The sequence below is a fragment of the Carettochelys insculpta genome, chromosome 1, assembly GCF_033958435.1.
Source record: "Carettochelys insculpta isolate YL-2023 chromosome 1, ASM3395843v1, whole genome shotgun sequence".
Lineage (NCBI taxonomy): Eukaryota > Metazoa > Chordata > Testudines > Carettochelyidae > Carettochelys > Carettochelys insculpta.
In genome coordinates, this window is record NC_134137.1 from 14,634,966 (window position 1) to 14,762,057 (window position 127,092).

The following is a 127,092-nucleotide window of genomic DNA, read 5'->3' on the forward strand; positions in this document are numbered from 1 at the left end:
TGAGCTGTCAGAAAACAGTGGCATTCCATCATCTGACCCTTCAGCCCATCAGCTTGTCCAGAGTCAGTGGTAGAGCTGCCGGGAGTCAGTGGTAGAGTTGGGAATGGAACCCTGGGTGCTACCTACTGGAGAATGTGCTCTCATACCCATGCTTGGAAATCCCATGAAGCCCTTTCAGAGTGAGTATTCCCACAAGCTTTCACTGTTGTGCTTAGTGCCACCATGTGGCCCATGTTCTAAGCAGCCCATCCAGCATTTGAGCTGATCAAATCTGCATGCCCAAGTCAGGAAGTGGGTGTTAGTTTTTCTCTCTTGGATCAATTGCAAGGATCAGTGCATAGATCAGTTAAATGCTCATCTGTCTGCTTCCTTCCCAGGGGTCCTCTGTTTTTCTCCCTCCCATCTCAAACGTGTCTTCCCAATTGTTTCCCTGGGTGAAAAAATTTCCGTGATTACCACCAGTAAGAGGCTCAGAAATGTCAAGCTCCATGTTGAATCCTGACTTTCCACACGATGGATCTTCTTTTCTTTCAGTGGAATGTTGTTTCCCCTCAGAAACATGAGTCTGTCAATTAATACCTCGCTGCTCATTGTACCAGGTGACATTGGTATTTTAAAGAGCTGTCTGAAACACACTGCACCAATCAACTGGCTAACCTTGCCTCTCACCTGCGGAGGATAGGGAAGTTCTGCTAATGCAGCACACAAATGAGGTTAATGTCAAAGGATTTGAATTGTTCACCTATTAACCTTTTGTACCATGTCTTTCACTCTCTCCTTCCGTCTTTAAATGATGATGAATAGCTGGCTTTCCTGGCAACAGATAGGTTTGGTCTCCCTCTTGCCACTTATTCGTATAATTACAAGGACCCTGAAGTTTTTTTTTACTGCTTTAAACTGGATTTTTTTTAAACAAAGAAATCTTATATTTTAATGGATAAAATTTATATATTTTAAATACTATATTTCAACAGATCAACCTTCATTTTGAGAAATCTTGTAGTAATGATGACTTAATATATATCTCTTATTAACACACACAAAAACTACTGGCTATTAAACTAATATACGAAGCCAGGAAGTTGATGCTGGCTTTCTGCACTCTCTTAGATCTGGACTGCTGTGCCTAACTGTTGTAGCTCGTGGGTTGTGTATTGTGTCCTCTTTGGAGAGGCAATTCTACCCTCATTTACACTCTGGCAGCCTCTTTGGGCCAAATGCACAACTGATTTAAGTAGGTACAGCTCCAGTGACTTGAACTGCATTGCACTCTCATAAGCCAGCAGTGAATTTGAAGGAAACTGGTGAGTCTTTGACTTGAAGTAAGTGTGTTTGCATGGGTGAGAGTAACTGAGGGTGGAATTTGGTCTCATCAGTACTTACAAGCATTAGAGTGTATTTAGGGTGAAACAGCAGTCTTTTACCCTGAATTTCCTATATTTTGTTCCAAGCGAAAAATTTTTACACTATCTACCTGTATTGATTTCCCCCCCAGTCTTGTGATGCATCCCCTCCTCCCCATCCACGTGAATGCCTTGAAACAGGCGTCCTTACTCAGTTACTTAACATTGTGCCCGTGTTGGCTTGTTCTGAGGCTGGGCTGCTGGCTTTTTTCAAACAAAAGAACTTTTAAGAAACTCGTGTGGGTTTCAGAAACTGAATGTATCTTTTCTTAGAACGAGATTTTGAGTTCTACCCACCTCGGCCAGTGTCCTTTTTATTCTTGTTTTTAAGATCACTTAAACACTTTGGGGGTTTGTGTGTTAATTTCATGTATTAATTTCCTTTATTATTTTTTTTTTATTTTAGTGTCTCAGTGGAAGTGCGGGAGCCATTGCTTCAGTAGGGTGGTTCCTCAAGTCAGCATAGCCTGGTAGAAAAGAATCATGCTCGAATGTCTGTTACATATTTTATTATTTATGGGTCATGCATGCAAAGGGCCCTGCTCTGCCCACTGTTAGATGATTAATCCCAGGCTCTGCACTCTCACTGATTCAGTGGGTGCAGGTCTTTACCCTAATAGAAAAGCCCTTATAGTGTATGATCCATTGCATTGGTATTTATTTAAGGAGGCCTTTGATTTTGGGATCTTCATGTAGAATAACTGTGGATCCTAAAAATCTTTGTCACTTTTTTACGGAACATTACTGCTCATGTGCAGTAGCATCTTTATATAGTGTGGCAGGGTTGGTTTTAATATTGCAAAGGGTACTTCTCAACAAAAAATTGTGTAGGATTCTAGTCTGTTAATTTTAGCCTTTCTCAAAGGAAAACTACAGTTTCTATCTCTATTTTATTCTCCGTCTAGTTGCACTTGCAGTTTCCAATTTGCTAGACTAGGCGCAATCCTACTCCCTTTGAAATCAGTGAGAGCAGGATCAGGCCCATACAGGCTGGTCCAAAGTCTGTTGAGGTCAGTGGGAGTCTTTTTATGAACTATCAACCGTTGGAGCAGACACCTAATTTGTGCATCTCCATGTGCATTTGGCTTGGGCGGCTGGAGACTCGAGAGTTGAGTGGTAGGTGAGATGTGTTGGAACGTTATGCTACTTTAACATGAGCAATGCTTTTATTATTTACTAGAAATGCCTGGGTAAATAATAGCGTGCTGTATACAACCAGCAGAAGTTCCCAGCTTCTCATGCAGAGGTCAAATTTACACTTCCTCTGTCGTAACTCATGCCACAGGAGACGTTAAGCTGCAGCCTTGGTGGAGACACCAGTGTCATGGATGGAGTCCAAGATCTCCATACTTACGGAGACACTGAAACAAAAAAGATTTTATTTAGAAAAAAAAAATCTCTATTTTGGCAATAGTTTTGCACCCTACTTCTTTCTGATCTAAAGGAATTGACCCAAATCCCTGCAGTTTGCATGAAGGTGAAGGCAGGTACAAATTCTTCCAAAATGTGAAAGTCTCACTGTACTATCTTCCTGTAAGATACAATGGGGCTCAACTTGTGGGGGCTGTTGCTGGTTAAACAATTTCACTGCTTGTTGCACTTCCTTGTGACCAGGAGGGGTGGGGTTAGGTATTGCATTTTGTAGGTGAATGACTGAATCTGCCAAAGATGCCACAAGACTCAAAACCTATTCTGACTGTATGTAGATTTTTTTTACATGGAAAAGGTGTATTAGGGTTCTTTGCAGGGGGAAGGGGAAGGGACCACAGACATCAGTAAACAAATGAAGGAAAAGTGCCAAAAGATGATTGTGTAACACTGTCCTATATTATCAGTATTTTTTCTTCAAATGGTATTGTACACACAGCATGGATTAGTCTAGAAGTACCGCTGAAACAAGTGCTTCTTTGTGCTTTGTCAATGAAAACAAGGGAGAAATTGAAGCCTTAAAGACTAGAACTGATTTTAAAACCTGGCCTTTAGCCGTGTGTCAAGGAGCTAGCCCCTCTGTTGGACTTCCAGGACCCCATTGCCATCTCATAGTTTTCAAGTGCAAGGTTGATAAGGACTTGTCCTATGCAGTGGGGAGATATTTCATCCAATCCTATCCTTTCCAATTTTTAAAGGGGAGGAGAGCTGACAACTGAAGACCATTCCTTGTTCAACTATTGCAAGTGAACACAAAGGTCCAGAAAGTCACTGCTCTAGCTCCATGGGATCTTTGGTAAATCTGCACATTGAGCTCAAAACTGCGTCATGTCTGTTGATTGAGCTGTAGCTCAGAAGCCAGAGTGATCTCTGTCTATGTTTGATGCAAACTTTTTTCGTCCCCCATCTTTAAAATACTGCAGTGCATCAAACAGATATCGAATTAGCTCTTCACTATGCAAAGAAAAAACCTTTACCTGATGGGATCATGTGTATGCCTGGTTTTCTGGTGTTTCCTGTCAAACTGTAAAACAAATATAGATGTTGCTACATTTTTTCCAATACGCTTTAAATTATTGTGCTATGGTGTATCCTCAACTTGCTGTTCAAAAACCAGTGCAGTAAAAGACAAAGGTCATTTAGGGTCTCAGCTGAACCACTGTGGCTTCATCAGAACATTATAAATCACATCAGAGTTTACTGAAAGCTTATTTACTTGCATGTGCATAATGTGTGGGTAAAATAACGTGGAGGTATGGTACTATCATACTGTGGCTTCTGTTATTTGAAGTAGAGTGAAAAATTCCCAGACTACAACTGTGTCAGTTGTACATCTTGTACATTTTAACAGCAGAGAAAAGGGCATGAATCCCAGGTGGAAGGCAGACAGACGTTAAATAGAATAAAACAAAGTTCTTGCAGTGAATTACCTGTTTTTTTTTTCTGAAGTTGCAAAACATGAAAATTAGCAAGCCCATCCCAGTGTCTGTTCTAACCTGTCCCAGCCCCCTTAAAGATGTGTGTTGGGGAATGGTATGCAGGAAAACAGCTGTTGAAACTTCATTTGCTATAACAGCTTCATGTCCCAAAGTAACCATCTGGCCCGTGCCAGAAAGAAATGCTGGGCATGCACTTGGTAAGTGACAGATGGGAGCCCTGAGGGTGGAACTAGCATTGGACTGGTTCAATGACACTGTTAAGAAGAGCAAGAAGTTGCGGGTGGATGTAAGTCCCCCTCTCCTTCCTAACAGGAGAAGAGCTGAACTGCTGTGAGACACTGTCCCTTGGAGTGGAGATGGGTCGTGTGGCTGTTACCTATCGCAAGGCTAGCATTTTCCAAAGTCTTACTCTGCTCTTATTACAGTCAGTGGGAGCAGAGGCAGGGCTAGGGTACAATCACAAATAAAAATACATGTGAGAACAAGGACAGTCAAGGAGAAAGCTGCGGAGCACAGGGTAAAGTAGGAGACACCCGTCTATGATGTGTTTTTGATGCTGATGAATTTGGTAGGGCCCAAATGATCAGCGTTTTAGATTTTGTTCAGACAAAATCAGCCCAAGTTGTTCGAATGATGTCTCAGATCGATTCCAAGTAGGTGTTTGTGCACCACATGCACAGCTGTTGGAAGGCTTTTCCCCTAGCAGTACCTGGTTGGCTGCGAAGCCCCTTGGAGTGGTGCTGTGATGATGCTGTATATCGTCCACTGCTCACCCTCCCCTCCGTTCAATTCCTTCTTGCTGGATAACTCTGACAGAGGGAAGGCGGGTGGGTCTCGGAATGGACATAAACTGCACCTCTGAGGAACAGGAATTGCGAGAAGTGAGTAACCATTTTTTCTTCGAGTGATTGCTCGTGTCAATTCCAAAGTAGGTGACTCCCAAGCAGTTACTTGGGACGGGTCGGAGATCACTGAGTTGCTGACGGAAGCACTGCTCTTCTGAAGGCAGCAGCATCTCTGGCGTGCTAATAAAAGGTGTAGTGAGATATCAATATACGGACCAAAGACCAAGTCACCGCTGTGCACATATCCTGGGTAGATACATGGGCAAGAAATGGAGTAGATGAAGCCTGCACTGGTTGGAGTGTAGCGTCAGCAGATGAACCGGTATTTTGGCGAGGCTGTAGCAAGTCCCAATACAAACTGTGATCCAAGAGGAAATCCTCTGGGAGGTGAGCAGGAGGCCCTTTATCCTGTCCACAACGGAAACATACAGTGCAGTAGATTTCCTGAAGGGTTTAGTGTGCTCCAGATAGAAAGCAAGGGCATGCCTGACATCCGGAGAGCGAAGTGAGCACTCTGTCAGACCCATGCGGCTTTGGATAAAAAAACAGGCAGAAAAAGGCCCAGATTGCATGAAAATGTGAAGCCATATTAGGCAAAAAAGCTGGGTACGGTCAGAGCTGAACCTTGTCTTTATAAAATGTCTTACATGGGGGTTCTGATGTGAAAGCTTAGAGTTCAGATACCCTTCTGGCTGATGTGACAGCCATTAGAAACACCAACTTCCAAGCCAGAGAGGGAAGCCGGTTACTAGAGGCCCAAGGGAAGGGAGGCTCCCATTAATTTAGACAGCACAGCGTTGAGGTCCCATTGGGGAACTGATTGTCAATTGGGCGTAAAGTGTGTCCAGGCTACCACTGGATCCATAAACAAAGAGCGGCCCCTCTCCTCCCCCACACCTGGGTGAAAGACTGAAATGGCCTCCAAATGCACTCTTAGCAAAACAACTGCCCGACCTTGTTTTACATGAAAAAGGTAGCCCAGAAAAACATGGAGTGAAGGTTTCCAGTGGCTGAATGCCCCTTTGACAAGACCAGATGGAAAAACCTCTTCCACTGGGCAAGATACGCAGCCTGAGTGGGAGGGTTTCTGCTGCCTGAGAGGAAGAGCATGAAGTTGCTGAATGCAACTGTGGTCCTGCATGAGCAGGTCCAGAATCAGAGGCAGAAGTAGTGGAGTGTCCATTGACAGATTAGTAATGTGGTGAACCAGTGTGGCCTGGACCACGCTGGAGCTACAAGTCACTGATGCCTTGTATTGCTGTATTTTGAGCAGGACCTTGTGACCGAGGGGAAAGGATGGAAACGCAGGTAGCAGGTTGCCTTTCCCTGGGATGAGGACGGCATCTGCTAGAGAACCCAGGCTGTGGGTTTGACCAGAAGGGACAAAAGCTCTGGCACTTCTATTGTGGTGCATTGCAAAGAGGTCTATTTGGGGGAGACCCCCACGTCTGAAAAATGCAGCTGGTGACATTGAGGTGACATGACCACTCGTGGCAGCGAAAAGACCATCTGAGCTGGTGGACCAACTCATACTGAGCATCAGCGACTGTGCATGCCAGAGATGGTGCCATGTTTAGAACAGTGCTTCAGAAACACCTTCCTATGACTGCGTGGCTCACCAGCATCTACTTGGAATAAACACGAGCCATACATCTCAAAGAACAAGTTAGGAGAGGTGAGTAACTGGTTTTCCCCTAGAATTCCTTCAGGGATGGATTTAGCCAACACTGGTTCTTTTCCTCAAAAGTCACTCCCCACAAGTCCTGCAATAGTTTTGGTCATACATCTGCCCCTTATGGTAAAACAAGCCTGAGACTTGTTGAGTGCTTCACAGAGTACTTCAAAGCCAGTATGAACACAGCTCATCCAGGCAATCAGACTGCTGAAAATGGAAACTGCAGACTAGAGCAACAGGTTCTGTAACAACTCTGGCTACTGTAGCAAGGGGTGAAACTCTTAAGGATGCTGCTGGTGTTCCTTGGCCCTTCCATAGCATCTCTGGAATCGAGGGGTGAAGTGTTCATTTGAAATATGATGAGTGGCCTTTGAAACAGCCCATTCCCTGTTTTCTTAACTCTCGGTTCTGAGTCACACAGAACTTTTTCAGATCGCTTTCCTGGGACTATTGCTCTGCTCCAAGCCAGGTGACCTCAGCAGCAGCTGTACTTGCACATGAGCAGCAAAGGGTGGTAACTATTGTTCTAAAAGACCGATTACAACTGAGCTTCCAGCAGTCATGTGAGACATTGCACTGGCCTTAGAAACTTCGCACCTACAGGTCCCCTGCTGCTCTGGGAAACCCACCTCTGTGACACACAAGCACTGAGCAGGTACCTGATCGATGGGTTTCACTACAGGTGTGACACAGAAAACAGGCCAAAAATGCACCCGCTGCTGTATAACATTTTACTCAGCAAAATGTGTTTCGATATTTTGTCTCAAGTGCGTCCCTACTGGTGGTTCTGAATGATCTGGGTACGTGGCATGGTGGGGAGCACGGGAAGAGAAATCCTCATCCAGGAATGGTTGAGTAATGCTCCGTTAAGATGAGCTGAAGGTAGTATCGCAACCAGGGCTGTCCCTTGGGGGGCATGGGGCCCAGAGCAACGCACCTGCCACTGGCTCAGCTCCCACCTCTGCTCCACCCCCTTCCCTTAAGCCCCAGCCCTGCTCCGCCCCCTAGTCCCCTCCCCTGAGCAACACGAGCCAGTGGTTATGCGGGGGCCTGGCACAGGGCAGCAGCAGAGGTTGGCCCCCTCTCCCACACACACCGTGGTGGTGGGAAGTGGAGCACTCTGGGGCCAGGGCAATGGGCTGCCTGCTGTTTCCGTGAAGCACAGCACAGCACAGCAGCTGGGAGAAGGAAGCCGGGCAGAAGACAACAGGCTCCTGGGTCACTCCTGCTCAGCTCCTGGTGCCACAGTAGGGAGGGGGGACCCCTGCTGCCACCCTGAACCAGGCTCCCCAGGTAATCCCCCAGGCGGCCCTGAGCTCAACCCATAGGATGACTGAGGCAGGGCCCCCCCAAAGCACAGATCCTGGGTTGGCCACCCTGAACCATCCTATGGACAAGACAGCTCTGACACAATCCCTGTGAAATCAGCTCCATTTGTTGCCCATCCCTCTGGTTTCACCACTATGTAGGATGCACGCCCCTAGGCTGGCCATACTGTGCCATCACTGACCTATGGGGCCCATGAGGTTGAAGAGCCAGTCTTGTAGCCACCCTTGCTGTTACCCATCCGCAGCCACTGCCCTGTGATTTCTGCTACGCTTGCCCCTGCCAATCACTGCAGCATGACTGGTACCTGCACCGTGTTAGCCAGCTGGGTTCCTTGTTTCAGAATAACCTGGTTACAGCAGCAAACGCAGCACAGCTGGCAGCAGCAGAGCAGCAACTAACCACCTGTTTCGTGAGCTCTTTGTTTATTTCACCAATTGCAGCTGTAACTATAGGGACTTGTGTGAGCACTGTTTTACTAGCCCCCAAAGGGGACACGTTAAACACAAGCCTTCTCACAGTGCTGCATCTTCAACCCTTGCTACTAAATATGCACTAACCTAGTTATGAAACTAGCTCCAGAAATCGATCTAGAAAGCACATCCACGGATGAGCTTACAAAGCAAAGGTCACTACGTTCCTACGCGATGAGCTTGTCTCCACGGGTAGGTACGGTTGAAGGCTCTGGCTGTGCTCCATCTCCTGAGGCAGAGAATTTTGTTTACCTTCCTCCATCGCAACAAATCTTTCCTGAGCGGGGCTTTGTCCCGGCTCCGGGATATTCACGTTCTCCTTGCAGATCCCCTGACTGGAAGTTGCCAGAGCAGCCTTGCACTTCTTGTGGAATTCCTTCATCAGCTGGAGTGCCTCCTGGTACTCCTTCGGGCTTGATTTCTTGTTGCGCAAAACGGACACTGGGGAAGTTCAGAATCACAATCTCACTATGTTTCCTGTGGAACGGGACTTTTAAAACCTGGTACTTCGATCTTCACAGCTTCCCTCCCACCTCTGAGGTGCAAGCCTTGCGGGGTCAGGTCCTGTGGGCTGAACTCGGCTGCAACTCCTGCTGTAGGCAGCAAGGGTTGGGCCCAGTCAGTAAAGCTGGATTAGCTCATAGACAGCTGGACCTCAGATACCTAGTGCTGAGAACTTCAAGCACCAAACTACCTCCAAAGGGGACTGCTTCTTCCTTCGTTAGGTTCTGATGTGGGGACAGCACAAAGAGTGGAGTTTGGGAGGGAAGGTTCTGCTCTGGAGTTAGAGAGATTTAAATGGCCTGGCTATTGGATTGGGCCCCTGGCATTTGCCTTGGACAAGTCACTTACCTTTGCCTATTTCCCTTGTCTGTCACCTGGGGGTGACTGCAGTACAGGAGTGGTGGGAAGGAGAATTACAGCCCTTGACACTATTGCTCCTGGTCTAAGTACAGCTTGGCCGTCTCTAGTCTAGCACCTTCAGGACCTGACTGCTACCAGACCAGAGAATTTGCCAAACCACAGAAGGTAACTATTGTCTAGCAGCATTACATAGACGGATAGAATCATAGGGCTGGAAGGGACCTCAAGAGGTCATCTAGTCCAGCCCCCTGCTTCCAGCAGGATCAACCCTAACTAAGCCATCCCAGCCAGGACCTTGTCAAGCCAGGACTTAAAAACCTCTAGGGAGGGAGAATCCACCACCTCTCTAGGCTACACATTCCAGTGCTTCACCACCCTCCTGGTGAAGCCATTTTTCCTAATATCCAACCTACTCCTCTCCTTCTGTAACTTCAGACCATTACTCCTTGTTCTGCCATAGGTCACCACTCAGAACAGCCTCTCTCCATCATCTTCAGAGCTCCCAACACGTCCACTGCTTACTGGGCTCTTAGAAGACATTTGGGGTAAATTACAGCTAAATAACAGCACAGAACACTGAGAGCCAGGACTGGTGGCTGGAAACAAACTTTATGGGAGTGTGAGAAACTTGGCTACACCCATGATAAGTGGTCATCCACCTAATTAAAATCATGGCAGAGCACAGATGTTGCTGGACAAGAGTGTATCAGACTAGAGAGGTTCAACCTGTGGTACTATTCTATTATGAAACACTGGACTTTAAGGTGGAAATTTTACCACCAATACCTCGACCACATGTTCTGTTCCACTTCCAGCATGAGGTGCTCAGCTAGCCCAGCAGTTACTCTTGGCTCACCACCAGATTTTATACTGTTCCATTTTAGGAAGCCAGCCGTCCATTTAGTTTGAGGAAACATGCCAGTGTAACTGCTGATGGGGTGGACTCAAACATGGGACCTCTGGAGCTTAGTGCAGGAGCTGCTACAGTTTGAGTTAAAAAGCCAGTTGGCTCTCAGCTAAGGCTGCAGAGGAGACTCTTTCTTTCCGTAAGTGATCTAGGCACCACTTTACATGAGACAGTGAACAACACCCCTAAGTGTGTGGGTTACACTGGCAGAGCCCAGTGCATGATTAGCTCCTGGCTCACCAGCCTCCAAGACAGCAAGGAGAACAGGGCATACCCTGGCTATAGCAGGTCTAAGTCTGTAACATGCCAACTGCTGGCGGCTTCTATAGGATAGGCAACATGTCCCTGGGGGGTGGGGAAACTGAGACACGGAGACAAGACGGTTACTCACCTATGATGTTCTTCAAGATGGGTGTCCCTGTGGGTGCTCCACATAAGGTGTCTTGGTGCCTTGTGCTTATAATGGGAGATTTTTCAGCAGTGGTACCCCCAGCAACAGCACAAGAGCAGTACGCACCCCGTGCTTGTAGTGGCCATTAACACGCCATCCTTCAGTGCCTTCTCTACCATGGGGAAAAAGTTATAAATCCAAAGCAGAGGGGAGGAGGGAAGGGTTATGGAGCACCCACAAGAACACCCCTCTCAAAGACTTCCATTACCGCCAGGTGAGCAACCTTCTCTTCTCCTTTGAGGAGCATCCCTGTGGATGCTCCACATAAGGTGACTACAGAGCAGTAGCCTGTTGTGGCTGGTGGGACTCCAGCACGCGCTCTTGAGCAATGTTCAGGATGAAAAGCCTGAAACGGATGTCAGCTGATGAGTGTTGCCTGATCACATACAAATGTGCACAGATGTCCACACTGTTGCCTTACAGAGATCATCGACAGATGCTGTGAAGGAGGTGGCAGCAGCCCTGGTGGAGTGCGTGCGTACTACTTGTGGTGTAGGTATGTTATTTAGTTCACAACAGAGTCTTACACGCTGAGATATCCGCTTTGAGGGTCTTGGTTTGGAAACTGGGAGCCCTTGAGGATGTTCTGTAGTTGATACAAACAGTTCTGGAGATTTACGAAAAATGTTTGTTCTTTGCAGATTAAAGGTGAGTGCACATCGATGTCAAGTGTGTGGAGTCTGGCATATTCTGCATCCGTGTGTGGTTTTGGAAAAACACAGGTCAGTGTATCGGTTGATCGTTATGAAATGGGTATGTGGTTTTTGGTAGAAGTTGCGCATGTGGTCTTTCTTGACTTTTTTGCTATAAGGTATAGGGTGGATCGGCCATAAGTGTTACCAGTTCCTCCTCTCTTCTGGCTGTAGTGATGGCCATTAAAAATGACACTTTCATCGAAGGATGTAGCAATGAGCATGTGGCCATAGGTTCAAACAGTTTCCCTGCAAGTGGACTTAGCCCCAAATTTAAGTCCCATACTGGAGTGGGTGGTTTTATGGGTGGGAATGCGTTAAGTCCCATACTGGAGTGGGTGGTTTTATGGGTGGGAATGCGTTAAGGCCCATACTGGAGTGGGTGGTTTTATGGGTGGGAATGCGTTAAGTCCCATACTGGAGTGGGTGGTTTTATGGGTGGGAATGCGTTAAGGCCCATACTGGAGTGGGTGGTTTTATGGGTGGGAATGCGTTAAGTCCCATACTGGAGTGGGTGGTTTTATGGGTGGGAATGCGTTAAGGCCTTTATGAACCTTTTCATGATCGGATACACAGTTTTTACAGATTCGTCAATCTTAGTTTGTTGCAAGGAAATAGTAGCCAAGTGTAGTATTATAGAGCTATTAGAGTGTACCATCATAGAGCTGTTACCGAGACCCTTGTGTTTAAAGTGTCAGATATAATCTAGAAATTTCAGTATCCTAGTGGTGTGAGGGGAGTGTAATTGTTGTCAACACCGTATCTGGAAACGTCTCCATTTCTGGCTATAAGTTCTGCTTGTACTTCGCTTCCTGCTGTTAATTAGTTTAGATTGGACTTTATTTCTGGTAGCTCTGTGGAAGCCAGGCCTAGTTGCTAATTATGGGCACCAAGCAGCACTGAGAAAAAAAATAAAAATGTGTTTTTTTTTAATTTTGGGGGTTTCTAAAAGAAAAAGTCAATGAAAGTGAGTGAGGGTAAACTAAAAAGGGTTTAGGCTAGGAAAAGTGAGGTTGAAGGAAGGCAGATTTGGAGCTGCTGAGGTTCTGACCTAAACTGAGGGCGGTAAAGAGGGAACTGAAAGATGGTGGGTGGCGTGTGACAATTAACAACTGCTACAAACACAAGCCATGCACTGCACATGTGCCACTGCTGGGGACACTACTGCTGAAAAGTCTCCTACTATAAGCTCAGGGCACCAAGACACCTTATGTGGAGTGCCTAGAGGGACACTCCTTGAAGGAGAAGTTGCACTTCCTGGGTGACCAAATGTCAGAACATCGGGGTGGAAGGTAGGTAACTTGACTTCCAAATCGCTGGAACACACAAAGGTAATCTCCAATAATGCACAAGGGTTCCACCCTCTGCCCAGGTCTGTCCTAGCCCAGTCCTTGCATGAGAGTGAACAGGAGCAGTCAGAACTGCAGGGGGAAAATACCTAGTGGAACTTCTGTGACGTTCATGTTGCCTCTCATGGCTCGGAGGATGTCTTCCAGCACGTCCGCTTTAGTCTTTTGAGGTGGGAGCCCAGGTGGCTTCCCCAGCTACAAGGAAAGGAAACAAGATGAGCAGGTACGAGTGGCCATGTCCCTGTTCACTTTCTACTATTCTTCCACTTTCCCCTGCAATGTCAGGCAAGCTGTGCTTTCACTGGAAACACAGCCCATCCATGCACCAAGCAAAGCATGCCCCAGCTGTGCCAATCTTGATGGGACCAGCATCTAGGTCATGTCCATGTTTCTCAGCTGCCCTTTGTTGTTAAAACCCTGTGGGACGTGCAGTTCGGAGCAGCATGGCCCTTAGATCATTCTATGGCAATGTAAATATTTACTCCACAGCACCTACCCACCCTGGTGGGTTACTGTCGACCTTTTGGAGATGAACAGTTTCTCATTAAACGACAGCCTGACCATTGTCAACCTTTTTGGTTGATGATGCCGGGGTACCTGATTAAATGGGAGTGAATTGTACTAGCCCATGCCCAGCAGTTCTCATTCAAACTGCAAGTGACGCACCACAACTAAGCTTGGAAAGACCTTGTTTGGTGAGGTGGGGGCTGGAGCATGCTACGGCCATGGGGGAGGGAGTGCATGCCCAGCTGAATGAAAGGTGAGGATGAGCAATACGTTGGGGCCCAGAACAGAAACTCATCATTAAGGCAGCAGGGAAATGTACTATACCACCTTTCAAAGCCTGTCAGACCACCCAACACTCAGACTAGACAGTACCTATCTGATAGCATCAGGCCAAAACTTTTGGAGCCTGCCATGAAAACATGAAGGTTTTAATAAGAAATGGAATAAAATTCTGTTCCAGATCTAACTGGGGGACATTCAGATCCACGGGTTTACTATGAGTCCATCATCAAGTTCTGAGACCAACTTCTCCTAGGTTTGGCAGGGGTGGGAGCCAAAGTTTTGGCATGGACTCACTTCCAGATACAAACCGAGAACGAAAAAACCAACCAACCAGCCCTCAAAGCCTCAAAGATTTACCTTCTTTTTTCTGGGCACGTATGGCTTCTGCATACTGTCCAGTCTTGCCTTCGCATCCCGATATACCAGGGGCTGTTTCAGAGCTCGCCTCAGAGCCTGGACATTTTGCTGCATGCCTAGGAACAAAGGTAATCGGGATGTCTGATGAAACCTCCTGCCTGGCTTAGCACTGATGGGACCACCTCCAAGAGCATTATTGTATCATTCAGATAAGCAGTCATCGTTGCTGGCTTTCATCCCAAAGCATCCCATTGCGATTAAGCCCTGGATCTACCAACTAAGTATGCGAGACATTGCAGGAGTGTACACCTCGCTCACTACTAAGAGACAGGACCTTCCTGAGTAGGGCTTGGCCCCTGTTTAATCTGCACACTACACATCAATTTAGGACAGCAGTTGTGTAATGAGTTTCGCAAGGGGAACACTCCCCAGGGCAAGCAGGAGCTCCGCTTTGGCTACCCAATGAGAAAACAGCACTGCTCCAAATGCTCCGTAACTACTCAGAATTAGCCTGAAGTATGGCATAGGGTCAAGGCAGCCACAGGAAGCCTAGCTAGGCTGGGATACAATGTCTTCTGCTCATAACAAGGAAACTGAGGTGGGGCTTCAGCTCAGACACATCAGACACCCAGCTCAGTGTGCTGATGGCAATGAAGGAAAAAATACTCGTATGGATCAGAACCGCGGTCGTCCCAGCCTGTGGGAGAACAGGATTTTTCCTGGGAAATGGAGACTATCAGAGCCAGCCAAAAGTGCAGGGGATCCTGGGGTGTGGGAATTCAGCCGGGATTTCAAGACTAATGCCCCTTTGCTTGCAAAAAAGTTCATGTGTTCTTCAGTGGCTCCACATGGCTGGGGTCTCAGCCCCTCCCACAGCACTGGGTCTTCTAGCTCCTGCTGGCTCTAACAGTGCTACCAGCTGGTTTTTCATACTTGGGTGGCTCAGAAGCTGGCAGATTGAATTGTATCCAACTTGCCAAAGGCTTGCTGAAGTCTCCCTTTCAGAGCAAACACACACAAGAGATTCCTGTCAAAAGATGATCCGGTTCAATGCACTTACACAGGATGCAGCCCGGCATCCAGGCTTAACAGGGCCTTCAGTGACACAAGTACTGACTCCCTGCCTGGAGTGAACGTTACCTTTATTGCCAAAAACTCCAAAGGTGCCAGTTTCAGACCAGTAGTGCTCAGGGGCAAGGGAAGGCAATGTAGGGTCGTGGTTCTTTCTACCGTGATTCACATTCCTAGTTACACACGCTAGATCAGGGGTTCCCACACTGGGGGGGCATGAAGAAATTCCAGGTGGAGTGTGAGGCAATGCAGCCCCTCCATCATTCTCCCCACCCAAAGTAAGAGCCGGCCTTTGCTTCTGGCTCTCAGACCCTGCCATTTTATGTGGATGACCAGGCACAGCCGCTGTAAGAACCAGGCAGCCAGCAAAGAACCACGTGGAGCTAGAACACCCATGTGGAGTTAGCTGCCTCCTGCAAAGGTGATTGAATGTGGGTTGGAGTGGGATGGGGAGGAGGAGGAGGATGGGGTTAGATGGGGGGCTGGGGCTGGGGTAAGAGGGAGGCTAGTGGTGCCTGGCTTTGTCGGGGGGAGGGGTTCAGGCAGGTGGCTTGCAGGACTTGTGGGGCTCAGGTGGCTTGGGCTGGCAGGTGGGCGGCTGGCCCTGGCAGAACGAGGCAACTTTGGCTAGCAGGCAGGCAGCTGGCCCCAGCAGCATGGGGTTCCAGCAGCTGGCACATGGCTGGGGTGGGTGGCTGATGGGCAGGCAGCTGGTCTGGGCAGTGCTTGGCTCGGGCAAGGGGGCAAGCAGGTGGCTCTGGCAGTGCAGATCTCAGGTGGGCGGGTGGGTGGCTTGCGCACACAGTTCTGGTGGCTGGCACGGGGCTCAGGCAATGGCCAGCTGGGGCTGCACCAGGCACCCACAAGGGACCTAGAAAAACTATTTGTGCTTATTTTTAATTTTAAATAACATTTTTATATCAAGCTTTTGTGTTTATTTTAAATTACAAATTGAATTGTTTGTTAAAAGGGGCGTTGGATGATGGTAAAGAAGAGGTGGGGGGCGTGAGGGTTTCTCAGAAATCAAAAGGGAGGGTGATGCTGAAAAGTTTGGGAACCACCACGCTTGACTGAAGCTCAAAGGCAGGGCAAGAGGCCTGGGGTTTACGATCAGAAGACACAATTAAGATCAAGCGCATCTGAGCAAGAGAAACCAGCTTTCCTGACTTACCCACTGGCTCGATGGAATCTGGGTCCATTTTTACGTGGAGCAATTCTTCATAACCTTTATATTTTGTGGGAATATACGTGTAGCTGCCCGATGTCCTGGGCTTGTTCTTCCTTCTCCCTCGTCTGTCCTCCATTCTGTCTCTCCAAACAGAGCTGGGTATGTCATCTGCATCATCTAGCTTTAGACAGCCAGGGGAAAGGCTTTACAACGGGGATTTTCATTGCAAAGCAAGTCACCAAAAAGAGCCTTTGCCCCATCCAAAGTCTAGCTCAGATGCAGACCTCCCAGAGTCTAATTCTACCTTCAACTACATCAGCTGCAACGCCACAGTGCGTCTGGAGTTATTCAGGCTTATGTGAGGTAGAAGTTACCTCTAAACATCTGCATTGGATGCATCTAGGTTTCCTAATTGGTTGCACTGTAAAAATGATATTTAGTAATTTATCTCAGATCCTAGGACTCCTAAGCTTTTAGTTTACCTGCAACATTCCTGGTAAAGCCTATATTATCTTAGCTAACCTGGGATTTGTCAGACAAGATGGGTTTTAGATGTTCTTGCCCTCATCCAATCCTAAGGTTATGCAACAGGTCAGGAAGACACCTGAGTTCGTTTCAGCTCTGTCTATATGACCGTTTCCATCACCAGGCATTCCAGGTGAGAAAAATCCTGGAGCAGACAAGATCGAAGTTTGCTCACTGTCATGCAGTGAGTCCCTCGAAATGCTGGGACCCGAAGTTAGCTGGGTTAGTGGTTGGCACGCTGCCCTCACCACTAGACCACATTCCCTAGTGGAACACTGAAGTCAGGCCTACAATGGACTGAAAAGTTGATCTAAGATACGCAGTTCTAGCCACAACAGTTGCGTAGCTGGAACTGACGTATCCTAGGTTTGTTTTTTTCTAGCCATCCATGCTGAGGGAGGTCGATGGGAGAAACTCTCCTGTTGACCTCCCTGACTCCTCACGAGAATGAGGAGCATGAAGGCCAATTGTAGAGCCTGATGGTTCAATTTAGCATGTCCCCGTTAGGCATCCTAAATCAAACCCCAAAAAATCAATCCCGAAGGACTCAATCCTCCAGTAAATGTAGACATTTTAACCACATTTACACATGTTCGCCATTTGAAGGCTATGGCTCAGGGAGAGGACATCTGGAAAGATGCCCTTGGAAATATTAAAAGGGGATTTGGTACATAAACGGTAGCAGCCTGACTGCTTGGCTGGCTGAAGTTTATCCCTAGTTCAGATTAGGGAGACTGGAAGCTCTTTGGGTGGGGATGGTTTTGTATGTGTGCAATGTGCATATGGTGCCTACCACAATTAGGGCCTGTCTGTGTTAATGCAATCCAAATGATGAACAACTATTTGAGTACGGAAACTGAATTCCCACCTCTGGAGGTGTTGGTCCAAATCTGTACTGAGGCACAGTGGGTGGGCAGAACAGTGAAGTTATAACCAATCAGTGCCAGCTGTTTTTATGATGTGGTCACTTTCTCAGTGGGAAGAGAAAAGCAACAACCAATTTATCTCACACATATCAGCATGAGCTATTAGATGTAAGGGTTTTTGATGCCATGGGCTGGATTTGAACCAATAACTCCAAGTGCAAAGTTCTCTGTTCAGTTACCAAACAGTCTGCCTGCAGCCACATTACGTTTATAAAAACAATTGTGACCAGGAAAGTAGAAAACCAACACCACAGCCATGCATGTGGTTGTACGTGTTCCTGCTGGTCTATTTCCAGCTGGCTTGTAAATGGAGAGCTATACCATAACAACCTTTAGTTACATGCATGCTGTGCTCTCTTCTTTGAGGGTATGTCTTGACTACTCAGAGTATTGACCCAGTTACGGTCAATCTTCTGGGGTTTGATTTTGTGCACCTAGTGGGGATGCATGAACTCGAACTATCGGAAGTCGACAGTCAACCCCTGTAATCCTCAATATCGCAAGGAGTAAGGGAGGTTGAGGGGAGAGTTTCTCCTATCAATTGCCCTCTGTGAGGATGGCCAGGTAAGTCAATTGTAGATAAGCTGACTCTAGCTACGCAATTGCCGTAGCTAGAATTGCATATGTACGATCAACTTTAATGCTTAGTGTGGACCTGGCCTGAGAAAACAAAAGTCATTTCCACCATGTGAGCATGTCTGGACTAGCTTTGGATCTGGAATGCTAGATGCTTTGCTCATGAATTCATGAGTGAGGCTACTTAATACTAGTCAGATGCACAGTACATGCACACACACCTGAGTCAGGAAGAACAATCCAGTGTCCTCTCCAAAGCTGTCAGGCACAAGCTTGGGATCACACTTCTCTTCCTCCAGTGCCTGGCTCTGGCTACCAAGCACGTTGGTATCATCATCAGGCTCCTGGTGTTGCTGTGCTGAGGAAGGTCCGATTGGTGGAAGAGGATCAGAGGTACTCAACCTGCATGGGCTGTCTTCAGACTCCTCTGGTTTACCTCCCTCTGCATCCAACCAGAGCTTCCAAAAGAAAGACTCAAGAGGTGCTTCTAGCATCAGAGGCTGCTTTGGAACCTTTGGGACATGTGATGTTACCTGGGAAAGAAGTAAAGGCTGAACCTCCCCAGCTCTCTGAGCCCTGAAGGATACTGCGTGTGCCATAAGACTTCTGACCACAGCCAAGGTGTCAGCCTCAGGTTGTGACTTGAAGCCCAGAAGGGACCACCATGATCAGTTAGTCTGACCTCCTGCACCCTACAGGACAGAGAACCCCACCCATTCCTCTAATAGACCTCACAACCTCCAGCTGAGTTGCCAAAATCCTCAGATCATTGTTTAAAGATTCAAGTTACAGAGACTTCACCACTCACACGATCATGTACCTGCAAGTGGCCTATGCCCGGGACTGTAGAGGAAGGGTAAAACACCCCCCAGGGTCTCTGGCACTGACCTGGGAAATAGTCCTTCCTGACTCCAAATGCGGTGATCAGTTATACTCTGAGCACATGGGCAAGACTCACATATGGGAAAGAATTCTCTGTAGCAACTCAGAGCCCTCCCCATCCAGTGTCCTGCCTCCAGCCCTTAGGGGCCTTTTCTACAGTCAGTCACCGACTGGCCACATGCCATATAGGCAGCCGCATCGTACCATTGCCTCCTTAAACTTATCAAGCTCAGTCTTGAAGGCAGCTGGGCTAGTTTCTAGCCATTTGTTCTGGTGTTCACAGTGGTGCTTACCTTAAATAACTCCCCTCCCTCCCTGGCATGTATCCGTCTGACATATTCCTAGAGTGCGATCCTGTCTCCCTTCTGCCTTCATTTGGTTAGACTGAACAATCCAGGCTCTTTGAGTCTCTTCTCCTAAGGTAGGTCTTCCAGTCCTTGGATCATCCTAGTCATCCTTCTCTTGATCTTAAGCGGGTTATAATAAGGTATAGCCCCATCCACACAGACCAGCACAAACCATATTGTACTATCACTCAGCCACAAGAGAATGTACCTGCCATTATTGGGGGGATGTTTTTATTCTACGGCTTCTAGTCGAGGTTGTGAGAGCTCAGGGACAGGAACACGCTAGGGTCTGCCAGGGTCTGAGAAGCAAACTGTCTTCTCAGGAACTCCCTTGTGATGCACTTGCTGGACAGCCCAAATGTCAGGGTAAAGCAGCATTTGCTGGACAGCCAGGGGATATTTATGCGTTATTGCAAGGAAGGCAGACAAGAGTAAAATATGCTGTTGAGAGCCCCTCACCCATGACTGCCACCGAGTAAGAAGACTCTGCCAATGGCAGGTTGGACACTGCCAGAGCCAAGGAGCAGGAAACCCTGGGACAAAAGCTTTGTCTATCCTAAACACGGAAGTCAACCGCAGACACCAATTATGTAGCTAAAATCAACGTATCTACACTCAGCTAACTTGTCTGTCTTAACAGGAAAAGGTTGACAGGAGAGTTTCTCCCATCGACCTTTCTTGCTCCTCACCTCTGGTGAGGAGCACAGGGGTCAACTTTGACCCTGAGAGCTTGATTGCACATGAGCGGATGGATCTTCCACGGTCGTGTAGATTAGCCCAAAGTCTATGGCCTGCATCACAAAGGTGGAACTACAGGTTGACATGGGTCCCTTCTGTTCTTAAAATCTATCGTGCCCGAAGGTGAGGAGGACCAGCTGAGGGGCATTCATTCTTGCAGAACAGCTCCTGCCTCCACAGATCAGGGGGGTGCCCATCTCTACAGCTCCCCTCAATCCATCTCACTTTGCACTCCTCTGAAGCCCTCACTTGAGGGTCAAGTCCCCAACGCTCTGTCAGGTTCACCACACGGAGGGGCCCCATGGACTCATACTGACAGCCACATTACCCACTTGCAGTACTTAATATTCACCCGCTTAATTTTAAGCTCATGCTTCTGTGCTCTGTTAAATTGGGGTCATGGTACAGGCTGCATGGGTGTTTAGACAATAAACACTCTGGATTATAAAGTCACCAGAGCTAGGAGCCTGTCATGTTTCCCTGTGCCTAGTGACATTAGTGTCTTGATTATCTTTACGTCACACGAACAGCTGGAACTGAACCTGGGACCTCCAGGGCTTAGTGCAGGAGCCTCTACCACTTGAGCTAAAAGCCGGCTGGTGCTCAGCTGCAGAGGAGATTCATATTCTCTCTCTGTAAGTGGTCGAGGTGCTAGGCCGTGAGCCAGAGAACAACAGCCAGTAGGTGTGCAAGTTACACTTGGAATGAACAAACAGCTGATGTGTAGCTACAAATCATCTCCTTTGTACAGGGTGGCCAACGTGCAGCTCTTTGCGCCATTAAATGCAGCTCCTGCTCGGAGCCATGCACTGGGAGAGCCTTCTGCCACTCTGCGCACACACCCCAGTGCTTGGTGGGAGAAGCACATGGCAGCAGCAGTGGCAGCTCCGGTGAGTCGCTGGCATTGAGTTAGAGTGTGGGGCTGGGAGTGCCTGGCTCTGGGGGAGGGGAAGGGGATTGGGTAAGAGCAGGGGGCTGGGGCTGGGGCTGGGAGTGCCTGGCTCTGGGGGAGGGGAGGGCATTGACCCACATATTATATATTTATTTTTATGTCTAATCTCTATATATAGCTATGTAAAATCTACACATAGAGACACACAAAAATAAATATATAACCTATGGCTCCTTGCACGCTATCCACGTGGCTCCTCGCACGCTATCCACATGGCTCTTCGTCCCTAGCTGGTTGGCCACCCCGCGTTAGTGGCTGAGGGTTGTCCCTCCTTCCAAACATGCAGGCCCAGCTTTCTGTCCGAGAGCAGTACAATTCCATTGGAACTGCGACTTTTTGCTGCAGTTATTGGGTTTGGGCTGCAGTGGATTCCTCCGGTGCTGTTAGAGTGGGCTGTGGGTCACATGTGCCACGCGGGAGGGGTATAATCCAGCACAAGCTTTGACTCTGACTGTTTTGGGGCTCCAAGGACTCATGGAAACAAAATCAGAGGGTGCTCAGCACCCACCAGCCATTGTGGTTCCATGTGAGGCCAGCCCCTGACCAGCTGGTCAGTGAGGCCCTGGGGCTGGCCCCCAAGGAGCTGTTCAGCAGGTGCAAGGCACTCTGGGAAGGAGAGGGCAGAGAGGAGGGAGCGGTGGGCAGGCCTTGGAGCAGTGGGTGGAGCAGAGGAGGGGTTTCAGGGTAGAGCAAGGATGCGCAGCATCTAGGGCGAAAAATACAGGTCAGGCCTTGTCCTAAAGCTGAGGAGATCTCAGACCTCCAGGCCACAGTATTGGAGAGTGCGTGTTCTTTGGACAGGTAACAGGACTAACCGTAATGGTTTGCGCCGTGCACATTGCAGTGATTAGAAATGCCGGAGCAACTGGGTGCTGGTGAGCAAGGAGCGCTCAGCATCTCGCCCGTCAGTGAGTTTGGCCCCAACCTCATCAGGAGCCAGCCTGTTTGCCAGACTGATCGGTTCGTACCTTCCTACTAGCCTTGGCTGGAATGCAGAGGTGGGGTTTCTCCAGTTTTGAAATCTTTCTTCTAATTAGCTTAATCCCCAGTCTGTGCTGAAGGAAACTGGTTAGCAAAGGTGGATCACCTGCCAAACAAGGGTACTGTGTTAAACCCGGCTGTATCTGCCCTGGCACTCTGCCAGCAGCCAGCAACCTCTCTTCTAGAGTGAGGGTTTTGCTCAGCTCCACAACAAGGCCCTTGGGGTCAGCAGGAGCCGGACTGACCCATGCAGTGAGACAGTGAACCAGCACTGCCTCTGGCTTCCAGCAGCTGCGACAGGATTTCAGCTTTCATCTGTAAAGCATCGGTGCAGATTCTCAGCCCGTGTAAATCAGAATAGCTCCACCCAAGACGCCACAGCCGGGGCTTTGCCCCAGCCTCGCTGTGCTTTAAGCAAGAGGCAGTGAGGCCCAGCTGACTGGTCACTGCAATGGGATTCTGGAGCACGAAGCGTAAAAGCCTACCCCGAAACACAGTGGAGCTGTGTTTTTATTCCCTTAGGCTCCAGCACTGCATGTCCGAGAGTGGCAGGGCATGACCCCCTCAGGCCGGTGCATGGGCCTAGGCAAGGCCTTGCCTCCTCCGCGTAGCCTGTGGGGTGGCTTAAAGTTGCAGAAGCAGGGTCCAGGAGAACACAGAGCTGCAACAGGGGCTAGTCTCTTTGTGGGCATTGCTGGACCCTGTCCAAGAGCCATGTCGCTGGCCTAGGGCACTGCAAATCGCCCAGGTGAACAGAGACTGGGGCCTGAAGGATTTCTCCTCGATCTGAGCAAGCAGCCAGCAATGTGAAGTAAGAGCAGCTCTAACCCCTCAACTGCTGGCTGCTGCATCCATGCCAGCTGTCAGAACCAGGGCTGCTGCAGCACCACAGCTAATACCCTCTTTTCAAAAGGCAGCCCTGGGGAACAACAGTTTGTTAATCCCGCACCTCCCAGGGAATTGTGTTACTGACTTTAGGGGAGCAGGAGCAGGCCCTTCACTGTGTTTGAGCAGGAGCAGACCCTGCAGGGCTCCCATCTTCCCCAAGGGCCAGACCCCTGGGGTTTGGCTGCTACCATACCGCTCCGGAGGGTGGTGAGGGGGTTGCTGTGGATTGTCAGCTCCATCAGAGAGGGAAAGAGAGCCACGGCTAACAGGTCCTCCTCGGTTTTGATCTGCAAGATGAAATACAACCTCACAGCATTCCCTGTCAGCATGCGTGGAGATGCTCTCTGAGAGTCAGCTTTTAATGGCATCAGAAAGGAACCTGATGGGGCGAATCCCCAAGGCAGCAGTTTGGAGACAATAAGGACTGTGCTATCTAGTGGTTAGAGCACTGAACTAGCACTGAGGAAACCCTGGATTCTAGTCCCAGCTCTGCCTCTGGGTGACCTCAGGAAAGTCACTTCACAGCTCTGTGGCTCAGTTTTCCCATCTGCAAAATGGGGATGATGATTCTGATCTCCTTTGTAAAGTGCTTGGAGATCTATGGACAAGCAGCACCACATAAGGGCACGGACGACCTCGACGAGGCAAAGCTAGTGACTGCACTGCTGGGATTATTTCCAAGCAAACATGGATGGCAGGGCTGGGCTGCAGCCACCCTCATCTCTGACACAGGCGCAGTCCAGCAGCTGAGATCAGCCTAGGAAAATACATGCTAGGAAATGTAGTTTCAGTGAACCACACCTCAATAGCAAAGAGGCGGGTGTATCTGCAATCACAATTCATAGCCAGATGAACAATTCCATTTAATGAGGAGAACATCACCTGGGCTTCACCAGGCCGATTCCCTGTGAGCATCAGCCGGACAGCTGTCTGGCCAGGAAGATCCAGCATGGAGGTAACAGCCAGACAAGACACAGGGCCAGACTGGCCGGCTCTGCCTTCCCTAGCACCGTGGTGTCTTAGCACTGCCAGATGTTTCAGGGGAGGCAGAGCAGCTGCAAGCAGTTGAGGGCTGGGGCTGCGCTCCACTGAGATCAATTACCTCCCCCTCCTATCTGTGCCACTCCAGCAGACGCAGAGCCATGATGGAGAAGAGAGGCAGGCACCATGCCTCCAGTTCCTGTGGCAATGCTCCACAGCCCCGACTACCACAACCAGCTCCAGCCTGTTGCCCCAAGGGCCGACTCACCTTGTTGTTGGCCAGACTGAGATAGTGCAGCTGTGGCAGGGGGGGTGCAAACTCCTGGCTCGAGGCGTTCCTGAAACTGGCAGGGAGAGACCCTGAGTTGGTGAGACAGGGCCGGTCAGTTCCCTCCATGAGAACGTCCTTGCGGGCAGAGGTGCAGCGGTGAGAGAAGAGATACCAGGCCAATTACCATAACAAGTCCACCCCAGTTGCTCCAGGAGATCAGCACAGTAGTCACGGAAGGAAACCAAAAGAGCGAACACATGAAGCCTAATGGAGGATTCAGAGCTCCATGCCTGTCACTGGCTCACTGTGACACACTGGGCAAGTCGTTTAATCTCTCTCTCTGTCTCAGTTTCTCCATTTGTAATAGGCCAAGTGTGTTGCCATTATTACCTCGACAGGTTCACATTTGCCTGGCTCCAGGCAGCAGAGTCAGCTGGTACTGTCCTCTGCTGGTTGCATCGGATGCTCCACAATGTAAAGGTTCATTGAAAAGAATTAAAATTCTAAACTTCTCATTGTAATGAAACCCTTCGAGATGAGAACCAAACCAGCCACTGCTGGGATGGCTGCTTGAGCCTATAGATAGGCTGAAACCCTGTAGTCCTGAAAAAGCGAACAGTACTGGAGTGGGCTTCACTCACTGCTCTGGCACCTCGCTGGGGCTGGGGATCAGCTCTCGCGTGGTGCAGTGCTTGCTCCTGTCTGTCCTTTGCTCACCCCGCAGCCCCCCACACTCTCCAGGGCTCAGGGTGCCCTCTGGTTGTGACTCATCTCTCCAGCTACACCACCATGTAGTTTTCCATTTCTAGGGCAGCTCAGTCCCTCTGCACAACCTGCCCACGTGCTGTCTCAGGCAATCCTCTATAATTCCCAGTCTGTGCCACTTCCCCAGTGGCAGGTGGGAGAACCAAGCCCAGCTGGCACTCCATGTTCCAGCTCAGTGACCCTACGGTCAGCAGCCTATGTCTGCTCAGCCCCGATCCTCACGGCTCTTCTTTTGAGCTTCTTTCTACGCTGCATCCCACAGACTATTTCTCCTCACAGCTCCACAGGATAAGCCCTTCTGTCAGGGATAGCTTTTGCTAACTTTTTTTCCATCCATGTGCAAAATACATTTTCTGTGCACCACCAATAGAAACACAGCACCTAATTGTGGGCGCTCTGCTAATCAGCTGAGCGGCACTGCAATTTCGTCCCACCATATACACTCACAGGTTACAGGAAACACTGGTTGTGGGCAGCATTCCCTGTAAGCTGAGCGCTTGGGCGGCTGCCCAGGAGAGATTCAGGTGCTGTCCAGTTGATTTGCAGAGCGCCCACGGCCAGGACCATATGTTTATACTGGTGGTGCACATCTGTACAAGCCTCGGTGCACGTAACAAAACTTATTCTGCCCATGGATAGAAAAAAAAAGAGAGACAACTGGTTGTGGGTGCTCAGCATCCCTGAAAATCTGGCCACTTACAGATTTCAGAGCCTAACCTCAGGCACCCAATTACCAAACCATGGCCTGTGTCACCTGACTGTGAGCCAAGTGAGACATTGGCCACCTTAGGGCAAAAACCTGGACTCCTCTCAGTCTGATATTGAAGCTATTAGAATGCACGTCCACCCTGTGCAGCAGGACAGCTTTCCCCTAAACCACCCTAGCAGATTCAAGAGCTGAAACGTTCCCAGGTTATGTGAAAATGAGCTGCAGAAGCCTCCAGGCTATGGCAGCTACTGATGAGAAATCATTCAGGCCCCTAAGGCCTTGGCAATGCCCAGAAGGGCTTTTGAAGACTAAGACAGCAAGAGGCTAATGCTACTAAAGAGAAGACCCCGAGGAGGAGGAGAACTTTGGAATGCACATCCTAGACCAGGTGTACAAAGTGGAGGGTGCACCCTCTTGAGGGGGGTGAAATTTTGTAAGGGGAGCACAGAGCATTTGTCCCCCGCCGGTAGCCTTCACTCACCTCCAGCACCCTTGCAGGGCTACCTCAGCAGAGCCACCCCAGTGGCAGCACAGAGGGTGGCACTCTCTTTGGGGGACCCTCTGCCACCTCTCATCTCCAACCTCGGCGCCCTTGGCTGCACCCCGGTGCCCAGCCTGCACTGCTGCTCATGGAGCTGGCATGCTGTGCACATCCCAGCAACAAAGACAGCTTGCCCAGCTCTGCGCTGCTGGAGAGAGGGGAGCAGAGCTGGTCCCACATGCAGCTGCAAGGGCGGGAAGCGTTACAGAGCCACTCAGATTGCATGCTCAATTGGCAGCCCTTCAGTCTTTATTCCTATATCTGTCCCCCCTTCCTAGGATTCTAGCTTAGTCTGTTTCATTTTGAAATGTGGGAGGCAAAGCCTGTGGCTTGTGCTAAGACCTGGAGGATTTGGCCCTTTGTGAGGATTCTTTGTTTTTAAAACCATTACGATGTAGGAAACTCAGTTTAGCAGCCCTTGAAATGTTCCCCCCCCCCAGCAAAGTAAGAGAAATAAAAGAAAAAGGAAAGTTGACACTTCATCATAATCTCCTTGGGAGATGGGACAACAGCCAATGTATGTTTTTTGCCTGATGCATCAGGTGTGAGGACGGGAATCATGTTATACATACATATATATACACACATCACATAGAATTGGAAGGGACCTCAAGAGGTCATTGAGTCCAGACCCCCTGTACTCACAGCAAGACCTCACACCGTCCTGGACAGATTTTTTGTTGGGTGTTTTTTTAAATCTAACCTGCCCCAGAACCTCAAAAAGCCCCCTTGTGGCTTGAGCTCGCATCCCTGGGTCTGTAAGGCCAATGCCTTAACCACTGAGCTCTCCCTCACCCTGTTTAGGCTCCAGAACCACACCAACTTGTAAATCTGTGTGGTCTGGCCAGGAGGGGGGCGTGACTTTGTGTGTCTATCATTTAAACATCTGTTGGCTGAAGATCCCCATTCCTGGTGAATGGGACCTGCAATAAGCAGCTCCCACTCACCAAGAACGTTTGCATTAGGCGCTTTGGAGAGGAGGGGGCTGCTAAGTGCAGGGATGTAAAGTGGGGCCCAACGTAAAAAGTTTTCTCACCCCTGTCCTAGACTATAACCCAGCAAACAGTTCTTACCAGCAGCGGTGGGGCTCGACAGACAGCAGTAAAAACCACCTCTGTAATAAAATACAAACACATCATGGGCTTTCACATACAATGGCATGGGACTTAGCTGGTCGGGCAGGGCCAGCTTTTCATTCTATGTTTGTACAGCACCTAGCACAATAGGGCTCTGGTCTGCAACGCACGGTCTTGACTGTTGTGCTAATGCAAACAATAACTAAATAATAATGCAGCTCTGTTTGGTGTTGGCTCGGGCCAGCACTAGTAGAGTCAAAAGTGACATGCAGTGGGGGACTGAGGCTAAAAGAGACAGTTTTCATGATGAACTCAGCCTCTGCGTGAGTCTGCTAACAAGTACAGCAATTACTGCTGGTCACAACTTAATAGCAAAACATACATCAATGTCAAGAGCATGGGAAGAGGGCTGCAACATACTGGGTGTGTTGGTTGCACTGTAATCCACTGGTGAAACCTGGGCCCAGCTGAAGTCAACGGGTGTTTTGCTGTGGATCTTGAGGGGATCAAGACAGATTAAGGCAAGAAAGGAGCTTAAATATCCCCTTGTCTGATCTCATAACAAAGAGCTCGCTGAGTCACCTGTTCCCCCTACCCCAACACTCCCATTGCTCTCCAAGGTACTGCTGTTTTGATCAAGTCATGCAGCCCCTCTGGTCATGGCTTTGGAAAGGCTCAGCAGTGGGTTAAGAAACCTAATCTTGCAGCTCCTGTAAGTTCAGGCCATAATCAAATTTATGCAAGTGGACACCTTGTTGTTTTTAATGAACTCCATGGCAACGTTCCCATTGATTTCACCAGGAACAGAGCAGGCCCTGAGAGTTGGGAATGAGACGTGGAGCTGTTACCTGTCCTGTCTGGATCCAGATTGCTTTGTAAAATTAAGTAGTCCAGTTCCTCTTTCTCCATCACCAGCTTTCCTTGCAACCCTGCCCCAGCTTGCAGCCGTTGCTCGTGTTTCTGTTGGAGTCCGGCGGGGGAGCTGCATGACTCCACCTTGGTGCCTCTTTTTGCCCGTGGTGGGTGGAGCGAGAACTGGGAATTCTCCGTTTGATGCAGATAAGGCACCTCAGAAATCCCATTCTTGTCCAGGTTTAACTGCTTCAGGCTGAGCGGAAGAGGAAATGACAGTGAAGCCTAATCAAAGTTATTTTTGCACATATCCACCGTATGTTAAGCCCTCTTATTAACACGCAGAGTAGGAAACTGTCCATGAGCCTCCCTAGATGCTGTACTTCTCAATAACTGTGCACCACGATGGCGTCAGACACAGATGCTTCTGCCACGAATCCTCCTCTATGCTGAGATATGCAAAGGGAACAATCACAGGCCTGACTACGTACATGCTGAAGGTCTGCTCTTCCCATGGAAGTCTATGGGATCCTGCAGTAAGAATATAACAATGCTTTGTACATACACTGCAGTTTAAACACATTGATGAATGTAATTTAGGAATAAGAGAAACAAGATTACCCCTGATGTACAGAAGGGAAGCTGAGGCCCAGAGAGATTATTTGATTTGCTTAGGGTCACAAAGGGAATATGATGAAGAAAGGAAAAAAATCCAAGGCTCCTGATACCTAGTCCCATGTCCCAGCCCAATCCACCGTTCCTTCTCTCTTCAGAACTTCAGCGACTACACATTAAACCCCCAACATGTGCAATTTCAACTTGTGCTTAATTTGCATTAACTTGAGTTAAGTGCAAGTCGAAATCCTCTCCTCAGCTCCCTGCTCCAGCCCCCCAGCTCGGGAAAGCTGGGCAGACAGACAGCCACACCACTGTGGCTTCTCCCTGGCATCCTGCAGCCAGGGGGAAGCCAGGTGGGCATCTGTAGTGGTGCAGCTTCTCCGCGGCTTCCCCGAGCTCGGAGAAGCCATGCCGCTGCAGCTGTCTACCCGCCCGGCTCCCCCACCTGGGGGAAGCCAGGCAGACAGACAGCTGCAATTTCTCCCCTGCTCCCTGCCACTCTGGGAGCCAGGAAACTGACCGGCACTGGTCAGTTTCCTAGCTCCCCCTCAACTTGCATGATATTTGAGTTACAGGAGGGTGTGCAGGAGCTCAACCCTCACCTAATTCAGGGGTCTACTGTACTAAATTCTACTCCAGGATTCTCTACACTGAGCACTAACAATATGTAGGCCCTCTCTTTGAATGCAAACCAAACTGCCACCTCCAGGCCACGTACGGTTCCAAAATGCTTGCAAAAGATACAATTCAGTGATTAATGTTGGCTCTAGGAGTCAGAGGAGAACATAAGAACAGCAATATCAGGTCATACCAAAGGTCCACCTAGCCATGTGTCTTGTCATCCAACAGTGACTACATGCTTGTCCCAACTCTGCCACTGACTGACTGAGTGGTCTTGCAAGAGACACGTCCCCTCTTTGTGACTCAGTTTCCCTAATGGGTGAAATGGGAACAACAACATGCAGTCAACTCAGGAGCGCTGTGGTGTCTGGCTCATTAATGTTTGCAAAGGGGTTTCAGATCATTCAGTGTGACAGACATGCAGGGTATTAGCATAAAATTCTCTCCTACCAGCTCCCCTGAGCTTGTTCACATACTCCTCAGTGGTTTGGTTTGCTGACAACTCTAACAATTGGGAAAATAATTATTTTGGGTTGAACCAAAAACATTTTTTTCAAATTTGCCACAAGTCTAGAAGTTGGGGGAAAGGGGGAATCGTTTCAGCTCAAATAGAAGATTTCATTTCAAACACTTCAAAAAGAAACATTTCAGGCTTGACCATTGTTTAAGTGGTTTGATTTTTTTTCAAATAAAACCAAAGAAAAGTTGGAAACAAAGAAATTGTGGAGCAAAAAATCAAAATGTTTCATCTCTAAAATGTCAAAGCAAAGCACTGCCAACGGCGGGGAGGGGGGTGTATTTTTCTTTTGTGGTTTACAATTGAACCAATTTGGCAAAATGGACAGAAATTTGTGTCTCCAAATCTGCATTTGTCGCTGAAAAAGTTTCAGCTGAAAAATTTCACTTGGCTCTCCTCCTCCCTCCAAGCTTTCCTTCATGCTCCGCTGTCTGCCCCATACAGCAGCCACCCCCACCCCGGCTTCATAAACCTTCTCAAACTCTATTGTTCTGTGACATACATATGTAAAGACCACAACAATGTGTTCGTGATTCTACTGTACCATGTGGGCCCCTCCTAGGGAGGATTTGGAGCTTCATTCCACACCCATTCAGCTCCTCAACTTTGATGCTTCTGAAATTCGCTGCACACCACTGTATGAATATGCACTGTATGAATAGCTATCACAGATAATAAATCCCCACAATGACTTTTCCATCACTCAGATGGACTGAAATAACCTACTGGACCCATTGGAGACAGTTAAATCCATGGAAGGAAATGGACAGAGCAATCTTCTCCCATCTGTCATTTCTGAGATTTGGGACATGAGCAAAAACACTTGTCATAATTCTTATTGAATCCCCGCCATTTATTTTAGGGCAGCCATGGGAGTCGTTGACTCTTTGCTTCTGTTTCCATTTGACCTACGGTTGCCGAGATTGGGCAGAGTGCAAAGGAAAACATCCTAAATGAAATACAAAGCCTCTTTGTTAAAGTGTCAGTGTGTTGCTCAGGGCGGTGAGCAGAGCTGGGTGCTGGGCCCCAAGAAGTTACGCACCTCTAGGGCGAGATGGTTTCTTTACCTGCAGAGATTAGCCAGGCTTACAAAGACACTGGGGTGAGAAAGGTGATTGTCATCCAGCAACAAGACTTCTAGAGATGGAAACCTCATGCCACCTGTGCTGTCACTGCAAATACAAAAGGGATCTCATTCATAAATCAAACAGGTGGGGACAGGTCAAAAAAAACACATTTCTGGCTGCTGTGCACAAAACAGAAAGCCACTGATCTACCCAGAGACTTGAACCTTGGACTCCTCCCAAAGAACACAGATGCCATTAAAGCACCATTTGTAAATGGTTTATAAAGGGTTAATAAACTAGGAATAGCTGTGTAAGGCTACATCTACACTAGCCCCAAACTTCGAAATGGCCACGCAAATGGCCATTTCGAAGTTTACTAATGAAGCGCTGAAATGCATATTCAGCGCTTCATTAGCATGCGGGCGGCTGCAGCACTTCGAAATTGACGCGCCTCCCCGCCGTACGGCTCGTCCCGATGGGGCTCCTTTTCGAGAGGACCCTGCCTACTTCGAAGTCCCCGTATTCCCATCTGCTCATGGGAATAAGGGGACTTCAAAGTAGGCGGGGTCCTTTTGAAAAGGAGCCCCATCGGGACGAGCTGCACGGCAGCGAGGCGCGTCAATTTCGAAGTGCTGCAGCCGCCCGCATGCTAATGAAGCGCTGAATATGCATTTCAGCGCTTTATTAGTAAACTTCGAAATGGCCATTTGTGTGGCCATTTTGAAGTTTGGGGCTAGTGTAGACACAGCCTAAGTGTGTTAAGGTTCTAAGCATGTTAATGGCACAATTTAGATGGGCTCAGCATATTCCTGGCATGGTTTTGATATGTTGAAGATGATTCTAAGTATGTCCATGACAAGATTTAAATGTGCTATAAATGGTTATAACCTATTAACTCATTAGGACTATAACAATCTGGAATGATTCGTTAACTGTTTAACAAAACCTCTATTGATCATCTATTAACCCTGCATACACTATATAGAACTGGAACCTTCATATAACGTGTGACTGCAATTCAATGGTTTGCATTTGTACTAGTGGGTGGGGGGATTTAGCACTTATGAATGTGTGGAGAGGATGGCTAATACCTCTGGCCTCTCCTAGGGAAACTGCCCAACAGCAGACAACAGTCCTCAAGAAGCAGAATCTTCTCCTATAGAAGACAATGGGAATTTTGACATTGGAAGCAGGATTGGGCCCAAGATCCATAGTCAGTCAAAATTCACATAGTCAAGACCACTGAGCAAGCATTGAAGGCCTGATCCTGGTAGGAGCTGATCACCCTAATGCTCATTACACCTCAGAGGTCAATGGGGGTGATGGTGCTTAGTATCCATAGGCTTTCAGGTCAGGGCTCAGTAAGGGTCCAAAACCCATACGGGTGGGAGTCACCTTCACTCAGGAGAGCAGTCCCACCGATTTCTGTGGCACTGCTTATGGGAGTGAGGCCAACCCACGGAAACAAAGACTTAGTGGGATTGGGATCTAAATCAGTATTGTCGGCCACAAGATGTTCTCCCTGTGTGTTTGCTCTTTAAAGCCAACCCTGGATGTTTACCTATTTATTCTTTGTTTGTCTGGGGGAGTAGCAGGGGGAGCTCATCCACTGACATCTCCATATTGAAGAAGAAAGGGCTGAGGACCAGGGGGCCTACCTAATGGCCCTTCTGAGATGAGATGTTAATGGAACTGGGCCAGTGATGGGTGAGGCTGGTGACAGGTCCTGCTGTGAGGAGCAGGACTACACTCCAGCTGGAAGGGCTGCATTTACTGTCCAGGCAAAAGAACAGGAGAGGACCAAAGAGGAGCCTGGATGTGATGGAAGATGCCAGACTGTGGTGTGTGTGTTGCATTGATGTACCAGATGTGGTGGGAATTTAAAGGAAGATACACGGACCATGTTTTGGGACTTTTTTACACACTGTTTGCACTACATTTGGGTAACAAACCAGTCACAGGGGCCTATGGAGAGGACTCCTCTGACCACTCCAAACTGGAATGATATCATCCTCTTGGGAGGATAGGTGCATGAACACTAGTGTCCTGGAAGAGTCGAACATGACCAGCATTGAAGCCACTATCATTCACCAACAACTTTGTTGACTGGTCACATGGTTCAGGTGTCTAATCAGCCCCTCCCAAAACAGATTCTGTTTTCGGAAGTGTCAGAAGGACAGAGGAGTGTTGGAGGTCAGCAGAAGTGATATAAGGACATACTGAAGGCACATGTGAAAAAGTGTAGCATCATTGGTCGACACTTGGGAGAACCTTGCCCAAGACTGTCCCCAGTGGAGAACAGTAATCCGTGAGGGGCTGGCGCAATTTGAGAGGTCCCACCACAGGGCAGACAAGGTGAGGCGGAGAAGAAGAAAAGCATGTCAAAAACTGCCCCATATCCTTCCAACAGAACCAACACCTGCCCCTTCTGTGATAAGACCTGTGACTCCAGAATCAAGCTGATCAGGCATTGATGGACTCACAAATAGGAGGGTGACATGAAGACATCCTACTTGTTATCAAGTGACTGCCAGGAAGAAGACCTACCTCTGACATAGCACTTTTCATCAGAACACGTCAAAGCACTTTACAAAAGATGTCAGCATTTTGACTCCCACTTAACAGAGGCAGAGATCTGACTTACCCAAAGGTCACTCAGCAGTACAGATAGGAACAGAAGCATGATCTCTTGAGCCCCACTCCATTGCTGTCTCCACTAGGCCACCATGCCTTCCTCATGCAGGCAACCAAACAGCTAGATGGTAGCAGCTTTGGGTAATTATCAGCCTGGGCTCAATTAGAGCCAGAAACATAAAGCTGACAAGCTCCTCTTGAGAGGTGTGGAGGACCTCTGACTTCAGTGGTGACACAGGTGGAGCTGTGGCAATGCACAGGTAAGATACTGCAACACAAAAGTTCCCAGCTTGGCCCCCTGCCTCTGCTAGGGAGGCAGATGTTAAGAAACCCCAACACTTAGGAGCTGGGGTAGAGGGGAGGCGGTTCTCCCACCTTGATCACAGGCCAGGTGTCGCTATGGTCCCCATGGGGCTGAAGTCAACGGGACTGCTCACATGCTTATAGCTACGCAGGTGCTTAAGTGCTTTCCTGCACTGCATCCAGAATCTGTGCAAGTGCAACCCACACACCTATGTGTGGTGAACTGTCCCATGTAGAAATCTGCAGCTCACACAGCTCTTCCTCAGCTAACTAAGCAAGCTGGATTTTCCATGATAAACCTTGTGTGCTTTTGGACTCTAACACGCTGGCCAGTTTCCTGGGGTGGGGAAGGTCACGTTCACACTGTCATCAGCTTGGAGCCTACTTCAGTGAGGGGTCTTTTTTCACCCAGAAAAAAGAAAAAACAGTTTCAGTTTTCAAGGTGAGACGTGATTGCGGTTAAGACAAGCTCAATCCTTGGCCTGCCAGCCATGACAATAGCCATCTAACAGTCATAATAACAACACAACACGCTCCCTGATCTTCACCTGACCCTCAACAGTGTGTCTTTTAAACAGCAAAGTGCCTTGGTTACATTTCAGAAAGACTGGATCATGCACAGCGATCAAATCAAGTGAATAGCACTTCACAATCCTCTCTCTTTCCAGACTTACTGCTCTGAGACTGCCAGGTCAGAAGGAAGAGATCTAAGTCCATTGGCTGTTAGATGAAGAACCTTAAGTTGAGACAAAACTCCCAATGTCCGGACATCCTCAGGAGACAAATTATTGTAAGAAAGATCCAGTATCTAGGGGAAATGGAAAAGAAATTCCTGATGTAGCAAAAACCAAACTGATACACTGGCCTCTGCTGGAATTATTGATTGTTTCCTATGTATAGAAAATATTAATAATAAATAATTGACATTCAGTGAAGGCCCAATCTTGTGAGGTGATGGAGATGCTCAACTTCCAGTGACTTCAGTGGGGTAGGTGGGCACTCAGCTTTTTGGAAAAAAAGCAAAGCACATTTGAAAATGAGCTAAGTTCTTGCTCAGAGTTATCTGATACCTATGACAACCCTCATATTACAGACTGGGAAACTAAGGCACAGATCATTTCTTTGACTTGCCCCCAGTCACATAGAACACCTCCAGTAGAGCCAGGAATAAAACCTGTGCTCTAAGATTATACCTTGCTCCTTCCCCTAATCATGAACACAATTGGTTTAAGAGTGGCTGTAAAGAACAGAGGCATGTAGCTTTAATCACTGAACAATTGTATCCAAAACGATATTTTCCAACAAAGTTGTCAGGAAAATCTTTCCAACATGTCTCTTTAAGAGCGTCTAACTGAAGGATGCCTGAAATGAACCAGCCTGGGAATTTGAAGCAATTCTAAAGTCATCATCTCGTCCACCAATCTCCAACATGGATACCACATGCGAAGTACTCCATAACAGCCAGCCTAAACAACAAGGAGTCCCGTGGCACCTTAAATATTAACAAATGTATTAGGGTATAAGCTTTCATGGGCTGCAGCTCACTTCATCAGATGCATGATGTGGAAGCTTCAATTTGGCAGGGATTTATACAGAGATGGGAGAGTTACATCAGTGCTAATGAGGCTGCCCGTCACCTTCTGTTTGCTGATGACTGTGCATTGTTGGCTCATCCAGTCCAGGATGCACAGGAGCTTTTTGATCACTTTGTTACTTCTGCTCCCTGTTTTGGACTCACAGTGAGTCTCAAGAAGAAAGAGGTTATGTTTCAGCCTGTTCAGAAAGGGCCCCACACTCCAGTGATTGCTGCTGATAAGTTCCGCTCTCTCTGAAGTGTATTGTCCTCTACCTTAAACATGGATCATGACATCTGTGCTCAATTTGCCAAAGCCAATGCTGCTTTTGGAAAATTGACCAAACGCCTGTGCCATGGCCATGGTATTAAACTCCATACCAAGGCAGCAGTTTATCAGGCAGTTGTCCTGAATATCCTGCTGTATGGTTCAAAATCATGGACAATATATTGCCATCATGTTTTGAAACTCTATCAGTTCCATATGCGCTGTCTGAAGGAGATCGCCCAGGTGAATTGGTGGGACAAAATTCATCTTAAGCTGTGTTGTGTCATGGGCATGGGAGCAAGGCTTACAAAGAAAAAGTTTCGCTGGATTGATCACGTTATGAGGATGGATGATACAAGGATACTAAAGATGGTCTTCTATAGCCCACTTTCTCATGGAAAGGTCTCTAGTGGTGGTCAGTGTAAGTGCTATAAAGCTATTTTAAAGGCCAGCATGAAGTCAGGCAGCATATTTCTCAGTGATCTGGAAACTTTGGTTCAGGACAGATTGTCGTGGTGTCAAACCATTGTGATGATGATAATTAATCCTTTGGGCTCCTAGTGGAGTATAGGGCCTCCACAGTCATTCTCCATATCTTGTGATCCTTGGGTCTAGTCTTGATTTGATCCCCAATAGAAGCAGGTCATGGTTGTAGATTGCCTTCTGTCAAAAGATGTGAAGTATCTTTGTAGAGGCTAGTGGTGTGAAAGGACGAGAACTTGGCAATGAAATCCACAATGAAATCTAAATGGCTCCTGTAATGCCACCAGGAGGATATGACCACTATAATCGTGAGAAGATGCTGGAGATGGATAGGACACGAGACGAGAAGGGAAGCAGATGCCATTGTAAAGATAGCACTTCACTGGACACCTGGGCTGCGTCTACACGTGCACGCTACTTCGAAGTAGCGGCAGTAACTTCGAAATAGCGCCCGTCACGTCTACACGTGTTGGGCGCTATTTCGAAGTTGAAATCGACGTTAGGCGGCGAGACGTCGAAGTCGCTAACCCCATGAGGGGATGGGAATAGCGCCCTACTTCGATGTTCAACATCGAAGTAGGGACGTGTAGACGATCCGCGTCCCGCAACATCGAAATAGCGGGGTCCTCCATGGCGGCCATCAGCTGGGGGGTTAAGAGATACTCTCTCTCCAGCCCTTGCGGGGCTCTGTGGTCACCGTGGGCAGCAGCCCTTAGCCCAGGGCTTCTGGCTGCTGCTGCTGCAGCTGGGGGTCCGTGCTGCATATACAGGGTCTGCAACTAGTTGTTGGCTCTGTGTATCTTGCACTGTTTAATGAAAGTGTGTCTGGGAGGGGCCCTTTAAGGGAGCGACTTGCTGTTGAGTCCGCCCCGTGACCCTGTCTGCAGCTGTGCCTGGCTCCCTTATTTCGATGTGTGCTACTTTGCCGTGTAGACGTTCCCTCGCTGTGCCTATTTCGATGTTGGGCTGAGCAACGTCGAAGTTGAACATCGACGTTGCCAGCCCTGGAGGACGTGTAGACGTTATTCGTCGAAATAGCCTATTTCGATGTCGCAACATCGAAATAAGCTATTTCGAAGTTGGGTGCACGTGTAGACGTAGCCCTGAAGGACAACGAAAATGTGGGAGGCCCGAGACAACATGGCAGCGTACTATTGAGGCAGACATGAAGAGAATGAACTACAACCGGGAAACACTGGAGGAAATGGCCAAAGACAGACAGAAGTGGAGGACCTTCATTGTTGCCCTACATGCCAGCGGGCATAACAGGCTTTAAATAGATAAGCCAGCTGCTTTTGCTTTGTCCAGAAAACTTCGTCACCACGTTTGTTTGGGATGTCCCCTTTTCCTCTTTCCCTTTGGATTCCATTCTAATGCTTGTCTGGTGATACAGTCCTCGCAGTCCTCACACAGGATATGGCCTGCCCATCACCATTTTCTCTTCCTGAGCTGGACCTCCATTGGTTTCTGGTTTGTTTTGGTCCACAAGGTTTTGTCTGGCATTCTATCTTATCACTTTAGCTGGACAATATGTCTTGGGCATTTATTGACAAATGTCTGAATTTTCTTAATGTTGCTCTGGACAATGCACCACATCTCTGAGCTGTACAGCAGCACTGATTTCATATTGGAAGTGAAAATATGTAGTTTGATTCTTACAGGCTCTTAATTGCTTTGAGGGTCAGTGTATCCAGGCACTACAGGAAAAGCATAGAATCCAAAAAGAACATACAGTGCCTGCAGTTTGCGGTTATTTATGTGACATCTGTAATCGGCTCTGCCGAGCCAGGATTGGCTTAATCACTCAACAATGGTGTCACAGAAGATGCAATCCGAGTGACGGCTTGGTCCACAGGTACAATGACGCTAAGCCAATTAATTAGCCTGACAAACTGAAGCTTCCACTTCATGCATCTGATGAAGTGTGCTGCAGCCCATGAAAGCTTATGCCCTAAAATATTCATTAACCTTTAACGTACCACCAGAGGCCTCATTGTTTTTGCTAAAACAGACTAACACAGCTACCTCTCAGAAATGAGCCAGCCTAAAAGTTACTTTCACTCCTGTTACCAAGGGAGTATGTGAATCACCTCTATGCCCAAGATGAAGAGATAAAGTCTCATTGAATTCCTCATTATATTTTCTGTCCACATCTTCACAATTTTGGTCAGGTTTTACTCACAAGATCCACAATGAAGTCTAAGTACCCTGATAAATAATGTGAATAACATATGATCCATAATAATATGTTACATCTTGCTATACCCATTCTAAATGTGTGGATTGAAGATGTGTTTGGTTTCCACCTTCCCTCTGATCTTACTTCCAAGCGCAGAAAGTCTCCAGCACTGATTTTCAGATTTCGTAGTCCATTCAAGGAAAGTTCTAGTTCCCTTAGCCCGGAAAACTTACGAAATGCTTCTAAATGGACAGAAGGAGAAAAAAGTCATATGAGAAATGAATTGTGTTGAAAAAAACATTTGATATCTTCCTGTGGCACTGGTCAAGGTACCAAGCTGGCAGAAAAGAATAGGACCTTGTTTTTCTGGGAGAAAAACACAAATCAGATTTTATTTGCAACGGTAATTTATATGGTTTTGTTTTGAAATTCCAGCCTTAAAATGCAAAAAAAAAACATGACAGGGAGGGTCCAGCACTCACTGAAAGTCAATGGGAAATGACCATCTAACTCCCTTAAGCTGTCTTGCAAATTTCTTCATTAGCACTGGTGAAAAGCAATGGACTCTAAATCCTGAGAGGTGGGCAGAACCCATCCAGCAACAGAACTCCTGCGCCCACAGATGAGCAACGGAGCAGCACTTAGGACTTAACTGAACACGGGACAAAAAATGAACGAACAAGGATGGAGTTAAGGTCATAGGTACAACATGAGGGAACCACAAGCAGACACCAACCAGAGAACCCTGCTTGACAACCCTGGAGACCAAAGTCTCCTGTTTATACAAACATCAGGTATGTCATGGGTAACAGCAATGAATCCACACCAGGACCAAGTCCTGACTTAGAGGAACCATCTCTATGATTTCAGCCCCCACCGCCATACATTCTCGGATCTCAGTACCCATTCTAGTGATGTCCATTAGGAACTGGACTGAAGCCATCAAAGTCACTTTGTAGAAAGGCCAATGAACAGCCATCAGACAGTAACAATTGTTATCAGAGAGGTAACCATGTTAGGCTGTATCTTTGAGAACAACAAGAAGTCCTTTATAGACTAACTGATATTGCGCCACAGGACTTCTTGTTGTTAATTTGTAGTCATCACTAACCTAGCTAGCAGTCAAAGTGAACAACTCTATACCTTATTACTTGCCCTTTGAGCTATTCAATGCTCCTTTGTGTAAAATGTTCATGTCAATTTTCAGCATCACTTCCCATTATTCAGCTAAACAAGCTGAAACAAAGGACTGGCTGACAGAGAAGCTAACTCCTAGTTTCTTTAAACAATCAAGAGTGGGAGTTTGGACATCCAAAACAATCTGTCCCACTAAAGATTATCTATTTAGCAAAAGAAAAAAAGAACTGAGATGGCAATTTCATTTTATGGTGAGTCCTGGGAATCTGGGATGGCCTCCACCTGGGTCACAACTAGGAACGAGCCCTGCAATTAATAACACATGGAGTGTCACAGGAGCTCCTCTAGGGTGCTAGCAATGATTAGATTGAGGCCTAAAGTGTTCAGGAACACTGGTCCACTTTCAACTAGGGTTGCCAACAGTGTTCTCTCTAATTTTTGACATCCATGGGCAGAATAAGTTTTGCTATGTGCACTGAAATATGCACAGATGTGCATCACCAATAGAAACACATGCTGCTAGCTGTGGCAGTTGTGGGCGCTCTGCCAACAGCTGGGCAGCACCTGAATCTCCTCTGGGTGGCTGCCCAAGTGCTCAGCTTACAGGGAACACTTGTTGCCATCCCCACCAGCAATGGCCTGGAGTCTCCAGGAATTAAAGATGGATTTTTAATTAAACATTGTATCATGTGATTTAATCTCCAGGAATACATTTAACCCAGTGGTGTCTAACATGTGGCCTGCAGGCCAGTTTCCGGTCTGTGGAGCCTTTTTATCTGGCCTGCTGAACCGGCGGTGGCTAAAAAGCAGCTGGGCGTCTCCAAGCAACATGTGGCTCTTTAAAGAGCCACTTGCGGCTCCTGCCAATGCCACCGCTCCCTCCTCCAGCTCCCATACAGTGCGGCAGGAGCAGCTCCCAGTGCCCTGCCATGATGTGTGTTGGGGGAGCCAGCAGGGGTCGCTATGGAGAATGCAGGCTCCATCCCTCATAGAGATTTGTCCCTGTGTGCTCCCCATAACAAGTAGCCCCGGCACATGCTTACTTGCTCTCTGTCTGGCCAGCATGGCAGCAGAGCAGCCTCGCCGAGTGCGTCAAGCCGCTGAGTGTGCTGCTGAACAGAATTGAGCAGCCTGCCTACTATGGTCAGACCAGCATCACCGAAGAGCTGCTGCAGGGCCAGCTCTACCCTACCCCAAGGCAGCTCTGCAGGAGTTCTGTGCCCTGCTCGCCAAGATGAGGGGTGTCCTCAAGGTAATGGTGCCCTGATGGACAGACAGACGACAGATAGACTGGCTAGGCTGGAAGGGCAGTGGGAGGGTGTTGGGACAGACAGATGGACAGGGCTGGGCTGGGGCACTGGGTGGGGAAGGACAGACAGCACTGGTGGGGCTGGAGGGACAGTGGGGAGTTGTCAGGATAGACAAATGGACCAGCTGGGCTGGAGGGGGAGTGGTTGGGACAGACAGGCTGAACTGGAGAGGCAGCGAGGGCATTGAGACAGACACATGGAGAAGCTGGACTAGAGGGGTGCATGGGGGGATTGGGTCTAAGGCTGGGGGAGGTTTGGGGCTGTAGGGGCTTTAGGCTGGGGACAGTCTGGGGCTGCGGGGGTTTAAGCCTGGGGATGGGAGGGTGGCAGTTTGGGGCTATTTGTGTTCGGCCCCAGTACATGCAAAAAATTGCCGTGTGGCCCCAATGAAAAAAAGGTTGGACAACCCTTATCTAATCAAAACTGGCAACCCTCCGTCCAACAAAATAACACCAGCCATTACTTCCCTTCCTGTCATTTGACCACCATGTCCACTTCCTACAGTCCTTTTGTTCAAACTCGTGCTGCAAACCACCATCTCATACTCTGTAGCAAATTCTAGTAGTTTCTCGCCTCGTTGGTTTCTTTCTCCATATCCAAAGCTTCCCATGACACTCTCCCAACCTTCATTATCTGTTCTGACCTTCATGTCCAATCTCCTCTGGTGACCAACACATCTCTCTTCCATATCCCCTCTAGAGTTTGCTGTGGGGCATGAGATGGTGATCTGCACCATGAGATTCCAACAAAAGGACTGTAGGAAGTGGACATGGTGTTTGAATGATGGAAAGACCAAGAACATGATAGATATGATCTTGATAAGAAGAAGATGGGTAACATCAGTACAGCAATGATGAACTTTCCAAGGAGTGGATATAGACTTGGACCACCGTCTAGTGATCGCAAATATCAAGATAAAACTCAAGAGAAAGTATAAGACACAGTTTAAGAAAAGAAGAAACATAGCAAGCCTAGATGCGGAAGAAATAGGGAAGGCGTAGAGAGCAGCGTTTGAAGAGAAGATTAGGAATGCGGGAGAATAGTCGAAGGGATAGCCACAGTGATGGAAGAGGCAATTGAGCAGACTGTTCTGGAAGAAGAGAAGATCAATAAGAAGTGGATTATACAGGAGAGACTGAAGTGGTCCAAGAGAAGAGAGCACTGAAAATCAGAAGGGATGTTTCTGGGAGGGCAGAACAGCAATACAGAGTGAAATGCAATGAGGTAAGGAAAGCAGCCAGAATGGTTAAGGGGAAATGGTTAGAGGAGCAGTGTGAAGATATAGAGAGCTATTATGGCGAATGTAAGACCAGGGAGGCGTATAAAATGATTAGGAATATTAACAGGAAGTGGCAGCCAAAGCAGATGGCGATCAAAGATGAAAACAAAGAAGTGTTCATGAACAAGGAAAAAGTTGTGCAGCGATGGATGAGATATTGCACCGATCTGTACAAAGTTCAGTTGGACCCGAGTGTCTCACAGAGACTGATCGAAGAACTGAAAGAGATATCTCCACTGAGCATCGAGCGTGAGACCGATATTTCAAAGGAGGAAGTAGAAAGAGCAGTGAAATGACTAAAGAACAAGAGCCCTGGAAATGATAAGATCATGGGAGACATGATCAAATACAGAGGAGAAAGTATGACTCATGAAATACACTGACTATGTAATACAGCATGGAAAGAAGGGGAGGCACCTAAGGAATGAACAAGATCTGTGCTAGTGACAATACACAAGAAAGGAAGTGCACTGGAGTACAAAAACTATAGAATGATCGCCCTAACGAGTCATCTAGGCAAGGTGCTGCTGATGATACTGATGGATAGACTGAGACCGCAGACAGAAGAATATCTAGCAGAGAAGCAAGCAGGGTTCAGGAAAGAAAGAAGTACCATACAGCAGATATTGGCACTAAGATTGATAGCAGCAAAAGCTTGACAAAAGAACAAGAACATCTACAATTGCTTCATCAATTTTCAGAAGGCATTTGACGGTATAGATCAGGAAGTGACTTGGGAGGTACTGGAGTCCTACGGAGTGGATAGCAGACTGATACAGTTGTTGAAGGATATCAACCGCAATTCAGAGGCCGTGGTGAGAATGCGCAGAGAGATGGGAAGTTTGTTTAGAACAAGTAGAGGTATGCAACAAGGAGGTCCGATATTGCTGAGAATCTTCATCAGGCACCTGGAGAGAGTGATGGACAAGATCAAGGAAGAGCTGAAGGGATATGTGTGCATGGGATGAGAATCAGCAACTTGATGTTTGCAGATGATATAGTTATCATTGAAGAAGATGAACAGAAGCTAGTCAGAATGGTGCAGGTGCTAACCAAGGAAAAGAGAAGTTACTCACCGTAGTAACGGTGGTTCTTCGAGATGTGTCCCCGTGGGTGCTCCACAATAGGTGACGGGCTTGCCCGGCGCCGCAGATCGGCTCTTCCAAGCAGTTTCTGCCGGACCGCGCATGCGCCGGCGCGCGCCGCTCCCTTGCGCGCTCCTGGCCACGTGCGCGATCCGGTCCCCGCCAGTTCCTCGACCAACCGCCTCGGGTGCCCCTGCAAAACACTAACAGAGATCCGAAGCGGGGAGGATGGGCGGGTAGTGGAGCACCCACGGGGACACATCTCGAAGAACCACCGTTACTACGGTGAGTAACTTCTCTTTCTTCTTCGAGTGTCCCCGTGGGTGCTCCACAATAGGTGACTACCCAGCAGTAACCCAAGATAGGAGGTGGGTAATCGGATTATGTGCAGCTTGTCCCTGAGAGGACCGCTGCAGAGAGACGGGTATCCTCTTGGAATACCCTGTGAAGGGCGTAATGTTTGGCAAAGGTGTCGTAGGACGACCAGGTCGCCGCTCTGCAAATGTCTTTTAACGCAACGCCCTTGAAAAAGGCTGTTGATGCCGCCACCGCCCTGGTGGAATGAGCCCTGGGAGTGGCCGATAAAGGAGTCTTTCTGAGCTCGTAGCACATTTTTATGCAGGATACAATGTGCTTTGAGATTCTCTGCGAGGAGAGACCCTCTCCTTTCGATTTGGGAGCGAGGGAGACTAGGAGTCTATCCGTTTTCCGGAAGGACTTGGTCCTGTCTACGTAGAAGGCTAGCGCCCTCCTCACGTCCAGGAGGTGTAGGCGCGTCTCTTCGTTGGAGTTATGAGGTTTTGGATAAAACGAGGGTAGAACAATAGGTTCATTGATGTGAAACTCGGAAGAAACTTTGGGGACAAAGGCTGGATGCAACCGTATGGTTACCGCCTCCTTGGAAAAAACAGTGCAGGGTGGCGTTGCCATGACTGCCGCAAGCTCGCTCACCCTACGAGCTGACGTAATTGCGAGAAGAAAGGTCGTCTTAATTGTAAGGAGGCGGAGGGGAACCGTGGCCAAGGGCTCGAACGATGGTCCCATCAGTGTGGTAAGCACTAGGTCCAAGTTCCACGAAGGTGGAATCGGTTTCCGAGGGGGGTAGAGGTTTATCAACCCTTTGAGGAACCTGGTAACCATAGGGTGGGTGAACACAGTGTGCCCTTCCTCCTCATGTCTGAACGCCGAGATGGCGGCAAGGTGGACCTTTAACGAGGATAGCGAGAGTCCTCCTCTCTTGAGGTCCAGTAAATACTCTAGAATTGTAGGTATAGGCACCGAAAGGGGGGCCAGCTGTTTGGTAGAACACCAAGCCGTGAAGCGAGTCCATTTTTGTTTGTAGGTCTTCCTAGTGGAAGTCCTCCTGCTACTTTCTAGGACATGTTGTACTGCCACTGTGCATGTGCTCTCTAGGGAGCTGAGCCATGGATTAACCACGCTTGCAGTCGCAGGCTGTGGGGGTGCGGATGCACTACGGACCCCTGGGCTTGCGTGAGCAGATCCGGCGCCACCGGAAGAGGCATCGGTGGACGGTCCGACATGCGCAGGAGTAGGGGGAACCATTGTTGGCGATCCCACGTTGGGACTATCAGGATCATCCGGGCCCTTTCCCTCCTGGCCTTTTGCAAAACTTTGTGGATCAGCACTGTGGGAGGAAACGCATAAAGCAGGGGGCCCCCCCACGGGATCGCGAACGCGTCCCCCAGGGACCCCCATCCCAGTCCTGCCCTGGAGCAGAATCGTGGGCACTGCTTGTTGTGCTGAGTGGCAAACAGATCTATTTGGGGAAAACCCCATGCGTGGAAAATCGACCGTAGCAGATCGGGACGGATCTGCCACTCGTGGGTGAGCGCAAAACGCCTGCTCAGCTGGTCTGCCTTCACGTTGTGCGCACCCGGCAAGTATGAGGCTTTCAAAATTATATCGTGGGCGATGCACCAGTTCCATAAGCGGATTGCTTCCGCGCATAAGGCACGGGATCGAGCTCCTCCTTGCCTGTTTATATAAAACATGGTGGAGGTATTGTCTGTACTGATCCCGACGACTTTGCCTTGTATGTGGTCTCGAAAGTGTTTGCAGGCGTTGAACACTGCTCTGAGCTCCAGTACGTTGATGTGTAGTGACTGTTCCGTGGGTGACCACAGTCCTTGAGTCACCTCTTCGCCCATGTGCGCTCCCCACCCTATGAGGGAGGCATCTGTAGTGAGAAAAACCGATATTTGCGGCTGGTGGAAGGGTACCCCTGTTAGCAAGTTCCTGGGGTTTACCCACCATTGCAGGGATTTGCGCACCCCGGCTGTGGGCGACACCACCTTGTGAACGGTGTGTACTGCCGGTTTGTATACACTCGCCAGCCAGTGCTGCATGCTGCGCATGTGTAACCTGGCGTTCTGCACTACAAACGTCGCCGCTGCCATGTGGCCCAGCAGCTGCAGGCACGTCAAGACCGGCACTGTAGGGCTGAAGGTGATGACTTGCACGAGGGAACCGATGGCTCGAAAGTGAGCCTCTGGTAGGTATACTCTCGCTGCAACTGAGTTTATGCGAGCCCCTATGAACTCTATGTCCTGTGTGGGGTCTATTTGTGATTTTGCCAGATTGATAACCAGGCCAAGTGAGGAGAACGTGTTTGCTGTGACGCGTATCATGCGCAGAACCTCTCCTTTCGAGGCCCCTTTGAGCAGGCAGTCGTCCAGATACGGGAAAATGAATACCCCCTGTCTGTGCAGGTAGGCTGACACCACTGCCAAGGTCTTGGTGAAGACTCTGGGGGCCGAGGAGAGGCCAAACGGTAGGACCTTGTATTGGAAGTGTTCGTTGCCCACCATGAACCAGAGGAATCGCCGGTGAGCCGGATGGATGGTTATGTGGAAGTACGCGTCTTGTAAATCGAGGGCTGCGAACCAGTCTCCATCGTCCAGAGCTGTAAGGATGGAGGCGATCGTGGTCATCCGAAAACGTTGCTTGCGCAGGTACCTGTTGAGGCCGCGAAGGTCTAAGATGGGCCTCCAGCCTCCTGTCTTTTTCTCCGTGAGGAAATACCTGGAGTAGAACCCTTTCCCGTGCAGTTGCTCCGGCACTCTTTCCACCGCCCCCATGAGCATGAGATGGTCCACCTCCTGCCTGAGCCTCGCTACGTGGGAGGCCTCCTGGAGGTGGGGCTTGGGTGGAGGTCGTGACGGTGGGAGCGACTGGAAGGGGATGGCGTACCCCGTGGCTATGATCTCCAGCACCCATTTGTCTGTGGTGATCCTTTGCCACTGGTCGTAGAATGGTCGGAGGCGATGGTGAAATAGCTGCTTCGGATGACCGTGTGCGATGGTAGTGATGGCGCAGCCCTGGATCTGTATGTCAAACTTGTGGCCTTTGGCCCCGCCCCGAGGACGCCCGGCTCTGTTGTGAGCATCGCCTGGGAGTTCTGTATTGCTGGTGCTGTTGATGTCGCCCTTGCTCGTAACCCCTGTGATACTGGGGGCGCTGTTGCTGGTACTGGTACCGCCTTTGCTGAGGGTAGTACCTTTTCTTTGTGTATGGGGGGGTGTAAATCCCCAGGGTCCTGAGTGTGGCTCTTGAATCTTTACTGGAATGAAGGACCGAGTCAGTTGATTCAGCAAACAGCTTCTGCGAGTCGAAGGGAAGGTCAACTATCTTCGCCTGCAGATCCCTCGGTATACCCGAGGTCTGGAGCCAGGACTCCCTTCGCATCACCACTGCGGTTGCTGTGGAACGTGCTGCCGTGTCCGCAACGTCCAAAGCAATCTGAACTCCCATCCTCGCAGCCGCGTAGCCTTCTTGTACTATGGCCTTGAGGACCGGCTTTTTGTCCTCTGGAAGCGAGTCCATGAGGGAAGTTAACCTGGAATAGTTGTCAAAATTATGGTTCGCTAAGTGCGCTGCGTAATTTGCCATTCGCAACGTTAAAGTGGAGGAGGAGTAGACCTTTCTGCCGAACAGCTCTAGCTTCTTGGCATCTTTGTCCGTTCCCCCTGTTTTAAATTGAGATGTTTTTGATCTTTGTTGCGAGGACTCCACCACCAGGGAGTTTGGCTGTGGGTGGCTAAACAGGAACTCCATGCCCTTCGCCAGCACGAAGTATTTCTTATCCGCTCTCTTTTGGACAGGCGGAATAGTTGCAGGGGTCTGCCATATCGTAGTGGCGGACTCTAAGATCGCTTCATCAAGCGGTATTGCTACTCTGGAAGAGGCCGGAGGTCTCAAATTTTTGAGGAGCTTATGGTGTTTCTCTTGCACCTCTGCTGTCTGGATGCCTTGCGTGAAGGCCACCCTCTTAAACAGCTCCTGAAACTGTTTGAGATCGTCCGTAGGATGGACGTCCCCCAGGGCCGTAGCCTCGTCCGGGGAAGAGAGTGAGGAACCGCTGGGGTACATCTCTCTGGACCCTTCCGGTTCCTGCTGGTGATGGTACACCCTCTCGCTAGAGGTCTGCGAGGGAAAATCTCGGGGTTCCATGACCAGTCCCCCTTGGGATGCTTGAGTCTCTGTCCCCGGTCGCGATTGCCCTCGGGGGTACGAGATAGTTTGTGGGGATCCTTCCCTAGTAGATTGCCGATGGTGTGTATGCCCCACATGGTAGGGGCGACCATGGCAGTATAGGCACTGTTCTTGGGAGGGTGACCTAGACCACTCCCTTGGTGTGTACCCTCTACGTCTGGGGGAGGGAGATCGTCGAGACACTGGAGAGAGCGACTTCGCATAATAGTCCAGTGGTTCAAACCCCAGGAAGGGTGAAGGTGGTGCCATCCAGGGTGAGGCTGGTTTGCAAAAATGGAGAAGGGGGCTCCGGGTAGGCTAGGGGGGACCCCTGCCTTCTGGTTGGAGTCTGCAACGTAAGCGGAGGGCTGTGAGAAAGCAGCTCCACAGCCCTGTCCGGAGAGGGGCTGCAATGCCTCCTCTTGTGTGCAGCCTTCCCCCTCCCTGGAGGAGGTGACTCCGCCCCCTGACGCACGGGGGATCCCGGCCCCGTCGGCACCGTGCTAGGCACGCTCGAAGGCGGTGCCGCACGTGCGGTGTCCTTCTGCGCCTGCAGGCTGCGTGCCTGCGCGCTCTGCACCGCCGGTTCCGCCGGGGTTGGTGCCGCTGCCTGCGGTGCCGCCGGTGCCGGCGCTTGTTTAGCCGCCGCCCTGCCTGCGGTGCGGGGCGGCTGGCTGATCATCGGAGGCTGAGCCGTTTGCACGTGGCTCTCCGTGCCGCTGCCGATCAGCTGTTGCTGCGGCTGGGGGCTGCGTGCTCCTCCCGTCCCGCTCACTGTTGCTGCCGGCAGGGATCGGGCTGGAGAGACTTTCCTCCGTTTCTGCGCTGATGGAGTGAGGGAGGCAGCTTTCCTTTTAAGGGCCCCGGAGGGTCCCTCCTGCTGCAGCCGCTCCAGCACGTCTGGCTGGAGGGCCTTATCAAGAAGCAGCATTTTAATGCGCATCTCCCTGTCTCTCCGTGCTCTGGTCGTTAATCTTGCACAGAAGGCGCATTTTTGTGCCACATGGGACTCCCCCAGGCACCTTATGCATAGGCTGTGCCCATCGGACACTGGCATCGCCTCTCGGCAGGACTCACATTTTTTAAAGCCTGAAGAGGACATTGTTGGTGAGTCTTTGAGTTTTATTAAGTGGGTACTTAGCACCTTCTTTGTGCTGTTTTCCCCGTCCGATGGCCTGCCTCAGCAGGAGGGCTGATGGCCGTAGCTCCTGGCCTCCGGCGCTTGTTACTGGGACTGGCTGAAGCTGTCCCGCTCGTAGTTTGTTTGTTGTTGTTTGTTCTTTTTTTTTTTTTTTTTTTTGCAAAATAACAACCGGCTAACTCATAGTAGCCTAAGTATCTGAAAAAACTTTGAAAGAAAAACAGATAAAGTCATTGAATACGCTATTTGGCCTTAGCCTAGTCGGATTCCGTCTGCAGCCGACGGCGGTTAAGAGGAACTGGCGGGGACCGGATCGCGCACGTGGCCAGGAGCGCGCAAGGGAGCGGCGCGTGCCGGCGCATGTGCGGTCCGGCAGAAACTGCTTGGAAGATCCGATCTGCGGCGCCGGGCAAGCCCGTCACCTATTGTGGAGCACCCACGGGGACACTCGAAGAAGAAGGAAGCAGTATGGACTGATTATGAACCTCAATAAAACAAAAACAATGGTATTTGGAGATAAGAAAATAGGAAGGAAGACCAGTGAAGACAGGATTGAACTAGACAATGTAGAGAAGGTCATGCACCTAGGAAACAACATAACATATGATCTAGAATGTAAGAAGGAAACAGGAACTAGAATAGAGAAATCAAGAGCAGGTTGGAAGACAGTGGGTAAGATCTGGAAGCAAAGTGATTAGCTTAGGAACAAATCAGAGTGTGTTGAAAACATGTATTCAGCAGCATGCTGTATGGATGTGAGACGTGGGTGATAATGAAAGATTCGAAGAGAAGGATACTGGCATTCGAGAGGAGTTGTTTTAGAAAGATCCTCAGAATAGGGTGGATTCAGAAGGTCACCTACAGGGAATTATATAAGAAGATGCAGCCAAAAGAGAACCTACTGCAGAAGGTTATACAATGCCAGTTATAGCTATTCGGGCATATCTGCAGAATGAACGACAAACAAAAAATCAAGACCCTGGTATTTGGCATAATGGATGGTTCGAATAGAAGAGGCAGACCCCACAGAGAATGGATAGATGATATAATAGATTGTTGCAGAGCTAGTCTACAGAAACTAAGCACCAGACAGGGAAAGGTGGAAGAAAATACAGAGGGAGGCATTGGACACCAACTGGCGCTGAGCCCATGGTTGTTGATGATGATGATGGTGATTGCTTCTCTCTGTCAGGAGCAATCCTGCATATCCCAAATAGGCCGACAAATACAGCTCTGCAACACTGATCATGTATGGACCTCTCTCAGTTCCAGCCTTGCTGCAGACTTCCTCCAGGTTGCTTCTTACATTGATGGCTGCGACTCCCTTACCCATTGTGCCTCCATTTCCCAGCACTTCAGAATGTACAGAATACTACTTCTCCTCCTCCCATGCATATAAAAGAGCAGGACAAGATCATGCCATCCTCAGATCATTCCAGTGACTCCCAATATATTTTAGGATCCACTTCACAACTGCCATATTTGTGTTTAAAACCCTGCATGAACTCCCATCATTCTGTGTGTTTGAACTTTTCTAGCGTGATCCTTTACAGACCCCACCCAGAAGATGGCCATCTTCAGTCCTTCAGTGATTTTATCTGACCATCACTGTTTTCCATTTCCCAAAGTTTTGCCTCATTTAAGGGTATGTCTAAACTGCACAAACGATATCAGCACAGCTAGATTGGTATAAGCTACGCCAACACTGCTCCACAGCACTGAAAGGCCGTGTCTACACGTGCCCCAAACTTCGAAATGGCCATGCAAATGGCCATTTCGAAGTTTACTAATGAAGCGCTGAAATGCATATTCAGCGCTTCATTAGCATGCGGGCGGCAGCCGCGCTTCGAAATTGACGCTCCTTGCCGCCGCGTGGCGCGTCCAGACGGGGCTCCTTTTCGAAAGGATGCTGCCTGCTTCGAAGTCCCCTTATTCCCATGAGCTCATGGGAAGAAGGGGACTTCGAAGTAGGCGGCGTTCTTTCAAAAAGGAGCCCCGTCTGGACGCGCCGCGCGGCGGCAAGGAGCGTCAATTTCGAAGCGCGGCTGCCGCCCGCATGCTAATGAAGCGCTGAATATGCATTTCAGCGCTTCATTAGTAAACTTCGAAATGGCCATTTGCATGGCCATTTCGAAGTTTGGGGCACGTGTAGACGTAGCCAAAAGGGGTTGGGATTTTGTCAAGGTAGGAATAGCCATGTCCCCAAATTACATCAGCTCGGACAACATGGAGAAGATCTACTGAAACTGAATGACAACAACTGGGGTACTCCTGGAGTCATCTAGAAGTTTTGTCCCGAGACAGAGTGAAGTGGAAGATGTAGATGAAGTGGAAGATGTAGACTTGTAGATGACCTGTGCTCCACTCAGAGTACAAGGGTTAAGTAGTAGTAGTACGCCAACAGAAGCACTCGTCCATCGACATAACCCTTAGCGTAGATGCAGTTATGTCAGCATAGCTAAGCTGGGCAGGGGTGTGGGTTTTTATACCCCTGATTAATGTAGTTATGCTGATGTAAGTTTCAAATGTAGACCAAGTCTTAGTCTTCCTCTGCATGGCCAACCATCCATAATTCTATTCTTCCTAGTCTATCCTAGATATCTACCCATAAAGATGACCAACCAGCTGGATTACATGCCCCAATGTTTTCTTTTGTGTATGCTGTTGTAAGGCTAGTAAAGGGCAAACAGGTACAATGGAAGGCAGGAAATGCAAGAGTGGATCAGATCCAAGGTCCATCCAGTTCAATAGCTTGTCTTGGACAACAGTCAGTGCCAGATGGTTCAAATAACATGTAAAAACCATACAGTATGCAGTTGTGATGCAATCTGTTTCCCACATTAGATCTTATCCTGTTCTCCAAGAGCATAGATACATGCTTAAATCTTGTTGGATAAGATTTATTATTTCTTCCAAAATGTAATTAATTATAAGTCTGGAAATTCCTGCTGTTACTAATGCATACATTTGAAAAAAATATAAGCCACATCTTCACTCAACATGATCTCTGCATGACGGCCCACGATAAATTGCTCTTTTTCCAAGATAGTAACAGAGAGGTAGCCATGTGAATCTGTATCCTAAAAGAACACAAAAGCAGTCATGTAGCATTTGAAAGACTAACAAAATAATTTAATTTTAATAATTTATTAGGTGATGAGCTTTCATTGGGCATACCCACTTCTTCAGATCTGATCTGAAGAAATGGGTCTGCCCCACGAAAGCTCATTACCTAATAAATTATTCTGTTAGTCCTTAAAGCGCTACATAACTGCTTTTTTTATTTTTGTTTTTTCTTTTTCCAAGATGTAAGTCAATTTCATACATTTCCTCCCCTCTAACCTGGGTGTATCCTTGAACCACTAAAGCAAACATTTAGCATAAATATTTTATTCCTAGCTGAAATTAGTTTATTTCATGTTCTCCAAATTAATAACTGAGCACACAGAATTAAATGCTTGTGTTGGCTTCAAATACACCACTCTGCAAGTGGGTCTAACAAATACGTATCAAGGCAACGCGCAAGCAAGCATCGACCAATTCCTCACAAGAAACGAAGTACATCAGGACAGTTTCACCACTATTGCTGCCAGCACCAGACAAGTCACAGCTTTGATTTCTCTTTGTTAGGCTGACTTATACAGGACTTTTCATTATCTTTTCTTATACAGGTTGAACCTCTCTAATCTGGAACTCTCTCATCTGGCAACATCCATAGTCCAGCATGATTTTACTTAGCCACATAACCACTTATGGGTGTGACCAAGTTTCCCATGGTCTCATAAAGTTTGTTTCCAGCCACCAGTCCTAGCTCTCAGTGTTCTGTGTTGTTATTTATCTGTAATTTACCCCAAATGTCTTCTAAGAGCACAGTAAGCTGTGGAAGTGTTGGTAATGCTGCAACACAATATTGACCTCCTGTGGTCTGGAAAATTCTCTCATCTGGCACCGGCCAGTCCCGAGGGTGCCGGACTAGAGAGGTTCAACCTGTACCTTAGTATTAGTCTCTCATTTCCCTATGAATAGTCTACCCATGGCAATGCAAGTTTTATGTTAAACCAATTTTTGCTAGCGCTGTACTTGCTTGCATCTTACATACGTGAAACATTAAACAAGATCGCTCTGCAATTGCTGTAAGATCAGAGCGGGCATCAGTCAGTCTTTTGCTCCCAACACCTGAGACTCAAGAAACCTGGGCTCTAGTCTCTGTACTGCCACTGTCCTGCCAGGTGGCCTTCAACAGGTCGATTCACCTGGCTGTAAATTCTCCATCTGTAAAATGGGAAAATGGTGATTCTGGTTTCTTTTTACAGTGCTGTGAGCTCTATGGGTGGAAAACACTACTTAAGAGCTAAGCTTCAGAGTGGTAGCTGTGTTAGTCTGTTTCAGTACAACCAACCAGGAGTTCCTGTGGCACCTTAAAGGTTAATATATTTATTTTTTATTACATTTATTACCACATCTGATTAAATGGGTTCCAACCCATGAAAGTTTATGCCCCAATAAACGTGTTCATCTTTAACGCTATGTTTACACTGCAGAGCTATTTCAGGATACAAGGTATCCTGAAATAGTTAACTGTGTGCCTAGGAAATGCATCTGGTATTTGGCAATATTTTTTGAAATACTGGGCACGCTACTTTGGCATCCCTCTATCCCTCTCATGAGAGGAGTAAGGGATGCCTCGAAATAGTGCAGTATTTTGAAATTTGACCCTGTGTAGACAGTGCCAAATCCTGAAATCGCCTATTTCGAGTTAAGGGCACAGTGTAAATGTAGCCTAAGGTGCCACAAGACTCCTTGTTCTTGTGTTTGAAAGAGCTGGGCATTATTAGAATTATCATAAAAACTGCTATAAGGAAACCTACTGGGTGGTGGGAAGCAGTTCTCCAGCAGAGAGATGCCACATGTGCATGCTTTTCTCAACGTGTTTGTGAGACTCCATCCAAGAGCCCAGAGATGCTTCGCTGTATCATGTGCCTGTGGCTAAGAGATGCATCTGCATTTCAGCAGTGTACCCCCTTACCTAATGTCAACAGGTTTTCTGTAGCATTGATATAAGCAATAGAATCAAACTGCTCAAAGTCATCTTCTTTGGCCTGAAAGAAGAAAGAGACAAACAAGTGTTGCTACCCATTTTGAAACAGCCACTGGTCTTTTCTCATTACAACCAAGCTGCATTTGTTTCCCACTGTCCTAGTGCACAGTCCGAAAATGGACAGCAAGTCTCTGAGGGTCTGTCTTCCTGGAGCAGCAACGAAGGGTCCTGTGGCACCTTATAAACTAACAGAAAAGTTTAGAGCATGAGCTTTCGTGAGTTAACTCACTTCTTCAGATGCATCTAAAGAAGTGAGTTAACTCACGAAAGCTCATGCTCTAAACTTTTCTGTTAGTCTATAAGGTGCCACAGGACCCTTCGTTGCTGCTACAGATCCAGACTAACACGGCTACCCCTCTGTCTTCCTGGAGTTAACCTGGGTGATCAGTTGCTCCACTCCCTTCTGGCTCACCCTGGATCTCCACTTAAACCTCTCTATCCCCAGCATCAGAATCCCATCTTCACCCTTTCTCTTCCCTTTCCCTTTATTCTCGGGGGGAGGGGGCTTAAATCCCCTCCTCCATTCAGAGGAACCTGACAGAGAATATCTGCAAGTGGCAAGAGCCAAAGGGACAGAGAGGGGAGCCAGGCCCAGGCCCGTGGGACAGGAGTCAGTACTGCAGAGCAGGTTCACTCTCCAACATTAAAGTGACCATCCATCCCATTCTGGGTGGGACATCCCTGTATTTCACACGCCAGGAAGGTGTCGCGATTTATTTTTACAAAGGGGCTAATTGCCCCGTATTTGGCCCCCCTGCTGGTGCACAGGCTCAGCTGCTGGCTGGAGAGCACATACGCGTGTGCCCTCTGACCACAGCGGAGGGAGCCAGCAAGGGACCTGGGAGCCAGCAGGGGGCTCTGCAAAATTAAGGGTAGGTTGGGGCCTGGGCGGTGGCTGACATTCACTTCTTGGCTCCCTGGGGCTCAGGGGAGCTGGGAGGAGCTGCCCCGCCCCCCCACCATATCTCCCTGTCCTGTATTTGGGATAGGGAGATGTGGTCACCCTATCCAATGTGGTACATGTACCCCCTGAGTCTTCAAGGCCTCCACTCCACACTGACCGAGAGAGAGACAACGATACCCCAGTACCCTGTCCGCACACATGGGAGAGGGGCCTGAGCCAGTTTTACTGAGACCGCAGGAAGGCCAATAGCCTTGCCAAGGTGCCTGGGCGAAGTGGGGGCAGGCAACTCTGCACTCCCAGAAGCACATGCTGTGCTCCCCTCAGAGCTGCCCCAAGTGTGCTGTACAACGCTCCAGCAGCAATTTAAAGGGCCCATGGCTGTGACCACCACTGCTTCTTTTGAATTGCTGGGCCCCAGGGCAACTGCCTCCTTTGCTGCCCTCACTCCCCATAATCGCCAGGCCTGTCAGCCAGCCACCTTCCTGCCACCCCCAAGAATATTTTCACCAGCCAGCTATATACAGGAGCCACACCACAGTAGGCCCAGTGTACTTATTTAATGCTTACTATGGCTACATTTATATTAAATATCATGGGAAAGATACTTAATGAGCCAGAGGTCTTTGCACTAGAGCTATTTACTGGGTCATACAAGAGGGTGTCAAGGTTACGGATAGGTCCTGTCCCAAAAGAGGCTGAAAACCACTAAGCTGTGCTCTAGGTGCGTGATTGTCTGGCCTGGTTGCCGCGGGGACGCAGGGTCTGCGTTCGCACAGGCATCGCCACTCACAGCTAACCCAGTGGGTCTCTCAGGACCTGAGGTGGCTCTTTACCTTTTAGCATATCTCCTACTTACTGAGACCAGATTCTTGTTGCTTATATCCACGGAGCACAGATCTGAGGGGATCTTCACACAGTGGAGCTGCATCTGGTGACACAAACCAAAGGGTTAGCCCTGCCACCTAGCGAGGCCGTGCTGCACGTCTAGACGCACAAAGGCTCAAAACAAACAGGACCAGGACTTCTTGGGTTTATCTGAAGGATGGCTTGAAGATAAATGACTCTGTTCTCACAAGGGAGCTGCATGTGTGTGTGAGGCCAGTGCAGCTGGGTTGTTAGCAGGAGAGAATGAACCTGTGACCTTAGGGACTAAAGCCCCGTGCTGTACCACATGAGCCAAAGGCCAGCTGGGTCTCAGCCAAGATTGTAGAGCAGAAACTTCACTCTCCCTAGTACATGGTCTCAGCACCTGTGGGGTTACACGTATAACATCCTCTTGGGGGACATGCTGCTGCAGTGCAAGCTCCACAAGGGGTGTGTCCCACCTCCGTGTGCTCCAGAAGGAAGCACGTCCGGAGGCGCAGGATATCCCGCACTCGAAGGCCTGATACCAGCCAACAGCTGTGGTAACCAAATGATGCAGAGGGCTGGAACCACATGCACCACACTGCCTGGGTTTGGTTCCAGCAGCTCTTTCGGGCAAGGGCGGGAGCTGCTTTCTCCTGAGGGGCATGTGCTGTGCTCAGAGGCATCGTAACGGGTTGCGACTGCTGCCTCCAAGACAGTATTGTGAGGCTCAGGAAAAACAAATCACTTCCTCAGGCCCAGCAACCAGCTCAGAAAGCCAATGCAGAGCTCTCTGGAGAGACAAGAGGAAAGGGAAGGGAAATAGGAAATCAGAGGGACAGAACAGATGAGGAAGAGCACCAGGGCAAGTTGGAGCATTGAAAGTGGTTGTATATAAAGGGGAATAATAGCCCACATTCACTTGAGCTCAGGAAAACCCCGTCTTGGTAGACATCTAATCACTCCCTCTCTTAACTAGCTTTAATTTGTTGCTGGGTTTGTGCGAAGAGAATGTTTGCAGTTAATGACAAGACAGCCTTTTGTTTTGCTCTTTGAGCCAGGTGATCTGTGGTTTCTTTAGAGAGTGAAACTGTGTGTCTGTGAGGCACAGAATTTGAGTCTATCCATGCTAGCTCGAATCTTGCTAATGTGTGAGTGAAGATGAGTTGGCTGGGCCTTTAGAGAGAGCTGGGTGCTCCAGGGTAAGCTCCCCAGGGCCCTGGGTTGCTGCCTACTCTGTGGTCCACATGATGGGCTCTTCACTGCTATTGTTACTGTGACAGCTAGATTAAATTTACGGGGGATATGGCTACCTGTGTTATCACTGCAACTTAATTTGCAATGTCGACAGACTCTTTGTAATCCTTCTTGTCTGAAATGAAGGGCAAAGATTTAGCAAACCTGCTGTTATCACCTTTTTCGGTGAAAGCCATGTCCAAACTAGGAGTGCTTTCCTGCTATCAGCATATTGGTACACTATGCCCCAAAGTGCTTCTGGTCCTGAGTCCTAGACTCAAGTATTGTTTAGATCAGCAAAATTGCATGTTCCAGAAGGGTTTATTTCACCCCACCCCTGAGAGAAACAAGCTGTACTGGTAAAAGTTTTTACCGTGTAACCGCAGATACACTAGGGAGTTTTGCTAGCATCTACATCAGTCATGGAACAAACTCCTGAGCTATCTAGCGATTCCAGAATTTGTGGCGGATAGCCTGATCTGATGGTCCGTCCTCTCTGCTTCATTGTGCAGATAGCTGCCTGCATTCTCCTTTCACCAAAGAGCAGAGAACATTTTATCTTTGGCTCTTGGATCCTTCAATGAGCTACTCGTACAAGGAGTTCCATGAGTGGATGCAACTTCTTGGCAGATAATAGCTACTATGTGAAGGGATCCTCACTACTTTACATTGTGTCTTTTTAGTCAATTAGCTTCAGGTATGTAAGAAACTAATTCTGTAAAACCATGAAGATGCCTCTTGCGTGGGGAAAGCAACTTTGCCCTTAATGTTGTGCTAGATGGAGTAGACAAAACCAGGAATGTCATTGTGACCCACTGAGCACAAATGCAGCTTTTAGACTACATCTGAGCTTCCTGATAGACTAAACATGGAAACTGGATCAGAACTAGACTAGGAAAATGGCTCTACATTGTAAAGGGTGACACGTTCTGGGAAATTATGAGGGTTACTTTGGTAACAACTGTATGGAGCAGCTGGGAGGTGAGAACTGGAAGTAACTCAGGGTGTTCTCTAGGGACTTAGGTCCCAAAATGTTCCTTTAAAAATAAATTTAGGATGTAACACATTTCCAGTAGCAAAGAAAATCAACAGAACGTAATCAGTGAATCTGCAAATAGCTCATTGCCATAGCTCTAGTGTGAATTTTCCTCGTTCACCTCAATGTCAGCACTAGGCAGTTTAAATGTCAGCATTAACAGCACGTTCAGCTTGAACCCCTCTCTCTCTTTTTCACACTTTCCAGTTAAGCAGTTTTTTCCAAACAATGGAGATGTCCCTTTTAATAATACAAGCAGGACTTGAATGTTTTGCCAGTCGTAAATTTGATCCAAGACACGAATGTCCGTGGTTCATGCTAGGAGTCAGGCTCTGGCAGATCACAAACATTTGTTTCTCAGAACGAATATTTGGCAAATTCCATGCTGGCAGATACAAATGTTATTACTACCTGGAATTGATTGGCGGTCAATAAAGTGACAGCTGATGTCAATATGAGGCTTTGAGTAAGGGTCAGAGGGGACTAAGCTTCAGATATAAAGCACAAATGTTTGTAGAGCCTCCAGATTAGCATGTACACACTAATTGACAATTAACTCTTTATTCAGTGCAATGCTCTAGTACAGATAAATGAGTTGGCTACACAGCAATAGTTAAGAATAAGGCCTTGGTTAGAATCCCACCTCTGTCTCCCAAATGCCAAGAATAGGGAGGCTGCTAGAACTCCTGTCATGGTGGTTGGTCTTGAACTCTGCTCAGAAGCGTGACTGTTGTCAATCTGAGCAGCTGATGTCCTGATAAATGTGAATCTCCACCCATTCTGTTGCTGGAGAAGAATCACCCTTGGCTTTCCCATCCCAGAACCAGCTAATTGTTGGGGTTTTTCACTCTTCTTACCAGCCTTCTGGGAACTGCAGTGTAGGGTAGGTGAGAAGACTCTCTCTTTCACCGCTGCCCCAAATGAGATCTGAAGAGCAGCTGTAAAACTGACCGGAATCTTTTTAATATCCCCCTACTGCTGTCTGGGAAAGCCATGAGCTGCAACAGTGACATCTGAGCTACCAGAAAGTACTACATCCAGTCCTGGTTGGAAGTTTATTTTATAGTCTTAAAGGCAAGAAACTTCTTGTCTCAAAATGAAAACATAAGTTGGTCGGAAATTGCTGATTTAGTCTCACTTCCAATTACAGTACCAGGGTGAGTTTCAGTTTACCACAGAGGAGTGAATTTTTCAAACCCAAAACTAAACAATCAGATATTAAAAGCAAAATATATTGGTATAGCCAGCCCAGTGCCAATTCCTCCCCTGCCCTCAGCAAAGGGAGAAACCTGGGGGTATGCGGGGGCAGAGACATCAGAGTAGCCTCTTGAGGACCTTGTCCACCAACACAAGTTAGACCAACCCCAGGGCTGCTCTGCTGTGTATTGGAAACCAGTCGCTCCCTGTGTGCTCCTAGGATCAAAGTAGCAGAAAAATGATATAAAGCCGGTTTTACTCCCCAATGGCACACTTGGGGATCTGGCCCTTTGCATTTTGATTCAGTAATTTTAAGCTTCATAAGACAGTGTCAAGTGTGTGAACTGTGTTGATTTTTACATTACTCTTTTCTGTAAAACCTGTTTCGTGTGCATACAGGTTGACCCTCTCTAGACTAGCACCCTTGGGACCTCACCGGTGCCAAATGAGAGAATTTGCCTGATCATGGGAGATCAATACTGTGTAGCAGCATTACCAACACTTCTACTGCCACTTGGACTCTTACAATACATGTAGGGGTAAATTACAGCTAAGAAACAACACAGAACACTGAGAGCCAGGACTGGTGGCTGCAAACAAACCTTATGGGACCACAGGAAAGTTGGCCATGCCCATGATAAGTGGTCATCCAGGTAGCTAAAATCATGCCAAATTACAGATGTTGTCAGACAAGAGAGTGTCAGATTAAAGAAGTTCAGCCTGTAGTAAAGTGCCCCAATTTGTTACAATTCTTAATATTTCCTGCTAAGATGGTATAGCATTTTGTAGGCACCTCAGCCACTTACAATTTTTGAGAGAAAAATATTCAAAGGGGAAAAAGACTGATATTATTTGAGTTTGGACTCTCAAGAAAGAGAACTGGCCAGTTCTCTGCTGCTGAACTAGAAATAATATTTGCTAAAACCAGTCTGAGAATCTGATTTAGAAAAAATAAAGGCAAGTCCCTAACTCATCCAAAAATAGCCCTGGGGTCTATACAGAAGGAAGAGAACCTCTCTGCTTTTAAGGTGTCATCTGTGTGACCCACACAACCTAAAGAGTCTAAACTCCAGGATAAAAGAATGAGTTGACCCAAATGGTAATGGAACCTGTGGTAACAAGACCACCAAGGTATTTTAAACCAGTTGCTTAGAGTTGCCCTCCCAAGAGCATTGCAAATCTTATTCAGCTGGGAAAGCATTCTGAGAGGGAGAGGTGGAAAATGCTGTAACTACAAAGTATAAGTATAAGCATACCGCCTCATCATTCAGGTAGGTTTGCACTCACCAGAAATGGCCCATCTAGGATATTCTCTTGAACGAGTTCATCAGTGTATCCATAGTGTTGGAACTCTGACACATACTGTGGAGTCCCCTGTACTTTTTCTGGAAGAGATTTTGCACAGATCACTGCCTCAAATGTGGTCTTCTGAGATGCTGTGTGAGCCACCAGCCAGTGACCAGCGCCTGGCATACGGAAGTACAAAAGGAGAATAAACATCAGAGTAGACAAGCAGTCTTTAGAATGTGTTGTTTGTGCAGCACCAACCATATGCTAAGCACTTTGATGTTTGATCTGATATAAAACATGGCTGAAGTACACTCATCCCTCGCTGTACGAGCAAAATTGGTTCCTAACTTTTTGCTCATAGGCGAAAACTCGTAAGAGGGAACACTAAATTCCTATTAAAATACATGTAAAAGTCTCTGATTGGTTCCAAGTGCTCGGAATGGCAGCAGGTGGCGCTGCTTTTGAAAGGTAAGTGAACACGGGGTTGGAAGGGGGTTAAAAGCTGGGGGCAGTTTGGGGACATGAGCAGGAGGGAGGGTTAAAACCTGCAGGCTCAGGTGGAGGAGGTCGGGGCTTGTTCCTCCTCGCCACAGCAGAGGTACCTGGGGGGTGCAAGGGGCAGGGGAGGTTGGGAGTGGGCTGGGGGGTTGCATGGGGAGCTGTGGGCTGGGGGAATGTTGGGACTGGGCGGACGGGGGCTGCTCAGGGAGTAGCCACAGAGGGGCGTGTTGGAAGCGGGCCCTGGAGGTCTCCCCGTGCTCTGGCCAGGGACCCCGTGACTGGAGCTGAGCCAGCCGCGGGGCTGCAGGTCACCCTGGACCCTGGCCAGGGACCCGGGGGCTGGTTCATATAAGCGGGGAACTTCACTCGCATAGTGAACAATTATATGTGTCCCTCATTTTAGCGAGTACTTAAGTAGAGTACTTGTGAAACGAGGGATGAGTGTACTGTTTTTTAATGACCTGTTTATAAAATATTTGAATACAATATAACAAGAAGGCAACTGTATTGTCAGATAAGGATGGAAATATCAAGGCTCCAGTCAGAGACAGAGAAAAAAAGAATTTTACTGATGTTTTTAAGTAAATCTTTGATTTCTTTCTGCGGTTTCTAAATATTTCATGGATATCAGCTCAGCCAAAACAACCTCACAAAATACACAGGACATAGCTAAAAACACATGCTGCTCCCTGAATCTCTGGCTGCAGCTCTGCTGTTGCTGTCCTACTCTGTCATAAGGCTGTGATTCCTATTGGCATTCTCATTAAAATGAAGGCCTAGAGATTATATAAGAATCTACTGTGTATCAGCTGATGTTTTGAAACATTTTCAGGTTCATTTAAACATAGCTTAGAATCTTTACATTACAAATTCTCATTATTATTGTGTGTCTTATTATAGTATCTAGGAGCTCGGACCTAGTGCTATACAAACACAAAGCAAAAAGATGATCCTTGTCCAAAAGCCTTTACAGTCCAGGGGCTAGAATGTGCTCTTTAAGGCACAGCCCCTAGTAGCACAAATTTGCACCACCCCAGGGAGAGCCAGAACACAGCTTCTTACTCGGTGGTTGCATCCATGCAACAGAATATAAGAATTAGCAAATGGATATGTAAGCCAGCACTAGCACGTGTACCAATGTTACAATGTGATAACTAATCACACTGTTTCGGACAGGGTTTTTCCCTGAATTGTTCTGTACCACTGCAGTTGCATTGTCATCTGGATATCTAAAAATAGCACAGGTCCCTGAAGCAGTGGCTTATGGGAGATTGCAAAAGGCCTTCTGATTGTCAAGGAGGAGAACTAAGGCAAACAAGAGGTCACATATTTTCCTGAGAAACTCCCGTAAGCTTCCAAAAGCCAGTGCCATTTCCAAGTCCTTTTTCCCAGTGGACTTGCGTCACATTTACTTTTCAAAAGCTCCAGCATAAACGCTCCTGGCTGAGTGAGAAGCACAAGACGAGTGTTGTTCTTGGCCTCCATCTGGCAAAAAGGACTTGGAAATGGCTCCATTTCTTGAAATTTTGTGGGGCTTTCCCAGGAAATAGTTTGATTTCTCCCACAATTCCCTGGGCTCCCACAAGGCCCTTTGAAATCTCCCAGAAGCCACTGCTTTAGGGAGATGTGCTGGGAACTGTGAAAAAGACAACCACCGTACAATGCAACTGACATGGCATAGAAGCGTGAAAGCAAGATTAAACTGAAAAATACATGAACAACATGGACATATTGCACCATTGCTACTTATCTGATCAATTAATAACAGTCCACTCCCTAGTGCAGACACAGCCTTAATGTGTTCACACATGACAAGACTAAACTTGTCTAGGCAGAAACTCTTATGACGTTATGAACATATTAACAACTATAACGGAATAACGGAGACTTGGTGGAATGATTCACATAAGTGGAGCACAGTAATGGAAGAGTGTAAACTGTTTAGGAAGGACAGGTGGGACAAAAGGAGGAGGAGCTGCGCTCTATGTGAGCGAGCGGTATAATAGCTCAGAGCTCCAGTATACAGAGGGAATAAAATCAGTGGATTGTCCTTGGGTTAAGCTTAGAGGCGAAAACAACAGAGGTGATGTTGTAGTTGGTGTCTGCTATAGACCACCAGACCAGGGAGATGAGGTAGATGAGGACTTCTTCAGATAACTAAGAGAAGCTTCCAAATCACAGGCCCTGGTTCTCATGGGTGACTTTAATCATCTGGACATATGTTGGGAGACCAATACAGCAGCACACAGAGAATCCAGGAAGTTTTTGGAGAATGTTGGAGATAATGTCTTGGTACAAGTGCTGAAGGAACTGACCAGCAGCTGTGCACAACTTGACCTGCTGCTCACAAACAGGGAAGAACTAGTAGGAGAAACAGAAGTGGGTGGCAACCTGGGCTGCAGCGACCATGAGATATTAGATTTCAGGATCCTTACAAAAGAAAGAAACATGAGCAGTAATATATACACCCTTGCTTTCAAAAGAGCAGACTGACTCCCCGAGAGAACTGATGAGCAGGATCCCTTGGGAAATGAAGATGAAAGGGAGAAGAGTTCAAGAGAACTGGCAGTATTTTAAAAAAGTCTTACTGAAGGCAGAGGAACAAACCAACCCGCTGCATAGTAAGAAATGCAAATATGGTAGGCAACCAGCTTGGCTTAAAAGGGAAATCCTTGGTCAGCTTAAACTCAAAAAGGCTGCGTACAAGAAATGGAAATGTGAACAGTTAACTAAGGAGGAGTATAAATATATAGCTGGAAAATGCCTGGCAGTAATAAGGAAAGTGAAAGCACAATTGGAACTGCAGCTGGCAAGGGATGTGAAGGGTAACAAGAAGGGTTTCTACAGGCATGTTAACAATAAGAGGGTTATCAGGGAAGGTGTGGGGCCGGTACAGGATGAAAGAGGTAACCTAGTGTCAGATGACATAAGAAAAGCTGAAGTACTCAATGCTTTTTTTGCCTCAGACTTCACGGACAAGGACAGATCTTAGACTATGATGCTAGACAATGCAGTATGGGAAGGTGGAGGGCACCCACCGGGGGAAGGAATGAGTTAAGAGCGACCTAGAAAACTAGATACACACAAATCCATGGGTCTGGCTTTAATGCACCCAAGGGTACTGAGGGAATTCGCAGACATCATTGCTGAGCCTTTGGCCATTATCTTTGAAGACTCTTGGAGATCAGGAGAGATCCCGGATGACTGGAAAAAGGCAGATGTAGTGCCCATCTTTAAAAAGGAAAGAGGGACAATCCAGGGAACTATAGACAAGTCAGCCTCACCTCAGTCCCTGGGAAAATAATGGAGTGGATCCTCAAGGAATCCATTTTGGAGCACTTGGAAGAGGGGAAAGTGATCAAGAGTAGTCAACATGGATTCACCAAACACAAGTTGTGCCTGACCAATCTGATTAATTTCTATGACGGGGTAACAAGTTCTGTGCACATGGGGAAGTCAGTGGATGTGATATAACTTGACTTCAGCCAAGCTTTTGAAACAGTCTCCCACAACACTCCTGCCCATAAGTGGAGGGGAGTATGGATTGGATTCATGGACTATAGGATGGATAAAAAGCTGGCTTGACAGTCAGGCCCAACAGGTAGTGGTCAGTGGCTCACGATGTGGATGGTTGTTGGTTTCAAGCGAAGTGCTGCAAGGCTTGGTTCTGGGGCCGGTGTTGTTCAACATCTTTATTAATGACCTGGAGGAGGGACTGGATTGCACCCTCAGCAAGTTTGCAGGTGACACAAAGCTAGGGGGAGAGGTAGACACATTGGAGGTTAGAGATAGGATCCAGAGTGACTTGGATAAATTAGAGGATTGGGCCAAAAGAAATCTGATGTGGTTCAACAAGGAGAAGTGTAGGGTTCTGCACTTGGGACGGAAGAATTCCAAGCATTGTTATAGGCTGGGGACCGACTGGCTCAGCAGCAGTACAGTGGAAAGGGACCTAGGGGTTATGGTGGATGAAAGGCTGGATATGAGTAAACAGTGTGCCCTTGTAACCAAGAAGGCTAACGGCATATTAGGGTGCATTAGGGAGGAGCACTGTGAGCAGATCTAGAGAAGTGGTTGTTCTCTATTTGGCACTGGTGAGGCCACATCTGGAATATTGTGTCTAGTTTTGGGCCCCCCCAGTATAAAAAGGATATGGATGTGTTGGAGCGGGTTCAGCAGAGGGCAACAAAAATGATTAAGGGGCTGGAGAACATGACCTATGAGAAGAGGCTGTGGGATTTGGGCTTATTTAATTTGCAGAAGAGAAGACTGAGGGGTGATTTAATAGCAGCCTTCAACTTCCTGAAGGGGAGCTCTAAAGAGGATGGAGAGAAACTATTCTCAGTGGTGACAGATGGCAGAACAAGGAGCAATGGTCTGAAGTTACAGAAGGAGAGATGTAGGTTGGATATTAGAAAAAACTACTTCACCAGGAGGGTGGTGAAGCACTGAAATGTGTTGCCTAGAGAGGCGGTGGATTCTCCATCCCTAGAGTTTTTTAAGTCCCAGCTTGACAAGATCCTGGCTGGGATAACTTAGTTGGGGTTGATCCTGCTTGAAGCAGGGGGCTGGACTAGATGACCTCCTGAGGTCCCTTCCAGCCCTAGGATTCTATGAAATACATGTATTATGAAAAACAGGCTGTTTTCTTTGATCTATCCCCTCCACCCAGACATTCCAGTGACAGTTACACTTGAGTTACTTTCTGTGATGATGATCCAATTCGAAGTATTATTACATTAAATCAAATATAGCCTTGGTGTAAACAAGTGCAGTTCCCATAAAAGCCACTTACACCAGGGCTGAATTTGGCCCAGTAACTTTTCCAACACTAAGTGCATGCACATGTGAGAACTCTTGCACGCAAACTGAATTTTTTTGTCTGAATAAGATTCATCTCTTCAAGCAGAGGAGTGCAGACTGTGGACTGCAGGCTGCATCTGGCCAGACAGACCCTTGTATCTGACCTTCAAGATCCTGCTGGGGAGCAGGATCCAGGTCTTGACACGCTCTGCTCCCGCCACTGGGCAGCGTCAAGGGCTTGGCCCACTCCTTCAACCCATTGCTCCTTAACTCCAACTCAAGATTCCCCCATATTCTGGCATGCAGCAGAGCCACACTCCACAGGCACAACTTCACTGTGCTGTTTCTGAGACCAGATCTCCACCCCTACGCCCCCTAAGCCCCTCATGGCATCACACCCAATCCCCTCCCTGTATCCTACAGTCCCACCCTCGAGAGCTCTACCAAAATGCAACCCTAAGACCAAAAAGTTTGCCCTCCCCTGTTTTTCAACCATATATTTTGGTGGAGAGACACCTAAATTTCAAAGCCCAGATTCTCACTTAGTGTAATTAGTGTAGTTTCATAGAAAACGATGGCACTGCAGTGATTTAGACTAGTTTAGGAACTGGCCCCCTGAGCCCTTAACCAGTGGCGTTCTACAGAATCTGATAAAGTATTATACTGCAGGCTGACAAAGTTATTGGCAGTCAGAAAAATGGTACCTTCCTCACTTGTCCGCAAAATGTTTCTTGCAGGGAAGCAGTTGGTTGCATAACTGTTTCCATTGTCCAGTTTATACAGCCTTGTAGCCATCTTGTCTGCAGAGTTACTGAGATCAAGGCACAAATAAACCAATTAACACATTCACTGGTACTTTTACTAGCACAGCTACTCAAAGCACTGTACAGGGGTTAGTTAGTTAACCCTCAAAACAATCCTGTGAGTGGGACAGGGTGGGCATTCCCTACTCTTATACAGAAGGGTTAATCGGTGAGGGGGTGGCACAATTTGAGAGGCCATGCCACAGTGAAGACCAGGAGGGGTGGAGAAGAGAATAGCAGCAAAAACTTCCTTGTGCCCCTCCAACAGCTACCGACACCTGCCCCTTCTGTGATAAGACTACAGCTCCAGAAATGGGCTGATCAGCTGTCAACAGACTCACCAAGAAGGAGGCATGAAGATGTCCTACTCGCTATCAAGTGACGGCCAAGGGATAGAAGGGTGATGGAGAGAATATACCCAAAATGTCCAAACTTGAGTGCCAAAACACAGGCAACTAAATCCATCTTTAAAACATGAGAATGTGTTTGCTTGAGTCAGTACAGAATACAGCTTGTGCTATTTTCTGCTTTAACCTTCATCCTCCCTTTCCTTTATTATATTCATGTTTTAAGGTCTTGAGCAAGTCAAAGGCCTGTGTTTCCAAACCTGAGGGTGCATCTACACTATGAGATAAATTCAAATATTACTTATATATCAATTTTCTAATTTTCATCTTCATCGTCATCAATAACCGTGGGCTCAGCGACCATTGGTGTCTGATGCCTCTCTCACTATTTCCTTCCATCTTTCCCTGTCCAGTGCAGAGTGGCTTAGTTTCTGTAGACTAGCTCCGCACCAATCTACTACATCATCTACCCATTCTCTGTGGGGCCTGCCTCTCCTGTTCGAACCATCCACTATGCCAAATACTACGATCTTGATTTTTCGTTATAAATTTGATTTTGACCATTCTCACTTCACAACTTGCTCCCCACAAAGTCGGGTCATTGCTGCCACACACATATTAGCTAACATTGACTGTTGCAGTAGTGCATTGTGGGAAGCTATCCCACAGTTCCTTCATCCCCATAGCATTCTGGGTATGCTCGCTGGTCTTGATGTCATCTTCCCCCATTGTATTTTCAACATTCCGCTCCCGTTCCTTGAAAATATGTTGATCCATTGAAAATAATGCAGACAACACTCAAAATTGCAAGAAAAAATTTCTGGTTTCCCCACACATTGCATTGCCAACACGGGTGCAGAGACTATATTCTCAATTGGCCATCCATCCATCCCACCTCCCATTATCACAGAAAAAAGAATTATTGGTTTTCCCCCGGCGGCAGCAGCAGCAAGCCCAGGTATGGGTCAAGGCAGGGGGACAGGGGGAAGTGTTACTGGATGACCAGTTCAAGTATTCTTCCCCCGTCAGCAGCCAACCCCTTAGCTGCCATGGGAGACTTTTCCCTGGTGGCAGTAGCAAGCCCAGATATGGGCCAAGGAGTTGGGGGTGTCATTGGATGACCATTTGAGCTGTTTCTTCCCCACAGTGGCAGCAAAGCCCCCAGAATCTTAACCACTGGGGGGAAACTTCCCCACAGCAGCAGCAAAGCCCTCTTTCCCCCACAACTGGCAGCATTGCCAGCACCAAATGGCAGGCACATCCTTTTATTGGGCTGGGTTGGGGGCTACCCATGCGATGTGGCTGAGCATGAGAAAGACCCAGCCTGTGTGGCGCCAGTAGGGGAGGGAAGGGGGTTCACACACAAATGTACACCACTGAGAAGAAGTGTCTCGTCGTGTTATGCAAGAGTGTTATGCAAGCACAACCCCCAGCACAGCCTTATTGACACGTGGTATGGCGGGGCAGGGGCTGGCGCCAGGCAGAGCAGGAAAAAATAGCAAGTGTACAGAGACTTGAGAACTCCATGCAGGGACTATTTGAATGGGTACACGCACAAGACCTGCTAACAGCAAAGAAAGAAAAAAGCCATTTTTGGGGCTGTCATAAACTAACGTGAGCCCACAGCTTAAAGGCTCACTGCTCCCACTTGGAAATTCACACTCTTCCTGTTACTGGCGAGCAGCAGCCAGAGTGGAGCAGTGAGAGGGGCATTGTGGGTTACATATGAGACAACTCTGGAGGTTAATAAATTTGTTTTTAAGACCTGTCACTTCCACACTGACCTTTAATCAAACTTCTGAATTTGAGCTTGATGCTGTACCTGTCAAGTAACTGCGATTCTGTAATCTTGAGATCAGTGCACCCAAAATTGAGCTAATGGTCTTTACAGTGAAGACAGTCACATGGTAATATCGAGCTAACTGAACTAAACTTGAATTTATCTCGTAGTGCAGACGCAGCCTCATGAGTGTCCAACAGTTAGCATGTAAATCTATATTTCGGCACCTGAATAAATGACTTGGTGGAATGAGGAGGGGATGTGGTTGGCACCTGGCTGGTGTGGGGGTGCTGAGAGGACAGAGATCCCCAGAGCTGGTGTGTGGTTGGCATGGGGGTTCCAATGGGGAACAAGGTGCAAAGGAATTGGATGTGGGTGGTGTTGAGTAACAGTGGGGGACATGGTGTGGGGGAGGGGATGTGTGATTGGTGTGGGGTAGCGGTGGGGGATGATTGATGTGGGGTAGCAGTGGGGGACATGGTGCGGTGGAGGGAGTGTGTGATTGGTGTGGGGTAGCGGTGGGGGACATGGTGCAGGGGAGGGGTGTGTGATTGATGTGGGGTAGCGGTGGGGGACAAGGCGCAAGGGACGGGTGTGCGATTGATGTGGGGTAGCGGTGGAGGACAAGGCGCAGGGGACGGGTGTGCGATTGGTGTGGGGTAGCGGTGGGGGACATGGCGCGGGGGAGGGGGGTGCGATTGGTGTGGGGTAGCGGTGGGGGACGTGGCGCGGGGGAGGGGGGTGCGATTGGTGTGGGGTAGCGGTGGGGGATGATTGATGTGGGGTAGCAGTGGGGGACATGGTGCGGTGGAGGGAGTGTGTGATTGGTGTGGGGTAGCGGTGGGGGACATGGTGCAGGGGAGGGGTGTGTGATTGATGTGGGGTAGCGGTGGAGGACAAGGCACAGGGGACGGGTGTGCGATTGGTGTGGGGTAGCGGTGGGGGACATGGCGCGGGGGAGGGGGGTGCGATTGGTGTGGGGTAGCGGTGGGGGACGTGGCGCGGGGGAGGGGGGTGCGATTGGTGTGGGGTAGCGGTGGGGGACGTGGCGTGGGGGAGGGGGGTGCGATTGGTGTGGGGTAGCGGTGGGGGACATGGTGCGGGGGAGGGGTGTGTGATTGGTGTGGGGTAGCGGTGGGGGACGTGGCGCGGGGGAGGGGGGTGCGATTGGTGTGGGGTAGCGGTGGGGGACATGGTGCGGGGGAGGGGTGTGTGATTGGTGTGGGGTAGCGGTGGGGGACGTGGCGCGGGGGAGGGGGGTGCGATTGGTGTGGGGTAGCGGTGGGGGACATGGTGCGGGGGAGGGGTGTGTGATTGGTGTGGGGTAGCGGTGGGGGACGTGGTGCGGGGGAGGGGTGTGTGATTGGTGTGGGGGACATGTGCGGGGGACATGGTGTGGGGGAGTTGGGGTCCCAGACGGGGTGAAGTATTGGAGTCAAGTTGAAATAATAGAGTTCTTACTCCCCCGGTTCCCAGAGAGGCCTTACTTAGCTCGACACTCTTGGCGCTGTCCCTCCCCCTCCCCCTCCCCCACCCCCACACCTGCCTCGGGAGCTGCCGGTACCTGTGCTTCCCTCGCCATCGCCTTGGGGAGCTCAGTCCCAGAGCGTTCCAATCGCCCCTCCCTTCACGACAGGGGCCATGTTGTCTTCAGTCGCCATAGCAACATGGACGCTGGCGGAGACTCTACGTCAGAGGATCCGGCACTAAACTACGTCTCCCAGGGTGCTTCGGGTGAACTTCCGGTCATGTCCCCCATGCGGATACCGCGCTTTTCTCTGGAGGCGGGCGTGCTGGCAATCCCGACAGCCCCCGCGCGAATATGGTGAGCGGCCAATCAGTGGCGCACAAGTCGGCTGGAGTGGCGGGAGGGGGCGGGGTCGAGGGAGGGGAGAAGATGGCGGCGAAGGGCGGCAGGAACGGGCTGCTGGAGAAGGTAACGAGATCGGGGTGGGGGGCGTTGTGGGCGTCGTCGCGGGCACCCGGGACTGCTCTCTGCCCCGGGTGCCCCCTCACTGCCTGCAGGCGGGTCCCTTCCCCCCCACCCCCGCCGCGGGGTTCCCCCTCACTGCCTGCAGGCGGGTCCCTTCCCCCCCACCCCCGCCGCGGGGTGCCCCCTCACTGCCTGCAGGCGGGTCCCTTCCCCCCCACCCCCGCCGCGGGGTGCCCCCTCACTGCCTGCAGGCGGGTCCCTTCCCCCCCACCCCCGCCGCGGGGTGCCCCCTCACTGCCTGCAGGCGGGTCCCTTCCCCCCCACCCCCGCCGCGGGGTGCCCCCTCACTGCCTGCAGGCGAGTCCCTTCCCCCCACCACGTTGGTTGGGATAGTGCAGACTATTTCCTAACACGTCCACCACCCCCAACCATCTCACCAGGTGCAGGTTGATCCTGCTCCCAGAAATGCCCCGTCTGTCACTGTTGCTCCCTGCTTCTCTCCTCCCCCCTGCCGCCCCCCCCCCCCCGAGCTGCTTCACTGGGTGCAGGCTGAGCTCTGGTCCTCCCAGGCCCATTCCCATTTCAGAAGCCATCGTTCTGGGTCCAGGCTGATCCCTAGGCTCCCCAGCCATCGTCCCTCCTCCCCCACTCGGGATCCCCCACACTGGGTACAGACTGATCCTGGCACACACTGCCCAGTGAACCCTGAGGCAAGGGCCCTGGCACTTTAGAGCGTTCCCTCCGAGCTCTGGTACAGGGGCAAAGGCATCCAACTGCATCTGGTTTTATGACCTACAGTAGAGGAGTCCTGGTACCCATACACTTCTCCCCTCTCCCTGAGAGCATCTGTCACACACCCAATATCTGTGTGTGTAGAGACTCTCCACATGGTCCCCTCTCCAGGAATATAACAGCAGAGCTTTTTTGCACACACTTGTGCTCCCCTTTTCCCTCTGAATATATGATGTGAATATAAGAAGGAGGTTCTTTGGGTTCGTAAAGCTTTCTCATCTACATATACATTGAAATGATACTCTTGGCCTGTATATGCCAGATTGTTAGGCCCTGTTTTAATGCTAATATGCCCTCTGCTGCCAACGTGTTTTGCAATGCACATACTCTTCAGCCATTCCTTGAGACCTGCTTCATGGAGCCTTTTGCTTTCAGAATGTGCTCAGCATGGAGTTGTGCACATTTGAAGTAATAAATAGCTGTAGCTGGTCCTTATGCAGTCTGTTCCTTTTTGGTGTTCTCTGTTTGACTGGCCTGCATAGCATGTGGTAGGAAGTAAAGTGCAGATGTAACAAAACAAAGGAAACTATGGTCAGAGCTACACTGGGAGCATATAGCTGGTACAGCTAATCAGGTATACTAGATCAGTACATTGCTTATCCCAAACACACATCACACCACAACTTTGCCAGAGTCAAAATAAGTGGTGCTGATAAGAGTGCATTTGCTGGTATAAGCTGTGTCTGCATTAGCAGCTTTTGCTGGCAGAGTTTTCAGTTATAGATTGTATCTCATTTTACCCCATCAGGTATAGTTAAACCAGGAAAAGTAAAGCCTTTGAGTCTGGAGTGAGTTTGATGATAATAGCACATTTTTGAAGGGCCAGGTGTTTGCATCTTTGTTTCTCTGCACAGCCTTGAATTTGGCCTGGAATATGACAGTTAAGTTTGAAATCAAGATACACTGTAGGCTACAGATTTGAAGAGCTACAGTCATCTCTTTAAAATACTTGTGTTAACTGTTGTCATGAACAATGTGGGTTTTTAAATTAAATACTTCCAGGTTTCTTCCTTGTAAGCAACTGTATCTAATTTTCAGTTCTCAGATGGCAGCAATTTGTGGTTAAGTTTACTGTGGTGTCTCTGGAAGCATCCTCATTATTTTCAGTGTGCTTGGTATGCATTTAATTGTGCTTGTTTAAAGTGCAACCAAAGTTAATATGCACCAGGGGAATATAAATACTTTTTAAATAGAAGCTGTCTGGTTGGTGCAGAAATTGAGTCATTTGGTAACTGCATTTAACCTGTTGAAAACCTTGACTATAATCTAGTGTGTTTTCATCAGGCTCACTTGAGTTACTTGTTCTCCCCAGTGTTGATTCTTTCTGGGATCCTTTGGATGGCTTTGATGAAACATGATGATCTCAGGGAGCAGAAAAACTTGGCTTACATATTGGTGAAGAGATATATGGAAAACTTCCCATGTCTGAATGTCTTTAATTACATGGGTTTTTGTTCAGGTTTACAGAAGAGCTAAGACTAAATTCAGGTGTACCATGGCAAGGGACAGATATCTAGCACACCTCCTAGTGCTGTATAAACTGTCAGGTAAAATGTTCCTGGATACTGTGCATGCTGACTACTTTGCACTGCCTTGTTCCATTAATAGATCATCTTTGACAGTACCCTAGATCAGGTCCACTTGAGAGCCATAACCTGTCAGACTGTCTCTCTAGTTGAATCTAAATTGATTTAGGACAAGCGTGGTCTATGTAGAGTGTTGACTTGTTCCTCTTGGTTACTTAACCTCATGTAGAAGAGCAGTTGCCAACCATTCGTAGTCATGCGGGTATGTGGTCCACCTTCAAGGTCTGAAACCCCCTCTTTAGGTGATTGTAATATAAGTTGAGTCAATTAGTGATTACGACCTGATGCCATCCCTTGGCTTAGGAATTTGACATCCCATCTTTTGAAAGCTGGTCTGAGCTCCTCTGTTGCTCCATGTAGCAGAGGCCTGTTGGTGAATTTACTTTCAAAATTAAGGGTGTGTCCAGTGTTTTCTCATTTGTGCTTATTGTTTGTTGAGACATGCTTCTAGGCAGTGAAGTGGGTTAAAAACTGGGGTATCACTTTCATTCAGTCGTTGTCATAAAGGCTTTGAGTTGTATGTAGTATAAAAGTGGGTTTTACTAGACTACCTTGTGCAGACTTTCTTTGCTTATCCTCAGATGACCTTTCAAAGTATTATTTATGTTCACAGGAGCCCAACATATGCTGTGTGCCTCCTAGAAATATATGAAGAGAAAGTCACTCTCCTTAAAATGCCGCAAGCTAATAAATGAGAGTGGCAAGGTGGAGAGTGAGGAAAGACGAGGGTAAAGATCATGCAGTGACTTAATTCTGGCATGTGAACATGTTGAATTTGTACCTTTTGTGGGGTATTTTTGTGTGTATTAACTTGCTGAGATGCAGGAGTGAGCTTTGAGGTGGGATTGGTATGGTACCTTAACACAACAAAAAAAGCAGTCAAGTAGCACTTTGAAGACTAATAAAATAATTTATTAGGTGATGAGCTTTCGTGGGACAGACCCACTTCTTCAGACCATAGCCATACCAGAACAGACTCAATATTTAAGGCACAGAGAACCAAAAAAGTAATCAAGGTTGACAAATCAGAAAAAAATGATCAAGGTAAGCAACGCAGTGTTACCTTAACACGGTGTTTCCCAAACTCTGTTCTGCGCAATGTGAGTAGGTGTTCTATGGAAAAAATTTCAGTGCTAGCAATATATTTCCACCCACCCCAACAAAACCAAATGTGTACTACTGAAAAAAGGAAAAACACCCTGTGCGTGGTAAAGTTTCTAAGCTGTGCTAATAAATGTTCGTTGTAAGCTTCTGAAAGAATAGTCAAAGTTTTGTACAGAGTTAATTTCCTTTTCCAAAGTGTTCGTAATCCTGAGATTCTACAGTTATTAGTCTCTAGTAGAAATTATTGCTTTTCAGCTTGGCTTCTTCATTACAGCTGTGTCGTGAACCAGATTGTGTACATTTGCTGGCCTGGGGGCTGCTACATCGATTCAAAATAAAATTAAAACAAAGCTACTCGTAACTCTCTGGGTTGAGGCAAAACTCATTAATGTGAAGGACTTGGCTACTAAAGTAATGAGTTTTAGGAGGGATATTCTTTTATTATAACACAGACATTTTAGTCAGTGGCTCAAATGTTCAGCAATCACATTTAACTTAAGAACAGCCATACTGCCCAGTATGCCGACAGTGGCCAATGCCAGGTACTCCAGAGGGACTGAACTGAACAGGTTACAATCTCCTGCCATCCTTCTCTAGCTTCTGTCAAACAGAGGCTAGGGATACCATTCCGTACCCATCCTGCTTAATAGCTATTTATGGACCTAGCCATAAAAATGTCTTAGAGCTGGAAGGGACCTCTATTTGCTCTGGACCCCTAAATGGGTTCAGAAGGCCAGTGCTCAAACCACTGAGCTATGCCTCCTGACTTGCTTCACTAAAACCATCTACAATTCAAAAAATCTAAAGTTAGTATTAAGTCCCTACTTTCTGCCAACAGTTAAGTGGGGACTCAGAGGACTCATGAAACATTGAGACCATTTGCCTTTAAATATCCCTGTATTGCAGGAGTCATTTTTCCCTTTTTTCCGTAGCTATTGTGGCATGGGAAATGTGAAGCAATTCTGTAGCTAAAATATTTCTTCTGGTTATTTTCATAAAGGGCACACAGATGAACTAGAGATGTTCTGATTTTTCACAGTTCATCTCAAAGGGGCAAGTGTGTTCCAAAAAGGAACTTTTAAATAGCTTGTTGAAGTTTCCTGTTAACCCCAGATCAAATTTGTTCAATTTCACAAGTAAGAAGCAAAAAGCAGTTTCTCCTCTTCTTGTACTTCACCACCAGTAACAAAGATTCTGCAGGTCAAAGGACACTGTTGCTTCCTTTGTAACACTGTTGCTTTTCTTGGGTTGTACAGATATAACAGGACAGAGGAAGGCCCTGCAATTGAGAGTTCTGGTCTGCACATCCTCAGCCGAATAGGGTCAGGCTGTGCTGTGTTGAGTCTTCAGGTCTTACAGTAGTAACTTATTTTGAGCAATTGTGGCATGTACTCAACACACCTGTAGCAAGGGAAGAGACCATTTTCATGTAATTTCTCTGTGGAACAGTAATACATTTTACGGCTCTAGTAATTAAAGAACTTTCCACAAAACCTTTGATTTGTTTCTCCTGCCCTTTCTCAGTAAGAAATGGAGCCTGGATATCCTGGTAAAAGATGTGTAAGAAGTGTTTGTGGGGAGTCATGTTTGAATGATTTTTCTTCAAGCTCCTTTTGGTTTCTCTTTCTGCTAGGGATGTTAAAACAGTTACCCAGGGTGTAATTGGTTAACTGTTTTAACCTAGGTCCCACCACGCTGCTGCTATGGTATTCTGGTCAAAGCTGGGATCCCACTGCCCAGGCCATCAGCCTTGCCGCATCTAGGCTTGCTCCAGCCCACTCAATGGTCTAGATCAGGAATGGCCAACCAGTTAAGGGTGGAGATCCAAAATAGCTATGGATAGATTGTAAAGAGCCACGTGATTATCAATATCTATAGATAGATACAATATGTGGCTCAATGCCTCCCGCCCCCAGAACCAGGCACCCCCCCAGCCCCCCTGCTCTAACTCAATCCCACTCCCATCTTCCAGAGACAGGCATCCCCCAGCCCCCAACTCTAACCCAATGTCCTCCCTCAGATCCAGGCACCCCCAGCCTCCCTGCTCTAAGGCAGTGCCCTCCTCCAGAGCCAGGTATCCCCAAGACCCTATCCCTTCACTTTAACTCAACTCCAGCGACTCACCAGAGCCGCTGCTGCCACATAGAATCGTAGAGCTAGAAGGGACCTCAGGAGGTCATCTAGTCCAGCCCCTTGCTTCAAGCAGGATCAACCCCCACTAAGTCATCCCAGCCAGGACCTTGTCAAGCCGGGACTTAAAAACCTCTAGGGATGGAGAATCTACCACCTCTCTAGGCAACACATTCCAGTGCTTCACCACCCTCCTGGTAAAGTAGTTTTTCATAATATCCAACCTACTCCTCTCCTTCTGTAACTTCAGACCATTGCTCCTTGTTCTGCCATCTGTCACCACTGAGAATAGTTTCTCTCCATCCCCTTTAGAGCTCCCCTTCTCCTTGTTGAACGGCATCAGATTTCTTTTGGCCCAATCCTCCAATTTACCCAGGTCACTCCGGATCCTATCTCTGTCCTCCAACGAAACTATCTCTCCCCCAGCTTAGTGTCCTTTGCAAACTTGCTGAGGGTACAATCCAGTCCCTCCTGCAGGTCATTAATAAAGATGTTGAACAACACCAGCCCCAGAACCAAGCATTGGAGCGCACCACTTGAAACCAACTGCCATCCAGATATTGAGCCATTGACCAATTGGGTCTGACCATCAAGCCAGCTTTCAATCCATTTTATAGTCCATGGATCTAAGCCATACTTCCTCAGCTTATAGGCAAGAATGTTGTGGGAGACTATATCAAAAACTTTGCTGAAGTCAAGATATATCACATCCATTGACTTTCCCATGTCCACAGAGCCTGTTACCTTGTCATAGAAGTTAATCAGATTGATCAGGCACAACTTGCCCTTGGTGAATCCATGTTGACTATTTTTGATCCCTTTCCCCTCTTCAAGTGCTCCAAAATGGATTCCTTGAGGATCCACTCCATTATTTTCCCAGGGACTGAGGCAAAGTGGACTGGTTCTCAAAGGTCTCTCTGGATTGTCCTTCTGTCGTTTTTTAAAGATGGGCACTACATTTGCCTTTTTCCAGTCATCCGGGATCTCTCCAGATCTCCAAGAGTCTTCAAAGATAATGGCCAAAGGCTCAACAATGAGGTCTGCCAATTCCCTCAGTACCCTTAGGTGCTTTAAATCCAGACCCATGGGTCTGTGTACAGCTAGTTTTTCTAGGTCACGCTCAACTCATTCCTTCGCCACCGGTAGCTGCCCTCCACCTTCCCATACTGCATTGTCTAGCACCATAGTCTAGGATCTGTCCTTGTCCGTGAAGTCTGAGGCAAAAAAAGCATTGAGTACTTCAGCTTTTCTTATGTCATGTGACACTAGGTTACCTCTTTCATCCAGTAATGGCCTCTCACCTTCCCTGATAACTTTCTTATTGTTAACATGCCCGTAGAAACCCTTCTTGTTACCCTTCACATCCCTTGCCAGCTGCAGTTCCAGCTGTGCTTTCGCTTTCCTGATTACTCCCCAACATTCTCCAGCCATGTATTTATACTTCTTAGTCAACTGTCCATGTTTCCGTTTTTTATACGCATCCTTTTGAATTTAAGGTGACCAAGGATTTCCCTTTTAAGCCAAGCTGGTTGCCTACCATATTTGCATTTCTTACTATGCAGTGGGATGGTTTGTTCCTGTGCCTTCAATAAGACTTCTTTAAAATACTGCCAGTTCTCTTGAACTCTTTTCCTCTTCATCTTCATTTCATAAGGGATCCTGCCCATCAGTTCTCTCAGGGGGTCAAAGTCTGCTCTTTTGAAAGCAAGGGTCTGTGTATTACTGCTCACCTTTCTTCATTTTGTCAGGATCCTAAAATCTACCATCTCATGGTTGCTGCAGCCCAGGTTGCCACCCACTTCTGTTTCTCCTAATTCTTCTCTGTCTGTGAACAGCGGGTCAAGTTGTGCACGGTCCCTGGTCGGTTCCTTCAGCACTTGTACCAAGATGTTATCTCCAACATTCTCCAAAAACTTCCTGGATTGTCTGTGTGCTGCTGTGTTCGTCTCCCAACAAATGTGCGGATGATTTTTAAGTCACCAATGAGAACCAGGGCCTGTGATTTGGAAGCTTCTTATAGCAGACACCAACTATAACATCAACTCTGTTGTTTCCACCTCTAAGCTTAAGCCAAGGACATTCAACTGGTTTTTCTCCCTCTTTATGCTGGAGCTCTGAGCTACCATACTGCTCGCTCACATAGAGGGCAACTCCTCCTCCTCCTTTCCTTCCCAAACAGTTAGTACCATTCCATGACTGATGCAAATCATCCCACCAAGTCTCTGTTACTCCAACTACCTTATGCTTTGACTGTGCCAGGGCCTCTAATTCTTCCTGTTTGTTCCCCAGGTTTTTTGCATTCGTGTACAAGCACCTTAGAGGTGACTGGCCCACTTTCTCCTCTTCACCTGTGAAACCTACTTTATTGTTCAGTGCTCCTTCCCCACTTACCTCAGGGCTTGTCACCATCCCCCAGTGAGCTAGTTTAAAGCCCTCCTCACTAGGTTTGCAAGGTTGCTTGCAAAGATGCTCTTTCCCCTCTTCGTTAGGTGATTCCCATCTCTTCCCAGCAGTCCTTGCTCACGAAAGAGAATCCCATGATCAAAGAAACCAAATCCTGCTCTGTGACACCACCTACGCAACCACGCATTTACCTCTGCAGTTCGACAATCCCTATCCGGACGCCCGCCTTCCACAGGGAGGATGGATGACAACGCCACTTGTGCTCCATACTCCTTGATCTTTCTTTCTAGGGTTATGTAATCCACCATGATCTTGTCAAGATCGCTCTTGGCTGTATCATTAGTTCCTACATGGAAACGTAGGAAGGGGTGATTAGTGTACAGGTTTGACAATTTTTGGCAGAGACTCTAACATCCTGGATTCCTGCTCCCAGCAAGCAGCAGACTTGGTGGAATTCTACGTCCGGATGGCAGATGGATGACTCCAACCCTCTTAAGAGACCATCCCCAACCACCACCACCCTTCTTCTTCTCTTAGGGTTTGTGCTCGTAGAACTCATATCCCTAGGAGTGTGCATCCCATGCCTTAGAAACCATGGGGTCTCCTTCTGATCCATTCCATGTGAGGTATCAGCCCCAGCGATCTCCATCATATCACCTGTGCAGAGAGGCTGAAAGCGGTTACTTAACTCCACTGGAATTGGGGAGACCTGAATTGGTTTTCTCCTTCCTGGAGGTAACATGCTTCCAGTTCTCCTCCTTGCCCTCTCCCAGAGCCAGGCACGCCCAGCCTCCCTGCTCTAACCCAATGCCTGCCCCTAGAGCAAGGCACCCCCAGCCTCCCTGCTCTAACATCTTCTCCCTCAGAACCAGGCACCCCAAAGGCCCTGTCTCCTCACTTCAACTCTATTCCAGTGACTCACCAGAGCCGCCGTTGCCATGTGCTTCTCCCACCAAGTGCTGGAGCATGTGTGCACAGTGGTGGACAGTGCTCCTAGCACTCGGCTCTGTGCAGGAGCTGCGTTTAACTGCTCAAAGAGCTGCGGATTGACCACCTCTGCTTTAGGACAGGGACGGGCAACTACAAAGAGTGGGTGGGCCACATGAGTAGCCACAGCCCACTGGGGTTCCACCTGCGGTCACACAGCTCTTGCGCACTGGGACACGAGAGCCCTGTGCTTCCCCTTCCCTCCCAGTGCTTTCAGAGTGCCATTAATTGCCTGATTCACAACCTGTCCCTCCTCTTTCCCCCTCTACCCCAGAGCTGGAACATCACAAACAGATGATTTGCAGCATTCGGGCTCTGGGGTGGAGCAGGCCTAGAGGGTGATTAATGTGATTTAACACTGCTTCCAAAATTGCTGGGAGAGAGGTGTTAGCAAGTGCAGGGATGTGGTGCCCCCATGTGTAAGAAGTGCATGTGGGAGGAAGACAGCCATGGGTCTGCGGGCCTCATGCAGAGCCCCAGTGGGTTTAATGTGGCTCATAGGTTGCCCCCCAGTGGTCTAGGGTCTGAGCAAGAAATTTCTTGTCCCTTGTTCATATGTGATATTCAATTGTCCTCAATCCTGATTCTCTGATTCCTGATTTTCCACCCCCCCCACACACACACACACAAATTTCATCTGTGTTGGCAGAGTCACTGTGTGTGTGTGTGCACCCATTTCCATAGCAAATGTGAGTACTTAAAGAAGGTTTGATGGGAAAGAATTAACAAGTAATTCAGTATCATTGAAATTCCTATCACTGACATTGGCATCTGTTGGCACAGGCAAGCATAGAACAGAAATTAAAATCAATGCATTTTAAAGTGTCACTTTACAGAATCGTTTCTACAGCACTGCTTATGAAACTCATCAGATTAAACCCTTTTGAAACTTAATATCTCATGGCCACAAATGAAATCTAATAAATCTGAGGTCTGCTTGGAGAAGGAAGCCTGGTTAGAAAGTCTGTGTTGAATTAGGGTGAGGTTCACTTACAGTACTGCAGCACAATTTTGTAATAGGTTAGGTTAGATTTCTTTAATTTCTTGGCAGCCATTCATATAGAGGTACTTGCTGTGGAACACTTCAAGTGTGGCCTCACTCCTACCTTTCCTATTCAAGACAAACACTTCTTTAAAAATACAAATGTTTACACATGGCAAGTTCTTGGAAATGACTTCTCCATTTTCATTGCAGTGGAAGATTGATGACAAACCAGTAAAAATTGACAAATGGGATGGTTCAGCTGTGAAAAATTCTCTGGATGATTCTGCCAAAAAGGTATGTTCTCCCTGACTGATTGTATTAGCCTCTCAGTTGACTTTTTGGAGTTGTTTGAAATCGCTTCAGATGGGATCCACAAAGGATCTCTGAGGATAGAACAAGAGGCAATGGACTTAAATTGCATCAGGGGAGGTTCAGGTTGGACATTAGGAAAAAGTTCCTAACTGTCAGGGTGATCAAACACTGGAACGAATTGCCAAGGGAGGTGGTAGAATCTCCATCACTGGAGATATTTAAGAAGAGGTTAGATAGATGGCTTTCAGGGATGGTCTAGAAAGTGCTTGGTCCTGCCATGAGGGCAGGGGGCTGGACTCGATGGCCTCTCGAGGTCCCTTCCAGTCCTACTCTTCTATGATTCTATGAAAGGTGTCTAGGTTCCATTTTTTAGGCCCCGGTGATGCACAGAACTCCCAGTCAGCTGCTGCCTAACCTAAAGTCACTCCGTATGTAAGTATTCCTCTAGGCATGCTTACTGAAGCCTCACTTTAAGCTTCCAGGTGTCTGTTTCCTTCTTGTACGCGTGCACTACTGCTTCATGATAGGTATTTGGATGCTTATCACCACCTACACTTCAGAGCAATTCACAAAACACGAAATTGATCACCTCACTCCATGGTTTTCAACCAGGGCTGGACATACCCTTGGAGGTATTCAAAGGTCTTGCAGGGAGAACATCAAATCGTCTAGTTTTACAACATAACAAGCACTAGTGAAGTCAGTGCAAACTAAAATTTCATACTGACAAGAACTTTTCTATACTGTTCTATAAACTAAATGAGATGAAACTAGGAGGTATTCAAGACAAATCAAATTCTTAAAAGGAGCACAGCAGTCTGGAAAGGTTGAGAGCCACTGGCATAAGTCATTTGCAAGGGCTTGATCCAGCTGGCACCCTCTGAGCACAGGTTCCAGATCAAACTCACCTAAAGGTCCCAAACAGAAATGCCACTGGAGAGTGAGACCTCCCTTATAACCTTTAGCTTGAGGCAGAGTTTCTCAAACTGGGGTCTGTGGACCCCTGGGAGCCTGCAAGGGAACTCCAGAGGCATCACTTAGCAGCTCTTCCACATCCCTTTTGCCCTCCAGTTTCCCCCTTTCTAGAGCTAAGGCCAAGCTTCCTACCTGCTTTGGTTCTGTGTGGTTGCCAGAAGTAACCACCAGGGCCTGGAAGCTCCTAGGTACAGGGCAGCCAGGGAGGCTCCACATCTGCCCCTCCCAGAGCGTTAGCTCTGCAGATCCATTGGCCAAGAACCGCAACCAGAGGAAGCTGCAGAGGTGGTGCCTGTAGGGGTGAGGGCAGTGCACAGAGCCTCCCTTGCCACTGGTGAGCCTACAGGCCTCAGGGACTTGGCAGCTACTTCCTGAAAGCCATGGTAAACACCACTGAGACCCTATGTCCCAAACCCCACATTTCTGGCCCCATCCCAGAGCCCAGACCCCATCTCTCTCCTGTACCCCAGCCCTCTTCCCTTGCCCAGTAAAAGGGATATAATGACAGAATGAAGGGGGATGGGAGAATAGGTGGGGCAAGCGTCCCTGAAAATTTTAAAATCAGATTGACTGACTGTCCTTGGATTGTTAAAGTTTGAGAACCACTGGCCTTGTGAACAGAGTACTCGCCCAGGATCTGAGAGGCTCCCAATTCAAATCCTGCCCTTCCAGCAGGAAAATGGATATGAACAGAGAGCAGCTATCTCTTGGGTGAGCATCCCAGCCATTAGGCTATGGGATATTCTGGTGTGCGGACTACCTCACTGTCTCCTCCTGGGTTGTTCCTTTTTAAGTCAGCCGTGTAATTACTTCAGCATTAATTGGGCCAAAGACAGAATTAGCTAGCTTGTGTAGACTGGTTATCACACTCACCATCAAGATGGCAGGTCCCTGTTCAAATTCCATCTTCCTCCCAGGACTGGGGAGGACTTAACCCAGGACTCTCTCCAGTGAAGGTTGAGTACCCTAGCCACTAGGTCAATGGGTTGCAAGGGACAGCCCCTTCCAACTTCTTTGCCAGAGCTGGGCAATAATTTTTGATTGCCTGGGGAGCACTTCAAGGTTTTGGTAAGTGGTCAAGGGACAAACTTTTCTGTGGAGGAGATGAGGGGGTCTGGGATGGAACTTGGGTGCCGAAGCGGGAGCTTATGGTAGGTGACTGAGGTGCAGGGGAGAGTGGGTGGGTCGGGTCTGGTCTGGTCTGCTCTGGTCCAGCCAATGGGAGCTTGCCCCAGCAAAATTTCTTAGCTCCCATTGGCACTGCACCCTCCTCCGGGAATCTTGTTTCCCATTGTCTGCTTTTGGGCCAATAGGCGCCAAGAGATTTTGCCTGGGCGCAAGGGCATCCCATGGGAGCTGAGAGATTTTTGCTGGAGGAGAGGCAGGATCTGAAGCTCTCACCCTCTGCAGCCTCAGGGGCAGGCTGTGGGCTAAATCAAAAGACTTGGCGGGCTGGATCTTGCGCTTCCCCCCAGCTCCGCTCTAGGTTATTTTGTTTCAGGCCCTGCACACAGCTTACTCCTGCAAGCAGAACTAAGTGCCTTCTAGGGCTCAGATTTAAGTACCTAAGAGAGGTAGAACTTAGCACACGCCCCTCTGATCTGCACCTCCCATTGCCTGAGTTAGGTAGTTCTGCCCCAGCAGTCTGGCTTTGATGGATCATTTTCTCAGGTGTCTCTTTCCCTGTTGATCATATAGGGAGCCCAGATACCTAACCTACGACAGGGGTTCACACTGTCATTCCTCAGCACTGCAATGCTTGAATCCCTTCATGGATTCCGCCTTGGAGACTTGCTCTCTACAGAACTCTCATGAAGACCAGTAACAGATCTGTGTGCAGAGGTTTGCTCTATCAGATGCCCATTGAGTATCTCCTGGTAGAGCTATGAATGACTCAGTAATCACTTGCTTTCTTAGATGTTTCCAGCTTGATTGCTGTGTGTTGTTTCATGTTAATGAAATCAGGTTGTTAACCTTAAGGTGTCTTTTATTCGTGTCAGTGAAACATTTAAAGAGCGTATGTTTAAAGACTATTTAAATGAGTATAAAGTGCCTCTACATTTGCAGCATGTTCACCATTCTTATTGCTGTTTCTGTGATGCTTCTGAATTTGAAATGGTTTTCCTTCTCTGGCCCTTTAATTAAAATCGTCTGGATTATGCAGTTATAATGGGTCCCTATACAAATAATTAATGTACTACTTCTTTGGAAGCCATTTGTAAAAGAAGTCAAGCATAAAATAAACTGAGCTCTTTGCTTTCCGATCAGGTTCTCTTGGAAAAGTACAAGTATGTGGAGAATTTCCATTTGATCGATGGCCGCCTCATCATCTGCACCGTCTCCTGTCTTTTTGCCATTGTGGCTTTGATTTGGGATTATCTGCATCCCTTTCCCGAATCTAAGCCTGTTCTTGCTTTTTGTGTGGTATCATATCCTTTACTATGTGCTGCGGGTGTATTTGTCTTTTCCCAACAAGTCAAAAATATCCATAATGGTGTTTCCCGAGTTCAACAGGCACAGGAGTAAAACTGGTAGGTCCTGTCTGAATTTCACAAGTAGTGGGGCTGCTTGGGTTTCTATTTTAATGTCTTATTTTAACATCAGAGTCCTTATACTTCTGTAAAAAGACTGCTGTAATACCAGTATGAGTGATAATATTTATTAGGTGCTGGGATTGAAATGACAAGCAGGAGCAATTGTCATAGACTGCCATTGAGAAATCACAGGCAGCATAAAAGTTGGGAGGAAGACAGCAATATAAACACTATTGAGTAACTTGTATTATTGCATCAAAACAAAAAAGCAGTCATGTAGCACTTTAAAGACTAACAAAATAATTTATTAGGTGATGAGCTTTCGTGGGACAGACCCACTTCTTCAGATCTATAGCCTTACCAGAACAAACTCAGTATATAAAACACGGACGTCCAAAAATTATCGAGGTTGACAAATCAGAAATTGTTATCAAGGTTGGCAAATCAGATAAAAGAACAGAAAGAGATCATGAGTGAAAGGTGGGGGATAGTTAAGAGTTTGGTCAAATGTGATTGTATGCGAAAGAGTCCTTATTCCATTTCTTTTTCCTGCAAGTTACTGTGCTATTCTGAACACTGACTTTATTTCTCTGTTTGGTTGTGAGAGTCGGTGACCTGAATTGTCTGCACTCACCCGTCAGAACTGATGCATACAAAGTGCAAAACTCATCTCTGTATTCAGCTTTCTCTCCGAGTTTTGCAGGGAGGGCACTGTAGGCTAGTCAACTGAGTACTGAGCTAAGAGCCAGGACCTTTAGACTACTAAACTTTACCATTTCACTGACTTGCTGTGTGGCCCTTGATAACGCACAGGGATTTCCACTGCTTGTTCTGTCTCAAGCTTTCACAAGGCCGCCTTCTGAAAATTGGAAGACTTGGCTCTTACCCATGAAAGCTCATTACCTAATAATTTTGTTAGTCTTTCAGGTGTTACAAGACTGCTTGTTTTTTTGTGAGACCTCCTTTAGATAGATGTTTCCAACAACATTTCAGTGCAGTAACTGAAAACCACCATTCAGGATTGATTGTCTTTTAATCATTTGATTTTGGGTTTTCTTTTTCACCCCATCTGACTCCTTGGTAAGTCTCATTCAAGAGAGGTTCTGATAAATTTGCCCATTCATGTCACCTCAATCTGTGGTCTTGTGTGGTGCTCTTTTTCTTAAAAGAGGACCCAGTACTCAGCCAGCTCTCCTCCTTCCCTCCTCACCAATCCTGTGGCTGGGACTGCTGAGGTGCCAATACTCAGTACCAGTGAGTACCAGCACAAAAAAAGCACTGGTCTTGTGGCACTGGAAAGATTTTAAGAGCTAGAGAGTGAGACCTGTGCATTTAACTTATTCATACTAATAACAGTGTCAACCAAGAATCAGGCTCTGAATGATCTTGTCAGAGATGAGACAATTAAATATTCCAGGTGCTATGTGGCGATGAATGATCTTTTTGTAGTCATGCCACTGCACACATCCTAGTGGTCACTGTTGCCCGGCTCTCGCATTCTTTTAATTTCTTTAACTTTCCCGAACTTATTTTGTGATGATGGGAATCCTGACTATCTATACCTCATACAAGGAGAAGAGCATCTTCCTGGTAGCACATCGAAAAGATCCTGCAGGGATGGACCCTGATGACATCTGGCAACTTTCTTCCAGTCTAAAAAGGTATTGCTGCTTCTAGAATCACATTTACTAAATGACAACAGTGACAGAATATCCAAGCCCTGCTGGAGCGTGTGATTTGCCTACTGACTTTCATTACTCACGGGTAGAAATGTCATTTCTGCTTCCTATTGGGTCTGTCTCCTTTCTCTAGACAAACTTACCGAGAGCCACCCAGGAACCAAACTGCTAGTGTCTGCTTGTTTACTGCACTGTAGCATAAGTCAGAACCAAAGGGTGATACACTACATCTGTTTCACACACTGCATTGCCTCCCACTTGGCTTCTGGGCAGTATTCAAAGTATTGGTTATGTCAGTGGACTGGGGCCTTCTACCTTGGAGCCTGTCTTTTTTCCCTCTGCTCTGTTGTCATTTGTACCCACAGGCACTCCTCGCAGATATTTTCTGTCCTCTATCAGGGTTTCTTTCCCTGTGGGGCAGGACCCAGACTTGGGTTCCCAGAAAGTTTCAAATGGTTTTGTAGCAGAAGGAGTATAACCAAGGGCGGACCGGCAGGGCAGCCAGCCAGGGGGTGGGTGGGACCAAAGAAGGTAGAGAATAGAGCCCTGCCCAGACATGGTGTTGATTCCCTTTATTTCTGCACAGCTGTGATGGCGGTGCTGCCTTAAAAGCTGGATGCCCAGCCAGCAGTCACCACTCCTGAGCTGCTCAGCTGTGAAGGCCAGATTTGAGTTGGTTACTTCAACCCTAGGAGTCAGGTCATAATTCCATTCAAACTCATTTGATCCAGTCAGGGGGATGGGGCCAAACCTGAGTAATGCTGCAATCCTTCAGGTTGCAACACCCAAAGCAGAGAGACAAGCCTAGCCATCCTCACAGCACTGGATCTGCCATGGGGGGAGTGCTGGGCAGGACTTCTTTCACCTCCAGACTATGGCTCAGAACAGGTTCTAAACATTCACAAATGGGGCCCCAAGCCCAAAAAGGTTAAGAAGCACCGCTCTCTATTGCACTCTTTTTGGTTCTGTATTTGTAAGTCATTACATACCTTTTTAGTCATTTATTTAGCCAAATAAAGAACAAAAAGACTTTGTCAGTTTCTTCTGTTAGTCACTTCAGCCCAGTCCTTCAGCCTTTTTAGATCCATTAAGTCTGACTAGATGTGTGAATGCAGATTGCAGCATTGGACATGTTGTTTTTACTTGAGTACCTAATCTGTTGTGATTTCTAGTTTTGAGATGGTAAAACTTATATGCAGTATTCAGTTTTGTCTCCTGTAACTAATATATGGAACTCACTGCCACAGGATATTGGAGTCCCAAAAATTTAGCATGATTCAAAAAAGAAACCTTTTAAATGAATGAGAGAGTTAGATTAGATAGGCTAAACAAATAAGGGTTGTAAACCCTCATGCTTCAGGCATAAACCAGTCACTGAGTTTAGGAATCCTTGTATCTGTAAAACATACGCATATACAGGGAGAGAGTTGCCTCCTTCTTCGTGTTTTGATTGTGCTTTCTATTCCTGGCCTGTGAAATATATTTAAAGCTTAATACAGATTTTTGGACACACAAGCATTTTACTAACTGCAACAAAGATGTTGGGTGGAGAGCAGGAGTGATGCCAGCTCACTTTTAAGGGCAGAGGAAATTCTTGTAGAATGATGTGAACCAGTTTAAAATAGGGATGGTATTGATAGTATGATATTAAATCCAAAAGCATGGCTTCTAAAATTCTGTGATGTGGCCCACCTAGCCTCATCTATGACTTAAAACACAGTTATCCTTAAATGATCATATGGATGCATATTAAAAACAAAAAAGACACACTTCTAGAAACACACGATGAAGGTGGAAATCTTCCGTGACTGTTGATTGATGTGATCCCATTGCATGGTCTCTGCTGTCTCCAGGAAGTCACGACCACTGTGATAAGGAGAGATTGACCTTCACTGACGTGTCAAGAAAACATTATTTTGTCTCTTTGCAGATTCAGCTATTGGCCTTTGTGCCTAGGTTTTTTATTATTGCTGTCATTTTAGCACCTTAAGGGAAAAGGATGTGAGATTGGTGTTAGTTGCTTGAGGAGACTAGACTCTCCTGCAAATCCAGGACTCCACTGTCTCTGTAAAGGAAATCAAGAAGAAGTCAAGTTAATTTCAAACAAAACCGCATCTTGAATGCATATTGATGCTTATGAAAAAGTAGTGTTAAACTTCAAGAGCTTTCTCATTTGCAGCTGCATCGCTTACACTCTGCTTCAATTAAAATAGCAGCAAGAGTGGAGTAGTCAACAGCCATGAACAAGTTTGATTTTTACTTGTTATTTTAACTCTGAAAATTTAAGAAAGCTCTAACCCAGTGGTATTCAATAGAAATTAAAAGATCGCCACAGCGGTCCCCTTACTCCCACACAAAATAAATTGACTCCCCTCCCCGCTCCTCAGACTGCAGGCAACTCACCAGAACTGCTGCCACACACTTGTCCCACCAAGTTGTGGGGTGTTTGCTCAGAGCAAGCAGAGGGCACTCCACATTTGCAGCTCTGAGGAGCGGCATTTCCCCGTACCACAGTGTCCAGTTCACCACATGTGGCAAAGTGTATTGGACACAGTGGCTCTAACCCCATAAAGAGCATGAAAATCTTCTAATATCAACTTGTAATTTCGCAATACTGCATTCTACGGCATCTCTTTCATATAAAGTAGAGCATTGCATGCTGAGACCTAGGCTATACTCCTGTGGTAAGGAAGGGGGATGCTTCAGTATGTGCCGCTTGTCCAGATTTGGGATGTCCTTTTGGCTGCCAGGCTCTTGGCCCAGTGTAGCTATTGAGCTGTACCAAATATGAGCATTCCCCCCCTAAACTGTGACTCAGGTTCTCTTTCTTTGTCCCTTCAAGGTTTGATGACAAATATACCCTGAAATTGACTTTTATCAGCGGGAAAACCAAGCAGCAGAGGGAAGCAGAGTTCACCAAATCCATCGCTAAATTCTTTGATAACAATGGAACATTAGTCATGGAGGCCTACGAACCGGAGATCTCCAAGCTTCATGACAGTTTGGCCACGGAAAGAAAAACAAAGTAACAATTCCATTGGCCACCTTCCTGCTGGGATCATGCTAAATTAATATCAATAAAGTGAATTAGCAAAGAAATGTTACTTGGCTCTGTTTTTGTCCTGAAATCCTATTTAATTCTGGATAAATCAGGATTTTTAAACTCAGATCCAAGATCTTGAAGCTAATGCTTAGCTACAGTCGGTCTTGATCTATGTGGTTGCAATGTCTAACCTGCATTTCAGGTTGTTCTGTCACTTCTGAGATAATGTTGGATGACATTTGACCTATCAAAGACTTTTTAGGAGGGAGATTCTTGCTCAATGCTGTATTGACTTCCTCCATTTTACCTGGCAGTGCTTTATAGGACATAGCTCTGTGTCATGCAGTGTTTTGGGGATTTTAGCATTCACATTTGGCTAGCTTCATTTTATCCTTTTTCTTAGTGAATTTTTGTTAGGAATTCAGGACAAAACCTTTATGTAAAACAATTCTGTCCATTCACAACCGAGTGTTGCTTTATTTTTATATTTATCTAGGGAGTGGGTGGGTGGGACCAATTTTATATAAAAACTTTTATCTGTTGGAAAGGAAAAATATTGAGACTGCAAATATGCTACTTCTGTATACTAAAAAGCATGGTTATCTACAAGGTTCAAAAATAAAAGCAATGGCATTTTTAGAGCTGTAAATGTCCTCCATGTTTGTCCTACTGGCATATTTCCTACTGAGAGTCTGTTCTGTGTCCCCCACAATATAAACTGTCATTTTCTAAATTATTTTTTTCAATAAAAGGAAAGAACAGATGTGAAAACAGTGTTGTGGTCATCATGGGGGAGAGATTAAGGAGCCCAGTCATCTTGAAGGTCACATTCCTGTCTAGAAGAAACATGGTCCCCACTTCCATGTTACATACATACCTGATTGAGATCATTAAGACTGAAGAGTTTGACCCAAACCCACAAAGGAACTTACATGCTTATAGGACTTCACTTGCCATTTGGTGTGTGGTTAAGTGCACTGCTGCTGTTCTTGCTAGAAACTGCTGAGGCACCTACATGCGGAGGAGGGTGCAATGAGATGCCATCACAGAAGATCTCGGGATGTTCCCCAAAGTGCTGATCATGCCAACAACACTCACCTTCTTGCTCTCTGGGTGTTCCCACCACCCTGTCCTGCTGAGCCATATCTTCTGATCTCCCGCAGCCATGACACAGTGTTGGGATTACCACCCCTTGCTGCAGAGCTATGAAGGCGTTGATTAACAGCAGTTCTAGGGCACAGCACCTGGGAAATCAACCCCCAAAAGGGATCAAAACCCTAAATAAATACTGTACAAAAGACTTGCACAAGGAGGGTTTGTTAGATAAGCCCTTTTTATCAATGAAAGGGAGATATGTATGCATAGTAGTAGCCTTCCACAGGTGGTGGCAATTTACACTAGGCTTGAATATAGACAAGAGTTTTTGTTAAGCAAAACAGTGGGATTGAAGTTATTATGAATAAAAACAGGCTGGTCAAAGTGAGTTATTAAAAGAAAATGCATGACAGTCTCTTTGTAAAAGAATAAATGGACACAAATCAGATATCGGGAATGGTAACAAACAAAAACTTGTAGGAGAACACTTCAGTCTTTCTGGACATTCAGTAGGAGATGTAAAAGTAGCCATCCTGCAACAAAAAAAAACCTTCGAAAACAGACTCCAAAGAGAAGCTGCGGGGCTGCAATTCATTTGCAAATTTGACACGATCAACCAAGGATTGAACAGAGACAGGAAGTGGCTGGCCAATTACAAAAGCAGTTTCTCCTCTCTTGATGTTCGTACCTCCACATTAGCTGCTGATAATGGGCCACATCCTCCCTGACTGAATTGACCTTGTCAACTCTGGCCTTCCTCTTGATGGGTACTCCTTTCTTTTCATAAGCCTGTATATTAAGACCTTCCTCTAGAATTCCCACTCACGCATCTGATGAAGCAGATCCTTGCCCACAAAAGCTTATGCTCCAAAATATCTGTTAGTCTATAAAGTGCCATGGTACTACTTCTTAATTTTGCAGATACAGACTAACACGGCTGCCCCTCTAAGAATCTAGTTACTTGTGAGTTCTTACCCTAAGTAGCTGTCCTTTATATGAGGTGAAATATTCCAGTCAGAAAAGACGACCTGACCTGGGTCTCCAGGACATTATAAAGTGCTTCTGTTTCTTCGTAGGGTGTGTCAGGCAATTTCCAACACTGGCTGAAGAAAAAGTTGGAGGAGTCCTTGTGGGTGCTCTTTATAATTTTCCCCCTTTGGAGGGAATTCCATTTTTCTTTGTGTAAAAGCATACTCCATGATGGAGTTTGTCATGAGTGAATCACCTGCCCCCATTCTTTTTAGGCAATCAGCAATCATCTATTTGCTGATGTGAACATATAGAATGCTAGGACTGGAAGGGACCTTGAGAGGTCATCGAGTCCAGCCACCTGCCCTCATGGAAAGACCAAGTACTGTCTAGGCCATCCCTGATAGACATTCATCTAACCTGTTCTTAAATATCTCCAGAGATGGAGATGCCACAACCTCCCTAGGCAATTTATTCCAGTGTTTGACCACCCTGACAGTTCGAAACTTTTTCCTAATCTCCAATATACAGCAAAGTTCTTCAGATGTGGATTGACATTCATTAAGACTTCTCGTGAGACAAGTGTAGCTATTTCCCCAACAAACCAGCCTCACAGTATGGGTCTCACAGAAACAAACATTTTGAATACAAATATGTAGGGGATACCCATAACTTCAAATACAAAAATCATACATGCACAAAAATAGGATTTACAGAGCCATCAGATTATTGCATTGAAAATGATAGGTTATAAGAGGCATTTGTCCAAAGAATTTGAGTTATTCATATTTATATTCCTAACCTAGTTTCTATATAGCATGGCATGAATCATCACAGAGGGGTTTCCAGCTCTGAATTACAAGCATGGATAGGCACCTATGGTGGTAAATGAAGAAGCATAACTCTTGAGAAGGGTGGAGTGTAGGGAACACCTCTCTCATTGGTGTCTGCTATTAGCTAAGTTTAGATGACTACCCCCAGCGTGCTCTCTCTATGGGTCTCATGCTTAAGGCTCAAACTCTCCCCATGCATCTATGCTAGGTTTTGTGCATACCCCAGTCCTCTTGAGGGTATGGACCTTTGACTCTCTTCAGTTTATGCATTTGACTAGGGTGACTATATCTCCTTGTCCCAAATATGAAACAGGGAGATATTGGGGGTGGGGGAGAGTGGCTGCCCACTTCTTCAGACCATAGCCAGACCGGTTTGAAGAAGTGGGTCTGTCCCACGAAAGCTCACTTAATAAACCATTTTGCTAGTCTTTAAAGTGCTACTTGACTGCTTTTTTTTTTTGATAGTGTATAGACTAGCACGGCTTCCTCTTTGTTACTAAAAAAATTCAGTTTCCAAATAATTAAGTTGTTGCCCTTCAAAGAACAGTGGCCTAAAACAGGACATCTTGTCTTTGAAAATAAGTTGTCCTTGCTGTGCTTGCATTTGGTTGAAAGGCACATTGTTATCTTCAAGTTAAAAACGTTTGCTTACATGACCTATTTGTATTGTGCTTATTTGCACTGTCTGCAGGATTCCAGTCAAGGACCAGGAGTGCACCATACTAGAAACAGTATAAAATATAACAAAAAGATGGCCTAACTCTGAGGCACTTACAAGGTTTGTCACCCTCTTTATTGAATAATAAATGAAAGGGATAGGCAATAGAACATGCTGGAGCTAGCAGAGAACAGACATCAGGAACGGCAACATACACAAACCTGTAGGAGAACATTTCAATCTCCCTGGACACTCAGTAAGATTTAAAAGTAGCAGTTCTACAACAAAAAATTTCAAAAATAAAATGGAGAGAGAAATCTCTGAGCTGCAATTCATTTGCAAATTTGACTTCATCAACCCTGGATTAAACAGACTGGGAGTGGCTGGCCCCTTACAAAGGCAGTTTCCACATTAGAATCTGACAATGGGCCACATCCCCTGACTGATCTGACTTTTTTCTCCTCTCTTGATGTAGACTACTGATAACGGGAAATTTCCACCTTGACTGAATAGACCTTGTCAGCTCTGAGCCACCCTTTTACTGGGACCCCTCTTTAAATACTCCTCTGAACCCCCACCCCCACCACTCATGCATCTCATGAAGTGGGTCGTTGACCACAAAAGCTTATGCTCCAAAATATCTGTTAGTCTATAAGGTGCCACAGCACTTCTTGTTGTTCCCAAAGATACAGACTAACATGGCTACCTCTCTGATGCTGATCATCTATGTTTACTTGGGCCTGCAACAGCACAGGTGACTGGACTTGATGAATCCTTGGGGGCCCTTCCTGTCCTACATTTCTATGACTCTATGAAATTCTGAACGGACATGGCCTTCCTGGAGCTCAGCCGCTTGGTGAGGTCCTTAATGTGGTCTGGCTGGATACTCATTAATGTCCACCACTCACAATCATAGTGTGCCACTCCAGCTTTGACACCCATGTGATGCCTGGCTAGGTAGCAGCATTCCTGGGTGCACACAGCTGGAATTCACTGATTTTTATTACAATATGTTTGTACCAAAGAGCCTCCAAAACTGAATCCAAGCAGGTTGGGATGGCTACTGGGTCCAGCTTTGAACATCCCTTTTCTGGTCTGATCCTGCTACTTAAAATATGGTGCCACTGAGACAAGCAACAAGAATCCAAAGCACCAAGACAACATTCTTCACCCTTTTTCAATGCTTCCCTGCATGTCATGGAACTGGTGTAACCACGTTTCTATTGATCCACAGGGCAAGCCTGATACTACAATGTCTCCATGGAGGCCACTGAAAGGCCCTAAATATGTCAGCAGCTGATGCTGTACATGTCTTCTGAGCATCCTCTAGCACTGTAACACTGCCTAAGTGTTTGACACTTGCCAGGGACTCCTGTCTTGACAAGTTAATAGTGACTCAGTGTTCTGTCTGGGCAGGTTAATATTGAGCTTATGGGGATGGAAGTGGCTTGGCGTTAAGAGCCAGATTTAGTATTGTTCATTTTCATTACCTACCCATGCAGGCAGGTTCTGTATAACCTTTGGGCCATGTCAAAGCAACGAGGGGTTCTGTGGCACCTTATAGACTAACAGAAATGTATGAGCATAAGCTTTCATGGGCAAAGACCCACTTGGTCAGATGCAGGGAGTGGAAATTTGCAGAGGCAAGTATAAATAGGCAGGCCAGATCAAGGCTGGAGATAACGAGGTTAACTCAGTCAGGGAGGGTGGGGCCTACTACCAGCAGTTGATCTGGAGGTGTGAATGCCAAGAGAGGAAAAACTGCTTTTGTATTTAGCCAGCCATTCACAGTCTTTGTTTAATCCTGAGCTGAGAGTGTCAAATTTGCAGATGAAATGCAGCTCAGCAGTTTCTCTTTGGAGTCTGGTTTTAAAATTTTTTGCTGTAGGATAGCTACTTTTAAATCTGTTACTGTGTGTCCTGGGAGACTGAACTGCTCTCCTACAGGCTTTTATACATTGCCATTTCTGATACCTGACTTGTGTGTATTTATTCTGTTCCACAGGGACTGTCCAGTTTGTCCAATGTATATAGCAGAGGGGCATTGCTGGCACATGATGGCATACATTACATTGATAGATGTGCAGCTGAATGAACCTGTGATGGTGTGACTGACCTGGTTAGGTCCTGTGATGGTGTTGCTGCTGTAGATATGTGGGCAGAGCTGGCACCGAGGTTTGTTGCATGGGTAGGTTCCTGAGTTAGAGTTGCTGTGGTGTGGTGTATAGTTGCTGGTGAGAATTTGCTTCAGGTTGGCAGGCTGTCTGTGGGCAAGGACTGGCGTGCCTCCCAAGGCCTGTGAAAATGGGGGATTATTGTCCAGGATGGGTTGTAAATCACTGATGATGCATTGGAGGGGTTTTAGCTGAGGACTGTGCGTGATGGCCAGTGGTGTTCTGTTGGTTTCTTTCTTGGGCTTGTCCTGTAGTAGGAGTCTTCTGGGTACATATCTGGCTCTATTGATCTGTTTCCCTACTTCCTCGGGCAGGTATTGTAGTTTCAAGAATGCTTGGTAAAGATCCTGTAGATGTTTGTCTCTATGAGAGGGGTTGAAGCAAATGCGGTTGTATCTTAGTGCTTGGCTGTAGACAATGAATCGTGTGGTGTGTCTGGGATGGAAGCTCAAGGCATGAAGGTAGGTGTAGCGTTCAGTGGGTTTACAATATAGGGTGGTGTTTAGGCAGCCATCGTGTATGTGCACCGTGGTGTCCAGGAAGTGGATCTCCTGTGTAGACTGGTCCAGGCTGAGGTTGATGGTGGGGTGGAAGTTGTTAAAATCCTGGTGGAATTCCTCCAGAGTCTCCTTCCCACCGGTCCAGATGATGAGGATGTCATCGATGTAGCATAGGTAGAGAGGGGGTGTAAGTGGACGAGAGTTGAGGAAGCGCTGTTCAAGGTCAGCCATAAAAATGTTGGCATACTGAGGGGCCATGCGGGTGCCCATAGCTGTGCCACTGATTTGGAGGTATATATCGTCACCAAATCTGAAATAGTTGTGTGTGAGGATAAAGTTACAGAACTCAGCCACCAGTTGTGCTGTGGCATCATCGGGGATACTGTTCCAGACAGCGTTTATTCCACCTATGTGTGGGATGTTGGTGTAGAGAGCCTCTACATCCATGGTGGCTAGGATGGTGTTTTCTGGAAGATCACCAGTGTATTGCAGTTTTCTCAGGAAATCAGTGGTGTCTCGGAGATAGCTGGGAGTGCTGGTGGTGTAGGGTCTGAGAGAGAGTCCACATAACTAGACAGTCCTGCAGTGAGAGTGCCAATGCCCAAGACGATGGGTCGTCCAAGATTTCCAGGTTTGTGGATCTTGGGTAGTAGATAGAATAGCCCTGCACGGGACTCAAATGGTGTGTTTGTCTAGATCTGTTCCTGTGCTTGTGTAGGGAGTGTCCCAAGCAGATGGTGCAGTTTCTTAGTGTATTCCTTGGTGGGATCCGAAGAAAGTAGCCTGTAGAATTTGGTGTTGGAGAGTTGTCTGGCAGCCTCCTTCTGGTAGTCAGACCTGTTCATGACAACAGCTCCTCCTTTATCCGCCTCTTTGATTATAATGTCTGAGTTGTTTCTGAGGCCGTGGATGGCATTGCGTTCCGCACGACTGAGGTTATGAGGCAAGCAGTGCTGTCTTTCCACAATTTCTCCCTGTGTGCGTCGGTGGAAGCATTCTATGTACAAGTCCAGACTGTCATTTCGACCCTCAGGAGAAGTCCATGTGGAGTTGTTCTTCTTGTGCTGCATCTGGGAGAGTGTCTATGTACCTGTGTGCTGTTCAGTGTTGTGCTGGAAGTATTCTTTGAGTTGGAGACGGCGAAAGTAGGCTTCTAGATCACCGCAGAATTGTATCAGGTTTGTGGGGGTAGTGGGGCAAAAAGAAAGTCCCCGAGATAGGACAGACTCTTCTGCTGAGCTGAGTGTGTAGGTGGATAGATCGAGGATATTGCTGGGTGAGTTAGTGGTACCACTGCTGTGGCTCTGTGTGGCAGGTAGGAGTCTAGACAGCTTACAGTCCTTTTTACTCTGTAGAGTAGTGAAGTGTCTAATATAAGTCTCCTGTCTTATTTTACTAAAGTCCAGCTGTGTGGAAGGTTGCTTTTTTATGGAAGCGAGGATGTCCACAAAGCTGTGTAGGAGAAGTCCTGAACTAGTTCCGTGGATAAACCAGCACCTGCCCCTTAGCCATGAGCCTGAAATCATGCAAGCCCCTTAAAAAGAGGTGGAAACCAGGCAAAAGCAAGAAGTGCTTGACGGATGGGCAGGAGAGGACCACTGGGTGTATTACACAAGTCACGCTGAGTGGTGAAGGAAGACTGCTGGGTGTGGGGGAACCAGGGAGAGACAGGTAGAAGGGTGGCAATGACAGGTGCTGCAGGATAACCATGAGGGGGGAAGCAGAAGCGGTGGCCCCAGACGGGCAGGCTCCCACCTGGGCTGTCTGCAGGTCTGGCCAGAGCTGCGTGGGGCTCTCTCCCTGCGGCTGAGGGCAGCAGTGACAATTCAGCATACCGTGCTGGGGGCGGGCCAGAGTGCTGACCCGTGCCTCAGTTTCCCCGTCCCCGGAGAAGGGCTGCGATGTACCCTGAGGGGAAGCACTGGGGATGCTGGGACCGTTTAAGGGGCACAGGGGGGCACCAGCCCTGGGAAGGAGCCAGGGCCCGGCCAGCAGGAGGCAGCAGATTGCCAGGTCACCACGGTCCCTGCTGGCCGGAGCACCTGGCCGGGGCTCGCGGCGCTGACCCGAGGCCCGCTCCCCCCCCACCCCCCACAGGGACCGTGCAGCGTCGAGGGCCGCCGTTTACCCCGCCGCTTAGGGAACCGCCGGGGCCGGGGGGAAGCGAGTCAGCGGGGCACGCGGGCCGCAGGCGGGGCCAGGACCTGCTGTTCCCAGCGCTGGGCAGTGCGGAGCGGGGTCAGCGGGCAGCTGCGACAGGACCGGGCAGGGCAGGTCTGCGGGGACAGGGGTGCTATGACGGCGGGCGGTGGGGGGACGCGGTGCGATGGGGGCGGGGCAGGCCTGAGGGGCGGGGGGGGGGACGCGAGGCGGTTGGCGCGGTGCGATGGGGGCGGGGCAGGCCTGAGGGGCGGGAGGGGCACGGTGCGATAGGGGCGGGGCGGGGCAGGCCTGAGGGGCGGGGGGCGCAGAGTGATGGGGGCGGGGCGGGGCAGGCCTGAGGGGCGGGGGGGGACGCGAGGCGGTTGGCGCGGTGCGATGGGGGCGGGGCAGGCCTGAGGGGCGGGAGGGGCACGGTGCGATAGGGGCGGGGCGGGGCAGGCCTGAGGGGCTGGGGGGACGCAGAGCGATGACGGCGGGCGGGCGCTGGGGGGCAGCTCGGGGGCGCGAGGGCTGGTCTCTGTGGCCGCCGTTCTGGGCGGAGCGGCGCCCGGCTCGCCAGTTCTCTCGGTCCCCGCCTGGCTGCGCTGGGCTCGGCGGTCAGGGGCGCGGTTGCAGCCCAGCTGGTGCCGGCGGCGGCCCCCTTGCTGCCAGGCTGTCCTGCCGCAGGGCTGGGGGCTGCAGGCCGTTGAGAGAGCGGGAAGCCGGGGCGGGGTGAGACCAGAGCCGGTCTGCGTTGGAGCCTGGGCCGGGGATCGCCTCCAGGGGCGCAGGCACCGGCTGGCTGCTGGTAAATTGCTGGGCCGGGGCCGGGGTCGGGGCTGCCTGGGGAAAGGCGCCTGTGTGTGGTCTGGTGACCCTGCGGGGCAGATTCTGATCTGTGTGATACTGGTGGAAGCCCCTCGCCAGATCTCCTGACTTGTGGCTCAGCCGCGGGTCGGGGCCATCCTGCGTTCCTCCAGGTTGGTGTGTGAAGGAAGCTGGCTCGTATTGTCAGGCAGATAAAATGTCCCTCTGCTAATCTAGGTTGATCTGTAGATGTTCTTTTCACTTTCTGGCTCTGCACTTCCTCCATCTCTTCCTCCAGTTGTTTGTTCGATGGCAGGAAGAAGATTTGCGTTGATGGTGTTAATTAAAACCGTGTTGATTGCATTTCTCCCGACATTATCTGTGATTTCTGAGTGTCGGTTTAAATTGTCCCTTTGAAGCATGCGGGAAATTCGTCTTCAGACCATGGACAAAAGCCTACTTGGGGGAGTTGGAAGCCAGAGAAATAGCATCAAAACGAAACTGAAATAAGGATCAGAGGGTAGCCATTCCTCTGTATCTGGAAAAACAAGAACTCCTGGGGCACCATGTAGACTAACAGGTTTATTGGAGCATAAGCTTCTGTGGGTGAAGACCCACTTCATCAGATGAGATCTGGCATTTGATGAAGTGGGTCTTTGCCGGTGAAAGCTTATGCTCCAATAAACCTGTTAGTCTTTAAGGTGCCACGTGACTTCTTGATTTTCGGGGTTTTTTTTTTTTGTTTGTTTTTTGAATAATGATGTTGGCCTTAACTCTGGCTCTGCAGTATGCTGAGTTAATTTACTCCCAGCTTTGCATCTCGGGCTTGCTGCAGGTTCTGTCTGAAGTGCCCAGCATGCTTCCACTCTAAGCAGGTGGATGCAGCTCTGTGGCCCAGAGAAACCCCAGGACTATGCTGTTCTAACCCAGTAAATTTTTTTTCTCTCCCAGCTAAGTTTTCTGATTCATCATGATGGAGGCTTCAAGTTGCTCTGGGAAGGTGACTCTTTTCAGACAGGATCAGCAGAATGGGGTCACCTATCGGGTCCCTGCACTGCTGTGTATCCCCCCAGACACACTCCTGGCATTTGCAGAGATGCGCTCCTCACCCAGGGATGAAGATGCTAAGTACTTGGTGGTAAGACGAGGTCAGAAGACAGGGGCTTCAGTCAAGGTAATTCTTTGTGCACCGATGCTAAGTCAATGGGCTGCAACTCTGTTTCCGTGCAGACGCCTCTGACTTACTGTCTGCTCTCAGTTCAAGGCATCTCAGCATTAGTGTTTCCTGGCATTCTGCCTCTCCCTGGATCCCTTCACTCCCTGCTGCCTAACCATACATGCGCAGGGCTAGACTCTGTTGGAGTGGAGTGCTCTGATAAGATGCTAAGGACCTTTAGCCACCTTTTGAAGTCCAGATGGAGTTGAGGCTGCTCAGAATTTTTCAGGATTGTGTCCCTAAGGAGTATGATGTGGGAGGAGTACGTCCCCTAGCTCCACAGATACTAGCAGTGTTCCCTGTAAGCTCTGTGCTTGTGCAGCTGCTCAGGAGATATTCCAATGCCACCCAGATGATTAGCAGAGTGTCCACAGCTAGACTTGGATTCCTTCGATGGTAAACATCTGCACATGCTTCTGTGCACATAAAAATTATTTTGTACATGGATGGAAAAAAATCTGCATACAGATGGAAAACATTAGTGTGAACATTGGACACTAGCCCCAACAAGTCTCATCTCCTGATTTCAGCAATCTGTTAGCTCACTTCTCACAATTACCCTGGTTCATCTCTCTTGGGCAGGGACTTTTGATTGTATATTTGACTATGTGTTGCATGGGGCCCAGAGTTTCCCAGCTGATCTGTCAGATGCTGGAAGCTGTTCCCTCTCAGGGCAGGGCATACCACTTCTTTATTGTCTGGGTGGGGAAGCCAGAGTCCAGTTGAGTCTTCCACAAAAACAGGCCTTGATTGCATTCTGAGATGCTTTTTCCAAGTTAGAAATACTGCCACTGTGAAGGCAGCTGCATAGACAGCACTCAGAAGTTCTTCCTCAGACAGAAACCATTCCCACACCGTAGGGTTCAGAGGTCAAGCTGCAGCCACAGCCGTCACTTCAGAGCACTGTCTGTGCTGCTTACAGGAGCCCAACTACTGTGCATCTGCCAACCTGGGATGGGAGGCTTGCTTCAAAATTTGGTGCAGGTGACTACCACCTCAGAGAGCAGCTGGAGACCTGGGTGGAATTGTGACGGTCCTTTTCCCATGGAGCTGGAGCTGTGTGATTGGCATGTGTCTGCCTCTAATTACAGCCAGCTGGTGTCTGACTGGATTCATGTAGGGAGGATAAAGCAGAAGCCAGCACTACCCTCAGGGGAGCCCTGCAGCCCAGGCTGTGCTTCCTTAGGGAAGGCAAAATCAGTAGCTATTGAATCCCCATTTTGGCACGTGCTTGGTTTTCAGATGTGCTGCGGGTCCAGCAGCTCCCCAGAGGAAGGATGATCTCTGTGACCCAGCCGGAAGGGATGGTCGTCATGATATACTGAGTAGCGTGCCCCCCTTGGTTATGTCTCTGACTTGCCTGTTCTCTCCCCTCTCTCATGCTGCAGTGGGAGCCCATAGAGCCCCTGAGGAGTGCAGGGTTTCCAGGTTACCGCACAATGAACCCCTGTCCGGTGTATGAGAGCAAGAGCCAGACAGTCTTTCTGTTCTTCATCTGCGTGAGGCAGCACATCACAGAGCAATGGCAGATCCTCACTGGGCAGAATGCCGCCCAGCTGTGCTATGTTTGCAGCAGAGATGCTGGCCACACCTGGAGCTCGTTAACAGACTTAACAGAGGAGGTGATTGGGGATGACTTGGAGGACTGGGCCACATTTGCAGTGGGGCCAGGCCATGGGGTGCAGCTCAGCTCTGGGCGGCTGCTGATCCCGGCTTATGTCTACCACATCACTGCCCGCTGCTGCAGCCTGCCACTCCCCTGCTTCACCCAGCCCCGGTCTTTAATCTTCTATAGTGATGACAGTGGGCAGCACTGGCATAAAGGGGAGCTGCTCAAGGGAATGCAGACGCTGGAGTGTGAAGTGGCTGAGGTGATGTGCCAGGCCTGTGACCCTGTGCTGTACTGCAACGCCCGAGCTCCATGCCGGTGCCGGGTGGTGGCACTCAGCACAGACCAAGGGCTGACATTCAAGAAACCCTCCCCATGCAAGCTGCTGTGCGAGCCTCCTCATGGGTGCCAGGGCAGCGTGGTGAGCTTCATACCGACACCTGAGCTTCTGGAGGCGAATGACGTGGAAGAGCCAAATGCCCTGGTCCAGGAGAACTCCTGCCTGCTGAATAGTCGGAATGCCCTTTCTGCTCCCCACAGAAGCACTGTGTCGTGGCTGCTTTACTCCCACCCGACAGGTAAACACAAACGGGTTGACCTAGGCATCTACCTTAACTACTCCCCATTGGAGGAGACCAAGTGGGAAACCCCCTGGGTGCTGTACAAAGGGCCATGCGGTTACTCGGACCTGACCGTGTGCCAGGAGGCCCCACTCTTGTTTGGCTGCCTCTTTGAATGTGGGGTGGCTCACTCATATGAGGAGATTGCTTTCCAGCTCTTCACTGAGGAGGCGCTCCAAAAGGGCAGAGGTGCCCCCTGCTCCTTGGAGCAGCAGTCCAAAGCCAAGCTAAAATTAATCTAGCAGTATCTAGGAAATGAGAGTCCCCCTCTCCTGCCCAAAGAACCACAGCCCCTTGAGGTCTGCACTTCTGAAAGCATCTTCTTCCAGGTATCTGTGGTTTGGGCACTGTGATTTTGGGCACCTAGGTCCTGGTTTGCAGAGGAACTAAATATCTACCTCTTCATCTGGTTGGTGGGCACTCCACTTTTCTGCTTGTCAGGCCCTAGGCATGCAAACTTTGTTGGAATATGTACACATGCATATTCCTGATGCATGTTATGGGCTTTGGGGCCTGGAATTCATGGACTAGTGTGTTTGACAAGAGTACCTGTGTTGCATGTTGGCAGCTGAAGCAAGAACTTAAGATTTCAAGTGGTCAGGAATTATTTGTACAAAATCGATTTTGTTGTTCCCCTGGAAATTATGAAGCATCCGCAGATCACTGGAGCCCTGCACAGATACCAAATTGGTATCCACGCCTGCATCTACAAAAGTGAGCTGTGGGTAGCTGGTTTCACATCCGTGGGTGTGGATACCCGCAGATATAAAGCGGATATCTGCACATTTGCAGGATTCTAGATGCAAAACCTGCATCCACATTGGTATCCATAAAAATGAACTGTGGATATCTGCATTCACATCTTCAGATAGGAATATTTACCAGCGGATCTAAAGCAGATATCTGCAGATTTGCCGGGCTCTTCAGGTAAGGAAACAATACCTGGCTACAAAAATACATAAGAATTGGTGGAAATAGCATGACTTGGACCATGGAAGCCCACCCAGGACTGTTTTTGTGGAATTTTGTGAGTAAAAGGCAATAGAGACAAAGACTAATGATATCGCAGAGTGGATTACAAATGGAGGCTCCAATCGATTGCAATTTGGAGTCTTTCAGCAATCCAAAGCCCTGTTTGGATATGGAGAGGTATTTAGATTCCCTGCAGCTTCTGACTCGACTGAACCCCGACTGACCAGCAGGACTTCTGACAACAGAATCTGGTGTGGTGTGATTTGGGGGTATGAATGTGGAGAGGCTGAGGTGCTTTTGTAAGGAGAACTTAGAGTATTACAGTCCCAACACTGATATCTGTCTGCTCCCCCTCCCACACGAAGACCCCTGCTGTGGGTCTAACAAGGTGAGCAGCAAAAAAAAAGGGGCTGACCTTCCTCACTGTACCCAGGGCTTCCTGGTCAGTGCAGGAGGTAGTTGCAGTCCCAGATTGGATACCTTTGTGGAGTAGGTCCCTCTACACCTTCTAGAGTCATCCTGTTTGTTTGCCATGAGGGCTGGTGAGTGCTAGGTTGTCAACCCTGGAATTGAGAACTTTGCTGCAGCACTGTCCTTCTTCATTGCTGTCCCACTGATGTGCCATCACACTGAGCCAGGTGCCCCACCACCATCACCAGAACCCCTTTTGTATAACCTGGGAAGCTGATTTACACCATCTGAGGATCTGGCCCAGGCTGAAGACTGCTCAATCCATACTCTGCAGACCTGTCAAGCCTTGGTCAGTCCATTAAGGATTGCACTGACACAAAAGGGAACGTACACTGGGTTCAGGGAGAGGGAATGAAAATACCTGGTGGGGGTTTTGTATTATTAAAGCTGCCGCTAAGGACATACCAACACATAGGCCCCGAAGAGCCCGTGTTTGCATGAGGAGTAGCTCAGCATCTTGGCCATTTCTCAGATTGGGGAGTGAGCCAAGCTACTTCTTTAAAACATTCTTTGCAACAATAGCTGGGGGAGTTCAAGTATTTCCTGTCCTTGGGAGAGTCCCACTGTACCTGGAGTGTGGGCGTGAGCTGCCCCAGCAGCATACCAATCCCTCCTCATAACTCACCCACCCACCCCCAGCATCGCTTCTGTCCTGCAGGATAAGCAGACACCAGCTTGGGGTGCAGCTGACGCTGTTCTTTATCATGTCTGCGCACATCACCTCCAAGCCTGGAGAATCTCTGCTGTGTTACTGGTATGCTGGCAACTCCAGGTTAACCTGTGGCTTTCCCGTCAGAAATTGCTATAGAAGGCTCTCTGGTCTAGTGTTTGTGATGCTGCACTGAGTGTTGGGGGACCTGGGTTCTATTTCTGGCTCTGCTGCTGAACTCCTGGATGACCTTGATCAAATCTCTGTGCCTCAGTTTCCTCTCCCATCCTTTGTCATGTCACCTTTTGGAGCACAGTCTGTTTCTTCTCATGTGTCTGTGCCTGATCTTAGGGCCTCTTGGTGCTACTGGAAAATCAAAAGTAATAGCATTACATATCTTTATAAGCAATTATTTTATTTTTTTCCTCCCTCACTTAGTCAAACAGTATATATCTAACCCTTAAAGAGGCAGAACCTGTAAGTATTTATCCTGTTTAATTCTGCTCATATGAGTGTTGCCATTAACTTCAATGGAAACCCTTGCAAAAAATAAAGCTACAGGCATTTCTAAAATGTAACCTCAAATCTTTCTTGGTAAGCTAGTGGGCCAGATTCTGATCTCACTTACTTTGGTGTAAATGATACAAACCACAGAAACGGGTGGCGATTCCAGGTGTAAGGAAGATGAAAAACACACCAGTAATTTTGAAATCAGTTTCTCTAGGATCTTTGCTGTTCTGTGAAAATCCCTTTAGATCCACCTGATGAATTGATTTTTTTTGCTTATTTTTGTACCAGCAGATGTACCCAGCATTGCTCAGCTCTTTAACTGAAGTAATTTTTTGAAAATAAACAAAAAATGTGCATGCTTTTTCCCCAATGATTGTATTTTTAAAAAATGAAGGCTGGAGTGAGGGCTCGGGGGTCAGGAGGGGCAGAGGGTGGGTGGCTGAGGGTAGCAGGTTGGTGGGGCAGTTCAAGGCAGGAGGTGGGGGTGCAGAAGTTAGGGCAGGGGTCTCAAGACATGGGGCTGGGAGGTGGATGGGGGGCTACCAGGGCCACCCATGGTGGTGAGGGTGATGGTGCTACAGCAGTAGCTCCTCCCAGGGGGCCAGGGCAGCTCTCCCCAACCAGCAACTCTTGAGCAGGAGGGATACGGTGCTGCATGCTTGCTGGGTGGGGCTGGGGGTGGGGCTCTGCAGGCTAGGGGGAGAAGTGTTGGGGGAGGCAGCACTCTGGGGGCAGCCCCCAGGCCTGCGGCTTCTCCAGGGATTCTTCGCTTGGTGTGAAGGTCACCCTGTCCTGTGGCCTGTTGGGGGCAGGGCAATGGTGTACAGGCTAATCCTTGCTTCCAGCTGCCCAGCTCTGACCCTGCACTGGTACAGGGGGGCAGTGGTTCAGGGGCTACCTGAGCCTCCAGCAGCCCCCTCCATTCTGCAGCCTTTTTAGTGGGAGGCTCCAGGGGCTGCCCACCTCCCAGGCCCCCTGCAACCAACAGTTGGGGGGGACCAGGCCCTGGGAGCTGCTCTTCCCTCTTGCAGACCTACCCCCATGGCCTGTAGGTTGTTGAGTGGGGGTGAGGCTCTGGGGGCTGCCCCCAGCCTCCATTAGCACCCATTTGCCCTGCTGGCTGGAGGTTCGGGGGGTTAGCTCTTGGAATTGGCCCCAGTCTCCAGTGGGTTCCCACAGCCTGCAGGCTGTATGTGGGGGAGAACCAGGTTCTTGGGCAACCACTCCCTCATGAAGATTCCCCCAATGGCATCAGGCTGTCAGGGGAGCCGGCTCCAGGGGTGGCCCCATTTTTCAACAGCACCTCCATGCCCTGCAGGCTGTCTGGGAAGGGGCCAGACTCCAGGAGCTGTCCCACTCCAGCACCCCCCACAGCCTGCAAGCTGTCTGTTGGGTATTTGGGGCAGGGGTAGGTTTCAGTGCGATGCCCCATCCAGCTATCTCCCATAGTCTGCAGACTCGGGGGGGGAGTCAGGCTGTGAAGATCTACCTCCTCTTCAGCTGTCCCCTGCCACACGCACACACCTGCAGACTGTCTGGGTGGGACCACGCTTCAGGGGCCTGCCCCTTCTCTAGCTGCCTCCCAGTTGTCCCCTTATGGTCTGTTGGCTGCCTGGGGGAGGGCTGGATCTAGGGGCTGGGTCTGGGTCTAGGTCTTCCAGCTATCTCCCACCCCAGCAGTCCCCCTGGAGGCTGGCTGACTGGGGCAAGGTTCCAGGGGCTGCCCTGCCCTCCAACAATCCCTTCCAGGGCCAGCAGGCTCCCTGGGGGCTGCCCCACTCCAGCACGCCCATCTCTGTCCTGTTTGCTCTCCATGAAGGGGAGCTGCTCTGGCTTTGGGGCAGAGGAGCTGATTACTCAGCATTTGTGGCAGGCAAAATGGCAGAGCTCCAGTCCCACTGGCCTCTCTCTTGGTGCTACAGATGCCCCCAGTGGCCAATCTTGGTATGGCATCCCTCCAGCCTGTGCCCTTCCCTTTCACCTCTGTCCTCCTGCCCCCTCCCTTTCCATGTTCTGGGCAATCCTGGGATTTCAGGCATTTCCCACTTCCCAGGCACAACCAAACCATGACCCAGGTTTAAATTAGGGTGAGAGGAAGCTGCATGCCACATTTTGTGGTTGTAAGTCTTACTGTTTAAGAGGAGGTCTTAAACAACTCGAGCACTGACAGACACACTCAGTCTATAGAGAGATCAGTTCTCTGGTTGTAGGAACTGATCCAAGTTCTGGAATGGCACTGATTGCTCACTGCATCAGCTGCGGCACTTGAAACAAAAGAGCATCAAAAAGCGAGTGGCTACAGAACTAAAAGGGATAGAGTCATTCATTCCCCACTGTCTGTCTAGGGCAGCACAAAACAGCTGGAGAGTGTTGGTGAATATGAGCTGCCCCAGCTGCGTATCTGCTTAAGTCAGTATTGAGCAGATGCTGGCTCAATGGCTGAGTGCAGTAATCCCTCAGTTTATGGGGAGGTTGCGTCCTTGGCTACCTCCACATAAATCAAATTTTGTGCAAATTGGTGGGGGGTGATGGAGTGGGCAGCTGGGGGAAGTGGTGGGAGCAGGTTCTCTGTGCTCTAATGAGTCTGTTCTGTTATGGCTATGGTCTGAACAAATGGGTCTGGCCCACGAAAGCTCACCTAATAAATTATTTTGTTAGTTTTTAAAGTGCTAGTTGACTGCTTTTTTGTTTTGATAGTATATAGACTAGCACGGCTCCCTGTCTGTTACTATTCAACATGCAAGGGGTACTCTAGGTTTCACAGGAGGTTCTGCTCCTGGCGCTGCACGTGGAGTTGCACTCCATGGTTTGTGCCCAGCCTTGGCCCCCTTATTTCTCTCTGGGCCCTCCCTCCACAGCCACAACCTTGCTCCCTGCCCCAGCTCTCGGGCTTGACAGGGGGCTTGACAGACAGGGGTAAGGGTAAGGATGCAGAACCCCCACTGTAGAAAGTGCTCCAGCATCACTGACTGTTCCTGAGCTAGGTAGTCATTGAGCCACAGCAACATACAAAAGAAGCTATTTGTATACTGTGCACTGAACTGTGCTGAATCTGTAGAAACTTGAACCCACGACTGTCCATTTGCTGGCTGAGGGGATGGAACTGTGTCTCCTCCAGTGATTGCTCCCAGCAGCTGTGACAATTATAGTCCAAAGGCATTAAATCCTTCAGGCTGCAGCAGCTGGTTTGGTGCTGATGCTTCCAGTTCTAATGCACATTGGCTGCCCGTAGCGCCTCTGTCCACATGTGGCTGTGATTTAGAGGGACTTTGCCTGGGTGTGATTTATTCCTTATCTCTTCCAACAAATGAAATGCACCACCTCTTCACATCGACAGTGAGCATTAGCTGATGAAAGCAGCTCCTCCTTACCAGTCCCGATGAACACAACAGCTGCAGGCTGGGACCACACTCTGCAGACTATTAATAGCTGTTCTCTTGAAGCATGCCCTGAATTTGTGCCAAAAGTTGGACTGGCTCTCAGACAACTCAGGAGTCTGTCTGAATGCTTTTCTGCGTCATGCAAAGATACTGCTTGAGATGGTTACTGTCTAAAATAAGAGGCCTGATGTATGCAACAACTCTGCTGTTATGCTGCTGATCAGTGAAAGCGTGGGTGTTAGTAAGGCACTCCACTGCAGCCTGTATTCTGCAGGTGGTGGCCCTGTTTGTTCAACTGCTGCACTGTCACATCTGCTACGTTCAGAGACAGCGCTGTGCTGGGATCAGAGGCTGGGACAGGAAGGCAGGAGGTCTGGCTTCTCATTCTGGCTCATTCACTGAGGACTCTGGGCTGTGTGGAATTGAGAATGGGCTGTGATGATTTCAGCTGGAGCAAGACTTCTTGCACTAAAGCTGCTGTGTGTGTGAGGCAGCTCTCCTCAGTGATGCTGGCTTCTCAGTCCTTCTGCTCATCTCCCCTTCCCAACATGGCAGAGCAGAGAGGTGGGGAGACTCAGTCAGACCACCCCAGTGGACAAAAATCAGATGCCTTCTACCAGAAACAGGGCTTAGCAGTATGTCTTTCATGAAGCTTACAATTTTTGGACTTCTGTGCTTTATATATTGAGTCTGTGCTGGTATGGCTATGATCAGAAGAAGTGGGTCTGTCCCACGAAAGCTCATAAATATAATAAATATCATAAATATCATAAATATAAAAACCTAATAAATTATTTTGTTAGTCTTTAAAGTGCTACTTGACTACTTTTTTTTGCTTTGATAGAACATCTAACCCAGCAGTAGATGACTAAGGATTAAGTATATCAGGATTAGACTAGTGTAGCCCAATGGGCCAGCTTATCACTGGTAGATGGTCTGTTTTGCAGTATGTTCTGTTTTATTATATTCAGTAGCAATAATGTAAGGAACCTACAAGTTTGTATCCTGTGAGACATTGGCTTTAGTGGTTAGCATGAAGCTTGAGACCTATCATCTTTGGCATTGATAAACTTAGGTAGCTCACACATTATGAGAAGCAGAATGTAAGTGGGGGTGGGCTCATCCATAATTACATCAACCAATCACAAAACATGAACTGACACCGGCTTCTGGAAGGTTTTGGACCAAACATCCTCAACCTGGTAAAGGTATCTGACGAAGGGGGGTGGGGGGGCTGTTTCAGGGTGATGACTTAGCACAGGTGAGCAATGGAAGTCCCTGCTCTTTGTGACCTACACAACCAGGTGACACCTTTGTTCCCTGGGAAACAGGACAAAGGAGGGAGGTGGATCCTGGCTGGTTTGAGGTCGGCCTGGGCAGTTGGAAGGCAGTTAGGTTGGACTAGGGGAGAGAGACAAAGTGGGGCCAAGCCCTGGCTCCGGGACCTCCTCTAGGTCCCTTCTCCCCAAAGTGGATTGTACTGACTGTTTCTGGTTGCTCTGCTGACAAGTGCGTTCTACACTGAATCCTGTCGACTAATAAATCTGTTCTATCTGCCGACTGTGGATGGGATGCAGGGCCTGGGGATCCCTACCCTCTGTAGCAAGGTGTCACGGCAATGTACTGAAGTATATGATGAGGGAGTGAAATCACAAATACACTAACCTACAGAAGGACACTTTAACACTGGTAAGAGGAGGAATCCCAGCCCCCATTGGAAGAAAGTCAGCATAATATATGGTGAGAATGGTATCCCAGGGCAGCAGAGGACAAGAGGTAGACCTTGGGAGAGGCCAAGCTCCAAGGCATCCTTCAGTCTGCATAGACTATGTATCGCACCCTTCGTAACTCCATTTAAGATCATCATTTGCAGTGTTGACTGTGACTGTGGAGGCCCACACGAGAGTGACAGTCCTTGCTACATCTGCTGCATATGGGAGAGGCCAGAATGATGGCTGCTGGTGAAGATGAAGATAGTGAAAGTGATGAGGAAGACGATGGCTAATATTTCAGGTTGTTCTGCAAGGGATGATGTGATAGGTGGACATTCAGATGTACCGTCTGTATTCTCTCTCTCTGCCTGGGTGAGTTAGGGACTTTGCTAAATGTATTAACATTATTTATTGGCAAATATGAAAGAGTTCCTATGGTGTGAGTGTTGAAGCTGTGCACAGTGGGATTCCCAGCCACAGAATAATTTTCATAATAATCTGCCTGGGCCTGATCTTGGGACAAGAACCTGTCAGCTCTCAGAGTCATAACTCGGAATTTTTATTCAAAATCTTAAAATCAGGCTACACGAGGGGGGTTGGTTTGGATACATTTGGTGACCTGCTCCCTATACTGATACAGACATTTGGGTCCTTCAGAGAGAAGGGTGCAACCTCTCTGCTTCTCCCTGCCCCAAACTCCCCATCCCATCCTAGCTGTGGTTGGATAAACTGCTATGGACAACTGGAGAACCGAGTAGGTTCCCGATATCACAGTGGCACAAAAGGAACTGCGAGGGGCAAGGATTTCTTTATTCTGCTTGTTTGGTTTTGTTAATAACAGTTAAATCAAATGCCTGAGGTGCATAAAGGAGAAAAACTTCAGCACCAGCTGTTGGGAACGGGCAATAGAGAAAGGATTGCTTGATGACTGCCTGTTCTGTTCTTTCCCTCTGGGGCACCTGGCATTGGCTGCTGTCAGAAGACAGGATAGTGATGGATGCAGCTAACATACTGTCCTTTTAGTGAAGGGCTCAGAAAGGTCTCAGACCACATTTCAGATCTCTCAGTTCTCCAGCAAAACCAACATCCTGGCTACGTCTACACTAGCCCAAAACTTCGAAAAGGCCATTTCGAAGATTACTAATGAAGCGCTGAAATACATATTCAGCGCCTCATTAGCATGCGGGTGGCTGTGGCACTTCAAAATTACTGCGGCTCGCTGCCGCGCAGCTCGTCCAAAAAGGGGTCCTTGTTGAAAGGACCCCGGGAACTTCGAAATCCCCTTATTGCTAGGGGAATTCCCTTGGGCTAGTGTAGTGTATTCCCTTGGGCTAGTGTACACACGGCCCCGATACTTCTAACCCTCTCTGCTTTATCTGTAAAATGGGGTTAACACTTATCTGCTGCACTCTGGCAGTGGTAGGTGTGTGTTAGTTGATCCTCAGGTGGGAAGTGTTCTTTAAGTGCAATCTATTAGGAGTGTGTGTAGCACCACTGTCCTCTACTTGATGGAATAGGGATTGTACAACTGTGGCTGTCTAAGTTAGGTTTTTTTTTAGCTGTGTTGGTAGGGCCTTGAGTTTCTGGAGCGGGAGGCTGTGAGTTCTAGTCCCCAGCTTGCTTCAACACCCTCTATTCGTTCTTAGCTCTATTGCTACAAAAGCCCTGTGCTGATTTTTGAAGCTTTTTCCAGGTTAATTTCCTCTGTAATGGCAACTTTGCCACAAACTTACGCTCCTGAAAGAGGAATGAAACAAATACGTCCTCACTGAGTTTGATTTTCTTTTTTTATTTGATTTTGAGGTCTGCGCTGGCACCATCCTATTTTGACTGTGCTCATGCGTACTGGTTGTGGACAGTCATTCAAGCTCAGCGGACCAGAAAGCAGCTATCTACTGCACAGCGTCTCTCCCCATGCCACCGAGCAGGTCAGACATGCTTTGGTGTCTCTCCAGCACACTGGCTGCAAACCAAGCAAACAGAAAGAAGGGAGCTGTGAGCGTGCATACGTGGGAGGCTGTAGGCATGATTCTGTTGCTATGGGGCTCGATAGCATGCCAGTCCGGAGCAGTTATATGAGCTGTAGAGGGCTAGATTATGTGCCATTGGCTCTGGATTTCCCACGCTGTCACTCCAAGGACATCACTGGAGATACCCCTGAGGCTACACAAGTGTAGATGAGACCAGGGACTGGTGCAAAACAAATGCACAGGCCCAACTTGTGCCTCGAAGCTGCACAACCCCTATTGTCTGATGGGGATCGTGTGGGGGTGACATGCAAACAGGCTCAACACTCAGCTTACCTTGACTGCTAAAACCACTTACAAAGTTTCAGTGGAGACAGAACCCAGCCATGTCCCACAACTGCCAGAGAGTTTAGGGCCAGAGGCAATAATCAGATCATCTGTGTGACTGCCTGTCTATCGCAGGCACAGGTTGTGGGTAATGGAGGCATTGCCTTCTACCCAAAAAGACGTGGGTGGCCCTGCCCACACTCCACCCCAAAGCAGGCCCCCTCTCCTACCTGTGTGCAGCAGGCTGCTCTTGGCAAGGTGGTTGGGCAGACAGCTGGAGTGGGAGGGGCAGCGTGACCCACACTTCCCAGACCCTTTGGACTTCAAGGTGTGGGCTGCCTGGCAGGGGCCATGTTGCCTGACAACCAGTACACCAGGGCAGATGGGTGCATTAGCCTTGGTCTAGGGGCCTCCATCAGTCACAGAGGGGCTGGAGGTGTGGGACAGGAGCCAATTGCTACGATGGCGAGGGGGTGGAGGGCTTCCCACCCCAAGCTAATCATTCACCCACCACTCACAACCACAGGCCAGGCTACTAAACACCAGCCAGCCACCCGAGTCCCGAATTGGACCAAAGCATTACACCCATCAGAAGGCTAACTTTCTGTGCTACAGGCAGAAAACAAGAGGGACTGCGGTACATGAGCAACCCAGGCCCATGATACAACACGGCATTGATTACAATCCTGGGCAGTCCATGGTGCTGAATCAGTAACGGGGGACCTGGGTAGAATTCAGCTACGCTGCAAACTTAATTCTTGTGTTGGTCTCTCTTGGCTTAGTTCTGACTGTGTGGACCGAACCCAGGTTGTGCCAGAAGCTTTCTGGAAACCAGAGTCAGCCTCCACAGGAAATTCTGCTATTGCGCCATTCGTGTTTGTCCCGATTTGGGACCAAAGGGGCGGACTTTTGAAAGCATTGTGGAATGGAACATTAAAATGGATTTGAAGCAATTGAAATGAAAAATGGTGTTTTAGATTGAAATGGAACATTTTGTCTTGTCAACACAAGATGTAAAGGTTTGTTTCAAATCAGTGGGAAAATCCCCACATTTCACCAACAGTGACTCTCTTGTGGGGAGCATTTTCTAGTCCTTTGCTAACATATATCTGCTCCTCAGACTTCTCTACTCTCTCCATCTGTGCTGATGGATGACAGACCCAGACTTGTTCCTGTTTCCTGTGTCACTCAGCACTAACTGGTTGTCTGCTCACCCTGATCTGGATTTTTAACGTATTTTCAGCTCTGCCACATCTATCTCTTTCTGATTTGTTTTCTGTGTACATAAAAAGGAACAGATTCTGATTGCATCTGCCCCTGTGTAAATGCAGAGCAATATCCCAGGAGTCTTCAGTGGAGTGATTCCAGGTTTACACCAGCTCAGAATCTGAACGCAGATCTACGTCATGAGTCTTGTCCTTAATCGTTGTCTGACTGATCAACGATCAGCACAAAGTGTGACTCTTGTCTCGTGTCTCTCTAGTTCAACAAGGAAAGTGGAAAATGTACAGTGAACCATCTCTGACTGATGGTAAACCTACTGCTGACAAAACAGGTCCTTGTCGTACCATCAGACTTGAAGCAAAAGACTATGAGATCCTTGGGGCAGGGACTGGCGTGTTTGTACACTGCCTAGGACAAGGCAGCCAGTGAGGCCTGGGTCTGGGGCCTTACTTAACTCAGTGAAGGATGGACTAAAATTGAAGTCCCCACGTGGGTCAGCTGCACTTATGTGTAATAATACTTAGCAGTGAATGAGGCTGCCCCAGGGGACTAAGGATGGCAGAATCAAACTCTTGGGCATGATCTGACTTCTATTCTAGTCAATGGAAAGACCTGGGTTGACTGGGAGTTGGATCTGGATTGAATCTACTGACTGAGACCAGCAAAATAGCCCAGCAACAGCATCTAATGTCACTTGCTAGAAAGCAGAGGCACAAGCCAAAACAGAGAATAAGGGACAAACATGACACACACCTAGGTGGGAGCTGATATGTCCCTGGCACTTCTGAGCTTGGTTTATTCCACGAGGTAGATCTTTGGCACGCAGCACCTGGAAATAAAAGAACAAGCCATGCCTGTATCGCCCACTGGGGATTGTGTTTTCAAGGTGTCCCTGGTGACGGATATGACAACCACCTCCAGTATCTTTGGGGACCAGTTTGTATTAACACTGAGAGCAGGAAAATGTCAGAAAGCCATTAGCCTGACCTAGGCCAAACGTAGACTATCCATGGCCCTTTGTGCCAGTAGAGGTGATATGTTGTGTATGTTTCTGGAATCATTCTAGGGCAATTAGTGCAAATCCCAATGCTGGCTTTGAACCTACATCACCAAAGGGGACAAGCAGCTGTCCAAGGCTGGCTCTCTGGCTCAGGCTGGTGCACCTCACACTTTTACTTGTGGAGGTGCCTGGTTCAGTCCCTACTGTCAGCCAAGATGGCTGCTATAACATGCACTCAGAGGCCACTGAGCCAACCCTGAGGAGGCACAGGCAAGTGACATACCCTTCGCTTGCATTTTCTCCTCCACACAAGCAAGGGGCTGCTCCCATGCCAGAGGGAGCTGGCCCATGCCTCACTATCTTACCTGTATCGCCGTGGGCAACCATAGTGGCCTACGTGGACCTCATGAACCAGGCAGAAGTGGCGGCAGTACCCTCTCCGGTTCGCGCAGGTCAAGGTGGTCATGGGAGCAACCTCCTGGGCACCTGGGCAGGGAGGATGCAGCAGCTGAAGAAAGCACGCAGGTTGGCCCAGAGCCTGTGTCCATGGTGCACTTTCTGGGAACCCCATGACACAGGGGCGAATTCATAACACAACACACTGAACTGTCCTGCTGCTGGACATGCACACCAATGGGGCTTCTCTCTTTGAGCAGACCAGAGCCAGCACCCTAGTGTCAAAACAGGTGAGCTCAAGAGAGCCTATTAAAGGGGGCAGGACTACACCTGGGGAGATAAGGGTGAGAGAGCAGGAGAGCAGGACTGGGGAAGGCTGTGCCTGGGGACAGGTAACATAGTTGAGTGAAGCTAAGTCCAGTGGTAGGTCTCTGGAACAAGGAACCAGGGGCTCACAGCAGGAGCAGTAGGGTTGGTGTTCCAGAACGAGAATGGTGGGCTGGCCTAAAGGGGAAGTTGTAAGAAGCAGGATTACTAGAGACTGCTGGGAGGGGAAGCCGAGGAACCCTTGAGAAAGGCTGTGAAAACCTAGCGTGAGATTGGCCTTTGGTTCCCAGTGACGAGGCGAAAAATAGAGGCAAGGTTCCACAGAGCCGCGACCTGCCCAAGGAGGTGCTCCGGAGGCACCTGCCATATCAGGGGACTCTTCGGCTATGTCTACACAGCAGTGTTATTTCGAAATAAACTATTCTGGAAGAGATAGTCTGGAACAGTTTATTTCAAAATAACACTGCTGCATACAAAATGCTTATGGAAATAGTGCTCAGCTAGTTCGAAATAGAGCGTCCACATACAGTAGAGCCTGTTTTGAAATGGAGCCATTGGACACACTATGACTTACTTGGACATAGGCTCCATTCCCTGTCCACAGCCCCTATTTTGAATGGTACGACAAATGGGGCAGGCCACACTTCTTGCAGTTACCGTTCCAGGCTGCCTGCAGGCTCAGGCAGGCGCCGATCATAACCGGCTCATAATTTCAACATTGACTTTGTATCTGAGAGATCATTTCATAAGTCGAAGATTCTGACTCCAGGAGCTGGGCCCGGGCTGGGACCTGTAGCCTCTGGCTCAGATTTCAAACCTGATTTTGAGGCATGCACGTCACCAGAACTAGAATAGTCTGTCTGACATTTCACAGGCTGATCTCACGCCAGCATTTTCTGCAAAGTCTGTCCTGAGCCAGAGAAGCTATCCGAGAGTCTGGAATGTTCCAAAAACAAGGGTGTGATCTCATGAGCCACACCGTTTCCTAACTCTCTTGGGGTCACAAATAGACTAGCCAGACACATTCAGATCTAGGGGGGTTGCCGTGAACTGCCTGGAAATCGCATCTCTGGTGCCCTCCTCTCTCCTCTGGGAAGGGAGGGGTGGGCTGGCTGAACAGCTCTCTGCTTCAGCTGGCTCTGCATCAGCCCAGTGCAATCCCTGTGATTAGTACACAATGCCCACTGGGTGCCTCTGTTGCAGTTTGCCAGGGGCTGAATGGTGACTGGTCATTTTTCCCCAGGGCCCCTGACACTGCTATAGTCAGAACACTTGGACGCCCTCCCGTGGGAGTTTACAAGCGCTGTTTAGGCCTGCAGAGAGGAAAGTTCCCAGGACAGCTTCAGCAGGGGTGTCATCCCCCCATTGATTGGACTAGTCAATGGAGTGACCTCAGGGATGAATTTGGGCCTGCTTGTTGCTAGCCCTGGCTCACGTGGAGAGTTTCAGTGTAAGATCCCAAAGTAGTTAAGGTATCAGGGGGTAGCTGTGTTGGTCTGTATCTGCAAAACAACAAGAAGTCCTGTGGCACCTTGTAGACTAACTGACTTATTGGGGCATAAGCGTTCATGGGCAAAGTCCCACTTCATCAATTGCTCCTGATGTTAGGTGCACCGTGGGTCTTTGCCCACGAAAGCTTCTGCTCCAATAAATCTGTTAGCCTATGAAGTGCCACAGGACTTCTCATTGTTTTCACAAATTAGTTAAGATGCCCTGCCCTGGGATTGCTGGTGCTCCCAGGAGATGCTGTCCATAAGTGGGCCCTATTCTGCTCCCTTTTGTACTGGTGTAAGTACCGAGTAACCGCCCTGAACTTCAGTGGATTTACATAAGTGGAAGCAAGACCAGAATTTGATGCAATGGAACCATCTTCTGCAATTTTCCTGCAGCATTCAAAATGAACCAACTCCACTGGTTTTCCTCTGGATTTCTGAGTTTGAGCCCTAGCTGCTTCTGGCCCAGGCCAGCACTAGCCAAAGACCCAATGGCTGTAACAGCGTTACAAGCATGTCATCTTTTAGCTTGGATTCTCCCATGCACACACACAGCTCGTGCCTTTATCAAACCAGGAACTTTACAGCCTGGAACAAGGGTGCTGGAACAATTTTTATGGTGAGGGTGCTAAGAGGTCTTGAACCTAACCCAGTATACAATGGAAGCTACTTCAAGCCAGAACATGCTGCAGTACCTACCTCCAGAACCTATGGCTTGCAGCAGTTTGAGTCCTTTAGAGTGAAGGAGGACAGAAGAGAAGACATAGGGGTGATTTAATAGCAGCCTTCAACTTCCTAAAGGGGAGCTCTAAAAAGGAGGGTGAGAAACTGTTCTCAGTGGTGTCAGATGGCAGAAGAAGGAGCAATGGTCTGAAAGTAAAGAGGGAGAGGAGTAGGTTGGATGTTAGGAGAAACTACTTCACCAGGAGGGTGGTGAAGCATTGGAATGCGTTGCCTAGAGAGGTGGTAGATTCTCCATCCCTAGAGGTTTTTAAATCCTGGCTTGACAAGGTCCTGGCTGGGACGACTTAGTGGGGGTTGATCCTGCTTGAAGCAGGGGGCTGGACTAGGTGACCTCCTGAGATCCATTCCAGCCCTAGGCTTCTATGATTCTCCTTGGAAGGGGTACTTACTGATGGTTCCTGTCAGCATCAGAAGCAGGAGAAACCCGAGGCCCAGGGCATTCATGCTGAAGCTTGGCTTTCAGGGTGTTGATTGTCTGCTGATCCTAACTGTCTACCCTGTATTTATCAGTTCAGCGCCTGGCACTGGAGGGGCGGAGTTTGGCACAACAATGCTAGCAACAGGCTAAGAGCAGTCATGTCATGATCTGGGCCTTGATTTGTGGAGGGGTTAGACATCACATTTTCAGATTTGCTAAGCTCCAGCGATTTCAGTTTTGCCTGGGAAACCTTTGGCAGCCCGGCACCATGACAGCCACTCTGCTAGGAGGAAAATCAATAGGTGAAGGAGAGACCTCGAGCTGCCATTCATCTGCACCAGTGTTACAGCAGTGGCTGCAGAGGAATTAGTTCTGTTTGACATTCCGTTAAACAAGGGGAGAGTCGAGCCCCTGCTGCATTAGATCAACCTGCGTTAGACTCGGCGAGAGGTCCCATGGCACCTTACAGATTAACAGATTTTTGGGTGCATACACTGTTGTGGGAAAAGACCCACTTCGTCACATGCAGGTGTTAGACTGCGGGCTTGTTTGACTCATCACATCTGTTAAGGGCACTGCATTCCCTAGGTGCTGCACACATCTGTATATGGCTCCCTCAGTCCCTCCTCAGCACCCCCTTCCGGCAGCTCCTCTCACTTTCAGCGCTGTTCTCTAGCCTCCCTCCAATCTGTTGGCATCCACCTGGGCTGGTGGGACCAGCCTGTCTTCTCAGCCACAGAAATGGATGTAGTCTGAGAACACCGAGGGAGGTGTGGCACTGGGCAGTGAGGGGCAGCTGTTTTATACTAGGTTATAAGTCCTTCTTATCCAACTACGTTGCTCTAGCCTGAAGGAAGGGGCTGTAGGAAGAGCAAACCAGTTTGGCAGGGTCAGTACCAGTCCTGGGACCCAGACAGGGCCAGTCCTAGCCAACTGGCGGCCCTGGGCAAATTTTGGCAGCCCCCAAAATAACCCTGAACCCCAGCACTCTGCCCCAGCTCCGCACCGAGCCTCATCCTGGAGCAAGCAACGTGGCAGGGGCTGGCCCAGGAGCAGAGCGCAGGCAGTGTGGCAGGGGCCCAGGAGCAGAGCATCTGCCCAGGAACGGAGCATAGGCAGCGTGGCAGGGCTGGCCTAGGAGCAGAGTGTCTGCTTGTGAGCGCACAGCATGGGGGAAAGCTGGCTGCCGAGACAGCAGCCAAGCCCAGCATGCCAGACCAGCTTTTTGGTGGCCCCTTGAAAGTGGCAGCCCCAGGCACCTGCCTGGCTTACTGGCCCCAGACCTCCGTTTGCTCCACAGTTCCACAGCATGGGGCCTGCTTGCCTTGCTTGAAGGGCAGTAAGAGCCCCCTGGTCTGACTGGGCTTTGCAACCAGTCCTTCCCAGGCTGCGTCTACACGTGCACGCTACTTCGAAGTAGCGGCAGTAACTTCGAAATAGCGCCCGTCACGTCTACACGTGTTGGGCGCTATTTCGAAGTTGAAATCGACGTTAGGCGGCGAGACGTCGAAGTCACTAACCCCATGAGCGGATGGGAATAGCGCCCTACTTCGACGTTCAACGTCGAAGTAGGGACAGTGTAGACGATCCGCGTCCCACAACATCGAAATAGCGGGGTCCTCCATGGCGGCCATCAGCTGGGGGGTTGAGAGATACTCTCTCTCCAGCCCTTGCGGGGCTCTGTGGTCACCGTGGGCAGCAGCCCTTAGCCCAGGGCTTCTGGCTGCTGCTGCTGCAGCTGGGGGTCCGTGCTGCATATACAGGGTCTGCAACTAGTTGTTGGCTCTGTGTATCTTGCACTGTTTAATGAAAGTGTGTCTGAGAGGGGCCCTTTAAGGGAGCGACTTGCTGTTGAGTCCGCCCCGTGACCCTGTCTGCAGCTGTGCCTGGCTCCCTTATTTCGATGTGTGCTACTTTGGCGTGTAGACGTTCCCTCGCTGTGCCTATTTCGATGTTGGGCTGAGCAACGTCGAAGTTGAACATCGACGTTGCCAGCCCTGGAGGACGTGTAGACGTTATTCATCGAAATAGCCTATTTCGATGTCGCAACATCGAAATAAGCTATTTCGAAGTTGGGTGCACGTGTAGACGTAGCCCCAGGGTCCAGCTGAGCCCTGAGGTTACCACGAGCAGGGAGCCCAAACAATCCCTATGAAAGCTCCTCAACTCCCCTGCTCTGTGTTCTTCACCACTTTCTCCTTAGCTACTCTAATCCTAATCCTAATCCTAATCCTAATCCTAATCCTAATCCTAATCCTTTCCCTTTCCCTTTCCCTTTCCCTTTCCCTTTCCCTTTCCCTTTCCAACCTCCTCTTCCATTCTCTGTCCCTGATTTACTGGAGAAGGCTTTTAAAAGGCCCCTGGCAGCCTCAAGTGGGAGCAGCTGGCCTTAACTGATTTATAGCAGCCTCTTACTCACTGCCCCCCTCTGCCTGGGGAGCACCTGATTAGACAAGGCCCTTGCTGCTTTTCCCAGCTGCTCTTTGTAAGCCAGCCCTCTGGCCTGAGCCTGTCACACTAGGTAAGCCACACAAGTGCTATAGAAAGCAAACCAGCCAGCCAGCAGGGAGGGAGCAGTCACAGGACAATGACCTACTTTCAAACTAATATGGCACCTCTGCTCTGCTAATGCTGGTAACTGACAGAACAAAGGGCTACAAAGCTGCACCCGGGAGAGGGAAAAATGATTCACTGGCACAGTTGGGAGGAACAAGTTCTGTAGAATCTGAAGGAATTGGCTTTTCTGGATCCAGGTCATGGCAGCCTGTAAGGAGAGGCAGGCAGGCACAGGGACTGGTTTATTGGTTTCAGTTCTTTTTTCTCTTAAGTGTTTTGGTTCTGAATATACTTTGCTTTCAAGAGACTGTCTGGTTACTGGTTTTGATCTGTCCTTGTTCCTAGAGGGGGCAGAACTGCAGGCACTGAAACTAACTCAGGCCTTCTGAGGTTATCACAGTGGATCTCAGGGGCAGGGCTGGCCCTAAATCAAACGCCCCTGTCCATTTGTTAAATTTTTGAAAGCTTTGTTTGTTTCATGACTTGCATGCATGATGTATCCTTGTCACGTGAGATGATAAATCTGTGTGCCAGGATCTGTAAAGTTGTGTTCATGTTTATATATAATATACGTGAAATTTCCTCTAAACTTACAGAAACTTTTTAATTAGAAGGATATCTGAAATGTACTAACATCAAGAAATCAAACTGTGCTCCAGCATTATCTGGGACAGTATTAAATAGAGTTACAGTAGGTGACAGCCTTAGAATCGTATCCCAAGTCAGTGGTTCCCAAGCTGGGGTCTGTCCACCCCTGGGGTCTGCAAGGGTATTGTAGGGCAGTGTTTCTCAGTATTTTTTTTATAAAGTACCCCCTTTTAGAAAAAATTGTAAGTACCCCAGACTTCTCTCAGATACCCCTAATAACACACGTTGAGAAACATGGTCCTTGAAACAAATGCCATTCAACCAGTCCAGATTACTGTATCCTGTGGAGGAGTCAGATTTGTTTTGCAAACCATCAAGTTACATCTCACTCAAAAACTGCTCACATACAAAACCATGCAAAAATATCACAGAAGACTGCAACTGAAAACTTTCTGACTTTCTACTTCCTCATTATCAAATAAATGAACTGACAGAAATACACTCATCCCTCGCTGTACGAAAATAATTGGTTCCTAACTTTTTGCTTGTGGGCAGAAACTCATAAGAGGGACACTAAATTCCTATTAAAATATGTGTAACAGTCTCTGATTGGTTCCAAGTGCTCAGAGTGGCAGCAGATGGTGCTGCTTTTGAAAGGTAAGTGAAGCTGGGGTTGCGGGGGGATTAAAGGCTGGGGGCACTTTGGAGACATGAGTGGGAGGGAGGGTTAAAAGATGGTGGGGGGGCGGGGGGGCAGGGTTCCGGCTGCTGCAGGTTGGGTCTGTGAGGCTGGCGGGCGGAGGAGGGGGGTTGTTAAGCCTGCAACAATTTTGGTCTGAGGGGCCTGTGAGGTTAGGCTGCAGCGGTTCGGGTGTGCGGGGGATTTAAGTTTCAGCAGTTTGGGTGCCCAGGGGCCGGCCGGGGGGGTTTAAGTTATGGCAGTTTGGGCATGCGGGGGCTGGCAGGGGGGAGGGTGTTAAGTTGCTGCAGTTCGGGTGTGTGGGGGTCGGCGGGGGAGTTTAAGTTGTGGTGGTTTGAGTCTGCAGGGCTGGCGGCAGGGTCAGGCTGTAGTGGGTTGGAGCTGCGTGGCAGGGCTAAGTCTCATATTAGCGGGAGAAGTTCACTCGTCCAGTGAACAAAAGGTCAATATGTGTGTCCCTCGTTTAAGCGAGTACTCGTAAATAAAGTACTCCTTTAACGAGGGATGAGTGTATTGTACTTACATTTCAGCATCAGGCATATGAAGCAGTAGAAACAAGTTATCGTCTGAATGAACTTTTAGACTGTACTGACTTTACTTGTGTTTTTTACATAGATTGTTATAAAACTAGGCAAATACATAGATGACTTGATGTACCCCTGCAAGGCTTTGGTGTGCCCCCTCAGCCAGCACCTCTGGCTGAGAAACACTGTTGTAGAGGGTCCATGAAAACATGAGCTAAATAAATGTGATCATAAAAAATAAGCTTTAAATAACTTGTAGAGTCACAGTCAATAATTGTTGTGATGTTGGATGTGAGTATGCATCATTTTCAATGTTAATTATTTCTACTCCCTTTTTCATTAAATGAAGTGTATGTAGTGGCTAGAATCAGCTTTGATGGGGGTCATGTACAGTTTTTTTTGGGGGGGAGAAAGGTTTGGGGTCCACACTAGTGTAAAGGCTGGGAACCACTGCCCTAGATCATTAGCTTAAAGGGTCTCTTTTCTTGCCTTTGTCCATCTGAACTGAAGCCCAGCATCAGAGAGATGCAAAGACTGCCAATAGCATTTCCAGCTTCTGTCAGCCTGGCTCACCTACCTCTAAATCCAGGGGATACAGCCCAGGGCCTGGTCTAAGAGTAGAGAGCCATGTGCTTGAGAGAGGTGATGGCTTGAGGCAGTCAAAGAGACCAGGAAGGGTCCTGGAGCAGTTAGCCCAGTAACAAATACAATTCAGCCTCTGGTTCTCCTGCACCACTCTGCCTTATTGTATTTCTATATTTACAAGGGGGGTCAGTGCGCAGGGATTGATTTTCTCCCTCCCCCCATGTGTGAAGATGTGGCAAAATCAATCTCTCTGGGCTCAGCCGTCAATTCTGGTACTCCAGGCTGATGTGTAGAGTAAGAGAAGTCAGCGCAACCCTGAAGATGCCTGATTTACACCAGGGAAGAGAATTGATCCTGATATGTCGATTCTAGCTACACAAATGGTGCGGGTAGAATTACATATCTGGGATTGACTCTGGTCCCTAGCATAGACATCTCCCCTAAAACAAAGGAAGTATGGAAGGGGAACCTTACCTGCTCCAAGAGAATGGGATGCCTGCTGGGACTGACCTTTTCTGCATCACAGGACATCTGCCTTCCTAGCCTTCTGCTGGAGAGCTGCTTATGGGCCCTTGCATGATCCATGGGCCAGTCCTATTATTAACAAACAGTGGCATTCAGAGGAAGGAAAGTGCTAACTGCATGAAAGCACACAGAGGTTGAACAGCTTCTATCCTGCCTAGAAATCAGAAACTATCACTTAATGTTGTAAGGAGTTTCCTGTTTCCAGGCTGATGGCTCCAAAGAGAAGTATACAATCTGGGACCTTCAGTAATCTGTCTGCAAGCTAGCCAGCCTGGACCTAGGTAAGGTGAGTGGTACCAGTCAGTTTTTGGGAGCAGCCTGCTTTCTCTCTCTCTGGTTTTTGGCTCTTGTGTTAGGATTTAAGTTGTGTTATACTGCAACCTTCTAACATCTCTGCACATGTACTGTGAACACCACACCTTTTGCTACTCCCACTGCAGGTGCATAGAAAGATCTAGTAACAATGGAGAACGAAGCAATCCAATAAGCCCTTGCAATTTTGCCTTTCTCGGTGAAATAGTGTCAGACGATGGGGAAATAATGCAGTATCATTGGTTATGTGCAAGGACACTTGTAAAAATTGTAGTGGAGATCACTATCTGTGAACTGTGAGTATCAGTGCCAGGCCTATCCCAGGTATATCTGTCATGTATATGGAGGTAAACCATGGAAATTCCATTCATCACTTGCCCAGCAAGCCTGGAAAATCAGGATATGTCTCTCTCCACTAAGATATCCCATTAATCCGGTGCTCTTCCTTGAACCCATTCACTCACTGTGACTGGTGATAAGGTGTAGGTGCCACTTGCCGGAGGAGGGTATCATTTCTCGGAAGAGCCATAGCATGGGGTACAGCCTGTAGTGTTGGGCTGGCAGAGGCCAGATGGGCTTGTGAAGGGACGGGACAGTCATGAGGTTTGTGTTCTTCTCTTGACTCTGCCACAGCCTCCCTGTGTGGCCTCTGGCAAATCACTCGAGGTGTGAGCGTCTCTTTCCTCCACTCATCTGGTAAGTGACCGGGCTGCTGGGAGGAGGCATTTTCCATTCATGTTTGTAAACGGAGGTGTGGCCTTCAAAGGAAAGGTGCCGTATGCTGTGTGATTTAGGATGGCTCTTATGACACAGTAAATGTTTGTATTATCTGCCATGGGAAGAGATCGAAGTCTTTGGCTCCCTTTCCAAGCCAGCAATCTTAATGTTAGAGGCTGTTATCCGCCTGGGGATGGGTCACTTTAGCCAGCGAGTCCATTTCTTTACAGCAGATTGCTAAATGTGTGGGCTGTTCAAACCCACGCGTGTGGCACGGACACCTCTGCTGCTCTCCACACCTGAGTCTCAGTACTATGGCATGAAACATACAGTCCGATGTGGTATAGCCTCTTATTTAGCACAAAGAGGCCCTATAGCCAGCGACATGGACCGCCGGACAGCATCCTTGGTATAGCACTGTAGAACCAGCTGCATGCTAGGCTCACTCGCAAGGTCCAGGAGGGCTGCATTCCCAGAGTGCTGCTGTGCTCTACCTAGTCTTGCAGACTGTTGAAGCCAAATGTAAATTAGATCAGCTGCGAGGCTGCTGTAAATGAGGCCAGATGCTGAGAGAAGCCGGGATGCTTCAAGTTACTTTGCCCTCTCCCCCTTGTCCATATGGTCAGCTAGGAAGGAGAATCCATTCCACAGACTCTGGCTTAGTCCTTCCCGCAAATCACCATGGTACTCTGGTTTGTTCCAGTTGAATGACGCTGCTGCAGCTCAGCTCAGGGCATTAGGCAGAGCTCTTTGTCACTGTGCGCTGAGACCGTGTCCAGCCCAATATGGAAATGGTGATAACATCAGCACCCTCTAGTCTTGTGACAGCCACCAGGCATGGTCATGAGAGCATTGGCTGTGTATTTAACTCTTCAGCCACTGCCCCGGACAAGCAGAAACTGCTCTACAATGTTTATGGCTGCAGAAGGGCCAAAGACAACCTTGGTTTTAAATGTGACCCCTTAAGCAGTGGAGAAATGGGTCTGGGCTTTTCTTTATAATGGCTAAAGAGAGCCTGGGAGAAGTGGGTCTGTCCCACAAAAGCTCATCACTTACTAAATCATGTTGTTAGTCTTTAAAGTGCTACTTGACTGCTGGTTTGTTTTATTATTGTTGTTCCCCTTAATGGAAATAATGACAAAGCTTCATTTTTTTTTCAAAACCTTAATTGCAAGAATTAATGGACACTTCCAGTTTAACTCAAATACTCCAAAAAGTAAAAGAAGAGATGTCATTGTTAAAAATTCTATGCCCTACCTTTCCTCTTAGGGGTGAACAGAGCTGAAATCCACACCAGCAATATTGCTAACCCCACATGTTCAAAAATCACCAGATTGTCCCACAAATACAAGATCTTAAAAAATAAGTGACTTTTTATTTGTCTTCTGGATTTGGAGTCTCTAGGGGTTACATTTTGGAGGCTTTTTCTCTGAAGCTGTGTGGGCTAGAAAATTATTTTAATGAACAGTGAGATTGTCACCTAAAAATCTGACTTCAGGGGTTGCAATATTAAAAATAACGCCGAGCGTCTCTGGAGCTGACAACTCTGCGTCGGTGAGATCTCCTGGAAGTCCAAGGTGATGTTCTTTAGATTTCTAAGGTTAATCTTCTCTCCTCACCCAACAACACACAGGGAAAAGAATAGGCTTTTTTGTGAGTCATGAATCAAAAAATTGAGAGACCTAAGGCCCACGTTGTATTTTCCTTTGCAGATTACCTTTGATGCCCAATGGGCCAGAGGACTATGTCGGGAAATCTTCCCTCCTTGTTTTGTGTAATGAAACAAGTCCAATGGGAATCTGCCACTGCATAGTTAATATTGAATTGTAATAGAGGGCCCCAAGGTACTCACACTTTACTATTCAAGGGAATTGACCAGGGCCCTGCAGGTTGTGGGGATGGCTCACAGAGCTCCAATGGGCTGTTAGCACAGCCATGCTGGGTAGGGCAACCGTATCTCCCTGTCCCAAATATGGAACAGGGAGATATGGGGGGAGATGGGAAGTCCTCCTGGCTGCACTGAGCCCTGCGGAGATGCCCACCCCACCCAGCCCCAGGAAAGCAGCAGCCATGGATGCTCCCAACCCGGAGCCCCTGGGAAAGCAGCAACAGTGGGCAGTTCCCAACCCAGCCCCCGAGGGCCTAAACATGGGACAAGTCATCCCTTTAAAAACAATAAAATAAGTAGGGCGTCTTTTTGGTGTCCCAAATATGGGACCGTCCCACCTAATACGGGCTGGTTGGTCACCTCCGTGCTGGGTCATCTGGCCCAGTATCCTGTCTCCTGACAGCAGCTAGGGAAGGTACAGTTGTACAGGCTGAACCTCTCCAATCCAGCACTCTCTCATCCAGAAACATCCGTAATCCGGCATGATTGCAGTTAGCTGGATGGCCACTCATCATGGGTGTGGCCAAGTTTCCCACAATTTCTTAAAGTTTGTTGCCAGCCGCCAGCCCTGGCTCTCAGTGTTCTGGGCTGTTATTTAGCTGTAATTTTCCCCCTCCGCGTCTTCTAAGAGCCCAGGAAGCAGTGGAAGTGTTGGTGATGGTGCCAGATAATATTGACCTCCCATCGTCCGGCAAAGTGTCTTGTTCAGCACCAGTCAGGTTCTGTTTTTACCAGATATGAGTTCAACACAGCCAGGATGTGGGGGCGAGACCTGACAGATTTGCTGGCCACCCGGGCAAGGTGGGGAGGGGCCTGGCTCCGCACTCCCAGAAGGAGCAGGGCCTCAGATGGAAGGGGCAGGGGCTGGGGATAATCAGCCCTCAGTGCCACCGGCCATGTGCTGGGCTGGCCTCTCACCGCCCTCTAGCACTGAGAGCCTCCTGGACAGGAGTGAAAGTAACTTGAGTTTCTTACAGGTACTGTAGTACCTGGCGGAGGAGGGGGAGAGGGCTCAAGGCCTGCAGTACAACAGTATCTGCAAGAAATGTAAATGGGTGTGGGAGTGTTAATGTGAATTTCTAGAAGTTTCTGTAAATCGTTAAATGGTTTGGTGGTGCCATTTTGTTTGTTCTAACAACTGGGCAACCTCCATTTTGAAAGGTGTTTCCTCTTCCTGACTCAGAGAGAGCGGGAAACAGTTGCTTGGCCTCTTGAATCCATAACTAG

General features: G+C 48.3%; 4 protein-coding genes and 1 long non-coding RNA gene across 11 annotated transcripts; 2 read left to right on the forward strand and 3 right to left on the reverse strand.

Moving 5' to 3' along the window:
- Positions 1–2,629: 2,629 nt before the first annotated feature.
- On the reverse strand, positions 2,630–70,456 carry XRRA1 (X-ray radiation resistance associated 1). Of its 5 annotated transcripts, none has more exons than XR_012642469.1 (20): positions 70,359–70,456; positions 66,569–66,675; positions 60,558–60,736; positions 55,812–55,883; positions 53,980–54,052; positions 38,655–38,752; positions 34,682–34,815; positions 31,071–31,175; positions 28,244–28,503; positions 27,393–27,433; positions 24,302–24,439; positions 23,246–23,339; positions 22,152–22,270; positions 18,486–18,797; positions 16,241–16,418; positions 13,999–14,114; positions 12,942–13,047; positions 8,677–9,030; positions 3,809–3,855; positions 2,630–2,764 (listed from the first exon to the last, which is right to left on the reverse strand). XR_012642469.1 is itself a non-coding variant. In XM_074976683.1 (20 exons), the coding sequence occupies exons 2-19, from the start codon at positions 66,657–66,659 to the stop codon at positions 3,851–3,853; spliced, it is 2,310 nt and encodes a 769-aa protein (XP_074832784.1). In that variant the 5' UTR covers positions 66,660–66,675; positions 70,359–70,456; the 3' UTR covers positions 2,630–2,764; positions 3,809–3,850. The 5 variants fall into 5 exon arrangements, 4 of the variants coding, with proteins under 4 accessions (XP_074832784.1, XP_074832865.1, XP_074832704.1 ...); XM_074976683.1 differs by having other exon boundaries at positions 8,842–9,030; XM_074976764.1 differs by lacking the exon at positions 8,677–9,030.
- Positions 70,457–70,685: 229 nt separating this feature from the next.
- On the forward strand, positions 70,686–89,313 carry SPCS2 (signal peptidase complex subunit 2). Its single transcript, XM_074977500.1, has 5 exons — positions 70,686–70,730; positions 80,925–81,008; positions 84,270–84,429; positions 86,061–86,196; positions 89,057–89,313. Exons 1-5 carry the CDS (start codon positions 70,692–70,694, stop codon positions 89,241–89,243), a joined length of 606 nt encoding a protein of 201 aa, XP_074833601.1. The 5' UTR covers positions 70,686–70,691; the 3' UTR covers positions 89,244–89,313.
- On the reverse strand, positions 86,236–97,735 carry LOC142001786 (uncharacterized). Its single transcript, XM_074977382.1, has 4 exons — positions 94,929–97,735; positions 90,356–90,501; positions 90,190–90,268; positions 86,236–88,279 (listed from the first exon to the last, which is right to left on the reverse strand). Exons 1-3 carry the CDS (start codon positions 95,931–95,933, stop codon positions 90,250–90,252), a joined length of 1,170 nt encoding a protein of 389 aa, XP_074833483.1. The 5' UTR covers positions 95,934–97,735; the 3' UTR covers positions 86,236–88,279; positions 90,190–90,249.
- Positions 97,736–98,144: 409 nt separating this feature from the next.
- NEU3 (neuraminidase 3) lies at positions 98,145–113,830 on the forward strand. 3 transcript variants are annotated; one of them, XM_074977259.1, is made up of 5 exons: positions 98,145–98,436; positions 99,387–99,609; positions 101,040–101,838; positions 111,378–111,502; positions 112,651–113,830. In XM_074977259.1, the coding sequence occupies exons 2-5, from the start codon at positions 99,406–99,408 to the stop codon at positions 112,654–112,656; spliced, it is 1,134 nt and encodes a 377-aa protein (XP_074833360.1). In that variant the 5' UTR covers positions 98,145–98,436; positions 99,387–99,405; the 3' UTR covers positions 112,657–113,830. The 3 variants fall into 3 exon arrangements, with proteins under 3 accessions (XP_074833360.1, XP_074833206.1, XP_074833289.1); XM_074977105.1 differs by lacking the exons at positions 111,378–111,502; positions 112,651–113,830 and having other exon boundaries at positions 98,148–98,436; positions 101,040–104,947; XM_074977188.1 differs by lacking the exons at positions 98,145–98,436; positions 111,378–111,502; positions 112,651–113,830 and adding an exon at positions 98,470–98,608 and having other exon boundaries at positions 101,040–104,948.
- LOC142001921 (uncharacterized) lies at positions 111,402–118,310 on the reverse strand. The gene is made up of 4 exons (XR_012642591.1): positions 117,442–118,310; positions 114,458–114,578; positions 113,846–113,921; positions 111,402–111,537 (listed from the first exon to the last, which is right to left on the reverse strand). It is a non-coding gene; the product is annotated as an uncharacterized LOC142001921 (long non-coding RNA).
- Positions 118,311–127,092: the final 8,782 nt, after the last annotated feature.

Coding starts and splice junctions, on each gene's coding strand:
- XRRA1 (XM_074976603.1), bottom strand. CDS start 66,659: ATGGCTACAAGGCTGTATAAACTGGACAATGGAAACAGTTATGCAACC. Junction 54,053..55,811: donor GCAACAAGAATCTGGTCTCA/GTAAGTAGGAGA, acceptor TTCTTCTTTCAG/GCCAAAGAAGATGACTTTGA. Junction 16,419..18,485: donor GATTGTTCTTCCTGACTCAG/GTGTGTGTGCAT, acceptor GGCTGTCTAAAG/CTAGATGATGCAGATGACAT.
- SPCS2 (XM_074977500.1), top strand. CDS start 70,692: ATGGCGGCGAAGGGCGGCAGGAACGGGCTGCTGGAGAAG. Junction 70,731..80,924: donor GGAACGGGCTGCTGGAGAAG/GTAACGAGATCG, acceptor TTTTCATTGCAG/TGGAAGATTGATGACAAACC. Junction 81,009..84,269: donor TGGATGATTCTGCCAAAAAG/GTATGTTCTCCC, acceptor CTTTCCGATCAG/GTTCTCTTGGAAAAGTACAA.
- LOC142001786 (XM_074977382.1), bottom strand. CDS start 95,933: ATGGATGTAGAGGCTCTCTACACCAACATCCCACACATAGGTGGAATA. Junction 90,502..94,928: donor CCATCACAGGACCTAACCAG/GTCAGTCACACC, acceptor TTGATTTCCCAG/GTGCTGTGCCCTAGAACTGC.
- NEU3 (XM_074977105.1), top strand. CDS start 99,406: ATGATGGAGGCTTCAAGTTGCTCTGGGAAGGTGACTCTTTTCAGACAG. Junction 99,610..101,039: donor AGACAGGGGCTTCAGTCAAG/GTAATTCTTTGT, acceptor CTCATGCTGCAG/TGGGAGCCCATAGAGCCCCT.